The sequence below is a fragment of the Sceloporus occidentalis genome, unplaced genomic scaffold (assembly GCF_023333645.1).
Source record: "Sceloporus occidentalis isolate IW3139 unplaced genomic scaffold, rSceOcc1.0.p SCAF_22, whole genome shotgun sequence".
Lineage (NCBI taxonomy): Eukaryota > Metazoa > Chordata > Lepidosauria > Squamata > Phrynosomatidae > Sceloporus > Sceloporus occidentalis.
Genome location: NW_028317002.1, coordinates 3200310 through 3313182, shown reverse-complemented (window position 1 = coordinate 3313182; position 112873 = coordinate 3200310). Strand labels below are relative to the sequence as shown.

General features: G+C 42.1%; 3 protein-coding genes and 1 pseudogene across 3 annotated transcripts; 2 read left to right on the top strand and 2 right to left on the bottom strand.

The window, feature by feature from the left end:
- Positions 1–6749: 6749 nt before the first annotated feature.
- On the top strand, positions 6750–10332 carry LOC149300892 (complement component 1 Q subcomponent-binding protein, mitochondrial-like). Its single transcript, XM_089484675.1, has 6 exons — positions 6750–6963; positions 7832–7982; positions 8180–8267; positions 8711–8806; positions 9171–9296; positions 10186–10332. The coding sequence occupies exons 1-6, from the start codon at positions 6750–6752 to the stop codon at positions 10330–10332; spliced, it is 822 nt and encodes a 273-aa protein (XP_089340801.1).
- A 3914-nt stretch (positions 10333–14246) lies between these two features.
- LOC149300891 (RPA-interacting protein A-like) lies at positions 14247–18542 on the bottom strand. The gene is made up of 7 exons (XM_089484685.1): positions 18471–18542; positions 17168–17356; positions 16656–16728; positions 16402–16513; positions 16234–16297; positions 15707–15847; positions 14247–14276 (listed from the first exon to the last, which is right to left on the bottom strand). Exons 1-7 carry the CDS (start codon positions 18540–18542, stop codon positions 14247–14249), a joined length of 681 nt encoding a protein of 226 aa, XP_089340811.1.
- Positions 18543–19006: 464 nt separating this feature from the next.
- LOC149300890 (nuclear pore complex protein Nup88-like) lies at positions 19007–31940 on the top strand (annotated as a pseudogene).
- Positions 31941–38211: 6271 nt separating this feature from the next.
- Positions 38212–85110, bottom strand: LOC149300889 (rab GTPase-binding effector protein 1-like). The gene is made up of 18 exons (XM_089484552.1): positions 85077–85110; positions 75751–75882; positions 73017–73220; positions 72176–72336; positions 59597–59716; positions 53803–53938; positions 53127–53305; positions 52575–52694; positions 51820–52281; positions 48977–49081; positions 47747–47863; positions 44327–44425; positions 43499–43639; positions 42922–43111; positions 41251–41306; positions 40730–40828; positions 38682–38798; positions 38212–38313 (listed from the first exon to the last, which is right to left on the bottom strand). The coding sequence occupies exons 1-18, from the start codon at positions 85108–85110 to the stop codon at positions 38212–38214; spliced, it is 2574 nt and encodes an 857-aa protein (XP_089340678.1).
- Positions 85111–112873: the final 27763 nt, after the last annotated feature.

Here is a 112873-nt window from a genome sequence, read left to right as displayed (position 1 = left end):
CTGGAGTGCGCAAGACAAAAATGAACATGTCGCTATGGTTAGAAAAAACATATTTTCTAGCCGAAGCGACATATTCCATCATTATTTGTGCACTCAACTTTTGTCCTAGAAATACATGTAGCCCCTCATTTGAAGCTCCAAGGGGTGTAGTTTCTTAAAATGGATGAATTGCCTGAATGAGGGAGAACATGAGTTAATATGTGGATGAATTGTCTGAATGAGGGAGAGCATGAGTTAATATGTGGATGATTTGTCTGAATGAGGGAGAGCATGAGTTATGTGGATGAGTTGTCTGAATGAGGGAGAGCATGAGTTAATGTGTTTGTGTGTATCATAGATGTATAATTGTGTAAGGGCAAAGATGGCACTAGCAGGATGTTTGAGCCTTGGGGACCAAGATGGCACAGGCAGGGTATATATGGGACAAAGATGGCAAATCTTATGTGTGTTATCTGGGTGCTGACCAGGTTCTATGTGGGCAGCGTGGTTGGGGTGTGCAACCTGTGATCTATCCCTGTAATTTAGGGGTTTTAAATATACCTTTAATGCCGTGTTTTTATGTGAATTCCAATTGATCTGTACCTGCAAAGCTGGGTTTTGTGTGTTCTTCTGTAGATCCATATCAGCATATCTGTTTCCATACATTATTTATGTATACCTGCAAATACAGGGTTTGTATGTCTTGTTCAGTTGATTAATACCTGCAATGCTGTTTCCATGTATTTATTTGATCTATACCTGCAATGCTACATTTCATATATTATTATTGTATACCTGCAAATACAGGATTTGTATGTCTGATTCAGTTTATTTGATATATACCTTCAGTGCTGAGATCAGAAGTGAAATTCAATTGATCTATACATGCAAAGCTGGGTTTGTGTGTTAATGTGTTGATCTATACCTGCTATCGGCAGCAGGGTCTAATATTTATATATATATATATATATATATATATATATATATATATATATCGTCAGCAGGGACTAATATTAATATATATATCGGCAACTGGGGCTAATATTAATATATATGGGCAGCAGGGGCTAATATATATATATATATATCAGCAGCAGGATCTAATATTTATATATATATCAGCAGCAGGATCTAATATTAGGCCCTGAAATAATTTAGTGCAAAAGTTAAGGTATTGTGTTGTTTAAAGGATTTCAAGGATTAGTCTTACTAAATTGTGGCTTCAGGCTTCCCATGTTGAATGTACAAGTATTGTATTGGCCAATAACAAAAGTATCATTCCATAGCACATTACTTTTGGCTATATATATATATATATATATATATATATATATCACATGTGGTATGATTTAATGGTGGAAAGTATTAATGCCCCCCCAGTTTGACTGTGGTATCTTGTGTGCCCCCCCTGTATATTGTTTCTAGAGTCGCCACTGTGTACTATTAAATGTAATTGATGCATTTATATATGGGCGGGGTTTTAGCATAAGAATATACAGAGATATAAATATAAATAACATGTTGCTCAAGTTAATTGGGGGAAGGCGATCAAAGTAAAGAAGAAAACGTATCTTTAACGTTTAAACTACCATCTTGTCGTCCCCTAAAACAGCATGCGCAAAGAGGATACTCATCACCATCCGTGGAAGCACCGATCTCCAAGAAGGGGTACAGGAGTAGCTGAAGCTGGGACATGACACCGCTTTAATCCTCCCACCCTCTGTATAACTCAGTGGTTAGTTAGTAAGACCCCACTTTAAACGTGCAATGCAATCATTGGTGCTTTCCAAAGAAACAAAGATTATGCTGAAATTAGAAAACGAATAAAACACGTTTATAATCGATGGTGACCCACAAATTTCTATGGGATTTCTCCTTTAAAATGAGGTGACATAGTATATATTGCCTTTGGTAATGCAACAGCAGGTAGAAAATTTACCAAACTCCATATAGAGTAGGGATATTGCATTGAGTGTGATGCGACCCTGGCTGACACTAACATTAAAGATGAAGGCTGGATGAGCGCTTTGTTTATTGCGGTCTGTAGAGCTGGTCCCTTAACTATCATCCATATTTATTTATGGTCATACCGGCACTGGGAAGACTTACATCCTGCAGACCCTGCTAAGCACACTACAGGCCTCTATTGTCATTTAGCAGTGGCCTGTCCAGGCCTAGGGCGGCAGGCCCAGGGGCGCCACTCCTAATGATACAAAACCCAGGGGCTCAAACCCTCCGGTCTTCTGCTAAACAATGAGCCGGTTACAAGGACCCCAACCAAACTATTTATGCTATGGAGGCTGTGTCGGCTCAGCACAGCCACCATAGAGTTTGTTAAAAGCCTCTCTCTCTTCATATATAGGCCATATAGCTCCTGTCAAAGCGCATGCTATTTAAAAAGTAGATTTCCGTTATTATCCTGCATAGGTGAGCAGCACTCCGAGGTGAGGCGGGTACTTTTACCGGGACTGCTGGGGAGCCCAGTTCTCACCTCAGTAATTTATTTAAAAGCTGACACCTATGAATTCTACATGCAGACAAAACTGCCCGCCAGTATGTAGAATCCATACACAACGCTCAGTTTGTGTGAAAGTTACGAGTTTTACATACTGTTGAGCTGCAGTGCTTAGAAGTCGCAGATGTGAGGGGTTAAGTGGCCGGGCTAGCATTTATGGTTATGATGTTTACTTATTTAATTATTTTCGTTGAAATAAATAAAAAAATAAAAAGTCGCAGTTCTTTCCCGGTTGCGACTAGTTCCTATCCGGTAGAAGGACCATGTCCTTTACAGGGATAGGAAATAGCTTGCTCAGTGTGTGAGCTATTTTCTATCCAGCAAAATTACCTTTTGCCCCGTAGTGGTCAGGTCCTGTACAGGGATAGGAACTATCCAACTCATGTAAAGAGAGCTAGTTTCTATCCCTGTAAAAGGACCTTTTGCTCCATCGTGGCCAGGTCCTGTTAACGGATAGGAACTAGATGGTTCATGGTGAGAAATCTAGTTACCATCCAGCTTAAGGACCCTTATCTCTCCAGCTCACACAGGTCCCTTACAGGGATAGGAACTAGACGGTTCATAGTGAGCAATCTAGTTTCCATCCAGCTAAAGGACTTTTATACCTTCAGCTCACACAGGTCCTTATACAGCCAAGAGACAATTATACCTCCAGCTCACACAGGTCCCTTACAGGGATAGGAACTAGACGGTTCATAGTGAGCAATCTAGTTTCCATCCAGCTAAAGGACTCTTATACCTTCAGCTAACAATGGTCCTTTACAAGGATACAATATCTAGTTCTTATACTGCAAAGGGACTCTTAACTCCATCTCACACAGGTCCCTTACAGGGATAGGAACTAGACGGTTCATAGTGAGCAATCTAGTTTCCATCCAGCTAAAGTACTCTTATACCTTCAGCTAACAATGGTCTTTTACAAGGATACAATATCTAGTTCTTATACCGCAAAGGGACTCTTATCTCCAGCTCACGCAGGTCCCTTACAGGGATAGGAACTAGACGGTTTACGGTGAAAAATCTAGTTTCTATCCAGCTAAAGGACTTTCATAGCTCCAGCTCGCACAGGTCCCTTACAGGAATAGGAACTAGACGGTTGGTAGTGAGAAATCTTGTTTCCATGGTCTTGCCCTGGTCAAAGAGTTATCTTCTCTTCTAGAGAAAGGTGCAATAGAGAGGACATCCGGGCCCCCAGTGTTCGTAAATTCCATATTTTTGGTAAAAAAGAAAACGGGTGATCTTCGTCCTGTCATCAATTTACGTGCTCTAAACCAATTTGTCAGGTACCATCATGACCGTATGGAGGATCCATGGGTCGGAAGTAATTAATTCCCAATAGTGGGAAAAATTGGATATTCGACCAGCCACTTGTGGAAGGGAAGAAGGATAAACATGAAGAGAACTTACTGGTATTGTAGCGAATATTCGCCTCCTGTCTTTATTAAAATTCCAATTATTCGAACATCAAGACTAGAATAATTGTATAATTTTAAGGCAAGACAGGAGGCTTCCTATTTTGCATAGTCTTCCTTTACTCTCACAGTAGCAGCAAAGAAAGAGTTAACAACATAAGTGGAATAACCAATAGAAAAACATTACATAGGAGCTATATAAACCCCTAAGCCCTCCTCCTCATTCTTTCTTTGCTGCTCACCGTAGCTGCAGGTCAGTCCTCTTCCTTTTGTCACTTATTACACATACTTTGTTTACCGATTACTTACTATATTATTTACTATTTTATTTACCATATTACTTATATTTTTTCCGTATAATTGTCTTCCATCGGTCCTGCATTCACACCTTAACCCTGTGCGGTCCCTAATCACCTGAGCAGGAGAAAGACACAACCAATGGAGCCTTTCTTGGATATTCTCCCGACGCACACAGCTGAGCTGTTCCCACTACCTTTGCACTTGTCCGCTGCACAATACTCCGTGGGCAACAGTTTATGCCTGGCTCCTATTCCAAAAAGCCGCCACCATGAGGACGTAATCTATTAATCTACCCATGTCACCAAAAAGTTAATGTTTTGTGAGTGGTTGAGATAGACTGTAGAAGAACAAAACAGTATAAACATCTAGTTAAAGAAAAAATAAAAAAAAACCCGATTTTTTATTGCAATTCCAGATATATTACATGCGTTATGTTCATTTAATTATTTGTCAACATATATTATTATTATTACTATTATTTTGAAACATATACAGCTGTTGCTTTATTTTATCACATTCTCATATACATTGTGAAGGTCTCAATTACAGACATGGCATTTAGTCTATAACAAATGAGTCTATTCACTAAAAAATGATGTGCAGGAGAGTTGAGCGGAGGCGCAAGAGACGCACTCACTGGAACAGAGAGAGACAAAGCGAGACACTCACTGGCAAAGAGAGAGAGTCTGAGACACTCACTGGCACAGAGAGAGAGAGAGAGTCTGAGACACTCACTGGCACAGAGAGAGAGAGAGTCTGAGACACTCACTGGCACAGAGAGAGAGAGAGTCTGAGACACTCACTGGCACAGACAGAGAGAGAGTCTGAGACACTCACTGGCACAGAGAGAGAGAGAGAGAGTCTGAGACACTCACTGGCACAGAGAGAGAGAGTCTGAGACACTCACTGGCACAGAGAGAGAGAGAGTCTGAGACACTCACTGGCACAGAGAGGAGAGAGTTTAAGACACTCACTGGCACAGAGAGGAGAGATTCTGAGACACTCACTGGCACAGAGAGAGAGAGAGTCTGAGACACTCACTGGCACAGAGAGAGAGAGAGAGAGAGTCTGAGACACTCACTGGCACAGAGAGGAGAGAGTCTGAGACACTCACTGGCACAGAGAAAGAGAGAGAGTCTGAGACACTCACTGGCAAAGAGAGAGAGAGAGAGAGTCTGAGACACTCACTGGCACAGAGAGGAGAGAGTTTGAGACACTCACTGGCACAGAGAGAGAGAGAGAGTCTGAGACACTCACTGGCACAGAGAGGAGAGAGTTTAAGACACTCACTGGCACAGAGAGGAGAGATTCTGAGACACTCACTGGCACAGAGAGAGAGAGAGTCTGAGACACTCACTGGCACAGAGAGAGAGAGAGAGAGAGAGAGAGAGAGAGAGAGTCTGAGACACTCACTGGCACAGAGAGGAGAGAGTCTGAGACACTCACTGGCACAGAGAAAGAGAGAGAGTCTGAGACACTCACTGGCAAAGAGAGAGAGAGAGAGAGTCTGAGACACTCACTGGCACAGAGAGGAGAGAGTTTGAGACACTCACTGGCACAGAGAGAGAGAGAGAGTCTGAGACACTCACTGGCACAGAGAGAGAGAGAGTCTGAGACACTCACTGGCACAGAGAGAGAGAGTCTGAGACACTCACTGGCACAGAGAGGAGAGAGTTTGAGACACTCACTGGCACAGAGAGAGAGAGTCTGAGACACTGGCACAGAGAGGAGAGAGTCTGAGACACCACTGGCACAGAGAGAGAGAGTCTGAGACACTCACTGGCACACAGAGAGAGAGACACTCACTGGCACAGAGAGAGAGAGACACTCACTGGCACAGAGAGAGAGACACTCACTGGCACAGAGAGAGACAGAGACTTACTGGCGCTTACTCTCTCACAGAGAGAGAGACAGGCGCTCCGACAGAGAGAGAGACAGGCGCTCCGACAGAGAGAGAGACAGGCGCTCCGACACAGCGAGAGACGCGCGCTCCGACACAGCGAGAGACGCGCGCTCCGACACAGCGAGAGACGCGCGCTCCGACACAGCGAGAGACGCGCGCTCCGACACAGCGAGAGTCGCGCTCTGACACAGAGAGAGACACACGCTCACTGGCACAGAGAGAGAGAGAGACTCACTGTGAATTATTTCACAGATTCAAGTTTTCTTCTGCCTCCATAATATTCTGTATTTTCAGGAGCTCTGTTAAAGCTTCATCCTCACATCCCATGTTATTGAAAAAGAAACAGCAGCCCAGCACTGCCCATTTGCAGTCATTTGCACGTCCCGCGCTGCTGCTTCTTCTTCTTCCTGTAGTTCTTTGTACCATGTGACCACACAGTCACATGGTCTGCTGACATCACCAGAGTCCTTCTACTGGGTATGAACTAGCCGCTACCTTCCCTGCACACGTCAAGACTATGGTCTGTCTTTCCTGGTAATCCCCTTAACGCAATTTCCTGTGCGACACTTCCGTTTGAGGAGGTGAAAGGTTAGGGGTGTCACGGTGTCCTCTTGTCACACACGTGAGTTAAGGCTGCACCATGCTCTCAGCTCTGTCCAGGACTCTGCTCTCCGCCGCCAGGGTTGCGGCCTCACGACCCCCAGCAGTGCTCGGCTCACTGGGCACTGTCCGTTCCTTCACCCGCTCCCTGTGGGTGCCCGGCGGCACAAGCTCTGCTCTCAGGCCGACTTTCCTCTATCCTTATCGGGGCTTCCCAGCCGTGTCCTGTGGCTGCGGCGGGCTACATACGGAGGGTAAGTGAGATAGCAGCGCAGTATTACTAAAATCATAGGCTGGTGTAACACAAGAAGCGAAGCAGACAGGCTGTCCTTGGAGGATTTAGAAAGTAAAATACATATCGTTATAATAATCACTGTAATCCACCTGTTTAAAGCCCGCCGAAGTAGTATTATCATTGTTAATGTATTGGTTTAAGGGGATTGAGTAAACATGTACACTGGATCGTGTGCTTATATCACCACTTCTCGTGTAGAGACAAGCAGCTCTTGGGTAAGTATTTCATGAGCGTCCTGCCCCCTTCATAGTGCTTGGGCCCCATAAATCTTATGGGGAGGCACATTGTAAAAGGAACATGAGGCCCCAAAATATCTGCAACAACAACTTGTTTCTAGGGGATCCACAGCACTGTATTATATTTTGTAACGGCTATTTGTTGGGTATTATCCATTACTCGGTTAAATAAGTTGAGCTGTGAATACTTTTATTTTGTTCAGTGATTTCTATAAATGTAGTTGATGTGATTGCTTTTTAAAGCCTTTGCAAGTGCGAGTTAAATCTGTGTCTGAACTCTGGAGGTTTCTGTAGAAATGCTATGCTTAATTGCTTTTAGTTGTATGTTTAGCTAAATTGATCCCTCAAGTATGGACTGTAACCTTCCATTGTAAATGATCACCTTTTTCTAAGCAATTTAAAATGCTACATAGAACATTTAGGTGAGTGTACAAACTTTCAATGAATAGTACGTGATTAGCTATGGCGCTACCCATCTGCTTGTGCCGGGATTAGTCTGGAGAATAGTAGAAGAAAGTCGTGCTCAAGCTACTATAGAGGGGCATTGAGTTTAAAGGCCAGGTATTACATATATTTGGTTTATTGCTTTAGGAGACAAGGCATTTGCAGAATTCCTCAATGATGAAATCAAAGAGGAAAAGAAGATCCAGAAACACAAATCCATGCCTAAGATGACCGGTGGATGGGAACTGGAAGTGAATGGCACAGAAGCTAAGCTTTTACGCAAACTTGCAGGGGAAAAGTGAGTGTCAATATATTGCTCTGGTTTGTTTCTTTTGTTTGCTATTTTAGTGACCGCACCGTTTAACAGTAGTCTCTGTTTATCAGAATGCCTGTTAACACAATATTTCATATGAACAGCATGATATAATACACGAGAGTTGAAGTATTTTTTTAATGACTGGATTTATATTAAGGAAGCTTATTTTTCATTTCAAGGGTTACAGTAACATTTAATACCAATAACAGCATCCCACCCAGTTTTGAAGAGGAGACACAAGAAGGCCAGAAGGCTGAGGAGAATGAGGTAAATGCAAGCTTAATGTATGTCCCCCTCGTAGAGCACTGTAGGGTATAATGGTGCTAAATAAAGCACCATAAATAAGTCATACTATGAAGGAATAGTCCAATGATAACCCTTCAATAACATGTAACTTTACTGCTTTTTCACTTAACAGACTCACTTTTGTTCAAACAAGGTGCTGATAAATGGGAAAACGGGGGCTAAATAATTATGTTGATATATCTGGCACTCTAATTTAAGCCCAGCTGGCATTTCCTTCAAAAAGCAGTCATAAGTTTGAGTCAACTTGGCTGCCGGAGTAATCTTATTCCACTATTCCTACCACTAAAATGAATAGTCCACTTTTTGTAAGCATGTAAATAATTTTGTAGACTTTTAATCCATGTTGTTCATTGGCATCCTTGTAAAATAAAAAATTTATACTTTCTTTTTGTTTTGTCTTTCAGCCTGACCTTGTATCCACTCCCAACTTTGTTGTAGAAGTTACAAAACAGGATACCAATGAGACATTGGTGCTTGACTGTCACTATCCTGAAGATGAGGTAGTGTGCTTTGAACTCAATTTTTCCCTATATAGTATCCCCAGCAAGAAGTAAGAAGAGCCAGGTTGGCTCTATATAATGCATACATCCGTCCATGGGAATTCTTGGATTTCAACTTACCTCATTAACTATGCTTAACAGACTAGTGCAAAGTCTGACAATGTAGACTTAAATCAGGAAGGATGAAGCAGCATTACTGTGGTGGCCAAAGGAACGGTGCAAACTGCAGGAACATATTTAATAGGTTACAAAAGTGATAAGACTACTCTTAAAACTTTGCAACAGAATTGTCTTTAGTAGTGGGTAAGATGAAAACACTCACTTATAAATGTATTCATTTTTCTTTTCTCTCTTCCAAATGAAGGTAAGTCGTGGTGAAGAAGAGGAGGAAAGTGACCTTTTTGCCATTCGAGAGGTTAGCTTCCAGCCAACAGGAGAGACTGACTGGAAAGAGACCAGCTACACACTAAACACAGATTCTCTTGACTGGGTGAGTATTGTTACAATTCACTCAAACTGATACTTTTAATAATAAGGTGATAACATATTCTGTATTTCAGATAAAACATTAATGTGTGTGTGTATATGTATGTATGTGTGTGTGTATATATATATATATATATATATATATATATATATATATATATATATATACTCTCTAATCCTCCATCCACTGGAAACCTATCCCAGGCGGTATAATTTGCTTTTGTATCATCCATTTAACTGTGCATTGGTATACATTTGATTTAGAGCCGCATACCTTTGTATTGCACGCATAGATCTTTATACTAGAATTTCCATTGCAGCAAACTTGGAAAAAAATAACTATTTAAGTAAGAGTACTGGTACAGTTACCATAGCAAGCAATACAAATGTTATTCCTGTAATTGCTTCACTTCTCTAACATCTGAAATGTTTGATTGCTTTCTCCATTATTATTGTTAATTGGGCACATAGGTTTGCTGCACTGGACAATATTCGGTTTGCATATGTCCTGCTTCAGCTTGTTTTATGTGCTCCCATCCTTCACATGTTCTACCAATTCCTTTTTGTACTGGTTAACTATTTCAACTATTGTGTTCTTTCTCATCTGCCATAAATACTTTGCATTGTTACACAGACCAGATAAATGCTTTTTATGTAGATCTGATTTAGTCTATGTAACCGCTAAGTGGAATTAAGCTGGAGTCCTTTGGATAAACCATGAATGAAATTCCACTTTGCAATATGTTTCAACTGCTTTTCTTATAAGTACGTTATTAAATATGTTTTATGGGGTAAATAACAAGTTGTACTTGTTTGTGTACAATCAGTCTGTGGATCTTATGTTGAAGGGGGGAAAAAAAGCATCATATGAGTAAACCGTCTTGCTCTTGCAGGCCCTGTATGACCATTTGATGGATTTCCTGGCTGACCGGGGGATTGACAACACTTTTGCTGATGAGCTTGTGGAACTTAGCACTGCTTTGGAACATCAAGAATATATTCGTTTCCTGGAGAATCTGAAAAACTTTGTTAAATGTTAACTCTGAGAGGCATAGGGATTTCTTGTTTTCCTCATATATTGAAACTTCAACATTTTAGTATAATTAGCATTTTAGATATTTAAAATGTTGGAGAAATTTCCGCTAAGATGCCGAAGTACACATTTTCTTTAGTTTTTTCATTTTAGGAAAGGGTGTGTGTGCTTCAATCCATCAAAGCCACAGCTGGGAGTTATGATCTCTTCCATGGAGCGAGAAGAATTAAGGATTCTCTTACCTTGTTTAACAGCAACTGAGAAAGTCCAGTGTCAACCAAACGCTGCAACTAGCCTTCTTTCAACATGCAGTAGTTTCTGCACTAATCTCGATATTGTATGTTCTATTATAAAATATTATGTCATTTTCATTTTTGTAAAAATCCCTTAACAAAAAATGAATCTTGAAATGTGTCATTGCTTTTTTTGATAGACCAGACATATACCTTCTCAGCAACAGTTTCGCTTCGTCATCTGCAATATATTTTGGTTGGTTAAACATATTAGTTTGTGTCCACTTAAGTGGGCGTTGTATCAAATATATCAGCTCATATTTGCAGTAAGGAGGTGTGACCCGGGTTAGTAAATGTGTTTGTATATACATGATTGAATGTTGTCAGTGATTTAAAGTTTCTCCAGCATAAACTTGTTATGGAAGGCATGTTTAGCAGTTTATAGTGCAAAGTCTTAAAATCTTCACCTAACCTGCTAAGTTCTAGGTTAGTAAATAGGTCATGTCAATGGTGATTTGGTAAAATTACCGAAATTGAATTTCACCAATTTAGCTACAAGTCATTAAGGGCCATCAGTCCTTCATGAAAGAGAAACAAAAAAAAAAATTCAATACAATGTCTACTCTGATACTCACAAAAGCCCTGTACATGTGTTTTAACGATCCCTAAACCACTTCTGCTTATTACTTACGTGCAACAACAGTTTGCTACGGGTAAAAGATACAAGTTACCCAGAAAGTGTATGAGATGAGGGGCATAGGGGGGTAGGTATGCAAGCTGTCTAAATGCAAATCCAGAAACTCTTGCACCTAAATGTGCTTCATTATGAGAATAGCATCAGGGGATGAAGTTTCTTGATCTGATGAGGATCTCCATATATATTCATAGAAAGAAAAAAACAATACCAAATAGGTTTATTTTATTAGTCTTAATTACATATTGTGCATTAGTAATATTCTGATCACTGATTAGTGTCACTTTAGGTCACTGATCGGTCTCAGTGATCAGTGGCTGTATCAAACACTCCACACTTACTCTAACCTAACATTGTATAACTAACACTTTCACTATCAACTAAAAGTACCCTACACTATTCCTTACTCTATCCCCAACCCTTGAATATAATTATTTAACTACTCTGTTACTTATGTGCCCTAGTTTGTTTTATGATACCAAAACAAACAAAAAAATTCCCACAACTCAGGGATGGAGAAGCACCAAAACCCTTAAAAATAAAAAAAAATAACATGAACTGTGACTTCCAGGTTCAGCTGTGGGGGAAAATTTTTTTTTTTTTATCTCAGTTGTCAGCTACCAGTATCGAAAATAAACCAGTAATGTAGAACAGGTAGGATAGTCCCCACTTAGTACTGTGAGATTGGCGAGATTCCACTCCAATGGGAGGGTACACGCTTGAGCTGCAGACACCATTCAAGGACTTGGCTGCACCGACTCCTCTGAATAGTAACCAAGGTGGGAAGACTAAACCAGGGTATGGCAGCAGAAAACCAAAAGAGCAGGCAAAGGGGATAGACAGGCAGAGATCAAAAATCAAGGTCAGAAACAAGCAGGATCCAAAGAGAAGAATCACACAGACAAAAATACAATGATCCTGGTGAATGGTGAAAAAGGATCTATCACAAGTAACAGTTTGAACTCTGATAAGGGTTTAAATTACCTTCCAAGCCTTTCCCCACCTCTAGCACCTCTGAATCTGTCAAATTTGCAGGTTATCCCTATTAAAGGACACTGTAGTGAGGGAAAAAAGTGTCTTAATTCCTTAAACACTATTATTGCATTGACAGTTTAATGAAATGGTATAGGAATTTTTTTATAGCTCCCCTCACTCCCTCTGTAGCTTGCATCCATATTGCATAAGATATTCATTGTAATATAAGTTGTACCAAAGGTGAAGCTAACAAGTGCATTGCCCAGTTTCCTGTGGTGACACATGACGTATGAACTCATCACACTTGAATAAACCCGGGTGCTGAAGCATTGTGCTCTGTAAAATTAAGGATAAATTCAAATATAAATACACACACAGGCCACTATTACATACACCTGTTCAACTGCTTGTTAACACAAATAGCTAATCAGCCACACAGCAGCAACTCAATGCATTTAGACATGTAGACGTGGTCAAAACAACTTGAAGTTCAAACCAAGCATCAGAATGAAGAAGAAAGGGTTTTTTTAAATAAATTTGAATGTGGCATGGTTGTTGGTGCCAGACAGGCTGCTCTGAGGATTTCAGAAAGTGCTGATCTACTGGGATTGTCACACACAATCTCTAGGATTTACAGAGAACGGTATGAATAAAATATCCAGTGAGTGGCAATTGTGTGGATGAAAATGCCTTGTTGATGTCAGAAGGCAGAGGAGAATGGGTCGGGATGAGAGGCAACAGTAACTCAAATAACCACTAGTCACAACCAAGGTAAGCAGAATACCATCTCTACGCACAACATGTCAAACCTTCCAGCAGATGGGTTACAGCAGCAGGCAGCCATACTGGCTGCTTCTCCTGTCAGCTAACAGGAAACTGAGGCCAAGATGTAAGCTTTGTGACATGGTGCATTATCCCGTTGGAAGCCATCTGAATATGGGTACACTGGTCATAAAGGGATGGACGTGGCCAGCAACAATAATCTAGGCTCAATTGGTATTAAGGGGCACAAAGCGTGGCAAGAAAAAAGTCCCCCACACCATTATACCACCCCTACTAGCCAGAACCATTAATACAAGGCAGAATGGATCCATGCTTTCATGTTTATGCCAGAGTCTGACCCTGCCCTCTGAATGTCGCAGCTGGAATCCAGACTCAGACCAGGCAATGTTCTTCCAGTCTTCCATTGTCCACTTTTGGTGAGCCTGTGCAAATTGTACCCCCGGTTTCCTGTTCTTAGCTGACAGGAGCGGCACCCAGTGTGGTCTTCGGCTGCTGTAGCCCATCTGCTTCAAGGTTTGACATGTTGTGCGTTCAGAGATAGTGTTCTGCTTACTTTTGTTTTAACGAGTGGTTATTTGAGTTACTGTTGCCTGTCATCTTGAACATTTTCCTCTGCCTTCTGACATCAACAAGGAATTTTCATCCACACAACTGCTACTCACTGGATAGTTGGTCTTTTAAAGACCATTCTCTGTAAACCCTAGAGAAGGTCGTGGGTGAAAAACAAAGTGGATCAGTCTTGCACCAACAACCACGCTACGTTCAAAGTCACTTAAATTCCCTTTCTTTCCCATTCTGATGCTCAGTTTGGACTTCAGCAAGTTGTCTTGACCACATCTACATGCATTGAGTTGCTGCCATGTGATTGGCTGATTAGCTATTTTGTTAATAAGCAATTGAACAGGCATACCTAATAAATTGGCCAGTGAGTATTTGCAAGAGGTATACCATGTAAATTTAAAGGGACCCATCAAGCTGCCATATGAATTAATGTGCCTTTAAGAGAAATAACAGCGTAAGATTACAGTGTGAATCAAATCAACACAATTTCCACAAGTTTTCTTGGTACCCTGCCCAAAGCATTGACCAAAAATAGTACATTTGTGCAATTAATAAATTATCTGCTTTATTTAAAGAGTTAAAAAGCATATTTACATGACATTACAAAAATTTACAAGACATTACAAAATCACACATGTGGAATTCCAAAGCTGAGCCGACATCTTCGAGTCCTTGTTAGACAACGACAGCCATAGCATCACACGCCTAAATAATGAAACAATTTAGTGTTAGACCACCACTGGTATTGATTTCATCCAAGAACACCGAGTATAAGAGTCATAATGGGACAGATATTTGCAATAGCTGCAAAGATTAATAAAACAGAGGAAAATTAAGGCCATAACTGCAAGGGGAAGTTCAGCTTAACCAAAAACTATAGGAGTTCGACTATATTTTAACAGAACGAATATGGTGAGCAAGCTAGTTTACTGCCAGCATTTCCTTTGATTTACTTGAAAAAGAACAGACAGTCCTGGAGTACCAAGAAAACCCACTTAGAGGACAGAGCTTTTATATTACTGTGGTGCTTATGTTTAGCTGTACTTTTCTTCTTACATTTAGTGTACCCAAATGTTTTTCCCAGGACACACACACACACACACACACTATTGGCTCAGATATAGGCCGCCCCGTATATAGGCCGCACCCTAGAAGTTGGGTGCTTTTTTAAAGAAAAAGTTGTCGTACCCCCCCCCCCCCCCGAGATATGCTGCCACTCTGCCCCCCCCCCCCCCCCGACTTGCCAGACCAGACTCCTGGGTGTCTCGCGGGGCCGGCAGGGGACATCTACACAATATGCGTATACAACTTCCAGTGCTGTATTACGCGTATTGCGTAGATGTCCCCCGCCGGCCCCGCAAGACACCCAGGAGTCTGCTCTGGTAAGTCTTCGGGGCAGAGGTAAAACGCATCGTGCGGACGTTCACCGGCTGTGGCGATGCGCGTAAACAGCCTCCGCTGCCGGCACGTCTTCACGATGTGCTTTAACAATCTCCCTTGCCGGGACTCCCCCCCCATGGGAATTCCCGGCAAGGGAGATTGTTAAAGCACATCGTGCAGACGTGCCGGCAGCGGAGGCTGTTTACACGCATCGCCACAGCCGGTGAATGTCTAAGCGCATCGTGCAGACGATCTCCCGTGCCGGCACTCCCCCCGTGGGAAGTGCTGGCAGGGGAGGCTGTCTGAGCGTATCAGAGTAAGATACAGGTCCCCTGCACTGCTGCGGGGGATCTGCATCCTAACCCTGCTGCCTGCCCGGAACTGCATGTCCCGGGCGTTGGGCGCTAGACCCCGAATATAGGCCGCACCCCCACTTTAAAGACTTAAAGTGTAGGAAAAAAGTGCGGCCTATATTCGAGCCAATACGGTATATAAAGCACCAGCTTATTTGAAACATTTTAGTCAAGCCAAGTCTGGTTAGCAGGATTTTTCAATATCACATTGTGATTGGCAAGCTAGGCTCCATTAACTTGTATGGTTGAATGCCTTGTGTTAAATAGAATGGCTCTGTTTGAATCAGAAGGGACAGTTTAATAAAAGTCTATAGATAATCAGACTTCTTTAGCATTGCCATAAATAAGCTCAGTGTGTTGTCTGGTAGACAAAAAATGTTTAAAGGCAACTCAAGAACTTACCTGGCAACTCATGAAGAGACTGGCCGTTCCTTCTAATCCAACAGCAACAGAGAAAATTGGATTTTGTGAGCAATTATAGCCATGTGCTGTCAGGTTTGCTTCTAGTAGCGAATGTAGTTTTTCAACGCTCATGCCTTGGGACTAAAATACAATTAAGACACCATTTATACACATTACAGCCGACATTAGTAGCTACCCGCAACAAGTCATAGCCCTTCATGCAAAAGGAAATACGATTGTCTGTACAATTAGGAAGTTTGAGTTCCTACACTGTCCACAGTCCCTAGTGCTCATGAGCAATCTATATAGCTATTCAAGCATTTTAATGCAAGTTTAATGCTAATGAGTGTACCAGGATAACAGGTCCATCATAGATTACAGTAGAAAAAATGCATTAAATTCATTTTTAACCAATATGATGTACATGTGTTTGGGAATTAGGACTGGAAATAGTAGTTGCTCAAGAACGCAATTAGAGCAGGAGGAAACCTTAGTTATTTAATCCATCCACATGGGTGTGTACTTACCCTTGTATTAATGTGCACTCCACATTGGCAGACAATAAAACAGCTAGTTACAGTCATGTAGTTCCTGTAAAAGCAGAGATTGTATTTTTTTTTTTTTTAGACACCTCTTAAAAGTAGGCAAACTGAACAGATAAAGACTGCCATGACATCAGGCCGATTAGTACTTACAGATTACACACTGGACACACTATCTGGTTTGCTTGATTCAGCCCAACTACAGAATCAAGGCATTCTTCCTCAAACTGAAGAATGTTTTCAATTTCCACAACCATAGCTTGTTCTGTAAAAACAAAATCAGTCAGTGAAATTGTGAAGTTAATTACAGCGTTTTCAAGTCAAGTACCCACTGAACGATGTTGCATCGATGCCACATCATTACATGCAAAAGACATGTTATGTTACAGCAGAAATAAAAATATCACCTTCTACAAGGAGTTCACGTTTAATTTCTTCTAGAGTTGCCAGCTCATCTGGATCCTGCAAAATCCCAAGGGCCTAAAACATAAAATTATAGATAATTCATGGAGGGGAGAAAAGAAAATTCCATACAATGAATAGTGCACATTTCTATAGACACAAACTATGAAAGACTGTATTAAGGCTTTCACAGTTCCTATATTTTATCATTTTAGGAATACAGCTTTCCATAGACTGTCAGGAACCCGATTACTGCCTACTATAAAGTCACACTAGCTACTTATGGCTTCCGCTCCCATTAAGAGATTAGAATATTGAGCTGTAATGCTGCTCAACTCTGTTCCAATTATTCTAGTCCACCTTAAACATGAAGGAAGGCTAACCTATACAATACAGCTCTACCTTTGCCAGGCTTCATGCAAAGACTAAATGCTTGAAGGTGCCACCGCTACATTAAGATGACATTTAGCACAAAAGCAAATAAAGAGCTACAGTGTGCCAGACGGAAAACGCTTACATGTGAGAAGGTCCCCTTTTTCCAGAGGGATGGAAATCCACCATTGTCAGACTGCATTGCTTTCCATTCTTCCTCCATAACTTCTTGCACCAAGACAGATTCACCATTTTCAGAATGAAGCTTCTCTCCTACCTGACGGAACTTGTCAAGGAGCTTAGACCGGTTGCTCTTCAGTCTTTCAACACACCTCTAGAGAAGAATTAGACAAAAAGAGGAAGATCATGCACCAGTTTAGTTGATCTGGAAGAAAGGATAAGCTACAATGAAGTTCAAGAGCATGGTCACAAACCCACCTTTGAAGAAATTTAGGTCCAGTGAAGCAAGCTATCCAGCCTAACATTACAGCAATACGAGCAGTGTATAAAGCATTAACAGTTCTAGGTTTTGCACAATATACACTGATCAACCATAACATTAGGACCACCTGCCTAACATTGTGGAGGTTCCTCTTTTGCTGCCAAAACAGCCCTGTCCCCCCCCCCCCTCCCTCCCTCCACACCAGGCCACAAGCAGGGAAAGCCACTCAAAACGTTACACGACTAACAAATGGCATCCAGGTCCACAGGTAAAGTAAAGGAAAGTTTAATAGAACAAATTGAAACACCAGGTTTTCATCAATGTCAACCCACATTATGATGTACAGCACTAGAATTTGTGCTAAAGGAGATTTTACAGAGGACATGCCCTTTAAATAAGAAGCAGTGCTTAGATACAGCCAAGCACCTGCATGAATATAGATGTGCCTTTGGAAGCACACACGTGATCTCCTAGAGACATTAGCTCAGCAGCCTGTTGAGCAAACCGAGGTGCCCGTTAAGAAGGCTCCTAGGCACGTACCGTGCCCATTACTTAAACAGGCAGCAGTGCACAGTTTGACTACAGCATTGTGCCAAGTTACAGTGTATGCTACTGGGGCAATGATGGGCTACACTGAAGTCTCTGCTGCTGCCCATTAACGTTTGATGAATGTAGGATAACGCATACACTAGTCAAGATGACGCTTAAGGCACCTCTTACATATAACCCCACCTGACAGATACCCCTTTTAATTAAGACACTACAATCAGAAACCAGGGAATTAAGCAAACAGATCAGCCACGATCCACGTTTTGGTCGGCTCCCAGAACACCAGGTTGAGATATAATCTCAACACGGTCAAAGTTACTGACTCATGTGTGAGGGCACACATACCAAACACCGTGCAACCAGCGAGATCAGCAACGTACAGAATTTCACGCTACATAAAAGGAACGCACAAAAAAACAAACACAACTATATTTCTCAAAAGCTCAGAGTCAGACACCTTCCGGTACGTCTCTTTCCACGGAGGGGTAGTTCCCTTGTATAAAACGCGATGCCTCATTGCCGCCTCCATGTCAAACGACCACGAACTCTCAAAAGCGTACAGAACGAAAAACCAGCCAGCAAAAGCATTTAAACCCCTCCCACCACGTGATACGCCCGAGCGCCTCGTTTAATGCATGCCGGGAGTTGTAGTTCCTACTTTCTTGACAGCACAGGAAGAAAGTCCTGCGTAACAAATAGCAGTGCAGTGAATAACGTGAGACATCCAGTTATGAGTTATAGTTAAATGCGAATTTCTTTACATCTTCTTGCATTATGTTAACAACATGAATGTAATACATGAAATTAGCAGTGTATGCCAATCTAGCAGTGACCCTTCCTAATGAATAGTGAGGCGAGTGACCACAAAAGAGGGAGTTTACAGGAAATCACTATACTCCATCAAAGGCAAACCCAAGTAAGCTTCTTCTGCAAGAGGTATGAGCTGGCCGTGTATCTTTCCTGGGTAATGTAGACGATAAAACCCTCCTCACTATGGAGGAATATGGTTATACGGTAATTTATAAAGGGCCAGTGCCGTTCTTGCTACAGATACTAACTGGGGTTGCCTTTCATAATGTATTGTGAGATCAGATAGTTGAAAATCCTTGCAAACTCCCCGTTTAGTGAATAGACCCAAAAGAGTCTATAGTAATGATTTGGTGATTTTGACAAAAGTTGTACTTCCAAAAGCGTCCGCTTATAGTATATGTATTCCTAGCAATCCGTGCATGCAGATACCGCCGAGTTGTAAGCACACGAGACATTACATTCACGTAATGGCACTAATTTAAGGAGACACGGAAAAGCCACGCGTATTTTAAAATAGCAAGCTGCCACATGGCCTTAGGGGTTTTAATCGTAAATGCCAGCTACTTTAAGTTTTGGTCATATATACAAGCGCTCTCGCTACAAGCCGCGTTACGCTACCGCCAACCCTCCAGCTGATTGGTCGTCGCTCTTTATTGTCGTCAGTACCATAGGACGACGCGTAAGAGCAGGGGCGCGAAAAGAATGGCGTCTGTCGGGAAAGCTGGGGACAGTGGCAAGCTGCTCTGAGTAAACATGCGCTCTTCTCCCGGCTACGGGAACGGGCGAGGGCAGCAGAAGAAAAAGGAGAAAATGCGGAGGGGGAAGTCCGGCGGTCCGTTGCAGCTCAGGAGCCTGATATGCTACTGTCGACGGAGATCTGTTGGTCTGGGATCAGGAGGAATGCAGCTTCTGTACCATCCGACTGAAGAGCCTGGACTCGGACATGGCAGGGAGCGGAAGAGAACAGGTGAGATATAAGGGCGGAGAAGAAAGCGCTTAGGAATGCTATTCATGAACTTGAAGGCAGTTAGGTCTTTGTGTGTAAAATACGCTAATATGCACGCAGAGAGAGTCTGTTCGCTGTGGCAGATACATTTGTTTCAACCCTAGCCCGCTCTTGCATTTGCAAGAACACATTAATTATGCGCTAAATATCCGCTTTAGCGCATATTTAATGTGTTCTTGCAAATGCATTTGCCGTGCAGGTGATGTATTCGGCAGCACTTCTCAGGGCACTAGTAGTTGTAACGGTCTACTTAACTCTATATGAGAAACCGATTAAAGCTCGATTTTCTTTTGTACACTTTGGGAACAACTATTAAGATACAAGTATAGGTACAAGTTTGCCTGAATGCTTCAATAATATAAGGAATGACACAGGATCTATTTCCCTTGCTCCTCTATCCCCCCCCTCCTCGTTCTCTCTATCCCCCCCCTCCTCGTTCTCTCTATCCCCCCCTCCTCGTTTCTCTCTATCCCCCCCCTCCTCGTTCTCTCTATCCCCCCCTCCTCGTTCTCTCTATCCCCCCTCCTCGTTCTCTCTATCCCCCCCTCCTCGTCTCTCATATCCCCCCCTCCTCGTTCTCTCTATCCCCCCCTCCTCGTTCTCGTCTCTCCCCCCCTCCTCGCTCTCTCTCTCCCCCCCCTCCTCGCTCTCTCTATCCCCCCCCTCCTCGCTCTCTCTCTCCCCCCCCCTCCTCGCTCTCTCTCTCCCCCCTCCCCCTCCTCGCTCTCTCTCTCCCTCCCCCCCCTCCTCGCGCTCTCTCTCTCCCCCCCTCCTCGCGCTCTCTTCCTCCCCCCCCCTCCTCGCTCTCTCTCCCCCCCCCCCCCCCCCTCCTCGCTCTCTCTCCCCCCCCTCCTCGCCTCTCCCCCCCCCTCCTGCTCCTCTCCCCCTCCTCGCTCTCTCTCTCCCCCTCCTCGCTCTCTCTCTCCCCCCTCCTCGCTCTCATCTCTCCCCCCTCCTCGCTCTCTCTCTCCCCTCCTCGCTCTCTCTCTCCCCCCTCCTCGCTCTCTCTCTCTCTCCCCCCTCCTCGCTCTCTCTCTCCCCCCTCCTCGCTCCTCTCTATCCCCCCTCCTCGCTCTCTCTATCCCCCCTCCTCGCTCTCTCTATCCCCCCCCTCCTCGCTCTCTCTATCCCCCCCTCCTCGCTCGTCTCTATCCCCCCTCCTCGCTCTCTCTATCCCCCCTCCTCGCTCTCTCATCCCCCCCTCCTCGCTCTCTCTATCCTCCCCTCCTCGCTCTCTCTATCCCCCCCTCCCTCGCTCTCTCTATCCCCCCCTCCTCGCTCTCTCTCCCCACCCTCGCCTCTCCTCCCCCCCCCTCGCTCTCTCTCTCCCCCCCTCCTCGCTCTCTCTCTCCCCCCCTCCTCGCTCTCTCTCTCCCCCCCTCCTCGCTCTCTCTCTCCCCCCCTCCTCGCTCTCTCTCTCCCCCCCTCCTCGCTCTCTCTCTCCCCCCCTCCTCGCTCTCTCTCTCCCCCCTCCTCGCTCTCTCTCTCCCCCCCCTCCTCGCTCTCTCACTCCCCCCCTCCTCGCTCTCTCTCTCCCCCCCTCCTCGCTCTCTCTCTCCCCCCCTCCTCGCTCCTCTCTCCTCCCCCCCTCCTCGCTCTCTCTCTCCCCCCCTCCTCGCTCTCTCTCTCCCCCCCTCCTCCTCTCTCTCTTCCCCCCCTCCTCGCTCTCTCTCTCCCCCCCTCCTCGCTCTCTCTCTCCCCCCCTCCTGCTCTCTCTCTCCCCCCCTCCTCGCTCTCTCTCTCCCCCCCTCCTCGCTCTCTCTCTCCCCCCCCTCCTCGCTCTCCTCTCTCCCCCCCTCCTCGCTCTCTCTCTCCCCCCTCCTCGCTCTCTCTCTCCCCCCCCCCTCGCTCTCTCTCCCCCCCCTCGCTCTCTCTCTCCCCCCCCCTCGCTCTCTCTCCCCCCCCTCGCTCTCTCTCCCCCCCCTCGCTCTCTCTCCCCCCCCCTCGCTCTCTACTCCCCCCCCCTCCTCGCTCTCTCGCTCCCCCCCCTCCTCGCTCTCTCTCCCCCCCCTCCTCGCTCTCTCTCTCTCCCCCCTCCTCGCTCTCTCTCTCTCCCCCCCTCCTCTCTCTCTCTCCCCCCCTCCTCGCTCTCCTCTCCCCCCCTCCTCGCTCTCTCTCTCCCCCCCTCCTCGCTCTCTCTCTCCCCCCCTCCTCGCTCTCTCTCTCATCCCCCCCTCCTCGCTCTCCTCTCTCCCCCCCTCCTCGCTCTCTCTCTCCCCCCTCCTCGCTCTCTCTCTCCCCCCCCTCCTCGCTCTCTCCACCCCCCCCTCCTCGCTCGTCTCCTCCCCCCCTCCTCCTCTCTCTCTCCCCCCCTCCTCGCTCTCTCTCTCCCCCCCCACCCTCCTCTCCCCCCCCTCGCTCTCCTCCTCCCCCCCTCCTCGCCTCTCTCTCCCCCCCTCCTCGCTCTCTCTCTCCCCCCCTCCTCGCTCTCTCCTCCCCCCCTCCTCGCTCTCTCTCTCCCCCCCTTCCTCGCTCTCTCTCTCCCCCCTCCTCGCTCTCTCTCTCCCCCCTCCTCGCTCTCTCTCTCCCCCCCTCCTCGCTCTCCTCTCTCCCCCCCTCCTCGCTCTCTCTCTCCCCCCTCCTCGCTCACCCCCCCCCTCTCCCCCCCCCCCTCCTCGCTCTCTCTCTCCCCCCTCCTCGCTCTCTCTCTCCCCCCTCCTCGCTCTCTCTCCCCCCTCCTCGCTCTCTCTCCCCCCCCCTCGCTCTCTCTCCCCCCCCCCTCGCTCTCTCTCCCCCCCCTCCTCGCTCTCTCTCCCCCCCTCCTCGCTCTCTCTCTCTCCCCCCCCTCCTCGCTCTCTCTCTCTCCCCCCCCTCCCTCGCTCTCTCTCTCCCCCCCTCCTCGCTCTCTCTCTCTCCCCCCTCCTCGCTCTCCCCCCCCTCCCCGCTCTCCCCCCCCCCCTCCTCGCTCTCTCCCCCCCCCCTCGCTCTCTCTCTCCTCCCCCCCCCTCGCTCTCTCTCTCCTCCCCCCCCCTCGCTCTCTCTCTCCTCCCCCCCCCTCGCTCTCTCTCTCCTCCCCCCCCCCCTCGCTCTCTTCCTCCCCCCCCCTCGCTCTCTCTCTCCTCCCCCCCCTCGCTCTCTCCTCCCCCCCCTCGCTCTCTCTCTACTTCCCCCCCCCTCGCTCTCTCTCTACTTCCCCCCCCCCCCTCGCTCTCTCTCTACTTCCCCCCCCCCTCGCTCTCTCTCTACTCCCCCCCCCTCGCTCTCTCTCTACTCCCCCCCCTCGCTCTCTCTCTACTCCCCCCCCTCGCTCTCTCTCTACTCCCCCCCCCCCGCGCTCTCTCTCTACTCCCCCCCCTCGCTCTCTCTCTACTCCCCCCCCCCCCGCGCTCTCTCTCTACTCCCCCCCCCCTCGCTCTCTCTCTACTCCCCCCCCCTTGCTCTGTTATCAGGCATGTCCATTAAGTTCCAGAACTATAGTACTGTACTATGAAACATTCATTTTAAATACAGTGCCTTGTAATATAACATTAGGAAATTGAATCCTGTTGCAGCATTTAAAACGTTAATGTTGTAGTCTAATTAATAGGAAAATATAGCTTTTAAGTGTTGCATTATAAACTTGTTTGCTTAACTGTAGTTATGCTTGTATGTGGCTGTAGCTATGCATCGTTCATACAGGATTACGTGCCAGTGTTAGATTAGTATTCCTTTCTTATCCAAACTTTCTCTCCTCTTTTTTTTTTGTTGTCAGAAACTTCTGTGCATAAACCCTCCTCTTTTTGATGTTGTGGAGGTCCTACTGAGTCCAACACAGCATCACATTGCACTGATCGGGACAAAAGGCCTGATGGTATTGGAGGTTCCCAAGCGCTGGGGGAAAAACTCCGAGTTTGAAGGTGGAGAAAGTACTGTGAACTGCAGGTCAATTATTGCTGCTTGTTTAACAATATAAAATGATGGTGAAATACCATCAGAATGAAAAACGATTACACTTAAACCAATGATGTGCCTGTGCGACCTAAATAGTTTGCTTAATCTTCCGTAACATAGAATTATGCAGTAAATATGTTTTTGAGTGTGCGCTATGTCGTTGTGTTAAAATATTGCAGTAGTGATTTTGGCTTGTGCTTAAACTAGTTATCTAGTGATGTGATTTATAAAATGATAAAGATGAAAAGGTCCATTTTTAGTTTATGCATTTTAATACTGTAAGCTCGTTTGAGCAGGACACCATTTGCCTCTTGTTTCTGTAAGTCAGTCGAATTATTATTTGCTACTTATGGCATCTTTACACATTTTACAGCACTGCGGAATATGATGGTGCTATATAAAGCAAATAATGATAATATATAATTTATGGGGTGTTTAAGCCTTTTCCCCCCCCCCCCCCTTTTATGCCAGGACTATTCCGGTTGCCGAAAGGATATTTGCCAGCTCCACTTCAATAATTCTGAAACAAGCTATTTGGTTCCCCAGTAAGAGAGAGGAGCTGTATTTGATTTTGCTGACATCTGATAATGCAGTAAGGTAGTGTGGTGAATCAAGTTAATGCTCTTTCAATTACATTTTCCAATTTTTGTGACTGTGTGCTTCTATTGTATGCATTGTAAGGTGGTTTTCGTGTGTGTGTGTGTAATATATATATATATATATATACTACATAGTTTCATACTAAGTGATGCGGTTTTTGAAAAAAACTATTTAAGGTATTGTAAAGTATATGAAAATAAATTGATCTTTGGTTTTATAGCATATACAGTCTTCAAAATCCTTTGACTCCTGAAAAAGTCATCAGGCTTTGTAATGCAGATAAAGAAGCTACATTTCCGCATAGTGGGTATGTATATTTGCATATAACATGCCATGAGACACACACACAGTGCATCTTTTACCCCATACCCTTAGAAAATTATACATAGTGGGGTATGATGCACACAAGCATATAATTGGCATGGCGTTTTATGGATTTTATTTTTCTTGTAAATGGGGTGGAAAGTGAATATTGCTGCATGTGTCCTCCAATAACCATGCCTAAAAAAATCCAGGAAAACGAACAGTGAAGAGTGCAGATCATCTTGATTGCAGGGAGTTGCTTCCACATGCAAAATCTGTTTGTTTTTGGTTTTTTTTAATTTTCAAATAATACCCATTGCCAAAACGGTGCAATCAATGCATCAGCGGTGTTTTAATTGCATGGAAGGGGTCTAAAGATTATAGTATCTAAAACAAGTTGTTTTGTTTTTTAGACGGTCTTACAAAGCATCTCTTGGTGAGACTGCAATTGCCTGTGATTTCGGCCCATTGGTGACACTTTCTAAAGGTTCTGGCATTTACAGTAAAGAAACCCTAGCTTACCCCCTCTACATTCTTTATGAGAATGGCGAGACCTTCCTGATGTACATTGACATACAGAAGAGGTGAGAATTGCTGTTTCATTTTGGCAAGCATTTGCTTATTTGTTTTTTGCCTCTGTTGTCTTCCCTTAAATGAGTTTTTTGCTGTGGTGTTGTCAGGTGGTGCACAAATTGCCCAAAACATCCTGATGTGATTAGCAGACATTACACCCAGGTGCTTACAAGATTTTTACTTGTTCTGCAACATAAACTGAAAATTGATACTGATGGGTTATTTTTTTGTTTCAGTGCCACAAATGTTGGTAAGCTCTTGGGCCCGCTTTCAATGCATCCTGCTGCAGATGACAACTATGGCTATGATGCCTGTGCTGTGCTCTGTTTACCCTGTGTCCCCAACATTCTCGTCATTGCCACAGAATCAGGGCTACTATATCATTGTGTGGTGCTGGAAGGGGAGGAAGATGAACAGGCGGTATGGAAAATTTAAGCAATTAATAGCTCTGAGAGCATTCATAGTAAGAGTACAAATAGTGTGCCTGTTTTGCCCCTGTTCAGTCTCTCATATTTTGGTTCATCTTCAGTCAGAAAAGTCGTGGAACCCCAACATGGACCTTGTGCCATCCTTGTACGTCTTTGAATGTGTTGAGCTGGAGCTTGCATTGAAACTACCTGTAGAAAATGAGGAATCTGTCGTTTCTTACTTCTCTTGTCCGATTAAACTACACAAAGGTTACTGTCATGAGTATAAAGTCAATATTTAATGTGATATCTGTTGTGTCAGACAGAGAAAGGCATGCACTTAGTTAATCTAGTATTAGAACCATTTACATGAATGTTCATATACAATGATTATACAAAAAATTATGGGTGACTTGTCCGTGGAATAGATGTGGCCTGTTGAGTGTTTGATGTTATGAGAAGGGGTTTTCTTTTGAGGTTTTTGCTTGTTTGTTGTTTTTTTTTTTAAGTTGACCTGACCGGTTCTTATATTTTCAATGCTAGATGTTATCTGCCCGTCTCGTTACCACTGTACTCATGTGGCTGGTGTTCATAGTGTGGGGCTGACATGGCTCAGCAAGTTGGAAACATTTCTTGACACAGGTACTTATGAATCCTTACCAGGTAACTAATATAGTCAAATACCATTATGCTATTAAATAACCAAGTATCATTTGCAGGAGAAGAGGACAAAGACAGCTTGCAAGTACTGGCAGCAGAACAGAAATGTTTAGTGGAGCATATCTTATGCACCAAACCTCTACCTTGCAGGTATAACAGCACACCTCAAGTCACTAACATCCATGCTGTCTGCACACCCTTGTAAAACATATCCATTCCAGTGAAAGGTGTAAAACATGACTACCAAACCACCTGTATTTAGCAAAAAATGCCACGGTAAACTATATAGTGCATATCAATGTCAACACCTAAAGCAAATGTGCAGAGAGAGGATATGAAATGGACTGCAAAAGAAGCACACAACGAGGGTTTTTATGGTAGCAAAGCAGTACAAAAATTTGGTTCTACAATAAAACTTAGTGCTGAATGAGAAAAGTACACTTTATAGATCAATGGAAGGGGCTTACTTGGATAACCTCTGAGTTCTAGGCTATGCCCATAATTCTGTATATCCTTGCCTTAAAAACAAGTAGTTTAATGAGTTTTAAATTGAGATGTCTGTGCTCAAGCTTGGATATCCACAACTTGTGTCATGTTTGGTTTTCTCGAACTTGGAGTTGTGCATCACTTTGCCCCAGAATTATATTATAAATATCACTAATATATATATATATATATATATATATATATATATATCCATGGCTAAGGGCTTTTGTGGAGAACAAGTAAAAGCCTTTTTGCAGCCTGTTGGTCTATCTAATCTCTTAAACTAGTATTTACGTGTCCGAAATTAGAAATGCCTTTTAGATCCACGTTTTTTTTTACAATGTTCAGTTTGATATACTTGTTAGCGTTTAAAGTGACATCCTTAGCTGCTTATATATGATCTAGCACTACAGTTTGAGTTGGGAGAAGCATATCTGACAACCTACCTTATATGAGGTGTGCAAGGAAAGAAGCATGATCGCTTGCAGAAAGTTTGACAATTTCTTGTATGTGACATACCTGTATATAACCTTATAACTAAGTTGTGGTAGTTGTTTTAAAACATATATTAAAAACTTTTTCCCATTTGTTCATCACATCTTCTCTTCAATATTTAGATTACCAGCTCCTATTCAAGGCTTTTGGATCATACATGATGTGTCTCTGGGAACAACTATGATATGCATTACTAGTGGCTGTGAATGCATTACAAGACCACTCTTGTATGTATACCTTTTTTTAATACTAAACCCTTAATACTGAACCATCTTCTGTTTAACAATACTCCTGTACAGACTTGGCCATCGCAAGGTTAACTTTGACGTACTGATTGCTTGTGCGCATGCATTGTAAAAATGTGAAAGAACCTGTTTTGGCTAGCTCACTTAAATCATACTGCTTTGAATAGCATCAGGGCCACCATCAGGGTAATGTAATTTGCACATGCTCCAACTCCCTTTTACACTGCTTATGCATTGCCCTAAAGGTAGGTATTTGTAACATGGGTATCTGGGGGCACTGTTAGGAGACCTTGCATAAGAACTCTGCTGCCATTTCACTTTGCTTTAAATTATAATGATACATTTGAAAATACACAATTTAAACGGTAGAGTTCATAAAATGTCATAACATGTATCCTGTAAAGAAGGTACACGTTGTTTTTTTTTAATAAAACTTTTTTTTGTCCATCTTATTTTTAGAGCAACAATCCGTCCACCATCTCCCCTCACTCTGGGCTCTCAGCCGTTACCAAACATCACGGCAGATACAAAAAGGCAGTTTGAAAATCACATCCAAGACATTTTGAGACGTAACTCTACGAATCCTCTGTTATTAAAGTAGGTATTATCTATGATTTGCTGTCCTTGTTTGCATTCCACAATCCCTATACTATTTAAACAAATTGCACTGTACAGGCATTTCTTTGCAAGGAATCCTTTGGTATTTTTAAAGGGGTTCTGTCAATGCTTTCTTTTGAATACATTGATTTATGCATTATTTTTGGCATGAAACATCAATAATTACATACTATAATTTTTATTTTTCTTAGCTCCTCAAATAAGGAAAGTTCTCCACCACCTGATGAATGTCTTCAGCTACTGACAAGAGCTATACAAGTGTTTCGGGAAGAATATTTACTAAAACAAGATCTTGCCAGGGAGGAGATGCAGAGGCGGTAAAGAATATTGTGATATATGGCTGTATAGATGATTGTCTGTTTCCCACCACAGACTGCAGATTAGACCCCCTCCTTCCCCCAATCTCCTTTTTATTCTAGTTCAGACATATTATGCCATTGTTATGAACTTGTGCTGTCACTATAATTAGATGGTTATATAGCCTTTGTTTCATTCACTGATTTACAGCAGGATGTTTAAGCTCTATTTTGTCTTTGAATTAGGGTAAAGTTGTTAATAGCACAGAAAGACAAGCAACTGAAAGATCTGAATCACTCTAAAGAAGAGAGGTATGTAAATAGTCACTTTCAAGACTCATAATTCAATATTGCTATGAATATTTCCTTGCTTCTTCCCTTATCTTCCTTTTTTGGGGGGTGGTCAGTTTGACAGTTAGTAATTGTTACACCCTTCCCATTAATCCACCAGCTCAAATTGGCGTTCAACAGGAACTAGTGTACATATTCAATTATCATACATAACAAACGTATGATAATATACTAACCTCCATTGTATGGATAATTTTAAGATATTAAAATTGTTACAGCTGCGCTCGGGAACATGATGTAGTGTTATTGATGGTGCTCATAATAACTTATTTGTTCCCTAAAATATCTTGCCCGTCCCAGAGTGAGTGTTATTTGGATAATTTAAACTATGCCTGCAAAGTACTGGCTGTAAACTAAACCCTACAATTTTTTTTCTGCAGAAAAAAAATCTCCCTTTATGTACTCAATCTTTAAAAATATATACACAGTATCGTGTCCGAGGTATAGCTCAGCCGTGTTCTTTCACGGGGCATGTTTTTATCAAGATTCCCTGTCTTGCATACCTGCTATTCTACTGGATGTAAGTGCACCCCTTGAAGCAGCTGGTCACCAACCCCTGTGCAGTTGCTGATTGCATATTACAGTTTAGTATTCGTAAAGAGTAAGTGCCATGAAAAGATATTATTCTCTTTGAGCACCAAATAGAATGCTGTATACAGTGATGTAGACTAGTACAGACCAAAGTTGTTTTTTTTTGTTTTTTTTTTCTTTTCTCCCCCCTATCAATTTTGTTCCAATAAACTTCCTTTACCTGCAGACCACCATTGTCAGCCATGTGACATGGTGACTGTCCCTACTCAAACACCACACTGAGCTGATTCTTTAAAACAATACTAATGAAGTCTCTTCCCCCATAGACTTTTATTAAAGTGTCAGGTTGGGTGAGCGATTTTGTTTTTTGTTTACTCACTATAAATTCATGCTTCACACCTACAACTCTGCCCTCTCTCTCACCAAACAGCTCTACTTCTCCACTCTCATATCCTCCCTTTTCTTCCAACCCACTCCCTTCTCTGTCCCTCCACACCCACACCACAAACCTCTCACTGCCCAAGATCTTGCTACCCACTTCAAAGAAAAGATTGAGACTATTAGAAAATACCTCTTCTTTACAACCCCCTCCTACACCACCCACCACCACTCTCTCCATTCCTCCCATGCTAACTGCCTTTTCCCCTACAACTGACGAAGAGATAGCTGCTCTTTCTTCCTCACACCCAACAACCTGTCCCCTTCACCCCATCCCATCACACCTGACAAAGTCTCTGTCCACCCCTTGGTCCATCACTTACCCACCTATTTGCCGCTATCACTGGAATCTACTCCCAAGGAGCCTTCAGCATTCACCCTCCATCCCAACATTCAAGAAACATCTCAAAACTTCTTCAGAGAAGCTGCACCACTGCTAGAACGTCCCTGTCACTGACGTAACCCCCACACTACCTCTCACCCTTTCTCTGTGCCTTATGTTTGTCACCACATTCCCTCTAGATTGTAAGCTTGCGAGCAGGGCTCTCTCCACCTAATGTATCGGTTTGTCTTAGTCTGTCAATTCTTGTCATATCCCTTGAATTTATGTATTGTATTAAGCGCTGCTTAAATTGTTGGCGCTATATAAATAAAAGATAATAATAATTTACCACATGCAGCATGGTAAGGAGCCAGGGCGTTTGTCTAATGAATTTGTCTAAAATAACAACTGGAACAAGTACAAGTGGCCAATATGCAGAAACCAGACATTTTTTTTTAATCTGATACTAGTAGTAATTAAATAAATAAATGGGGCTTCCCATTTATTTCAATTATTTTAGTATTGAAATAGTCAATACTAAAATAGTATTTTATATTACTGCATTTTAGATGTATATTTAAGGTTAAGTATTTAGTTTCTCATAGCTTAACGCTGCTCCTTACTTACACTTGCTTCTAGGCAGAGTCTTAAAGAAATGGCAGAACGTCTTGCTGAAAAGTTTGAAGAAGCCAAAGAAAAACAAGATGATATAATTAACAGGTTGGTTGACATTGAAATATGTGCATATAAAAATGTTCTGTTATATTGCGGATTCAACTGCTCTCTACAAAAAGGTTTATACGAAATTGAAAAAGGTGCGAGGGGCATGGTTTGGCAGCTCATTTGTACATTTACAAAACATTTTAGATGCTACATTCTATTATTTTAAAATACTGGAAATGTATAATGGGGGGGGGATGGTAGCCATTAAACGTATTTTTTATTTTGAAAGCTAAACATGCCTAGAAAGGTTTATCATTGTCAGTAAGCAGGCGATAATATAGTGTTCTGTCTGAGTAGACGTTAATAATAATCAATTGCGCTTGATACTTTTGATTTTTGTGTGGCTTCTGAAGACTGTAGCATGTGTACTGAAGCATTTGCCTTGGTGTTGGGATTCACAAATGAACATTTGGTTTTTCTTTATTCGGATTTCCTAGACTGAAGAGAGTACTGCACAACTTGCATGCTCAGCTCCCAGTCGTGTCTGATGAAGAACGAGATATGAGGAAAGAACTGGAAACAACAAGGGAACAGCTTCACCATCTGGAGAATGCTATAAAACAGGTGCCGCCATGCATACACAGTATATGTTTAAATGTGGCTGACTTGACAGTCTTAATAATTCAGGTATACCATCTAGAACATTTGCTTTGAACCTCTGGTACAAATATATATTTTTCTTTGTTCCACCGACAGGTCAAAATGAAAAATTCTTATCAACAGAAGCAGATAGAAAAAGAGAGAGGCCCTAAAACATCAAGCTTCACTCTTAGTGACTATCAGAAAAGGAATACGCAGTCACTGTTGAAAGAAGAGTAAGCAAAGCGATTTATATTTTTTACATGTTTGTTCCTGTATAATAGATGCTGATTGTGAATGCACGTTGTGGATGGGGGGTAGTTGCGTTGCATTGTCTACTTTTCACTAAGTAAGGAAACTGGGAGATGTCTAAGTAGTGTTTTGGAGATGTATACTGCAATATAATGGGAACATTATTGTATTAGTGCAAATCATAAAACTTGAATCTGTCTGATATAGTCTAAAACATCTGACATTATCAAAAGCTAGACTAGCTCAAACATGGCTTTTGTAAATGTTTTACCAATTTCTCCTTTCCACCATTTTGTAGGGGAAAACATATTCAAGAAATGATGAAACTCATCAATGACATCAGAAACCATGTGAACTTTTAACATAACAGCAATCGAGGGGCACTGGAGTGCGGCCAGCTTCACAAGTGAATCTGTAAAATCTGGAGAGTGAAAACATGTCAATTAGAATTTATATATAATTCATTGAGAAGTCTAATAAGTGAGATTTGTTTTCAGAAATGGACTGTTCTGCAATTAAAACAGTTTGGATGTATATGTATGCTTTTGGTCACAGAACTTTTGTAAGAAGAAAAAAAATGAATTAAGTTTTTCATTCGTGTTTGGGTTCTTTAAATGTGGGGAAATTGCATAAGATGGCTTGTGAATTAAAATGTGTGGTAAACAAAGCCCTTTAGTGTATTGAGCTATATAGCAAGGTCAAAAAAGTCTGCTGAATTGATTGACAAGTGTATCTTTCTTGACCACTTCTCATGGCTTCCCCACTTCCTCTCCTCTGATGTCTCTTCGGCCATCCTTGGAGACTTCAGCATCCCCATGGACATCCCTGTGTGTTGTTTCCTGTGAGCTCCTGTTCTTCTCCAGCATCTGGGTTGTCTTGTAATTTCTATTCTTTGTGATTCCAGTGCTGACGAAGCAGTGTCTGATGGAGATACCCCATAGCACTGTCCAAAATGTCTTGGTATGTCCTCTTCAGCATTTTGGACAATGCTATTCTTCTGATTGTTTGGGGAAGGCCCTTTCCTATGCCAGCATGTGTGCCCTATTGCACAAAGCAAGGTCTATAAAGGCATGGATGGGTGAGTTTGGTGTGGAAGAACTTGACTGGTGGACTCGTACCACCCACTTCCCAATTTATTTATCCCCCCCCCCACCAGCAGTTCTGGAATGTAGCAGTTGCAATGCCCTCTTGAATTTACCCTTCGGTATCTCCTCAGCCCTGAGAACCTTTACGAAAATACTTTGTGCCACCTCTGTCTCATGGAATCAGTCGCTTACCTTGACAGCTCAGTGTTTTCGACTCAGCTGCACATCTGCAAAATCATTTTACCATCTTCTCCATTCTCCAACCAGCGGAAGTCACATCTGATTCCTATCCAAATAATCTTGTTCCTAGGCATGATCCTGGATTTGGTGCAGGAATGGACATTCTTGTCCCAGCACAAGATGTTAGTCTTGTATCAGAACCTCCATGTTGGGTCTGATGATCTCAACCCAACCCTCAGTATGGCCCCTCTAATCATTCCTGCTCACATTATGGGACAAGTCTCAGATACCTGTATCCGTTAAGAGTTCTGAGCTGGTGGTCATTTTCCCATCATCTTGTAGGGGCTTACATGGGCATGTTCAAGACTAGGTTGTTGTCAATAACACTGGTTCGTTCTGTGGGGGAGCTTGCTTGAGAGTTTGAGTTCAGTGGCTCTGGTCCCCCTCTGAAATGAAACTTCACTGAAATCTCTAGGCGCTCTTAGCTGTTTTTGGAATTCTCAAGAGACTGGCCTTTCACATTTACCACAAAGCAGTACGAATCTTGGCAGACAACATAACCATCATGGCTTACCTGAACAAACAAGGTAGAACAAGAAACCACTACTTAGATTTTGCTCATGGGCCAAGGACCACAAGACTTCTCCTTCCATATCGGGGGTTCAGAACATACCAGTAGATTTCCCCAGCAAACAGACTACTCAGGCGAATAGAGTCTGAATTTGAAGGTCTTTTTCCAATTGGTCTGCAGATGGGGATCTCAGGTCATAGATATTATAGCCACCACAGAAAACTCAAAAGTAGAGCACCTTTTTCATTTGTGATACACATTCATGAGGACCTGGGACTAGAGCCCTGCGCAGGACTGGCTTTTTTTTTTTTTTTTTATAAATCCTGCTCCTGCTGAATTTCTGACCATTAGTGCCCACTCCTGCAATGTGTGTGTTCCACTCCCGCAACATATGTGTCCACTCCCGCCAAATGTGTGTTTCACTCCTGCAACATATGTGGTCAATCACACCCACCCCCTTACCTGATCTGCAGATTTCCCGTGCACCCCCGCAAGGCTGCCTTCGCGTTGCTCCCATACAGCGTCTATTCTCTTGTTCCGTCCAGGAACCCAACGGAGTCACGTGAATTTACGTCACTTCATGTGATTCTGCTGGGTTCCAGGGCGGAACAAGACAAGAGATGCTGTGTGGAAGCGACGTAAAGGCAGCCTTGCGGGATTACCAGGACCCACAGGTACATTGTCTGACCCCCCAAAAAAGCCTGCACCCAACGCAGTCCTCTAACTGGGACTTAAGGCTGCCATGGAGGATATGCTTTTCTGACTTTCCCACGGACTACATAAGGTTTCCCTTGAGGGACAATCATCTCCATCAGGCACCAATCCTACACCTCAATCTTTGGTCACTGAAATTGACTGCTTGCAAACTGAACACTGATTGCTAGGAAGGTATTTTCCTCCTTGAAATGTATTAAGGTTTTGAAGCTATTGTCTTCCTGCAACACTGCTAAAAACACCCAATTTATGTTCGGCAACATTTCTCAATACCCTACAAATCTGATGGCAGATGCATGCCAAAAACAATGTGCACATCGCTTTGAAGAAGATTCTGATGTAAAGGAGTGATTGTGTGTAAAAAATGTGTATTTATCAAACTATTATCTAACAGACTTGTGCACCGCCAGCAAAATAAATTCAGATTACATTTTCGTTTAGTTTATGCCCCCTTTGTTTTCAGGCAACAAGTTTTGTTTTCCAGCACTCCCAACGGGGAAGGTCCCCGACAACGTCAGGACTCACCTTTCACCTACAGCAGCACCATCTCAAACAAAAGATCCATACTGTTTTACACTGCAGGACCAGCATTACTGCACCACAAGATACACACACCCAGCAGAGTGCTATGGGACTCAATTTCTCCAACAATTGGACCAGTTTGATTAATTGATCCCTCAGAGTAAGGAAGGTGATATGGCGGCGGCGGCAGGGCACTGGGAGTAGGTGGCAAATATCCAGACCCCCCATACAGAACAATGAATTTTCTCCAAAATTAGAAAAAAAATTATCCATCAGAGTAAGGAAGGAAATTGAGATGCAGAAAAAGGCACAAGACATGCAGAAAAGAAAGACTAACCCCCCTCCCTCATATTAGAAACCAGAACAATTGATCAACCAGACAAAGGAAGGGCATTGTGCCACAGGGCAGGACAGGACACACACAGGCAGTCACATCCAGCCCCAAGTCCGATATCCCATATTAGAAAAAATAAGCGATTCCCCAAAGTAAGGCAGGGCATTGAGGTGCAGGGCAGGCCTGGACCGACAGACACATCCAGCCACAAGACTGACCCCTCATATTTTCATATTAGAGGAACCCCCCCCCCAAGAATTTATCCCCCAGAGTAAAAAAAGTGAGAGGATGTGCAGCAGTAGGGCACTAGGCAGACAGGCAGGCACTGGCACATGCAGGCAGCCCCTTGGAGGACTTCCCCAATATTATTTATTATACATTATAATCCCTGCTTGTGTAACCAATATTAATCAATGTAGAAAAATATACGATATAATAAGACTGATAAAAATTTGTCCACAAATTAAAAGGTTTGGCTGGTAGCGTAAATGGACAACTGTCTTAATCAAATACACACAGGAACAGAATTGCATTTAATAAACCACTAAAACCCACTGTGCAAGCACAGTCAAATGAGAAAAGAGTATCCAGGTCCCCTGCGGCGGTGCTGGGGATCTGGATCTTAGTCTGATAGTCAGACCTCTGAGGTCAGATTATAAGACAACCTCAAATACAAGATATTATTGAAAAACCTTGTCTTATATTTGAGCTATTACGGTACTTTATTAATTAACTCACACTCCAACTCTCATCCCTGCTGCTACTGAAAAGTTGAAACAGTGTCCGCACGCACAGATCTAATGCTTGTCCCTTCCCCTTGCAAATGCTGATTGGGGGGGGGGGGGGGGGGGGGGGCACTCCCAGATTGTTGGACCCATCAATCACAGCCATAACCATCAATGAGACCACCTCTCGTTTTGTTGGCTAGTTCTACATATCAGTCATTGATATGCACCCTCCTACACACAACCCCTTCCCATTTTACCTCATCAAGAAGCACAAAACCAGACTAATAGTGGCGGCTATACGTGGCAACAAACAGGCAAATCCTAACGAAATGTTGGCACTTTTGCGATTCGTTTTCCGCAGCTTTCCCTCATTATCAGAGATTCGTATGATCACATGTAACAAGTTTGCACAGGTGTATTACAATATACAATTGTGGATACCCAGCCTTTCGAGAGTGATCTGTTTTCTTTTGTGTCTCATTAATTAAGGTATAACCAGAATGAGGAATCTGCACACTCCAAGGGAACCCAGGTGCTTAACTGTGCCAGGAAGGGTCAGTTCCCCAGTAGGTAAATAAAGGCTCCAGGCACTCAAGAGTTCCAAAAGTTCTTGAAAAAGACCTCATTGTGAGGTCAAAGGTTTTTTTTTTTGGGGGGTGGAATGATCTTCATTTTTTGTTGAGGACAGTCCTACATCTCTATATGCATAGGTTGGGATCATTTTTTTTTATTTATGCAAATACATTCTTTGGGGGTGCCTGTGAGCTTTATAAAAGATGGTAGCTTTTGAGCAAAATACAATAGGAGTCTGGGAGAATAAATGATTAGTGCTTGCTTTATTTGTTTGACGTGCTAGGTAATTACACATATAAACTGCTGTTCTGTATTCCAAATTAAGAACTACCTACTAATGGTTAGATGTGTTGTTAGCTATGTCCTGGTTTAGGGATGCTCTGCATCATCTTAACTTTTCCCATAATGAAAGGAAACATAAGTGCATTATATCAGAAACGGTCTACAGAAGAATGCCAGTCCACCCATCTGCTAAAGTATAGCTGATTAATGATGAACTAAAGCATCTTCAGAATGGTCAAAGAACACATTTTAGTTGAGTCCTAAACCCCATTGAGGGAGACCGAGCAATAAATACAAGAAGCACTGCCTGCAGTTATTGCTTATAAAAGAGGTTACTTTTCACGGGGCATTGGGTTTTAAAACAATAAATGTTGCAGCTTCACTCTGTTTCCGTTTTATTTAATACTAGGTTTTGCTTGAAGATCTAATATCATTCAGTGGCAAAAGCATGCTGATAATCAGAGGCCAAATACATTTTAAAAACATTCCTCTTTTACATTTTGCACAATGGTTGCAGGTTAAACGTTCTAAGGCTACATCTGTCTGCCACACACGCTACCCAATGGGGACTGCTCGAGTGTGAGTGTGTGTGTTTTGTTTTTTTTCAGGTGTCTTATAGCCTGCATAGCTTAACCCACAGGCTTAAAGATGAACATCTGTTGTCTCCAAGAAACCTGTGCCAACTAGAGTTTAAGTGAAATCATTCAGTAGCAGTATTGTTAAGCCAAACCACAGGAAACATTAAAAAAACTTGACATTTTTCAAAGGAAATTCAAGGGACATTAAATCAATGTAATTATATCACAAATTAACAAACTTTGCAAATGTTATATATGTTTATTTGTACAACATATGATGTCTTAAGCAAACGTGAGCTGTCCATGACCTAGGAGTTTCTATCCATGTGAATAGCTCACTGAACCACCTAGATCCCTTGTCCCACTGTAGCTTAGCGGCACCTCTTCGACCATGGACCTACTTTGCACAAGTTTATTAATGGTTGATAAATCCAGAGACGTAAAATACTTTCTCGGGGCAAAAGCCGAATGTTACAGAGGGAACATACACATTTATCTCAAAGGCAAAAAACTGACGGAGGGGGAGGGGATCTTCTGAAATGTATCGCATGCAATGGGAAGCGTGTTATACTGGTGTCTCTATAAACATTATATAAATAAGTCTGCCTCAGAGTACAGCGAATATTAGGGCTTCTAAAATGAATTCAGTTTGCCAAAACATAAAATAAAGCCTCTTTTGCCATGTTAACAGATGGACGGTTTAAGATAAAAGTTTTAACTAACTCCTTACCTAGTACCATTTCATGCTGCGTGCTTTCTACCTGTAAAACTTTTGTTTTGTTTTTAATTTGAGACAAAACTCCTTTTAGAAAGACACAATGTGTTTTGTTAGTGTTCCCAACATATATGATACTTGTTTCTTTGCATGACCCGTCTACCTACAAAGAATTTTTTTTTCCCTTATAAAGTGTTCTCATTGACTGCTCCTTTACACATATCCTCCGCCCTCTGATCTCGAATAGGAGTTAAATAATTATTAATGTTACTAGAAACCCGAGTTTTTCCTTTACAAAACAAAAAAAACTCATTTGCAGCCTCAAGTCCCTGTGTTATGATCAGAGAGGGGTCATGTCTCAGGAAGCTGGTTAATGTCAGTCAGGTTTGTATCATTTATGATCGCACGAATTGCCTCTAAAGTCTCAGTCTGCCGAATCCGTTCCAACTGCACCTACGAGGAAGCAGGAAATGTAGGGTGAAATACATTTTCATCAAAAAGTACTTACCAACACAAATATCCAGGAGCAGAAATATGTGCACTTTATCTAACGAGTAATCAGCACATATTGTATAAACAGTCATATTGACCAATAACTGTGTTGAGTGTTCATACATAGAGTGTCTTGGGCTTCTCGGCTAACATCTACAATACCAAGGAATGCACAGACTCACGGACCTGAACGTTCTACAATAATGCTATAGGCAGTTCCTAAACTGAACTTCTGTAGTAATTAGTTTATTTAGATTATAAAGACAAAATTATTAACCAGAACTAAAGTGTTAATACATGTATGATACTGACTTAGGCTGTTCGTTTACCTGCAGGGTCTGAGACAGCTTTACAAAGTCTCTCTGTACTTGCTCACTCACGTCCAGCTCGGTCTGTAGCCGCTGAGCTTTGTCCTTTTCTTCAAAATAAAGCTGCTCTAAACTTGCCTGAAAAGAAGTGGTTTATTCCAATTTTATTAACACCATAAACAAAGATTTTGCAATCGTGCGTTCATGTTCTTGTTCTGTAAAGTGCCTCAGCCGATCAATGGTCCGATTTATGTTCAGCCACATCTCCTGATACCCCAAATACATATATATTTTTTAATGTTCCAGGGGGTCACAGCTAGGGCTGCAACTAACGATTATTTTAATAATCGATTAGCTGGCCGATTATTTTTTCAATTAATCGGATAAAAAAAAAAAAAAATTGCAATTTTTTTTTAAATTTAAAATAATGTAATAAAAAACGTACAATTCACACTTTCATCTCTTTATCGCAATGGCCTCTCTCTATTCACCTTCTTATTTTACTGACATAATAAAAGCTACAAGAACCCAAACAGTGTTTCTCAAACTAGGTTTTAATACAAAGTTATTAGTAAATATTAATTCATATGTTTTCATATTTAATAAAACTGAGAATAAAGCCTTGTTTATAATTTTTTTTATTTACCAAACTGCCCCCAGTTATGCACATCTGACCCCCAGCTTGCCACTCTGCCCCCAGATATGCCTTATACCTCCTACATGCCAGAGATTCCACTGTGCCCCCAATATGCCTTATACTCCTTATATGCCAGTGATATGCAACTGAGCCCCCTGATATACCTTTTACCCCCAGATATGTCTTATGCCCCCCTGATATGCCTTATACACCCTATATTCCACTGTGCCCCCTGATATGCCTTATACCTTCCTTTATGCCACTGTGTACCCTGATATGCTACTCCGCCTCCCATAAATGCCCTGTACCACCCTGAAATTCATTATACCCCCATACACCACTCTGCCCCCTCCCAGGTCGGATTATATAAGGAGAGGAGTTTTTCAGAGCATTTGCTCTGAAAAAAAAACAAACAAAAAAACACAACTTTATAAATCGATTCGACTAATCGATAATGAAAATGGTTGTCAACGATTTTCATTATCGATTTTATCGATTAGTTGTTTCAGCCCTAGTCACAGCCATGCTTTACATATTACAAATTTACTTTTAATACATAACGGCTTTTGGGATTTGGGAGTACCGATTTTTGTTGTTATACATATTTTTTTCTTTATAGTGGAAGGGCTAATATTTTTAGGAAAAAAAAAATTGTATTTTATTATTTTGAATTTTTTGTTTTCATTTTTGCACTGTCCCTAATCAATGTATTTTTTTTTTTTTTTTTTATTGCATTTATAATTCCCTTTCTTTCCCTTAATTTATATTTTACATTTTTTGGAAGCTGGAGAAACAATTTCTCCTCCTAATTTGTTTGTGCTGATCACACTGCAATCGGGGCTCCATAGTCCTGCATTGCTGATTGCAATACTTGCGACCAGCCAGCAGGGGAGTGTTGGGAGAACCCAGAGTCTAGAAAGACCCTGCTGAGGCTCTCCTGTTTATAAATGAAGGGGGGGGGTGTACCACACAGGTTAAGAGCCCTGGGTCTAAACAGACCCCTTCATGCATCATTCAACAGAGCAAGCGATGGAGGTGACTGGTGGTGAGTACATTAAATACTGTGAGATTCATTTGGTCCTGTGCATCTACTGTAGGGCACTTAGCTGACATGTGGAAGAAAGAAAAATGCCCTTGGGGGATTGTGTAGAACCCCCAAAGCATTTGCAAAATGGACCACACTAAAATGTAAAGGACCACGCAAGATATCATATGGATTAATGCACATACGATGGCTATAGTGTTTTATAACCATCAGTTTTAATAATTCAGGATACATGTTAAGATTAACAGGTGGGTCGAATAATTACATTTAACATAAAGTCTATTCCATATATTACCACTTTCTCACTCAAAGATATTTCACTTTTCTGCATCTGCATGAGCTCTCCAAAATAAGAATGCCATCATTTTAACAAGCCTGTGTACTTGCCTTGCTTGCAGTCTCTTTCCTAAGCTGATCTTCAAGAGAGTTCTTGAGTGCCAAGACTGATTGAAGTTCCTGTGTTTTTTCTTGCAAAGTTGCCTCTAACTGTGTAACAAAAAAATATTGGAATTTTATTCTCTCATCGCTATTTTATGTCAGCTGGCATAGTAACTGACATAGCAACTAGAAAGCCACCTAAAAAAACATGAACATCAGCCATTAGACACAGAGTCTTCAATCGCCTTCATCTACTACACCACCAAGACAATATGGGATCAAAGAAATAACTAAGGTGCTCACAATGCATTTCAGGCAATGGCTTTATTCAGGAAATGAACTTGTAGGCTCCAATCATGTAGAAGACCTGTCTACCTGTGTATTGTGTTTGGGTCCCTAAGTATGGAAATGTGCTTGTAAAATAGTATCCACACAATGGGGAACTAGAATGTTCCTTTAAAAGGAAGGAATGGCAACGTGTCAAGAGACATATTATACAACAACAAAAAAAAAGTAATATTTAAGCTTACCTGTTCTTTTTCTGCCTTTACCCTGTCCAGTTCCATTTTTAAACTTGAAATTGATGCTGTAAAAAATAAATATTATATTATATATATATATATATATATATATATATATATATATATATATATATATATATATATATATATACACATACACACACACACACACACATATACACAGATAATTGTAACACCACAACTAAGAAAATAAATTAGAAATAAAAAAATGCACTTGACTACTTGACTATTTAGTTGAAAATACAGCAACAATGAATTTAGTACACAAACTACTTTGGGGGTAACAACGCTTAAGAGCAATATATAAATTACGTGCAGCAAGAGTAAATAGGCTCTCAATCAATGTGAACAACCCTAATCATACATAAAGCTTGATCATACTCATGTGGCTTCAGTTTGTATTGTACACAATTCCTGGTGAGCCAACAGGAAAAAAAGATCTGCTCTTTTTAAATATACCAGTCCAACCGTAATAGTAACAATGACTGTCAAGCATTTTCTTTGGGAAATATGCTTTCATATTGTGAGTACAGTACATTTATTTATTTCACGCACAGACACAAAACGCATAAGTTTTCTAAAAGGACAGTGAGAACAACTGCAAATACATAGGATGATTTTTTAATGATGTATGGACAGATTTAACACTCCATTTCTTCTAATGTTTTAAAGTAAGTCTGTTTCTAATTTCACTACAAGATAATTAAATCACAAACATCTGCAATCAAAGGTATGATACTCTGCAGAGTAAAGATCCTAATTACTCACAAAGCACGATTGTCAGGAAGCATACAAGACAAGCGAACACGCACAAAACTAGCATAAAAAAATACAAACCCCTACTGCCTACAGTACAGCGTTACTTGACATAGTATGCGTATGAAAAAGGCAGCTTTCCAGCTATTGTGAAACTACAACCACAGTTATTATTATTATTATCTTTTATTTATATAGCGCCAACAGTTTACGCAGCGCTTAATACAATACATATATTCAAGGTATGACAAGATGAGAATTGACAGACAGACAGACAAACCGATACATTAGGTGGAGAGAGCCCTGCTCGCAAGCTTTTAATGCCCCAGTTTGTCCCTTTAAGACTTATGGGAGTTGCAGTTCAGACAGGAGAGCTACATGGAACACAACAATAGTAAATTTTTTTTTAATTGTGACATCCATCAGCTTAAACAATATTTGCTAAGTGTTGCCCAATATGTTAAGTACAGGTGCCCAACTGCATATATATGTCGGCATTCTTTTGTGAGGTTTACGCAATACATTTTTAATAACAGGATCTGAAAAATCTGACTACCAAGAGGTAATGCTAACAGGACCCCAAATATTATACACACGCCAGTGCAAAGATAACTCCTACCTTCTATGATGTCTGCATATCGAGCAGAGAGAGAGGGGAAAAGAAAAGGGACAGAATACACATAAGAGAACAAAACAGAAATATATGTGTAAGAAAGGAATATAAAAAGATCTTACATAGCACATAGAAATCAATATTTAGATAGCAATTACATTTATAATTCAAGACCATACTTGTTATACATAGACACACACAGCTAAAGATACAGGAGGGTTAATAAGCACATGCTTCATGGGACAATTTATTATAATAGACATTGTAATACTACCTATTAGTATGCTTACCAATTTCCGCTTTGCAATTCTCAATCTCAATCTGAAGCGTTTCTTCAATATTCTCTTTTTGACACTGCTCCGCTTGGATCTGTTCTTTTAAGAAAAGGATTTCTGCCTTCAGCTTCTCTTCAAGATGGTCCGCCGCAGTCCGAACACTTACTATATGTTCACGGTACTTTAGCACCAGTTCATGGAGATCCTAAATTGAATCAGGAGGCCAAAAATATCACCATGTGGGTGAAGATGTTTGTTTCACCTTCATTTATGTTCATTATCTAACGCAAAGAGAATTTCCATGGCCACTGAAATTGGTACAATCTATAGATTACCACAAACGCTGCAAATATTTTGTAGACATTAGTGATGGGGCCACTGCACTGGACTGTTCTGCGCTGTAGTACATAGACATCAAGCTCTCCTACACAATCTTGTGCCAAAGGAATTATGCTGCAATAAGCAGGCTTGATACATTTCCCTTTTTCACAATGACAACTTGAATGTCCCCTCCGCACAAAGAATCACGTGCTAGCCCCCAACCCCTGATCGTGCACAAGGAAAAAAAAAAAAAGAAAAAAAAAAAAGTTACCTCGACTGTTTCTGGTAAAATAAAATTCTCAGCCTGCTGAAGAGAAACATGTAGCCCATGCTTTCCTTGTAGACTCTCATTATCCTTCTGTAATCGGATTAGTTCTTCAGATACTTGCTCCCGAGACTGCATTAATACCGCCTTAGAATATATTTAAACCATGAAAAAACATTTGTGTTTACTTGGGCATATTTCATAAATATATTCTAGGCTGCACACTACTCAAGGTCAATAGAATTGCAAGAACCAAACAGTGGCAACTCGGCTTATATAAAACAAACCGTACAAGGAGTATGTGACAAAAATACCCGAGTCTCACACGTTTACTCATTTGTTGATGGATATCAACAAAAGCTAGCTTCTAATATTACGGGTAGGATAACAAGCATATAACTAAAATATGAATAGAGAGTGTTCATACCATTACACATTCTTCTTATCCCTGAACATAATTTACGCTTGTGATTGATTTTAATCATTATAAGGCCAAGTTGCTTAAAATATTATATCTTTTTGCATTGTATATATTCAAAAAGGCGGCGCTCGGTACAAAAAGGATTAGTATGGAAGGTGGTTTTTACCCCTTGAGTGCCATTGTTTTAATTGAGCCATACACTGGGATATCAGGAATTGCGGACAGGGGAAAAGATGGGATAACCAAAGTTTTGGGAAATGGGCCGCATCCATGATGCAATTCCATTTTATTTCGGTAAGTAAGAAGGGAGAGTGAATGGTCAGGAGGAGAAAAAAAAAAGTCAGCATGTCGCTGTGTTGTAGTTGACACGAAAAAGGAGACAAACATGAACACGTTTTCGGTGGAAGAATTACCATTTGTTCCTGAACACTTCTTTTTGCCACCGAGAAGGCCTGTTGCAATTCACTGAGCTGTGTTTCAGACTCCTGAGCTCTAAACACAAGAGTAGATATCTGGAAGGACACACACACAAAACACTGGTTTCAAATGTTATTAAAACACAACTACAACTCTTTAACCCCTTCGTGACAAAGGCTGATTTTACTTTTTGTACCCTTCGTGACAATGGCCGTTTTAACATTTCTGAGCTGCTCGTGTTTAGCTGTAATTTTCTTCTTTCCCGTTTACTGAACCCACACACATTATATATTGGTTTTTTTCAGGACAAGAAGGGCTTTCTTTAGATGACATTGTTTTGATTGTATCATATTATTTACTATTAAAAAAAGTATAAAATATGGTGAAAAATTTAGAAAAAAAATGACTGTTTCTAACTTTTAGTTGAAAAATCTTTTACTCATCTATAAAAGGTAATGAAAAAACCTGCTAAATAGATTCTACTATTTGTCCTGAGTTTAGAAATACCCAATGTTTTTATGTTTTTTTGCTTTTTTCTACACATTATGGGGCAATAAGTACAGGTAGCGTTTTGCTATTTCAAAGCCATTTTTTCCAAATCTGGTAATTCTTTCCCCCATGTGCCATTTCGGGTATCTTTGAAGCCGGCCAATGCAATTTACCCCATCAAGTCATATATTTTTGAAAACTAGACAGCCCAGGGTATTCCAAATGCTAGTATTTTAACCCTTTTCAAGCACTAATTCTACCATCAGCCTTTGTCAAACTTTATGGTAATTATTTTTTTTGCATTTGTTTTTTCACACACATTTTACTTTAGGTATGAATAAACAGGTTCTGGTATATGTCACTATCATAAAACACCCCAATATGTGTTTAGCAACATCTCCTGAGTACAGCGATACCTCACATGAATGATTTTGCCTGGCTGTTTGGGGGCAAAAGGGCCACATTTGGGGCATGCGCATTTTTCAATGTTGAACTTTGGCATTTGGGGATCCACTGCCCATGCCCTATTTGGTACATCTTTGAGCCGGGCCATTTCAGTGTGGCCAATAAAGCCATATATTTTTGAAAACTAGAAACCCCAGGGTAATTTTAAATGCTGGTATTTTAACTCTTTGCATTCACACATTTTACCACCAGAATTTTTTCAAAGTTTGCAGTAGTATTTTTTTGTGTGTATTTTTCCCCCACACACCTACTTTATGTATGAATTTACAGCTCCTGGTTTATGCCGCTGTCACATGACACCCCAATATGTGTTCAGCAACATCTCCTGAGCGCAGTGATACCCCACATGCATGGGTTTGTCATTTTTGGGGGGAACTAAAAGGCCACATTTGGTACGTGTGCATTTTTCTAATTGGAAATTAGATGTGTGGCCATCCTTCCCCCCCTGTTATTTGGGACATTGTTGAACCCAGCCAATTCAATTTACCCCATCAAATCATACATTTTTTTAAAGTAGACACCCCATGGGCATTTAATATGCCAGTATTTTAACTCTTTCCATGCGAGAATTGTTTTAAGCTAATGTGCTAATTTTAGGACTTGCTCACAAAAATATATTTTTTATATATATATATATATTTTTTGTTTTTTTTGTTTGTTTTTGTTTTTTTGTTTTTTGCCTTTTTTTAAAAAAAAAAGTCAAATTTTTTTCAACTTGAAGGTTCCCCTGATAGTGACATCAGTGGGAAATTTTTACATTTTACTGTTTTTTTTACTATTTTTTTCTAATTATTATTAATTTTATTTTATTTTTTTATTTATTTTTACTAATCACACTGATTAGAAAGCTGGGCTCATTGACTTGCATGGTTGAATGCAGTACCTGTATTCAACCTGCAAGTGGAGCCAGAGTTCTCTAGAGGGTCAGGAGACTGTCTAGCGAACTTTTCTTCACCTTTGTTTTTTTTCCCGGGCCGCCGCCATCTTGCAGATGGCGAAGATCACCGGAGCGGTCACAGTCCATCCAAAGGTAAGTGTTTGGTGTCGCTGGATGCCTCCTGATCAAGGCATTCCAGCGACACCATTTAAGTTTAGGAGGTGATCGTTGGACGCCCGTTTTAAAAGCTTTTAGGAGGCGATCGCCGCCATACAATGTATGGGGAGGGGCCAGACATGGCCCCTGGTGCCGATCGTGGCGTTGCTGAATGCCTCGAGGTCGAGGCATTACAGCAACGCCGTTTGGGTGCAGAAAGCGAACGTAGATCGCTTTCTGCACCCGTTTAAAGGCGTGCCGGTTCTGGCACGTCATTTCTCATAATCGACTTGTTTTCCGTGCCGTGCCAGAACCGGCAATTGTCATTAAGTGGTTAAGCATAAAATACAATGCCATATATAGTCAGGGGTCTGACAAAACCCCAGGCGCCAGGTCACCATGGCGACCAGGCACATAGGGTTTTGGGGAGTGCTGTCATCAGCACTTCACCTGCTCCATTGAAACCACTGGTGCGGCGGGTGCCCCTGTGCATTTAAGTATGTTAATGTGTGCGTGTAAATAACTATGTTACCATGTGTGCGCGTAAATAACTATGTTACTGTGTGTGTTAGTATCGTTGGGAAAAAAACACCTCCTACATTTTTTTGGCTGGCTCATTGGACCAAACCAAACGTGTCGATGCCGTGTACACGGTAACATATGTTAGCATTAACAAACAGTTTGTTGCAATAAACTTTCTTTAACCGCACAGAGGCTGCCATAGTTGTAATGTGATAACACAAGCGTCTCTGTTCAAACCCCATGCTTAGCTGATTGACTAATGAAAGTCTATGGAGGGAAGCAGAGTGTAGGGCTGGATGAATGAACCATTGTAATGTTAATCAGCGTTTGCCTAGTAGACAGGGCTAAGAAAACTAATCTAAAGCGCATAAAAATATTTTTTTGAAAGTTATTGTTAACCTAATACTAGTAAGAAAAGTAAAACATGGTGGGAGTTCCCCTTACAGGAATTACAAAAAGGTGTTAGCTGTAATTTACAAAAGACTCCTAAAGCGAATCTGTAGCCTACACTGCATTTCGGATCAATAATAGCAGGCAGTAAAACTGAACATGGAGTCACAACTGCTGTTTGTCTGTAAAAGGTAATAAAAGTTAAGCAATCCTCGTCTGTCTTTACCAACAGTGCTACAGATCCGATCCTTTGGTTTATTGAATTGATTGCCAGCAGCAGGAGTGCCACACAGACGTATACACCGGCAGTGGAATGCAATAGTAAAAGGTTTTTTTACGCTTCGACAAACTTAACATAGCTACTTTTATTTTTCATTGTCGCGATGTCAAGAGGTATCAAAAAGAAAGCAGTTCTGCGAGTTATTGCCTTGACTTTTAGCTGGCTAATGGCTTCAAACACGCACACACAAAGCATAACTTTTACCATGAATATTCTCAATGTCACACAATTACGCACCTGGGCGCTGGTATCCTCTGTGTTTTGCTTCATGTAATCCTCCAACTCCTGCTTGTCTTTCATGCTCTTCTCCAGCTGGTCATTTGCTTGCCTGAGCATCAATTGCAGCTTCTTAACCTGATAATTACAACCACAGCAGCTTTGGCTTCCAGTCACAAACACTACAATTTCATTACGGAACAAGACACAATAAATGACACTGTATATGTAAAGGCAGAAAGCAGTGATAATAGGAAGCAATTCTGTAACTGAACCATTAAAGGCAACCTTTCCTTCTTGTACAGATACGGATGTGGATGCCAACAACGTAACTTTGCTCCACAATTACTAAGCAGGGATTTTTAGTACCACAATAAGCATTCTCTCATTGCTCTCTTAATGGTGAATATTAGTTTTCATTTCTTTTATTAGACTAAAATCTAAATAAAGGGAGCCAAAGATGAAAGAGTTATAAAGTAGCATAAACATTACAACATATAGTGAAGTCAAAAGCAAAGAGCCAATCCTCACAAGATTCTTTTGCAAGAATGGTTGATTCTGAATAATACATAGTTTAGTGAGAAAAGTGTTTACTCTCACTACAAAACACACTTATAACTCACTCAAATTAGGACCTATAAAAGAACTATACTGGGATTTGCCTGGCCCTGCTAAAGGCGATGGCAGCATTGATTCCTCTTTCTTTAAGCTGCCTTGGCATTGTCAACGTCCTTTGTGCCTGCAGGAGTCAGCCTGTTCTGAAATACTTTGTCTACCAATTAGACTTAACATAATTGTGTTATTAACACGTTAAGTCTGCATGCTTTAAAACCCACAGGATCCTGTATTACAAAACAATGCACTGCTTTTTAGAATAAGGTCTGATGCAGTCTCAAGAGAAAGCAACCGATTATAAGAAAATACAAGAGATTTGGGTCCCATTTCAACACATATCTTCGTACTGACGGTAGCTATGCCACAGTGGACTAGGTCTGCCAGAGGTAATGCAACAGCCTGTCATCTGAAGCTTTAATCAGAGCATTATAATAAATCTCTTCTAAATGATATTTCGATAGCAGAATAACATCCTCGCAAAGCGTCAACGAGAAAAACTATGGACAATATAATGTATTTTGCTCCATACTAGATTGAATCTACACTAGAAACGGGCAAATGCTGTAACAGCACAGGTGCCATAGGATTACACTCCCTCTAGTTTACATCAGAAAGTTTGAAGATTAACGCCCTTACTTGATCTCTGGTTTCTGCCTCCTGGCCCTGGATCCCTTGCAGCTGCTTCTCATAGTTTGAGCACATATCACAGCGTCTGCCCAGCTTATTCCCAGCATTTTGTACCTGAAAAAATGCCAAACAACAAGGTTGGTGAGATTTTGTACAATCTGCCTTGAGTATCCACTGGCAGGTGTACTACGTTGGTTATAGTGGGATTAAAGATGATTAAAGAGTACTACACCCTCTTAGTGAAGCGTCACAGACTAAGATTTTAAAAGAATATTCAAAAAGGTCTGCAGAATTGATATGCTATATTGCCAAATAAGATATGAACATTCCTGTACTTATGCAGTTCCTGGCTCAAAACAAGATTATTCAAAACACCGAAATGATTAAACACACTGGCAAAAGAAGAGCCCAACTGATTGCTTGGACATTCTTTTTTATAACAGTGATGGTGTATGGAATTAAAGAAATCCGGTTGATTTTGAAAAACTTATGTTTTATGTAAATGTATTTTGTATGTATGTTTCTACACAAAATTATAATGATAATTATATATAAAAAGACGTTTCTAGTACCAGGTTGATATCAATTCTTCTAGGTAAACTTACACAAAGTGAGGGTATATAGTTTGGTGTATGGTTAAATAATTATACCAAACAGGTGCTAATGATCACCAATTTAATATGTAGGTCAACTGAAACAGCTGCGTAGGAGGAATAAAACTGGGTGACAAACCCAGTAACAAGGTGAGGTTGCTGAAGACAGTTTAATGTCAAAAGTCATACAACATGGCAAGACTGGGCACAGCAACAAGACACAGGGTAGTTATACTGCACCAGTAAGGTCCCCCATCCACAGAAATGTCAAGGCAGACAGGGTGTTCTAGATGTTCTGTCCGAGTTCCTTTGAAGAAGCAGGCAATGTCAAGGACTGTAAAAGCAGGGACTGGCCAAAAAAAACCCCCCCAAAAAACCAAACAGTGTAGCAGATGAAAGCCATGCTAACTTCCCTTCAATAATGTCCAGCAGCGCCATCAGCTCAGCAACTGTGGGACCCTGGTACACCCATCTACTGTCTGGAGAAGTCTGTCCAGAAGTGGCCTTCAGGGCTGAAACAATGACTAAATGGATGGTGGTCAACCATTTTCATTATCGATTAGTTGGTTGTTCGATTTGTTGGTCTGAATACAGCACACACTATTGCTGTAAAGTTAAAGTCTTACTTACAGCAGCTTGGATCCTCTGAAGTAAGGTATATATCAACCCCCCCCCCCCATCCTTCAGTCTGATCCGTTCCCCAGTCTCTTATTCCATCATTAACTACCCCAGTCCCTTCATTAATCCTCTCCCACCCTCCGGACAGCAAATAAAACTCCCTGTCCCCCTCCCTCCATTCGGTCTGATCCGATCCAAAGTATCTCACTCTCATCCAATCATTAAATCCCTCCCATTCTCCAGTCTGCAAGTAAAATAAACTTTGCCCTTTTCTGTGATCTGGACCCAAGTCTTTTGCTCATCCCATCATTAACCGCCTCCCACCCTCTGGTCTGCAAATAGACTTCCCATCCCTCCCTCCCAGCCTTCGGTCTGATCCGGTTCAAAGTCTCTCTCTCATGCCTTCATTAACTCCCCAATGACCCTCATTAACCCCCTTACACACTCTGGTCTGCAAATAAAATAAACTTCCTCCCTTCCACGCTTTGGTCTGATGCAGTCCGGAGTCTCGCTCTCATCCCATCATTAAATCCCCAGTACCCCCCATTACTCCCCTCCCTCCAGTCTACAAATAAACTCCCCATCTCTCCCTCGCAGCCCTCGGTCTGATCTGGCCCAAAGTCTCTCTCATCCCATCATTAACTCCCCCTATTCCCATCATTAACACCCTTCCACACGTCAGCCTGAAAATTAAACTCCCTCTCTTCCACCCAGTCTCTCATCCCATCATTAACTCCAGAATAAACTCCCTTCCACCCTTTGGTCTGATCCGGTCCCAGTCTCTCTCTCATCCAATCTGATCCCCTTATTAACCCCCTCCGGCCTGCAAGTTAAATAAACTCCCTACCACCCTTCGGTCTGATGCAGTGCCCAGTTCTTATTATTAACTCCCTGGGTCCCCTGTTGCAAGCAACAGTAAAGCATTGTGTGAGTTCCTTGCAAATCAGGGGCTCCATTTCTGCAAATGGAGATGAGGATCTGGTCGGAACTAATGGTTTCCTCAATACTGAGAAATACCGGCAGATAATTATCCATCATGTAATACCACCAAGGAGGCATCTAATTGGCTCTAAAGGTATGCCGCAGCAGGATAGTGACTCCAAGTATACAGTTAAGTTAATAAGAACTATCTTCAGGGTAAAGAACAACAAGGGGGTCCTGGAAGTGATGTATGGCCCCCACAGAGCCCTGATCTCAACATCGAGTCGATCTGGGATTACATAAAAACAGAGAAACAACCGAGGCTGCTAGAATCCACAGAACAGTAGTTAGTTCTCAGATGTTTGAAACAACCTACCTGCCAAGTTCCTTAAGAAACAAAACTGTGCAAGTGTACCTAGAAGGATCGATGCTGTTTTGACAGCCAAGGGTAGTCATAGCAAATACTGATTTGATTTAAGATTTTTCTTCTGTTAAATCCTAGAAACAGGCTACTAACATGTCTATTTTTGAAAGCATTCTTACGTTACAGTGTTTTTTCCCCCACACATGCCTAAAACTTTTGTGCACTACTGTATTTGTACATACATACACACGTTAATGTTTTATGATTTTAATGTATAGTAGGGGGTTGCATTCTCATGTTTACTATGCTGTCTTTGTGAGCAAAAACAACCCTACCAGAGACAATTTCCAGCTCACCTCTTTCTGTAATAAATTCCACTCTGTCTCGCTCACAAGTCGATAGCCAGAAGGTGAGACGTATGCACATTCAGTGCTCTGTGTAACACTTGAGAGAAGAGACGCAGTTTCCTCTTGCTCAGGAGTCATCGCTTTTATTGCTTTCTCTTGATCTTTGGTTAACATAAATCCACTTGGCATTTGCAGTGATCCAAGGGAAGAAGTGTCAAAGTTCTCAGTTGTAGAGTCTGCTCCAACCAGCGGCCCAAAATCAGACTCCTCCAGGTTTCCAGCTGATTTTGCTTTGTTGTTAAATCCCAATGTTTTTGCTTGCAATGGCCCAGAAGTCCCTAAGCTGTCAGTTGACTGAGCCCTTCGAAGTCCATCTTTAAATAAGTCTTCTTGTTTAAAAGACTCCCCTTCATGCAGGACTATGTCTGCATCTAAGGAATGAATTGAGCCATGCGTACTATTCAAAAAGTCCTTAAAAAAAGGAAAAGCTGAATTAGCTGAAGAAACGGCAATACATACGTTTAGAAAGGAAAAACAAAGTTATGGTTGTGCTTTCAAGAGCAGCCTTTTATATGTATTGGCTCTTGATTAATTATGCAAAAGAATAATTCTTGCATTGATGCTTTTTTGTGTATTTCATCATTGTAGCTCCCAAAATAAATACAGCTAAAACTTATTTTTTTTGCATTCCTTATGTTTAAATTCATTCTCTTTTTAGAATTATAATAAACGCAAACGCAAACTCAACACAACCAAAAATCAACCTCTTTATTTTGCAGGTTTGGAAGGGAATCATCCTGGGAGGATACTCCTAGTGATTTCAGATTCTCTGCCCCTCTTCTTTGTTTCCTTTCTTTTCTTCTCATTCGTTGCTCATCTTCATGCTACAAAAATTAAAAAAATATGAAAAACGACCAATACACCTAATCATATTACATTTTATGGTACTCATGCCGCATATTAAAGAGCCAGTACACTTCTAAAACACTGGCTTCTCTGATAGAAGCCAAGGTCATTTTTTATCTTAAATCTGAAAATTCTATTGGATCTACTGAGCTGATGGGCTGCAGAAGCATCCTGATGATGTCAGAGCACATGCTGCTAAAAGAGCTCTCTTCTCGTCCTGCAGTGAGGATTGCTCTGATTGCCCCACAAACAGTAGAGGGGATATAGTTAAGATCCCCTCTCACAACCCTGGTTAACAAAACATGTAACTGAAAGAGCTTCCAAGATACAAAGCTGACTTCTCAAAATAAGGAGGGGAGACTTTATAATAAATAAGGACTAAACAGCCCTCTAAATATGTTCCTTCAAACCTGGTCTTTCCTCTTTCTCTCTTCTACTTGTCGCAGTTGCTCCGTGGTCAAGACGGATTCCATGCACTTCATGTCCTGCATCATCAGTCGCTGAGACTCCAGGAACTGGTCGTTTGCTTTCTGCCATGTATGTTTCAGCTGGTTGTGCTGCTGCCTCTCCTCCTCCAGAAGATGGCAAACTGAACGAACAGAACAGAAACACCATTAAAAGTTGTGATCACATTGCTTCTCTGGCCCCTAGAACCACTTTGTCTACAACAGAACCCTATGAGTTACCTTAGACAAGAACTGTTTTTCCTTGTAATGCTCATTATGCATGTTAAGCACTGGGTTGTGACGTCATATCCCCATCCCCTACCTCAGCAGGTTATATGTTGAAGAAGAGGTAATGCGAAACAGGGTAAATGGGCCAATTCCAAAAAGAGATCCTTAATCTTTCCAACCAGCCCATTGAGCAGCAGTAGAATATAGAGCCCAATCTTCCAATATGGCTACTTTTTCTAGACCATAACACATACCTGAACAGCAATGTGGTGTATACTTGATATTTGATGGTTCCTCAGCTACTCAAATGCATGGCCAGCCTTTTTTGTACCCAAATTATACCATAGTATATTGATGCAATGAAATAATTCACATGTACAGTCAGTGCTAAATGAATTCCAATACAAATTACCTTCATGTAGTTCTTTCCTCAATTTTTCAGCATCTTCCTGGAGTACAGATTTTTGTGTATTAAGAACTGCTACATACATTTCTAGATCAGTTCGACAAGACTTCTCAGCTTCAAGATAATGATTCATCTCTTTAACCTGGCAAACAAACAAAATATGTAAATCAACAAATAGTGTGAGTTATCACAAGAAACAGATTCTACTTATTGAGACTTCTCTTTTCCCTGCTATTACCTCAGTGGCACAACATGCGAGAGACAGACTCCTGCCTCATAGGAAGAGAGGACTCAAAGAAAAAGGTACAAATAGCCCTACTGCAAAAAAAGTGACAAGGTTTATTATTGAAAAACAAAAGGGAGGGGAGAAGAAGAACTGTGCCACCAAGGTAATACCAGGGAAAAGAGAATTCTTTGTAAGTAGACTATGTCTCCCTGCCAACCATGGTGGCACAAAACATGAGATTTAAAAGACAAAAAAGGGATGAGAAACACAAAAATGCATTTATGAGAATCAGACATTGCAATAAACACAACAGCCTTCTACCGAAAGACAGTTCTTTCTTACCGATAATTTCATTTCCTGACGCCAAACGGCAGCATACAGATAAGATGTAGGAAGCAAGATAAACTAGGGTAAGAACGCTTCACCACTGCCTGTAAAACTTTACAGCCAAAAGCAGCCTCCTCAGAGGAAAAGGACATTAAGCCTATAATACTCAGAGAACGTATGGAGAGGTGATCATGTGGCGTCTCTACAGATCTGAATCAGGAGAAGCCTTTTCAGCCCAGGTAATAGCCATGGTTCTTGTGGAATGGGCGGTAATTCCAAACGGAGGAGGAAGATAAGACAGTTTGTCTCTAACCCATCCAGAGATTGAAAAAAACGTGTTTAGGCGGCAGCGGTGGTACAGACAAGCTGCCTGGGGCCAAAGGTGGCACTGTGGGATATGTTGTTTGTGAAGCTGGGGTGCCCCGGGGGAATTGTCGCACCAAGGGCCTGTGTTTTCTAGTTATGCCCCTCACTTGCCATGTGGGCACATAAGCTTGACCACGCAATAAAATATGGGGCTGGTGTCCAAATACGTCCAGGGCTGCTTTTCATTCCCAGTCCAGCCCTGGTGAAGACTCTTGGAACCGATGAAAGTCAGAATGTAAGAGCTCGTAACACGGAGTATAGAGCGAACACTTGGAACAGCAAATCTTAAAAATTGTCTGTGAAAGAGCTGAAGAAGAATACGTACATTTTATATCTAGGGACCCCATGAAATCTCTTTTTAAAAGATTTGCCACTGATGAAAGGGACTCCATGAAGTCTTCCCTTTTTTACCATTGTGTTTACTGAAGACAGGTTGAGGATACGAAGCAAGGCTCTGTTTGGTTTTTGAACTAAAATATCCTGGAGTAAGTGCCTATCTTCAGCACTCTGGACACGAGAGCAGACTGGTAAATAGAACAGTTTTGGAGGTTGGTAAAAATAGAATTGGTATCCTTCTGTACGTGGGCAAAGCATTCCTCTGTCTCCAGTAGAAAGGTACCATTGATGTTGAAAATAAGGGACAACCTTCCTCCGGTAGCCGGAAGTCAGAACTATCAGTTCTTTTCTATAAGAGTAGCGGAAGAGACAGAATTTCTTACCGTAAATGTCTTTTCCCCGACACCAAGGGGCAGTATACCCTTGGGTTTCTTCCTTGCTCCTTCGGGCAGGACAGGAAACTGAAAGAAAAACGGAAGTTAAGTAAACTTCCCTCACAAAACCGCCCCTTCCTTCCGGCATAAATTCCGCTGGCAACAGAAACCCCCCAGAAGTAAAAATCCAGACACAGAGTCCAGAACAAAATTGATTTATTTGAGAGGAAATCAAGTGCTGCCACTTGGTGTCGTGGAAAAGAAATTTACAGCAATACATTTTGTCTTTCCCCTTTCCCAAGCGGCAAGACACCAGGATGTTTTTAGCCTTGTGGCGGTTTTACAGATCTGGTTAGGCGAGGCAGCCGCAGCTTCCGCCCAGGAGGCGGCAACAGCTCTAGTAGAATGGGCCGTAATAGAGAATGGAGGAGAGAGCACTTCCAAACCATAGGATAGTTTAATAGTAAATTTTTTAACCGTCAAGAAATGGACAACTTGAAAGTCCTGAACCCATTTTTTGGACCAAAACACAGATCAGATTTTCGAAACTAAAGTCCTATTTTTTTCTCTGATGGAGAAACAGCATTTGGACAGATGAGAGGCAACATAACTTTCTTTCAGAGGGGATCCAAAGGCAAACACCATCTGGAAAACGCTTCACCATATCCTGTTATAAATGATGGAAGTAGACGGCTTAAGAATGTCAATGAGATCAGGTAAGAACTGTTTTTTTTTTTTTTTTAACTATACTCCATTCAGCAGCCATGTCATCAGCTGCCATGATCCAATACTTTGAGGGAAACTTCAGTATGTTCCAATATGTCCAAAACCTTCCCCAATGAAGATCGGTGAACCAGGCTCTCCAGGGCCAAAATGGCATTACGATAAAGACTCTTGATTTTTCCTCCCGAATCTTTCAAAGAAGCCGGGGAATCAGAGGATCAGGAAGAAATACACGAATGTCTGGTTCATCTCCTGCCCTTAAAGAACCCAACCAGGGAAGCTTGAATTTTCTTTGGTAGGCATGAGATCGATTTCTGGCATTCCAAATTTGAGGGTAATTTCTGCCAAAAGTCTGTTGCTGAACTCCCAAAGGTAAAACCTAAGGTCTTTTTAGCGGCGAAAACAAGGTGCTCTACACTGGTGGGTTGTAACATTCCTTGATAGTCTGTACAGCCCTGATCAATCTGGGTGTATCCTCTACAGAAAAAAGCAGACAAGTCATCAACAATTTCACCTTCTTCTGAGGATAATATGCAACTTCCTGGACATCCGGAACTCTGATTTTTGTTCAGAGAAAATATCCGAGAATTCCTCAATTTACATTTTACAGACACCGTAAACTGAGGGGTTAGAAGGAACTTGTAAAGGCTGAATGTAAATTAGACTTAATATAAATTTTTATTATAGCCATTAGGCAAGAGCTAATCACAGGAGGAACAACTCAAATGGTTTGATTAGGAACAGGCTCCTGAGGAAGATCATTACAGGTGGAAATAAATTTTTAAAAGCCCTTAATAAAATACACTAGACCTAGTGTATTAATAGCCCAGAACATAATATAAAACAGGAAACTTGTTAGCTTGAGGAGCTGTACCAAAAACACAATGGCAGGGAGCACTCAATTCACCCAAACACATCAGTATACTGCTTTAGGGTTAACTGTTCGGCTTTAAGATTTGAATTTTGCACCAAAACTTGTGACATCATCAGCGCGCATGTGCCTGAACTCCGTCAAACATCATAAAGATGGTGGACGTCTTTGGCAGTTTCCCTTAGGAGGCTGCAACAAAATGGTAGCAGAACCCGGCCTGGAGTCCACAGGTAGAACTCAGGGTGCCTGCCCGAATAGGAGTCACCTCTGCAGACCTACAAGCCGAACAACTCAGGTAAGTACCTGAAAGAAAAAACTGTGACCTGCCCCTGCCAAGGACAGGAAAATACTGGGGAGTTTGTTGCCTGCTGAATTTATACTGGTGGGAGCGGGCGTGGGAAGTTTACTTAACTTTTTTTTTTGTTTTTTAAATGTTAGTGTCTTTATCTGGAAAATTCCATTGGCATCGCTGCTTTAAAAACAAGATGTAAAGAAAATGATTATGAATGATAAAGGAGTAACACTGAATCACTCCATTACAGATTTAACAGCCTTAATTAAAATGGCTAGAGCCTCAGTTAATTTCTCCTTGATCAGAGAGTGACCTATATCCGTTCATTTTAACACTAGCATAATCAGAGGATATTGAGGAAAAATCCTCAATTCCATGTTTTACCAGGAACCCTCTGAAGGGAGAAGGCTGAACCAACTGGTGGATATCTGCAAAGACCTGTTGTAAAATTTGATTTAAACATGACATTTTTTAGAAAATTCAAGCATAGGATGTTGACAAGAGGCACAAATAAAAAGGTTTCATTTTAGCTAAAACTTTTCATTTTGTTTCTGGTAAAGGATCAGAAGGATCATTACAGGCTGATAAATCAAGGGCATAATACATTAGACCTAGTGTACAAAAACAATTCTGATTTGAAAATGAAAACAGGTGCCTCTTTAAGGCTTCAAGAGCTGTGCCTATCTCAATGGCAGGGAGCACCTAGACCACCCAGAAACAGTTACTGCACTGCTGGGAGGAGATAACAGAAAAAACTGGAGTGGTAACACCTGCGCCAATGCCCAAGGGATTACATATCTTGCCGTCATACTCCCTAAAAGTGCCATAGCTGTCCGGAAGGTTGGCCTCTTTCAAAAGTGAATCTGACGTATAAGCTCTGTCAGTTTTTCTTTTGCTTGTCCTAAGCTTAAAAAAAAAAAAAAAAAAAAAAAAAAAAAGACCCCACAGACGTGTTGACAATGAAGCACAGGTAGGTAATACGCCTGGAGGGAACGAGATGAGATTTTTCCCAGTTCCCCAGCCATCCTAGTTTCTAAAGAACGAAGACGGTGATGATCGTGCTGTGACTGAAAACTTGCATGCAGGAGTCGTCCAAGGTAAGGGATGACAGATATACCTAGACTCCTGATATGGCTTGCTACCACAGAAATTATTTCATGAATAGTCTTTGCGCAGCCACCAGGCCGAATGGAAGGGCTTAAAACTGAAAACGATTAACATTGGATTAACTGGGACATCCAGTGTTTGCCACCAGCAGCCTAACAAAGTCTCCAATAAAGCCCCAAACAGGACTTTCCCTGAGAAAGGAACAATCAATCAGACAGTGTCAGTTCTCCAACCCCTAAGCCATAGCGCTCTTCTAGCTGTGACAGATAAGGTCAAAGCCCTAGCACACAAACAAATATTTTCCAGAAATATGTCAGATGATAAGAAAGCAACAGCCAATCTGACTGCAGAAATGTTTCTGAAGAGGCTTTCTCCGGGAGCTTTGGCTGCCAGGCTGCCTTACAATCTGAGCTAGTCAGGCTCTAACAGCTCTGGAGACATAGGCAATTTTCCCAAGGGAATTTTGGACTAAGCGACTAGTGGGCAGAAGTGCCAGGTTGACAGTATTTTCGGGACACCAATAACCGGGTCAGGGAACCGAGTAGATACCGTGGATGAAAGCAATGGAGCCGAAGCAGACACCAGGGACTTATGATACACCAAAACTAGAGCACTGCAAACCTGCACAGGAGGTAGGAAATCTTTTGGCTGTTTTTTGTGAATTGCAGCATCTGGCAATACTGATCAGCCTGACCATGGGCTATAAGGTCCATGATTACCACCAAACTAGAGGTCTTAGCCAACACACACAGACCCAGCCTAGGGTGTGAAAAAAATAAACTGAACAACAGTCTGAGTCCTTGAGGAGGTGGGGGAGCTAGTTGTACCTATTTTTTTTTATTTTTTTTTTAAAGTCCTGCCTACCTAGAAGGTAAAATAACATTAGCTTGGCTTTACTATAGTTATAGATAAAATGGCAGGAATAATAATATAAATAAAAATAAAAGTGGTGTCATTCAGCCTCCCACACCAAAAGTATAGTCCTATCAGAGCCCTTAAAATGGTTTCAGTTCTGAAACTGCTCAGAGGAACTCTTCCACTGGGTATCTGCTGACCAAGTCCCCTTCACTCAGTGTTATCAGTGATCTGTGATATAGAGAGAATACAACAAAGGTGTAAAGCCTACATGACAGCTACAGACTGCCCTTCATGTTACAGTGTATGTTTAGTTTGGCCACCTTTGATGCCTCCAGCTCTTTTATTTTCTCCTCGGCTTCTGTCAGTTTTTCATTCAAAGCCCCAATCTCCTTCTCCATGGGCATTACAACTGAACGAAGCTTCTCTGCGTCCTCCTGGGCCTAAAATCAAAATACATTGTTAGTATCAGGAAAACCAGATTCAGACTGAGCGTGTAAGGCTATAATTCTTTAAACCAGATAGATCAATGTGTACAAGGGGACTAGCAATCTATTTGTTTGCTCCTTTTTGATAGTACAGACCATAGGTACTGGAAGCATTAATATCAGTATGTTGGCAGCCATGTATCCTCCACACCTTTTGCTGAAGGCCAACTACCACTGTATGCTGCTTAAATCTTAAACAAGATCAAGGACTGATTTAAGATCCGTGTGTTACATCAACAAAAAAGGAAAACTAGATGGCCAAAACGGTTCCCTCCCATCTGCCATCAAATTCTGTGTTTCTATTTCTAATACTCTTAGTAATGTCATTCAGATTCTAAAATCACTAGAGAGAAACAGGAAGTTCTACTTACCGAGAGCTTCTTTTCCCTGCCAATCCCTGGTGACACTAAGGATAGACTACTCCTCCGTACCTGAGATAGGGCAGGACTCAAAACTTTAAAAGGGCCCTCCCCTCCTACTAACACCAGTGAATACCAAACACCACACAGGAAAAGCAATCTGATGCAACAAAATTTATTGAAAGGAAGGGAGGGAACAAAAACGTGTCACCAGGGATTGGCAGGGAAAAGAAGCTCTCGGTAAGTAGAACTTCCTGTTTCCCTGCCATCCCAGGTGACACTAAGGATAGATGTACCAAAGCAGAAGGGTGGGAAAACTTAAGTAGACAAAACAGCCTCAAGGACTTTCCGACCAAAAAGAGAGTCCTCCTGAGCCATCTGGTCAAGAAGATAATGCTGTGCAAAAGCGTGGACAGTTCGCCAAGTAGCCGCCTTGCAGATCTGGTCAGGCGAAAAACAGCATCTTTCGGCCCAGGAAGTGGAGACCGCGCTAGTAGAGTGGGCACGGATCCCCACAGGAGCAGGTTGGCCAGCTGCAGAATATGCCAAGCTGATGACCGCAACAATCCACTTAGCGATGGAAGACTTGGAGATGCTGACACCCCTGTGGGGCCCCGAAGAGGCCACAAACGAGAGGACTGACGTATGGGCAGAGTCTGTTCCAAATAGATGGTGAGGCATCTCTTCAGATAGAGATTGTGAAGAGCTGCTTCTTCAGCTGAGCCAGGAGCACGAAAAAAGGTAGGTAAGCACGATCTCCTGGTTCTTGAGGAAAGCCGACTGAACCTTGGGTGCAAACTCCGGCGGTAGAGAGAGAACCACTTTATCTGGGAAAAACCGGAGAAACGGTTCCTTCATAGACAAAGCCTGAAGTTCACAAATCCGACGAGCAAAATAATGGCTACCAAAAAGGCTGTCTTCAGCGATAGAAGATACAGAGAAACAGACTGAAGAGGCTCAAAAGGAGGTAATGTAAGTCTACGAAGGACGAGATTCAAATCCCATGGAACCATCCTGGTAACAGAACGAGGACGCATCCAGACGATGGCCTTGGCAAAACGTCTGACCGCAGGCAGAGATATAAGCTCGAACCCCAGGAGAGCACTGATGGCAGAAATATGCACCCTGATAGTGGTTGAAGTCCACTGTCGAATCCCTCTTGGAAGTCGTCCAAAATGGAGGCCGAGGAACAGGAAGATGGCAAAATTCCCTTGGAACAACACCAACCCTGAAACCTCTTCCAGATCTTAATGTATCGCAGAGGGGTAACCTTCTTTCTACTCTGCAGAAGCGTCTCAGCCACAGGAAAAGAAAACCCCCGCGCTCTCAGCAGTTCGCGTTCAATCTCAAGGCCATCAGTTGGAACATGGTAGGGTTTGGGTGTAGGCACGAACCCTGATGCAGAAGGTCTCTCCAAGCCAGGAGCTTCAGAGGGGGAGAGAGACTTAGAGTGATCAAGTCCGAATACCAGACTCGCTTCGGACTGCTATCAGGATCACGGAGGCATGGTCCATCTTTATTTTCTGTAGGACCCTGGAGACCAGAGCAAACGGAGGAAAAACGTAGGCGAGACGGAAATTCCATTCCTGTGCGAAGGCATCTATCGCCAAGGGATGATCCTGAGGCCTGAGGGAAAAGAAGACAGGAATCCGAGGATTGTCTCTGGATGCCATAAGGTCGATCTCGGGTAAGCCCCACAGTTGGATGAGGTCGAAGGCCGCCGGATGCAGAGCCCACTCGCCGCTCAGCACAGGAGTTCTGCTCAGGAAATCCGCTTGAGAATTTAGAGTTCCTCCGAGGTGAACAGCGGACAGAGTCATGTGACGGGACTCTGCCCAAAAGGAAATCCTGAGCGATATACGGAGAAGTCGAGGACTTCTTGTGCCCCCTTGTCTGTTGACATAGGCTACCACTGCCTGATTGTCGGAGCGAAGCAAAATGTCCTTGCCGGCGAGCAGATGCTCCCAGTGATGCAGAGCTCTTTCTACTGCAAGCAACTCCAGACAGTTCGAGGGAAGAAGTTTCGTAGCTGGAGACCAGAGATCCTGCACGAACAGGTTCTGAAACGTAGCTCCCCATCCTCTGATGCTGGCGTCGGTGGTGAGAAGTACCTTGGAGACAGGAGACCAACTCCTCCCTGCGACAAGGATATCCCGTTGGAGCCACCAGGAGAGGGAAGCTCTGACATGCCGAGGAGGACAGACATGCCGGTCCAGAGCCAATGGGTTGTCTTCTAGATGGTGGAGGACAAATCTTTGAAGAACTCTCATGTGGGCCAGAGCCCAGGGCACCGCATACTTTGCGGAGACCATCTTGCCCAGCAGGGACATGCATAACCGTAAGGAGCTGCGGTGTGCAGAGCGAATCCTGCGTACTAGGAATCGAATTCCCTTGATCCTGGCAGGAGGAAGGAAAGCTTTCCCGGAGCACGAATCCAGGCGAAGACCCAGGAACACTAGCTGTTGAGAGGGAAGGGTGCAGGATTTGTCCCAGTTCAGAATCCAGCCGAGATCTTGCAACGTGTCGACCACCGTAGAAAGGTGAGCCCGAAGAATCGGCGCTGACCGGGCATGGATAAGCCAATCGTCCAGATAAGGAATGACTGAGATTCCCTGAACTCGGAGACGGGCCGCCATGACTGCCAAGAGTTTCGTGAAGACTCTTGGGGCCGCTGACAATCCGAATGGAAGGGCTTGAAACTGAAAGTGCTGGACAGCTGTACCCCGAGGAATCGCCACTGTCAGGAAACGTTGATGAGATGGATGGATGGGAACATGGAAATATGCATCCTTCAGATCTAAAGAAGCCATGAAGTCGTTGAGGCATAAGGTGTCGAGAGTGGATCTTACGGTTTCCATCTTGAACCGGACGAACTGGAGGTGACTGTTCAAAAAAATAAATAAATAAATAAATAAAATTAGCAAGTCTATGATTAGTAGAAGACCTCCCGGTCTCTTGGGGACCAGAAAAACCAGAGAATAAACCCCTTGGCCCAGTTCTGGCCAAGGGACAGGAACCAGGACTCTGAGGTCTGTCAACTGCTGAATTGTAGATAACAGGACCGACCGCCTTGCCTGGTCTGGAGGAAGGTGGGAGATCAAAAAACGGTCTGAAGGTCTGGTCCGAAATTGAAGTCGATAGCCGTGCGATACAATGGCTCTCACCCAAGGATCTCGGGTGAGTGAGAACCAACTGTCCCTGAAAAATCGGAGCCTTCCTCCCACCGGAATGGAGGAGGCGTCATGCAGCGTTCTTGGGGTCTTGAAACGCTTTGGGGAAGGTGATTCTGTCAAATCGCCCCCTTCCACAAGGGAATCTGCCTCGGAAGCTTTGTTCTCTGGACAAGGGGTTGAACCTAGAACCATGGGCTTTAGATTGTCCTGGGAAAAAAGGCCAAAAGGCCTGCCGTCTTTTCGAAGGATGCTTTCGCTGAGGCATCCAATGCTTGTCCCCTGTGGTTTTCGCCAAAAGGGACTCCAGTTCTTCCCCGAATAAAGTCTTACCCTTAAAAGGGATATTAAGAAGCCTGTTCTTAGAGGCATTATCCGCCGCCCAGGCCTTAAGCTACAAGGCCCTCCTAGCTGCAACCGAAAGTGCCGAAGCTCTGGCTGTCATTCTGATGTTTTCGATGGAGGCATCACAGAGAAAATCCACGGCCAGTTTCACGGCAGCAACATTCTTGAGGATAGTTTCCCTGGAAGTTTTGGCAACAATATCCTCTTCGATCTGGGAGAGCCAAATCTTGACAGCTCTGGAAACCGAGGCAGAAGCAATTCCAAGTTTAAGGACAGCAGCTGAAGCCTCAAATGATTTCTTAACTGCAGCTTCGGCTTTCTTTTCCATCTGGTCAGAGAAATGAGAGCCATCCTCAAGCGGCAGAGTAGTCTTCCTGGAGACCCTCATAACAGCAGTATCTACCTGCGGGGTAGCACAAAACTGAGCAAAGTCCTCATCAAAGGGAAACATACGTTTAACCCGTCTGGACAGGTTAACCCTCCTTTCCGGGTGGTTCCATTCCTGCTTGATAATGTCAGATAGCGCAGAATGAACAGGAAACGAGGCAGACTGCTTGGAGAAGCTGGCACCAAAGAAAGGGTCACTCTTCTGGGTGGAGACCTCCTCCAAATGCATAGCTGACCTCACAGCAGAAATTAAAGTCTCAATTTCTTCTACCGGGAACAAAAAAGAAGTTTCCTCCCAGATCTCTCCTTCCTCCGAGGAACCTTCCTCTACCTCAGGACTAGGGCTGCAACTAACGATTATTTTAATAATCGATTAGTTGGCCGATTATTTTTTCGATTAATCGGATAAAAAGAAAGAATTCTTACCTGGGAATTCCTTTTCCTTGTCCATTTCCAAGGTGGCACATGAGAAGAAGGCTCCGCCTACCAGGTAGGGCAGGAAACACTATAAAAAAAGGAGACCTCCCCCTTCCTCCCCAGTGTGGTTAAAAAGAAAGACTCAGACAAATAAAAACCAAACAAAGTAAATTTAATGGGTGGGAGAAAAAGTGTGCCACCTTGGAAATGGACAAGGAAAAGGAATTCCCAGGTAAGAATTCTTTCTTTCCCTTGCCATTCCAGGTGGCACATGAGAAGAATTAGCAAGATAGGGAGGGAAGGATTCCAGTCTGTAGGACACAACGACCAAATTGAGACTCATCTGAGAGATGAAGATTCAGCCTGTAGTGCCTTACGAACGTATGAATCGACCTCCAGGTCGCTGCCTTACAAATGAGAGACGGAGACACCCCGGAGAGTTCAGCCCAGGAAGTCGAGACGGATCTGGTCGAGTGAGCCTTCAGGCCGGAGGGAGGTACTCTTCCCGCAGAGACGTAACACAAGGTGATAGCGTCTTTAAGCCAGCGGCTCACGGAAGCCCTGGATACTGATCTGCCCTTGCGGGTTCCCGCAAAGGACAGAAAGAGAGAATCGGATTTCCTCCAGGCAGACGTACGTGAGAGATAAGACAGGATACATCTCCGCAGGTCTAGCGAGTGGAGTTCCAGTTCTTTGGGATTCTTGGGATCCGGACAGAGAGTAGGCAGAACGATCTCCTGATCCGAATGGAAGGGAGAGACTACTTTAGGGAGAAACTCCGGAGGCAAACGAAGGATAATGCAGTCCGGCAGAATCCTGAGAAAAGGTTCTACCCTGGAGCTCGCTCACCCTCCTAGCAGAAGTGAGGGCTACTAGGAGGACAACCTTGTAGGTGAGCAGCTTGAGAGAGGTATCCTCTAGAGGCTCGAAGGGAGACGTGGTGAGTTGGTGCAACACAAGGTTAAGGTCCCAAGGCGGGACCGACGGACGGAGCCTAGGGCGAAGTCTACACATTCCCTTAGAAAATCTGGAGATCCAAGGATGGGAAGCCAGATGGAAGTCCAAGAAGTTGCTCAGTGCCGAGATCTGGACCTTGATAGTAGCAGGTTGGAATCCTTTATCAAAGCCATCTTGAAAAAAGCGCAGCACCTCACGGATAGATGGAGAGGATACTTCGTGCACATTGCACCAGGCGATGAATGTTTCCCAAACCTTCTGGTACTTGGCGGTCGTAGAATTTTTGCGGCTGGAGAGAATGGTGTGCACTACTGGTGCAGCTAATCCTTTAGAGGTCAGGATCTCCCTTTCAGAAGCCATGCGGAGAGGTTGAATCGGAAGGGATCTGGGTGGAGAACAGGACCTTGAACGAGAAGATCCTTCACCTGAGGAAGAAGCATGTGTTTGTCTATGGACAAGGTGGTAAGGTCCGAGAACCAAATTCTTCGAGGCCAGAAAGGAACAACCAGGATGACTTTTTGAGGGTTTTCCCGAATTTTCCGGAGCACTCTGGAGATAAGGGGAAGCGGAGGAAAAACGTATGCGAGATTGAAATCCCAGGTCTGCGAGAGTGCTTCCAGGCCTCGGGGACGGCCGACTGGTGAAAGAGAGAAAAACTCCTTTACCTGAGTGTTCAGATGCGTGGCCATCAGGTCTATCTGGGGAGTACCCCATTTCTTTGTGATGAAGGCGAAGACCTTTTTGTTTAAGGACCATTCTCCCGGAGGTACTGAGTTCCTGCTGAGGTAATCCGCCTCCTGATTCAGTGAACCCTTGATATGGACCGCGGAGAGAGTACAGTGACTGAACTCCGCCCATCGGCAGATCTGAGCACTCAGGGTCTGCAGGCGTCTGCTTCTGGTGCCACCCTGTTTGGAAAGGTAGGCCACCACGGTGACGATGTCCGAAAGGATCCTGATGGATTTGTGCCGCAGGATTGGAGACCAGAACCTTAGAGCCCTCCAGACCGCCAGCAGTTCTAGAAGATTGATGTGCAGGCTTGATTCTTGAGGAGACCAGGTTCCCTGGGTAATATGGCTTCCCATGACAGCACCCCAGCCTGTCAAACTGGCGTCGGTGGAGATAACCACCCAATCTCTTGTTTGCCAAGGGAGTCCCTGTGAAAGCTTCTTGGCTGACAGCCACCAACGGAGTGACTCCCGAACGAAGGGAGAAAGCCGGACCTTCTTGTATAGGGACGTCCTGGAGCAATCCCAGTGATCCAGTAAAAACTGTTGAAGAGGTCTTGCGTGAGCCAGTGCCCAGGGAACCGCCGAGATGGAGGAGGTCATTAGACCGAGCAAAGACATGACGGATCTGAGGGACACTGACTTGCTCTGTAGGACCGCATGTGTGAATTCCCGTAATCTTAGGATTTTGTCCTGCGGGAGAAACGTCTTCTGTACGTCTGAATCGAGGATCATTCCCAGAAAGGTCTGACGTCTGTTTGGAAGTAACTGACTTTAGAGAGTTCACCAACCATCCCAGGTTGTGGAGAGTCCTGAGGGAAAACTCTAGATGGGATTGGAGCAATGATGCCGAGGCTGCAATTAGTAGCCAATCGTCCAGGTATGGGACCACTTTGATGCCTCTTTGCCTCAGGAAGGCCACGACCACTGACATGAGTTTCGTGAAGATCCGTGGTGCTGAAGCAATTCCAAAAGGAAGGGCCCGAAACTGAAGATGACGAACACCTTGAGGCAGTGTAACGGCCAGACGGAGGAATCTTTGGTGGTCTTCCCTGATGAGGACATGTAGATAGGCATCCCGCAGGTCTATAGTGACCATGAGGTCCCCCGATGAAATAATCTCTGTGGCGGACTTCAGGGATTCCATCCGAAACCTGTTGTATCTTATACAGGCATTTACCAACTGTAGGTTGATTATTAATCTGAATTTCCCGGACGGTTTTGGCACGACAAAGACGTGGGAATAGGTTCCCTCTCCTATTTCTAGATGAGGCACCGGGACTAGAGCCCTTTCGTGAATTAAGTTGTTGAGTGTGGAAAAAAATCCCGCTCTTTCCCAAGGATCCGCAGGAGGCATGGACAGCAGGAATTTCTGGGCAGGTAGGCGAGTAAACTCCAGTGCATAGCCTTGATTGATGATGCGAAGGACCCAGGGGTCTGAGGTGATCTCTTCCCAGGCATGAAAGAAACCGGTTAACCTGCCCCCTACTTGGAGCCTGCTGGCGTCAGAACCTTCCTGATTTACCGTCCCTGCCTCTGCCTCTTCCTCTCTGGAATCTACCTCTTGCGTAGGGTTTACCACGAAAGGACTGGTAGTCTTGATTGGAGGTAGAGGCCCTGTAGAACTCCCTGTCTCTTGGAGCTCTATAATAATTAGACCTGAAACGAGGTGGTCCTTTCCTCTGAGGTAACCAGTGCTTGTCGCCCGTGGTGGATTCTAGAATCGTGTCGAGGTCGCTGCCGAAGAGGTGATTCCCCTGGAACGGAATGCTGCACAGCTTGTGTTTTGAGGCATTATCTGCAGACCATGACTTAAGCCAAAGCGCTTGTCTAGAAACCGCTGAAAGTGCCGTAGCTTTAGCAGATGCACGGACAGCTTCAATGGAGGCATCGGAGATGAAGTCAATTGCTAAGCAGGTGTCGGACAGGTTTCTTGCAACCTGCTCAGTCCCTGGAATAGCTGCCAGGTCTTCCACCGCTTGTTGAAGCCAGATCTTAATGGCTCTAGAAGTTGACGCTATGGCAATGGCTGGACGAAAGTTCGCCGCTGCTGCTTCAAAAGCCCTCTTGGCGGCATTCTCAGCCCGCCGGTCCATGGGGTCTTTGAAATGGGACGCGTCCTCCATCGGAATGGCTGTTTTCTTCGTAGCCTTGGCTACTGCGGTGTCCACTTTCGGAACTTCCAAGGCATCGGAATTCTTACCATCAAAAGGGAACAGCTTTTTGATTCTGGAAGACGTGAAGAATCTCCGGTCAGGATATCTCCAATGCTCCGTAATTATTGCTGAAAGTGATTCGTGAACTGGAAAGGTCTGCGGTTTCCTAGAGTGACCCTGAAAAGGATCCGGTTTTGAGACTGGTATGTCATCCTGTAGATTCAAAGTAGATCTGACTGCAGAGATGAGCTTCCCTGTTTCTTCGATTGGGAAGAAAAAGGTTTCCTCTTTAATTTCCCCCTCCTCATCCGAAGACTGGGGGTCATTCGACTGGTAGTCATATTCCGAAAAAGGAGCCGAATAATCTTCCAGGGCATCTGGAAGAACATTTGGTGGACCCTGCTGGTAAAGTTGATGCTGAGGCACCGGCGCCTGAGGGGAGCTTGCCATGGCCCGAAAACAGTCAAAGGTAGACTGAAGTTCTCCCTTCAACCAGGAGGTAAATTCTGTTGCGGAAACTTCTTTAGGCCGAGAGCAGGAGCTGCACATTTTGGCCGTGGGGTCGTGTAGGGTCTTTTTACAGGAAGAGCAGGCTTTGTGTTTCGTTTTTCCCACAGACTTCCTATGTGGGGAGGCCTCAGGAGGAATGTCTGGATTTTTGTCTGACATGACTGAGGAGAAAAAACACAAGGATGAGACCACAGAAAGTAATAGAAATAGGCAATGGTTTCAACCCAGGAGGGAAAACCTACTTGAAAAAGGCAATATACAATCCTCAGGCACAGGCAGGCACAAAAAAGGAGTAGAAAAAGCAAAAATACAGTACAGGAACGAGAGCAAGGAAGGATCTTACCCATTCTGGCGGTTTTATAGCGGCATTTAGGCGCCCAGGCCCGGAAAACGTCACATCCGGAAATTCCCCGTCAATTGACCTCTCGTGACCCCGGACGCAGTGCCGGAAGTAAAGCAGATAGGAGAAATAATGAAAAACGGGTGCCGTGAAACCGGCACAGCCGGCTATAGAGTCCCGCTCGCAGCGCCTCCGGAGCGCTCTCCTGCCGTGACTCACGCTGAGGATTCCTCCTCCCCGGGACGGAGAGAACCGGAGCCCGGGGATGCACCTCCCAGTGAGCCCCCTGGGCTGTGGGCAGCATATAACGAGGACTGAGCCTCGAGTAACCGCGAGGACGCGGAGTTACAGCCTCCGAGGCTGCCGCATCACCCTGGATCACTATCGGGGATCGGAGAGAAAGGACGCCCCCCCGGGGCTCCAGGAAAACAAAAAAGAAGAGAAAAAGGTAAGCTAAAGCCTAACCGCTACCTGAGTAGGGCAGGAAACAACACTGGGGAGGAAGGGGGAGGTCTCCTTTTTTTTTTTTTTATAGTGTTTCCTGCCCTACCTGGTAGGCGGAGCCTTCTTCTCATGTGCCACCTGGAATGGCAAGGGAAAAAAACAATATGCAAATTTTTTGTTTATTTAAAATTTAATGAACTGAATGTTAAAAAACAACTTAAAATTTACATTAACATTTTTATTTTGTTATGATGTAATAAAAAAATAATATGTTCAAAGTACAAAAACCCAAACACAATATTTATGAAACAAAATAACCCCAAACATTCTGAAGAGGTGGACTATTACTGTTCAAGAAACTTTGCCCCAGCCCTGGCACTTTGCACCCGGCACTTTGCACCCGGCACTTTGCACCCGGCCCTGGCACTTTGCACCCAGCACTTTGCCCCACCCCTGGCACTTTGCACCCAGCCCTGGCACTTTGCACCCAGCACTTTGCCCCAGCCCTGGCACTTTGCACCCGGCACTTTGCACCCGGCACTTTGCACCCGGCACTTTGCACCCGGCACTTTGCACCCGGCACTCAGCACTTTGCCCCAGCCCTGGCACTGTGCACCCAGCACTTTGCACCCAGCCCTGGCACTTTACACCCAGAACTTTGCGCCCTGGCACTTTGCACCCAGCCCTGGCACTTTGCACCCAGCCCTGGCACCCAGCTCTTTGCACTGTGCCCCTGCACCCAGTCTCCAACTCTGCCCTGCACCCAGCCCTGCCCCCACATTCTGCCCTGCCCCCACACTCACACCCTGCACCCACACCCTGCACCCAGTCTCCAACTCTGCCCTGCACCCCCACCCCCACTCTGCCCTGCACTCAGTCTCCTACCCTGGCCTGCCCCCCCACCCCCACTCTGCCCTGCATCCCCTGAAACCCCACCCCCACCCCGCGAATCGCTCTGTGCGAATGGAGCCACTCGCACAGAGCGAATCGCTCTGTGCGAATGGAGCCACTCGCACAGAGCGAATCGCTCTGTGCGAAGGGAGCCACTCGCACAGAGCGAACCGCTCTGTGCGAAGGGAGCCACTCGCACAGAGCGAACCGCTCTGTGCGAAGGGAGCCACTCGCACAGAGCGAACCGCTCTGTGCGAACGGAGCCACACGCAACTAAAAGAAGGCGGAGAGTGCAGCGGAAGCGGGGAACGCTCGCGGAGGTAAGTAAAAGGAGCCGAGTGCTCCAACAACGAATCGATCACGGAAATCGTCGACAACGATTTCCGTTATCGATTATTTCGATTTTATCGATTCGTTGTTTCAGCCCTACTCAGGACAGTCAAACTCCGAGTCTGAGAACAAAGGCTGACGCCCTAGGAGAGTGGGGTCTTGTGCCGCTGGAAGGTGGTGATAGGCAGGAACAGGAACAGTCTGACGGAAGGCAGAGAAAGTAGACTGCATCTCTTCTTTAAGCCAGGTCAAAAACTCCCTACCCCCAGACGGTTCAGAATCCGCTACAGATCTCAGGCAAGCGGAGCAGAGCTTCTTCCTAGAATCCTGCAAAGCCTTGTGACACCCTGAGCACTGGGAGTGTTTAGACTTCATAACAGCCTTCTTAGGTTTGTCCTCGACAGAGGGCGGCTCAGCATTATCAGGGGCCGACATACTGAAAGATGCAACAGCATCCAGCCAAAAGAAAACAGCAGGAACACACATAGCAGTCAATTCACTTACCTTCTATATATGCAGTGAAAAAGAGCTGAAATTAGGCTGTAATCTGCAACAGCAGAGAATTTGGCGGCAAAAATCTGAATTCTGACCGAGAACGAGGCTTGGAACGCACAACCGGAAGTCGTCAGACTCCAATATGGCCGCTGTAGTAAGCCGCAACAGCGGCGTGAAGCCACTGAATCACAGACCGGCAAGCCTCCCTGGACATAGGAGGTTCCGGCATACACGCTGGCTACTCCTCAAACACAGCCGGCGGACCTGCCGTGCTCACCGTGGGGACGACGGATCCACCGCGGCCGCGTCCACCGCCGGGACGCCCGCGCCACCGCGGCCACACAGCGGCGCCGCAGCCGCGAACACGGGAGCAAGCTCTTGGCGACGCAGTACCAGCCATCCGGCAAAGGTACAAGGTATCCCCCAGGAATGGGGGGCTTAGCCCGGGGAAAACGGCTCAACCTAGAGCCGGAGAAAAAAAAAAAGGGAAGACGAGTCCCCCTACCCGATGTAGGGCAGGAAAAAAAACTGGTGTTAGTAGGAGGGGAGGGCCCTTTTAAAGTTTTGAGTCCTGCTCTATCTCAGGTACGGAGGAGGAGTCTATCCTTAGTGTCACCTGGGATGGCAGGGAAACACATGTTTGATCAGGAGCCTCCCCACAGACAAGCCACTGCAGCTAAGGCAGCTTAGCACACTGGAGAAGAAGTAATGTAATTATTTCTAACTGTTCATGATACCCTAATCTGTACGTACAGTTTTAACAAAATGAGTTTCAAAAGGTCAAACCTATATGGTGGAGCTGACCTTTTAACTCGCATTTAAACTATTTAGTCTCAAGACAGCTAATGGCAATCTATGAAAGTGATGTATTCTCAATCAGCAAACCTTTTTCATATCATTCTCTAGATTCTCCTCTTGTTGACCTTCAGACAGCCGTCTCCTGAGCTCTGCAATCTCTCTCTCGACAGATTCACGGTACTGACCCCACTGAGCACGCTCTTGCTCCAGCCGATGATGGAACTGGAGTTCATAGTCTCGTACAGTCTCTAAAAGCAAATTTGGTGAAAGAAGGGTTAATTCACTAAAGCTAGAGTTGGTAGGACAGTTGTGGTTTCAACTTCCTGAATTCACTATACTTTATAACAGGTCAGCCCCTGCAAATTTCTATGCAAGAGCTGGCCCTGTGTAATGCATGTGTGACTTTCAAGACATCTAGCATATTTAAACATGTCGTATACAGGGCCATGGAAGTCACTGGGGTTAGCTTTTGTAATGCAAAGTGAGATGACTTTATTGGAAATAAATATCTGGCATTTATTCACTAAATGTCCAGTTTAAGGGGGGTACTTACTCCTGTTTATTCTAGATAAAAAAGATGCACAACAAGGTTTTGGTAGTAATATTTATGCCGTTTGCTTCTACCTTTCCTAAGTTCACAAGCTGCTTAATTACAATGAATTAAATTCTATACATATCCTCTTATTTAGTGATGTGCCCATCTTTCACTCTGCATAATCACACACATTGCTATCTGCCCAATTTAACCCCTTAACGACAAAGCCCGTACATGTACGGGCTCAAAATACATTGTTTTTAATGGGTTTAGGGACCGCCCATTGTCCTTAGGGGGGGTAAAATTCTACGTAAACGATTAATCTTTAATATTCGCCACATCCATATTCCACTTTGTACACTCTTTTCTACCCAAACATCTTGCCATGCGCACCTTTCATGATTGCCTGAAGGGATGCAACTTCTTCCTGCCATTGTTTCTTCACTTCATCAATAGCTTCCTGCTTGGTGGTCTCCGACACAGTGGCTATTGCCTTGATGTTCTCAATGTCTGCCCGTGCTTGTAATAGTTGAACGTTTAGCAGTGCAATCTCTTCTTGGGCAGCCTGTACAGCAGCATGCTGGCGTTTTAAGTCCACTGCAAGGAAAAGAACCAGATGGGTGAAAGAAAGGTTTGACCAGAAGTGACGCAATTACACTTGGTCATTAAAGTTTCTCTCATGTAACCATCATGCAGCAGTGTCACAATGTATGCTTTAAGAAAAATTAAAAAAAATAATTTATGTTTAATTTACCTGTCCCTTGCAATTTTGGAGGTAGACAGCAGTGGCCTAAAGGGCTGGAGATGATTTTAGCACCTTTCCTCGATTCCTTCTGCACTAGGACTACCCACACACATATAGCTTTCTTAACATTTATATATTCAGTCCATGAGTTAGAGAGGTTTTAATAAATTATACAAAAGACAACACATTATTATTATTTGTTTAGGTTGTGCAAATGAATGAAAAAAATAAAATTCAAGTTATGCTTTCATAAACATGAACATGTTTGGTAGATTGTTAAAAAGTACAAGAGACTGAAGGATTTATAAAAGGTTATGTAGTTTTTCAAGGACAGGTTTACAGGTTTTGTTTGTTTGATCCCCCCACATGTACAGCTAAATCTGCAACATTTTGTTTAGGTGCCCTTACACATTGAATGATGCATTATACAGGGTTAACAGAGCCCTTTACATGGGGGGGAACCTACCAATGTTTCCCTTAATAATGAATGGTGAAGTAAATCAGTCTAAAGCAAACTCACCAGTGCTAATATCAGTCATTTGGAGCGCTTAGCCCCTTAAGCTTTGTCTACATTACTTCTAACAGCTTATCAGTTCATTAATGAGGGACCAGACTGGGACGACAAGGCGGCTTTGGCCCGTTACATAAGTGTGAATGATGGCTTGATATAAAAGAGGGCACAGGTTATGTTTTTATGCTCATGCAGCATGTGGTCAGGCATATCCAGCCATTGGCAGCACAAAGTATCACTCGGATGGAGCAATGTCCACTGGGCATTTGCCCAGAATGCCAGATGGCTAGTCTAGGACTGTATTAATGTACCCCTTGTATGATTAACTCTTCACATCACCATAAGCCAACAGAGGGAATTAAAAAAAAAACTTAATTAAAAAATTATAGTGGGAAGCATCATAGTCATGTAAACAGAGTGTTGTCCTAAGTTAAGTCCATTTCTATTTAGTGGATCAAGTACAAGAAAAGGATGTACTCATAAGTGGAATAACTTAATCACAAAAACTAAAAAGGTAAGGCAATATTTGCCATCAACCTCACAATAAGGACATAAAAAAAACAAAAAAAACGCAGTATAGCCTTCAGTGTACAGCTGATGACATCCAGAATATATTAGAGGACAATCATTTAGTTCACAAATGTGCATGAGTTAACTCCACTAATCAATCACACACACACACACACACACACAACTATATGGCAAATGCAGGAAGCGAGAGATAATGCCAAGGGAAATTCAATCTTTTATTATTCTGACTTGCACTTTGTTATCATCTGTTAGAGGAAACAGCTTTATAAATGTCTGTGTCAGCTCTATTTTTATTATCACGCTGAATCAAAGCAGACTTTAAAAGCAGAAAATGAGATTGTAGCTGAATGTGATCAGCGTGGTTACCTTCATATATCATATACTGTTCTATGAACCCCAGCTAGTTCAACTTTGGGTCTCAGTGTCATTTGACATATTTCACTAACCCTCAAAGTCATAGTGATGTATTGTACTTCTACTAATCTACATATATGATGGCTTCACTTCCCCTTCTGTTTACAGCATCAGATAACAGAACCCACCACTGCATAAACTGCAAAAGCTGGCTTGAACCTCCACCCTTCATAGCTCCTGTATATTGCTCGTCACTTACAGCTCATTTAAATGCACTACTGTATGGGTTTCCAAAATGCTGATCAAGTCCAATGGGCATTCTATACATATCTATATATTATACATACCAGATATATCCATATAGTCTGTTGCTTCATTTAGAACTGTACCCATAGACTTGAGAGCAATACCGAATGCCTTTGCATGAATTGATAAATATAGACTTAAAAACATAACTATCAGAGCGGCTTTTAAATGTACACTCCAGTGCCCACGTACACTTAATTGCATATGATACTGTTACCTTGTAATTAATGTTTTATTCCCCTAAAGGCATAGGAGGATTCATCAGAATCCTGTCTATACATTTTACCATGCCAAGCTCATTTGTCATGCAAAAATTTGTCTTCATCCACATACATGACTCCCACATCAGGCCAGCTCCAGTGGATTTCTGGAGGGTGTACCGAGATTCTCTGTGTGCATGCCATGATTTCAAGAGGAGTACTTACCTACCAGTGGATGGGGAGTTATGCAGCACCATTTTTCAAATAAAAAAGTTTTACAGAGTCATTTTAAAAGTCCTCACAAAATACATAAATATTCATTTGTGTATGGTGAGGCTGTTTGGGGCAGTAGAGTGCACATTTACCCGCAAAATTTTTCAGCAGGGCTTACCTTAGATCGAGTTAAATTCAGCCATTATGGATGTTAAATATATTTATTGTGCCCAGACGCAACAAAAAGGGTAAAATGCACCAGGTTACCTTCTTTTGCCAAGTACAACTCTTTGAATTTTGCCCTCTTCTGATTAAATTCAAGTTCAAGTTGTTGTTTAGTCCGAAGAAATTCTGCATTATTTCTCTCCAGTTCGGCGACCCGCTGCTGGAGAGCAGACACTATAGTGACAGACAAAAGGCTCACGTTTAGAAGGCACATTAAAATCAAATACATTTTGCATCATTGTTATACATATTAACATTCATACCATCAATACACCAAGAACAGTCTAAGAGGTCACCTAAATTAATCCTTCCCACCGACTTCCTTGGACTCTTATCTTAGAAATGCATAAAATAAAAACACAGCAATAAGCTTTTCCTCAGAAAACCACCAGTCATCAAGACAAAACTACATGTAATCTAGTAGAGGATGTTATAAAAAGTCATGTATGTTAAGACTTCCAATGATGGCTGAACATAGTAGCATCTTGCTGAGCAAGCCCCTATATTTTTGCATTCAATATTTTGAATATGCTACCACGCGAAAATCCTTGAGCCGGTTGGCATGGACAAAAACCTGGTTTTAGCACATTTTGTTTCAATAAACCTCTTCATCTGCAGACTCGGAGGCTACTATCGTTGGCAGTTATGAGATTTTAAGAGACAATGAGGAAGTCTGTTCTTCGTTAGGCTTTCATTGGTCAAAGAGTTTGGCCGGATGATTAAGACTAAGCCATTCTATTGTTTATCACAGCCAGTATTACAAGAGGGTCTACACTCAGTAGAGTTAGCAGGAAGGTCTGAAAAAAGAGTTGTGGTTTAAGGTCCTCATTTCAATATTAATTATGAAGGGCCAACGCTGGCAGGTTTCTCCAGCAAGAAGGGCTGAGGTCGCCCTGTAAAAATTTAATTGAGACTTGGAAATCTCACTCATTTAACTAGGCTTTGATGGTATGGTGAATAGACCGAAATGAGTCAGGGTGTTTGTCTAGCGGACTGTGCTAAAGCAACATCTAGGACACACAAATAGTTAATTGACACTAGCCTGGAAACATTATGCAAAAAGATTTTAAAAAGCAAATAAAATAATATTTTTGAAAGCTTATTTTAATCTGCTACTTGGAATAATTGTTTGGTCTGAGTTTCCCTTCAAGAAATAACTTGACTCTGTATGTGGGGGGGGGGGGGGGTTTACTTGCCTTAAAGAGAAGCTGCAGCGCCATGGCCCTGTTTTTGCCCCACTTGCGGCTGCGTGAAGCAGCCAATGAGTGGCGAGAAAGTGCTGGAATCCCAAAGTGGGAGTGCTTCCTGCACATGAGCAGGGGGGCATCATTGGACCCTCCAAAGCCACCGTATGAGCCAGAGCTGGAGGTGAGAAAACTGTGCATGTGCTTTGGCAACTAGGTGATGCCAAACATCTCCTGCAAGCCTAGGAAAAAAGTAAATGTGTGGAGAGGGGGGATTATCCAGAATCCTTCCATGCATTTCCAAGAGGAACACAAAAATGGATTAAAGTACATATGATGGCTGGATTGTCACTTAAAAGGTGGACAATAATAAAAAAAAAAAAAAAAAAAAAAAACCAAACAGAAAAACAAGTTTCCTTAGTTCACAGTTACCACGATTTCTTACAAAAATCTGGTGCCAAATCAGATTAAAAAAAAAAAAAAAAGATTAAATCTAGGCGAGAAAGTCATTTTAACTCTACCAGCAGCCAGCAGGATTCAACCGTCATAACAAAACATGGAAATCATATTTATCACTAGGTTTACAAAAAATAAATAATAATAAAAAAAAAAGTACAAGCCACCCTGATGAAGTGATCGTTAACAGCGAGTCCAGGGATGTAACTATGTGGGGCTGAGAGCAAGTTAGTTTGACCTTCGAAGGCCATAATCCCCCCTATGATTTTATTAGACCAGTATCTGCTATGGTAGCCATGTCACGGCCCAGCTGCATCCCCCGCAGCTACACAAACCGTGAAACCAACATGGAAACAAAGGAAGCATATGACAAATTTACTATGCGTCGGCTGTTAACCTTGGTGAATGCAGGTGGCTAATACAACTTGTAATATTATCTTACTGTTATAAGATACAGAAAACCTGAGCTTAACCAGCAGTACTTGCGAGTCTGCTCGCTTACCAATGTGAAAAAGATCAATTTCTAATAAACAAAAAAGTACTCTCTGCAATCACAAGATCCACTTTAAGAGGATCACACGCCTCACTGCCCTTTCTGCAAGGAATGGAAAAGCTTCAAATTTGTTCATTTCACAAACAGATTCTTTTTTTGGTCACCTTGAGAACTACATTCTCTGAACTGTTATTAAAGGCATGGCAACGGAATTTTGGTGGCTTATCTTCTGCGTACGGTTTTGCTACGTTTTATCTCTGATACTTCCTGTGAAGCAACAAAGATCAGACATCAAAACCACAGTACAGACTCTACAAGTATCTTGGTACAAATTACATCGAAGGATTTGCGCCTTACACCATGTGTGTAGAAAGGTTTGAACTCACCTGGATTTACCAACAAATAAATAAAAAGGTAATCTGTAAACCCCACAACAAATCCAGCACAGAGGGGTTTATTCATTATGAGGGGACAACAATAGCAAGTTTCTCCAGCAAGCGGTGTAAATTGGCCCTGTATAGTGCATGCTTCAGTGTGTAAGGAGACGGAAGAAATCATTAATGACTTAACGATACATTATACAGGGCCAGTCAAGCTTAAGATATAATGTGAAGTCAATGAGCTGAATCAACACAAAAAGGCCTCACAGTAAGCACCTAGCATGTAGGTGGTTTACTGTATTCGTTACTAAAACAGATTTGAGACAAAAAATGCCACAGAATCAACATGACAGGATGCATTTTGGTATCCTTGATAAACAGGTATTTTGTTACATTCTCATAAATAAATGCTTTTTTTATTTTTTAACAAGCACTTACATTTTCTGCACTACAACTATAGTTTGGCAGGTAAAAGATCATCGAGAAGTCTCAATGAGCTGCATTACACTTTAGAGGACATTTATGCTCATCATGATGTGAAAACGGAAGACTATGAAAAACTAGGGGAAAAAATGAACATGAAAGATGGGGATAACTTTTATAAAGTAAACAAGATGCAGTGCTGAAACGGGGTATTTAAACCTAGAAACGTGTGCCACAAAATGAAGAACACAGTTATAGTAGGGCAAAAAGGAATACGGCATAAACCTTCCAGCAGCGGTGGAATGCTCATTACGTCATCCAAAAAAGTCAATAGATTTGGTCAGCAATATATTTAATGTATATTTTACAATACATTTTAAAACAAATTATAGGTGGTGAAGTTTTGTCTCGCTGAATCAGTTAATGAAATGCAATTATTGGCTATTTCAACTCCAGATCATCGTCGCAGCCTTTATTATTTCCTTGCGGACTTAACGTTCACTATAGGAGGTAATACTAGCTGAGAACGCCTGTTCCTTTTCTAAAGCATTTGAATTATTCATGGAGTCAAACTTGTCTGTTATGTAAAGGCATTTTAATCTAACAAAATATTCCATATTCTATAAAGCACGCTGATGAACATATTGAAAAGTAGCATTTTCTAGGCAGATGTACATGAACTGTTAAATATCTATTTCCCTCCGACTTTACATAAATTGAAGTATTTTTCTTATTTACCATTAAATATACAAGTTATAATTTTCCTGCTTGGTATGAAGGATTTGCTATGAATACCACAAGCATGAAGAAACCATCTCCAGCTATAACGTTTTCCTAAAAAGAACAAATCGAGAGAAAAGATATTCAAGCTACCAGTCAGCTATCCCACCTCTGTCAATCGGGATACAATTTCTCATCAGAAGTGGGTATGAATATAAATACAGTAATGCTGAATTCCCTTAAACTCCTGGGCAAATTCCGCTCCTGGGCAAATGCACAGAGGGATTTATTAGAATATACCCTATAGATTTGCCTTTTTCCATCTTGACTTCTACTTCCCTGCGGGCACAGAGAGCACTGCACATTGACCTGATCAGCCGTCGGCCAGAAGCTGGATGGATATGCCCACCGCGTGAGAATCGCTAGTCCAGCCCCGCTTGCTGGTGCACACGCTCACCGGCCGGCACAAGAGCTCCAGGTGACCTTCAAGTAGCCAGAAGTGACAAGAAAGGTTGGACCAACAGAGAGGATAGCGCGATACAGCTTCTCCTAAAAGATAAATACTTAATTCCTTATTTTTTCCTAAAGCACATAACTTTTATTAAAGCACTTACAACATTCTTTAAAAATCATTAATTAGTAGCGAGGCTGTACACGACATTAAACTGCCCCTTTAACAGAAGCGACCACAACTTTTGCTTTAAGCTCCTACACAGCTTCATAATTATTTTCCAATACTTTGAAACCAGTAGGTAATTTGCCCCAAGCGAACGTTGTACATGCACACAAAATTTAAATTCTTCACATACTTTGCTGCACTCACAGTTCAGCGTTTTAAGAATATCCCCGTAGAAAGGCTCATACAAATACATTTCTCTGCCAGAGAGTCAAAAAATATAACTCACAACATGCTGCACCCAACTGCATTGAAAGGCAATATAAGATACTTCTGTTGTGGCTTTAAACAGTACAGTGTGATATCATGATCATCTTGCTGAAGATAATGATGTATTGTTCAATACAACTTGGAAGAATGCAAAAAAAAAAAACAAAAACAAAAAAAAATGCAAAATGAGCCAAGAGATCTACAGGGATTTTTATATTGTAAATCATTAAGTGTACCACCATGTTGTGTAGCACAGAGGACTATTCATCTCTCCTTCCCTATGCATAATGAAGCAAGAGAGCAACATATCATATCCATATTGGACACAAAATCCATTTTTAAATTAAAGTCCTTAAATGCGGCGCCTCTGAAGTCCCAGCTCCGCAACAGTTTTGGCTGCCGGAAATGAACAGAGTTCTATGTGAGTGGGGGTTCTTGTGAGATCAGCTAACGCTATCTTGATTCAGCACTGGAGCTGGCTGGTGGTGAGAATACTGCACGGTGCATAGGCAAGGAAGAGGATTCTCAATAATCCCATCATACATTTGCACAGGGGGGGGGGATGTTATTTTAAAGCTGTACACGACGGCTGGACTGTCCCTTTAAGAACGTCATTTTTCCAGTTGCCGGTAGGGAAGTTGGGCTATGTCCATATAGGTGCAGTCCAAAAAGTAGGTGCCAGAAGACACGGTCATTAATGTCAGACTTCTGATGCCGTGTCTTTCCTGGCAGTCCTGACCGCAGGTACACAGCTACTCTTACACATTTGCATGGAGTCTGCATAATTAAAGTTGCTGTTCCAGTCAACACAATTATGATGCTCTCTAGCATGTTAGGAAAACACATCTTCTGAGTTTTTCTTTGCTCTAACGAGAAGCTTTTATCATGCCTTTCACCGTCTGCTTTTGTGTCTCTTGATAATTAAGAAAAAGCTTTGTATTATTAAAGAATTATTTCTGAGAAAGGTGTGGACATTCAACAGTACTTAGAATCACGGCTCTGCCACAGTCCTCCAGTAAACAAGGTAGCCATTTCATGCAATATTTCAGTACCCAACCCAAGAAATTGGGAGATTAAACAAAAAATACAGCAATGGGGCTGGTAATATTTTCAAGCATAGATAGCTTACCCACCTACATCTTCTACTGGCGAAATAACCCTTAGCTCATCAATAAATTCCATGACGTCATTAACGGACACGCGCAACGATAATGCAATTAAATGCTTTCCAGGTAGCAGCCAGCATTTTCCGTGTCTAATCTCACCGTGTCATAACGCGTGATTGAAATGTAAGAAGATGAGCCGCACGTCCGTTAACGCAGCACCTGCTTGCATGCCAGTGTGTGTACATTAGCAGCCCACGGTAACATTTGGACTAGCAATAGCAGTCACACAGTCCGGATGTGTTAAGGTGTATATTACGTTTACAAATTGTGCCATTGAATAACTTCCGTACTTTCATATTTGATAACGCTAGTGAAATTGTTTTGTCGAATGGTACAGGGAGGATGCTATCACCACTTATTGTGTACCAGATCAATAACCCTTTACAACACCTGCTGCTTCATAATTAACATTTACTATAAGCCTTCAGTTATTGCATATGCAATAAGCACGAATCCTAACCTTACTACCTATGGGTTACGTGAAAGAAGATGCTACAATATCCAGGCCACTGTTCTCCCGTTATTATCTGGAAGAAACAAAGTAGGCTTTTATTCCATGCAGTCACACTTACAAAGCATTAACGTATTTGACTACACTGCTTCTATTCCTTGTTAAATCACACCCGTCAGTTGCTTATTTCACATAAAAGTTGCAGTTTAATACAGTTCACAAAGTTCCCATGTAGTATATGCTACTTAACTGGATTCGGGAGATTGATTAGATGGTGAAGAACAAATAGTCCAATGTAAATCTACAGACCCTAATCTTCAGATGGAAATAAGAGGCTTGGCCAAATACCTCTGCCTGCCATTTTTGTGTAATATTTTAAAATGTAACATTTACCAGAGGCCAGGCAGGACAAACTTACGTACAAACTGGCAACAAGGTCAAATCAAAGATATATATAGAACACTACAAAGATTGGGCTCCATCAGTCCAGTTTTATAACCCTGTTGGAACATATATTTAGGGCTGCAACTAACGATTATTTTAATAATCGATTAGTTGGCCGATTATTTTTTTCGATTAATCGATTATTCGTTAAATTTTTTCATTTAAAATAATGCAATAAAAAACGTACAATTTACACTTTCATCTCTTTATTGCAATGGCCTCTCTCTATTCACCTTCTTATTTTACTGACATAATAATAAAAGCTACAAGAACCCAAACAGTGTTTCTCAAACTAGGTTTTAATACAAAGTTATTAGTAAATATTCATTCATATGTTAACTATTTTTCATATTTAATAAAAACTATGAGAAAAAAGCCTTGTTTATATTTTCTTTTATTTACCAAGCTGCCCCCAGTTATGCACATCTGACCCCCGATATGCCTTATACTCCTTATATGCCAGTGATATGCAACTGAGCCCCCTGATATACCTTTTACCCCCAGATATGCCTAATATCAATATGCCTTATACCCCCTATATGCCACTGTGCCCCCTGATATGCCACTCCGCTCCCCCATAAATGCCCTGCACCACCCTGAAATTCATTATACTCCCTGATTCACCACTCTGCCTCCCCCAGATATGCCACTCTGAAATTCATTATACCCCATACACCACTCTACCTCCCCCTATACACCACTCTAACTCCCCCAGATATGCCATTCTGCCTCCCTGAAATTCATCACACCCCCATACACCATTATAACTCACCCATATACCACTCTGCCTCCTCCCCCCTCCCGTACTCCACTCTGCCTCCTCCCGTACACCACTCTACCTCCTCCCCCCTCCCCCGGTGTATGGGAGGGTGCCTCAGCGTAAGTGAAGGTGAGTAACGGAGGCTGTCTGTGCGATGCAGACCCCCACCAGCTGACAGAGAGGAGGATCCTCTGCAGGAGACCTCAATTCTCCGTCAGCCGGTGGGGGTCTGCACGATGTGCACAGACAGCCTCCGTTACTGCCCTTCACTTACGCTGAGGCTTCTATGAAGCTGCAGTGAAAGTGCCTGTCGGCAACGGAGGTTCACAAAATACCAGGGAGTCGGGAGAGAGGCAGAGGTGTATGGGAGGGGGAGGAGGCAGAGAGGTGTATGGAAGTGGAGGGGAGAGGCGGCTGACAGTGAGGGGAATCCAGGTCCCCTGCAGCGTTGCGGGGGATATGGATTCTAGTGTTATAATCATAATCCGATCTCTGTTTGAGGTCGGATTATATAAGGAGAGGAGTTTTTCAGAGCATTAGCTCTGAAAAAAACTTTTTTTTTTTTTTTTTTTATAATCGATAAAAATCTATTCGATATCTAAATCTATATCGTCAATGATTTTAATTATCGATTATTATTATTATATTATGTTTCAACCCTACATATCTTTTATTTATATAGCGCCAACAATTTACCCAGCACTTCATACAATACATATATTCAAGGGATATGACAAGGCGAGAATTGACAGACTAAGACAAACCGATAGATTAGGTGGAGAGAGCCCTGCTAGCAAGCTTACAATCTTGAGGGAACATATCCCAACTATGATAACATGCCATGTGTTTACAATGGCCTTCTCATTACATGGCATCAGGTATTCTACCCAGATAATACTTGTCCCGGTGTTGCATACCAAATGTAATTAGATTATTTTCCTCCACGTCAGTCAGCATTGCCACAAACCTCCCAAGTTGTGCTAGCTCTGGTAGCTGCCAAAGTAGACTGGTTTAGCCTGCTTCAAGGAACCAAAGATTTCACAAACTAGAACACAGCTAAAATTACTTTGGCAACTAATGCTAAATTCCTTTATTGCCATTTTTATACAGGTGTATGAAATCGGGACAGAGCCCCTAAATATACAACTATTACCTGGGATAGTTATATATCTACCCGCATAGATCCGAATAGCCGCAGGGTGAATTGGCATCATTTGGGATGAAGTGTTTAAGAAATTAGCACATATCCATATCACTTGCTTTGTCCCTTCTATGATTTGCACTAGCCCACGAAGAGTAAAAGGGACAGTTTGCTGCACTGATAGCCCTACTATAGAACATATATTTAAAAATATCTAAAGTAGAAGCTGCAGCCTCACAGCTGTCCTCCACCTCCATACTCTGAAGCAGCCAATCAGTGGCAGAAAAGCGCTCCAATTTCTATCAATGGGACAGTTTCCCACACGTGCGCAGGTTTCGGAAAGTGCTGATTAGTGGTACTTATATCACGCGGAAGGAGATGCACTCTACAGCCGGGGGGGGGGGGGGAAGGGGGCTACAGAATCCCCCCCCCCTGCATTGGCAAAGGGGACACCATGATAATGTAAAGGAATCAAGCAGCTATCATATGCATTAAAGTGCAGATAGTGGCTGGAGTGTCATTTTAAATTGACACCCACAGAAGAACACAAATATATGTTAAAATTTACCTTAGCATTCACAAAGGCTAATAAATATATATATATATTCACACACACACACACACACATACATACATACATACATACATACATACATACATACATACATACATACATACTGGAGGAGATACATGATACAGCAAATACGCTTGTCAAGGGATACCAGGTGTACTGCCTTATGTACCCGCCCCCTCTCCCCATTTCCCCGCTGGACAGGGGGGGGGGTGTTAACCCCGGGTGTGTTCGGGCCGCACCGTTATGCTGTCCTATCCGCTAGGGCCGAGACTGAATAGAAAGAGATTTACCGTCCATGTGTGCAGCAGGATCCGGGTCCGCCATCCCTGGCCCCAGACGGATCTAGATTCGTGGACCTAGAGCAGTAAGCTCGGCCTCGGCATCCTCCAGCACCGCGTCATCCTGACAGCGTGACAGGCAGCGCGATGACGGAGCTGGGCGTGACGCTGACAAAGGTAGTGCTCCCAAGACCGCCATGTTTGTGTCGGGCAGGGAAGGGAGCCTTTTAATTAGAGCTCATGGGATTAATGGTTTCACCCGGAAAAGGGTGAAGCGAACTGTTAATTACAGAAAGTAAACTCATTAATCAATTCATTAAATTAATTTAATACATACTTAAACTGTTGTCTATGGTATATACGTGCTAATATAAGGAAATGGTATGTAACCAAATATTAAATGACCCATTAATGCTTTTATATTTCTGACTGTCAGAATTCCTCACCTGAGTTATACATACGTCCCAATTTTTAGGATGTACAGTCCCTCTTTGGCCTCAAATTCCTTTGTCTCTACTCACCTGATGTCACTCTTTTCTAGGTTTGTTGAGTAAAAGTATACTGTGTTCTACAGCCCTAAAAGTCATTAAAATGTGCATACAAACAGCATAAAATGTGTTTAGAAATGAAATTCTGTAAATAATATACATTATTCTTCTAAATACCCTACTTAATGCGCCCACTTAGCTCTTTTAGATCACGAAAAGTCAGGTCAAAGCCCTGTCTCCTATCCAGTGTGATCTGTCCCTTAGTGTTTCTGAACATTTTTTAGCCCTTGGACCTTTTCCGACCTCACAGACAATGTCGTTTTATAGTCATTGTAAATGTTGTTGACTATAGTGAATACCTTTCACTCCATTTGATATATAATATACCGTTACACATAAGAGGGTTTCAAGGGACAATTCTGTGAAAAGAACAGAAACCAGGGTCAGAAGCTTTAATCGTGGACTATCCCCTGAGAATGGGACACCTGGCCACCATAATCAGGCCCAGTGTTTTAGGAGACCCAAAATGCTTTGAGGTATACAAGTTGACCCTTTTAAGTTGACACTAATGACTATAGGATATTTGTGCCGATATTATTATTTTTGTCATAATATAGCTGGGGGAGTAGAGTAGTTTGAGCTAGAACCAAGTCAGCTTGAACTCCACTCTTGTTTAGTAATTTCAACTTGTTAAGATAAGATCAGGGTCTGACATGGTTTGACTTAATTGCTGTGTCAGGAGCTAGGTCGCCCATGTCAAACCCCATAGTAGGGAAGTATAAGTTTGATACATGCAATACCGGTATGTTGCTTTATAGACCCACTAAGATCAAAAGTAAAATACACACATGGAGAAAGGTCATGGCTATATCTGGAAACTTAATATAAATACATTTTGATGATTCTGTTAAATCGACTTGCTAATGGTGATAACACAATTCTTCTAATAATGGTGCTAAAAGTGGTGAAAATGTTCTCAATACCTGACTTATCTGTCCAATTACAGTCCAATCACCCTACTTACTCTCGCCTCCAAGCTTCTTAAAATAATTGTATACACCCAATTTACTAAGCTTTTTAACTTCACCTCCTTGCGTGACCCCTTCAATCTGGATTCTGCTTCCAGTGATTTAGGCTAGGTTTCCACTTGGGGTTTTTTCCTGCGTTATTTTCTTGATGAAAAACGCCACTGACACTGCATTTTCCTGCCTTTTGGCGTTTTTTCTGGCGTTTTAGCCTTTCTGTGGAAATTGCTTTTTTGACCTTAGGCAGTTTTACCAGCCTTTACAAGTTAGAAGTTTCACCCAGCTAAAAGGGATTTGGATAAATGGCAAGTATCTGCCCCCTCCTGATGTCATTTCCTTGGTAGAGTTCTACTTGAACACGCCCCGGCGGACCCTTTTGTCTCTTTTCTGTGGTTTGTAAGGCATGCTTTATTCCGAATGTCTGCTCCTCTAGGAAGATTGGCCCCAAATGATGGTGCAAATTGTTTGCTGTTGCTTTTGGCACGCAGGATCCAGTTGGGTATGTTTGTTTGTAATGCCATGTTTGTTCCAAATGGTTTAAAATTCAATATGAACTTTGTTTTGTGTGAAACTGTTTGTTTCCAGCCTATTTCTCGTAAGACACACAGATACTGGGTCCATCCTCTGCATTGTAACTGTGGGAAAAAACGCCATAAAAAACGCACATGGCTTTTTCATGGCGTTTTTTTTCTCTCCCATAGACTTCTATTGGAGAAAAACGCCAAGATTTCCTTGCAAAAAACGCCGGAGTGTCAACATGCTGCGATTTTGAAAAACTGCAACAGAGCCCAAAAAAGCAGTAAAACGCGAAAGAGGACTGAAAAAACACCAAACAGAAAAACGCCAAGTGGATATGGCATTGTGCGATTTCCTATTGAAGAACAGCTAACATCTGGCCGCAGCGTTTTTTCACTAATAAAACGCCATGTGGAAGAATTGGCGTTATTATGAGCGTTTTTGCAAAAAAAAACCCAAGTGGAAACCTAGCCTTACTGAGACTGCCTTTACTAATAATTAGTAGTAACTAATTTACTAATAAAATCCAAAAGGCCACTACTCCATGGTAAACCTACTGGACCTTTCTGCTGCTTTTAATACTGTGGACCACCCTCTTCTCCATAAACTCTTTGTGACATCCTACCATTCTGATCAGAGGGTTCAGTGTCTCCCTCTCCAGTAACGCTTCCCCTTCCCCTCTCAGTTGGAGTACCCCAAGGCTCAGTTTTAGGACCCTTTGTGTTCTCCCTTTACACTACCTACTTGCAAACTAATCTCAAGCTTTCAATACAACCTGTATGCCGATGACACCCAGATTTACCTATTATCTCCTGAACTCTTTCCCGCTATCATAGATTGTGCAACTAACTGCCTTGCCTCTGTCTCTAACTGGCTGTCTGTTTCCTAAAATTCAGTGTCTCCAAAAATACTCCTCATATTCCCTCCCTCCAATCCTAGCATCCACCTAGCGTCTCCCTCAATGTCAAAGGTGCAATCATCTCCCCTTCCCCTAATGCTCCCTGCTGTGAGGTTCGTCTTACCAGGGGGAATCCGGAATGCAGGAATGGAACACACTTGCTCAGAACAGAACACGCTCAAGGGGCCTGGTGAGGGTAACAGGGCGCTTGGCAGTGTAGCTGTAAGCACGGGTGGTCAGAAGGAAGCCGTTTAGTAGACCAGGGTCGGGATGCCAGAGGTACACAGGAACCGTTGAGATAGCCGGGGTCAGGAAGCCAGAGGTACACGTAGTCGGTATGGATTATATAAATAAAATAATAAAATATTATTTAAAATAATAATAAAATATGATGAAATACATGGTAAGCATACCTAGGAACCTTAAAAAGCTTATGAAGGGGTAAAGCTGGCTGCCCGTTTGGACAGTTAACCTCAGTGGGTTTGGAGCAGGAGAGAAGTGGACCTAACACCACTTCCTTGCACAGAGATAGAAGAAACTGACCTAGACACCTGAGGAAGTAGGGCTTGACCAGGAGACTCCAGACTATGGAACTTGGAGCTCCCCCTCTTCTCTGGTAGTGGCTTCATGAAGGGTTGAGGCTAGCCACTCATAGGGGGAGGCTAGCCCCAGTCAGCCTTTAGTGGAGGTGGAGTTGGAGGAAAGTAGGTGGAGAATGGACATGGCCAAACGCCACTGCCCTGGTCAATAAAATCCCATTCCAGGTTTATTTAATTAACCCCTGCCCCATTGTGCATGAATGGGAGGGAAATAGGCTTATATTTGCTTCTCCTTTGATAATAGGCAGTCGTAGTAACCCATGTACTTTCTTATATATATATGTATTGCAGGCTCAGGGTAATTTTCAAGTTTCAGGCAAGGACATGCAAGTGCTTTTGGAAATGTAACGTTGCAGGCCTTAAACTACTTTCATTTTAGTAAACCAGCAAGTTGTTTTTCAAGCATTAGCATTTGACCTTGGTTCCCTGACCCCTCAGTAGTAGTGTGTCACTGTATGCTGTGAGCACGAATGAACATTACTGTAAAATTGAACCAGTGTTAGGACGAGCCTGTGAGTTAGTATGTGTGTGGGGGTGGGATGTCAAATCCCACACTTAAGTTAATCCCTGGTGGGAGGCATAGGGGTATGGGCACTGTGGAGGGAGGCACAGGGGTATTGACATGGGGAGGCAGAGGTGTGTGAATGGGGGGCAGAGACCATATACCATCATAGTATACCCATAATTCATTGTCAAATTGAATAGATATCCCAGCAAGGCACAACGGGCTATAGAACCAGGGGAGAGGGTGGCAAAGCTTTATGGACACTGTAAAGGACAGGTAGGGACACTGAGAGGACAGGTAAATGGGAAAAAAATGGACTGGGAAAAATAAGTAGTCTCAAGGAACACAGGGAGTGGTTCTAAAGCTGATGGGGGGGCAGCACATGCATCCGTACTGGGCCCCAAAAATCAGATGATGGCCCTGATTAAATTATTTTAATATTGGTATAGTATATATATGTTTCTTTAAATACACTCATAGTCCCACCAACCAATCTTACAATCTGTTAAATGACACATTCATGTCACAACTGGTACAAGCACCAACTAGAAAGGATACTTGTTTGGATCTGGTGATAACAAACAATGTTGATCTTGTGTCTAACATTCAAGTGGGGAAGCACTTGGGTAATAGTGATCACAATATGGTCTCTTTTGAAATAAACTCAAAAAAGAAATTGCCCATGGGGAATACTAAAACGTATAATTTTAAGAAGGCCAATTTCAATAAGATAAGGACAGCTTTACAATTTATTGACTGGCAAAAACTCTTCAGGGATAAAATACTGAGGAAAAATTTAGTATTTTCAAACAAATATTAGCAGGGTACACTTCTCAGTATGTACCACTAGGAAACAAATATAAAAGAAACAAATTGAAACCGATGTGGCTTAGTGGGGACATTAAGGAGAAAATTAAAAGTAAGAAAATGGCTTTTACAGCATTTAAATCAGACAAATCAGGGGCATCCTATATAAGATATAAGGAAGCCAATAAAGCATGCAAAAAGGTGATTAGATGGGCTAAACTAGAAAATGAGAGGGTGATTGCCAAAGAGAGCAAAACTAACCCCCAAAAATTCTTTAAGTACATAAATTCTAAAAAAACAAAAAATGAAAAATGTTGGTCAAGGAGGACCAGGAAAAAGCAGAAACTTTAAATGACTATTTTTCCTCAGTATATATTAAGGAGGAACCTATGGCAATGGATATACATAGGACTACTGAGAAAAATTTTCAGTCAAACTGTGGAGTGGATGGCTCAGGACAAGGTGCTGCAGCACCTAAAGAAAATTAATGTTAACAAAGCTCCCGGGCCTGACAGTATTCACCCACGAGTACTTAAGGAGCTGAGTCAGGAAATAAGTGAACCTCTGTTTCTAATCTTTCGGGATTCTTTTGTTTCAGGAATTGTACCAGAGGATTGGAGGAAGGCAGATGTGGTTCCTATTTTCAAAAGGGTTCAAACTCTGTGCCCGGGAATTATAGACCTGTGAGCTTAACTTCCGTGGCTGGGAAAGTATTTGAAGGGCTGTTTAGGGATAATATTCAAGAATTCCTTGGTAAGAACAGTATTATTAGCAAAAATCAGCATGGTTTTATGAAACATAGGTCCTGTCAAACTAATTTAATTGCATTCTATGAAGAAGTAAGTAGAAGTGTCGAAGGGTGTTGCAGTGGATGTAATCTACTTTTGGGATTTTGCCAAGGCGTTTGACACGGTTCCACACAATAGGTTAGTATTCAAACTGAAGGAAATTGGTCTAGATGCAAATTCTTGTTCTTGGGTAGAACATTGGCTTAGAGATAGAGAACAGAGAGTTGTTATAAATGGTAAATTTTCAAGCTGGTCAAAAGTGGTAAGTGGTGTCCCTCAGGGTTCTGTTCTGGGACCAATTTTATTCAACATATTTATAAATGACCTGGCAGTAGGCATTGAAAGTCATGTTTCTGTGTTTGCAGATGACACTAAACTAGGTAAAGTTATACAGGGCGAGCAGGATATTACTGTGCTGCAGAGGGATCTAAATAGACTGGGGAATTGGGCACACAAATGGCAGATGAAATTCAATGTAGACAAATGTAAAGTTATGCACTTCGGGGTAACGAATGCACAAGCAACCTACACCCTAAACGGTAGTGAATTAGGGCTAACGACAAATGAGAAGGATTTGGGAATTGTTATAGACAACAAACTAGGCAACAATGTGCAATGTCAGTCTGCGGTTGCTAAGGCCAGTAAGGTATTGTCGTGTATAAAAAGGGGCATCAAGTCGCGGGATAAAGATATAATTTTGCCTCTGTATAAATCAATGGTAAGGCCGCACCTTGAATATGCTGTGCAATTTTGGGCACCTATTCTAAAGAAGGATATCATAGCACTAGAAAGGGTGCAGAGGCGGGCTAAAAAAATAATAAAAGGAATGGAGCACTATAGTTATGAAGAAAGGTTAACTAATTTAAATCTGTTTAGTTTAGAAAAACATCGCCTCAGAGGGGATATGATAACATTATAGAAATATATTCGGGGCCAATACAAACCATTGTGTGGAAATCTGTTCATAAACAGGACTATGCATAGGACACCTGGTCATGCGTTCAGATTGGAAGAAAGGAGATGTAGTCTAAGGCAGAGGAAAGGGTTTTTTACAGTAAGGACAATAAGGATGTGGAATTCTCTGCCTGCAGAGGTAGTTTTATCGGAGTCTGTACAGACGTTTAAACTGCAACTGGATGGATACCTGGAAAAACATAATATTCAGGGATATAATCTTTAATTATGGGGAAACGGCTTATTGATCCAAGGAGAAATCTGACTGCCATTTTGGGGTCAAGAAGGAATATTTTTACCTGGTTAGTGCAAAATTGGAAAGAGCGAAAACGGGGGGTTTTTTTGCCTTCTTTTGGGTCAACAGCAACAAATTAACAGATATAGGAAAGGCTGAACTTGATGGACGCATGTCTTTTTTCAGCCTATGTAACTATATAACTATGTAACTCTTGGCACTGTAAGCATTAAACAAATAGATTTTGTATGGGAACATGAATGTCACATAACATTTTTTCCATATCCATATTATGTGCTAGATGAATGTGCATCACAGGACAAGTGACTAGGCCACAAGTAAGAGATTTGAAAAAAAACTACATCTATTAAAAATGCTGTTCCAACTGCTTTAGCTACCCCTGTACTCTATGCTAGATTGATTTTCACACTGACCAAGCCATTGTCATGTGGGCATTTTTAGGCTGGAGAACTAACATAGTTGAGCAATTTACACATATGCATGCAGACCTAAGCTGCGTGCCCTCCTAACCATCATAAGGGACAAATTCATAAAAAATGCTTTATTAAAGTCAGTAAAATTATGGGAAACTCTGTAAGCACGCTTGAATAAACATGAGAATTGGTAAAGTGTGTATGTAGTTTCTTGAGATGAAATGTTTCTTTCCACTGCGACCCTCTCCTAAAAACTATTTACTGAATCAACCCATTTGTAACACACTCTTATACTATATGTGTGTCTGTCTCTTGACAAATATCTATGTACATCTGAACTTCCCTATTGTGATCTCACACAGATCACAAACAGGAGTTGGCATTTAAACCAAAAAGTAGAAGCATTACTATTTCTTTAACAGCAGCTGTATTTAGTTCCTCTATAATAACTGGTATAAGGGTTATTTGCCCGTCACATGACCCGCCAGTCCCGCTAACATACTGGTTAGCCAGATATAAGTCAAATGTAACAAATACTTGGCTACAACTCAAAATACCCCCAGGGCTTGAAGAACAGTAATATGCATGCACTTTGGAACTATTAATCACAGAGTTAAATTGTTGGTTGCCATCTTGTGTAACGCTTGGCACAGTATGCTCTGTTGTACTTATAAATATAAGCCTAGCATCTGTGGCGTTAAGTAAGTATGAAAAAATTCTTGTGCAATCAGACCTAAGGTTCTGTTGCTTAAAAAAAGAATGACTGCTATAATCCATAAACCTACTATAGAGTCATATTATTTGCATCCAATCATGCAACATTGAGTGAGATGCTTGAAACCTAAACAGTGTAATTAAAAGATCAAACTTCAAAAGCATTCACAACATATGTAAAAGCAATGTGAATCTGAATGGTATTTGCGGAATAGGTTTTTAAATACATGGCATTGTTTTTGCCAACGGCATGTGTTTTTTGTTTGTCTATTGGTTAAAAGTGACAGACCTCCCATAAACAGTAATATTACATGCATTTTGGTCTTGGACATTGATAATTGGTTGATATAACTGAAAATGATATAGAGCATAGAATAAAAAAAACAAATCTGAAAGGTGTTGGACAGGGGTCACATTAATACATAAGCAGCATAGCTTTGTAGCTTTACTAGTGATGGCTAAATCCACCCTGGACAGGGCAAATCCAAGCTGTGCCAAACTCACTCGCCCAATCGTGGAAGTCCTTACAAGCATCTGTACGAATATACACAAGGACATGTATCCTGAATGTATCATTTTGCTGTGCTTGCAATGGATCATATTGATTTAAAGGCAACCGATTAATAAAAAATTATGAAATGAACCCCAGGTTTTCACTGCGATATAATTATTGCTCTTGCAATGCTTTGATTCACAGTGCAGTTGTTATCAAGCTCTATAGCTTTGTGGCACATGGAAGTCTGTTGTCATGTTTAGCACCTTCTGGACTTTATATACATTTTTTACCAGTAACTTAATAGTTAAGTTATTAATAAATAATAATACATTTGAAAAATAAAATAATAAATAATGCTCCAGTTAAATTCTGGCGTCCATCGTGTCTCGGACTGATGTTTTTTAAACTTTGCTTTTGCTGTAACCTTGTCTCTCAACTATAGCTCCTTCTTTTACATATCTTATACATTCTGTACTTAAAGCACTTGCTCTTGAGAAACACATGTCCAGGGGAGGGTGGAGCAATTGCTAATTGAAAGATTTTGGGACTCCGTCTAAATATTTATAGTGTTTTTGGCTTGCAGTGCTACATACAGCCACTAGCCGTGTGTAGTGAAACAGGGTCTTTAGAAATAATTTACTCATTCACTGTGTGGTTTATATGTTCCCTTCATTTGATTTTATGCATTCCCTTTCTGTTTTTGATCAGATAGTACACATTGGGCATTGTTGTCTTCCAAATGTGCTTTGGGTTGCTTTATTACTGGCTCACCTAGCTGGAGTTGTCCTTGGGCTCGATGTTGCCAGCCCCTGCATGTGTCCTCCAGATATTTTGACCAATAGGATCCGCATCTTGGGTTCCCTGTGCCAATGACATTGATTCTATATATGAGTGGCCTGCATTCTGCTTTGCCCTGGACTCCAAAAAGTTGGATTCTATTCATTCAACAGGAGCAATGTGTAGTTTATTACTGCTTTAAACATTAGCTTGTAGATAGAGGTCATGGCAAATAATTGTTGTACCTCCACATATAACCTCTCTGTAAATCCCAATATTGGTGTATTAATGAGCAGGGCCGGCCTTTGGGGTGTGCGACCTGTGCGACCGCACAGGGCGCCACACTCCAGGGGGCGCCGCCGCCGCGGGGTCCGCAGCCGCCCCCTCTGCACCTAAATTAAAACATCGGGGGTTTTTTTGTTTTGTTTTTTTTAACTTTATTTAACATCCTCCATGTTAAATAAAGTTTTTTTTTAGAGGATGGAGGATGTTAAATAAAGTTAAAACAAAGAAAAATGTTTTAATTTATGTCCCGGGCAGGGGAGCCGAGCGGTCGCTTGTTAAGTTTTCAGCTCGGCGCCCCTTGCTCTCCGTGACTCAATATTCCAACTGAATATTCCGGCGCTCAGCTTTGAAGCGCGCACCACGGGAAGACAGACGCCTCCCTCTCCCACCGCTGGACTCAACAAGGTAAGTAAGGGGAAGGGGCAGAGGGGGGCGGTCAGTAAGAAGAGGGGGGGTCAGTGAGAAGTGGCAGAGGTGGTAGATAGTGATACAGGGGGATAGATAGTGAGAAAGGGGAGTTCTGTTACAAGTTTTTATTCCTTCCTTTTTTTGGGATGGGGGGGCGCCAGAGGAGTAGTCTGCACAGGGCGCCAGAACACCTAAGGCCAGCTCTGTTAATGAGTACAGAATAATTCAGACACAGAAACATGATAAGGTAAAAAATTGTAAAGATAAAATATTGTAATGAGGATACGATGTTGGAGAAATAAAAACCCTGAATATCTCTAGTTAGTAAGCAGGACTCTTTTCATCTTATGTATTGGTTTGTCTTGGTTGGTGTTGTGAATCCTGCCGACTACGCCAATTGTTGTGGTTGTGGCCTGATTCTAACTTTAAATTATTTAATTAAGGTAATCAGGGAACCTTAATAACAACAATAACATTTATTTAATCTATATACACTCTGTATCTTGATATACAAATGGTATATAATATGAGGTATTCCAGTCGATCATATGGTGAGAAATACTTAAATACTGTGGTGAATGGTAATTATACTTTAATGATCAGCAGAATTAAAGTCACACACCAGTCTTAACAGATTGCAATAACATAACAATAATACTTAGCTTCGGTAGATGGTCAGCTTACAGAGATGATGAAGAAACCCAGCAAAACAATATCAAGTGGAACTCCGTTGGTCATAACGACTACTTGATGAAACGTTGGAAGGATTCCGGTCTATAACCCAGGGCGCTTACAAACAGGTGAAGCCCTCTGGATCCAGGCACCATCAAGCCCTGGATTGAAGTTTCACCAGCACATGGTGTATGGTTCTTTTTAAGGTGTTTTTTACTATAGTATTGATAGGTTGCTATGTAAATAGCAACCGTATCAATTGTAAACTAGTAACAGTTTTTTCAGTTGAAAGGTGTACAATATTTTGGTTGTAACCATGCAAACCAGAATCACTAACACATCCTATACCTACACACATGTGAATAAAACAAAATGTGCCTCTGCCTATATGTAACTAAGCAACACCAATCACACAAGAACTGGCTGTTATCGCCTCAGGCTAGGATAGGTTGTATAGCAACTTTGTTGTTGTTGTTGTTGGGATCCTAGGACAACTATTGACCAGTAGGTCAATAGTTCAGCCTTTATATTAAATTAATTCTGCTGTCATTCTGCTGTCATTCTGCTGTCATTCTGCTGTCTATGACGTAAATCACAAATTAGGAAAATCATTTTCATAACAGTTGGTCAATTCTAGTTTGTTGGTGCTATATAAATAAAAGATTATAATAAATAAAAAATAGATGACTGGATTACTAAATAAACATTAGGCAAGTGTTATGTTTTTGTGAAAAAGAACATAGCCTTTCCTTTCACATACATTTAGATGACAGATCAACTTTTTCAGTTGTCTCTAGATTGGAAATCACTTTTGAAAGGTGTGATGACCCATGTGCCTGCAAAGTTTTAAGCCTTTAGATGGATTAAAAATAGAAATGTGACCTATCTAACATGTGAAGTGACATCATCTTGGGTGTAAGAAAGATCATTGAAAGAGTGAATGTTGTACTGGCAAACAGGGGAGGGCTGGCAGCCCAAGGCCTGGGGGGCAAGTCTAGTCAACTGGCCCATTGCGCCACCAAAGCGGTTGCGAGCGACATTGAAAGCGGCAGTCACTCCACCGGCGCCTAATGAAATCAAAGCGGCCGGCGTGCACGCACCACACCGCCCAATGGCTGTGCCTCAGCTCTTCATCCCACCCCTTTTAAGACGTGGGACAAAGAGCTGAGGCACAGCCATTGGGTCTGACTGCCGCATGATGCAGGGGCGTACCAAGAGTATTTGGCACCTGTGGCATATACTGTATGTAGCACCCCCCCACACACACTTTAAAACTGCATAGTTTCTATAGTTAGGCAAACATTCACAGGGGTACAGCATAACTATTATATACTGAGGCACACACTGACGTCAATGCGTGCCTATCACTATACATTGAGCCAGACGCTGACAATACTGCACTACAACTCCTATCTCTATATACTAAGCCAAACACTGATGTGGTGTAGGCCTACCACGTCAGTGACGGACTTAGTATATAGTAGGGATGCACCGAAATGAAAATTCTGGACCTAAACTGAAAATTCGGCATTCACTTGGCCAAAACCCCCCCAAAAAAACAAAAAACTTTTAAAATACTTTATTAAAAGTAACTCACCAAAATTAGACTAAAAAAAAATCAACAACAATATTAATTAATATATATATATATATATATATATATATAATTAACAGCAATCACAATCCTATCATCCCCAGGTTCTAGCATGTGCTGGCTGACTTAGCATGATAGGAGTGTGATTGCTGTTTGCAATATATATATATATATATATATAAGTATTCTGTCCAATAAAAGTGTTGTTAACACACCAAATATTGATAACAGCAATCACACTCCTATCATGCCTAGGCAGCCAGTATATGGTGAAATCTGGGCATGAAAGGAATGTGATTACAGCCTCCCTATGCCATGCTATCACCCAACACTTACACATCCATGCTATCTGAAACCCTCATTCACAAACATTCAGCATAACACCCATCACTCTCACACACTATCCACTCTCCCTGAATCTTGTCCTACCTTTCTTCTGTCACTGTCACTTTTCCTCCTCCTCTTCGTTCTTCCTCTTCTTCTGTGTCCTGTCCTTCCGGTGCGGAAGATGGTGGGCGTGGCTTCAAATCCTGGCGTAGAGCCACAGTTGCCGCACCGGCACCCCTCAGATGAGCGGCAGCCCCCCCACCAGGTACGCTACCGGCACGACGGCCGCATTCCATCCAGCCGCAAACTAAGCGGCTGCGTTGAATATCCGTCTGCCGGCCATCTGGCCGGCCCACCAGCCCAGATTCAGGGCGGCCTGGGGGGCAATTGCCCCCCTGCCCCCCGGCCCAGCCCGCCCCTGCTGGCAAAACAACGGGTTATTCATCAGAGATTCATACAAGCGGTATGTAATGGCTTAATGTCTGGCATTAAGCTCCAGGTTGTGCAGTGCCCTGGTTGTCTTCAACCAGTGCATTTAAACAGCTCAGTAAATGTATAAGGCACACATGCATTAGTATACATTCATATAATCCCACGAGTACATATTCTACAACAAACTACTAAACGCGCTGTACAGACATATGTACAAAATGATTGTACTCTTCTAGACTACATGATGATCTTCCGATAATATAAATTCACATTTATGGTTCCATAGCACCACATATTGGATAAAACTGGTAATAATTCTAAGAAAATTTTGAAGAATCTTGCTGATTTAACTATAGCTTATACTTTGCTAAATAAGCTTTCTGCAGCAGAAGCTTGCTGGAGTTGGTGCTTTATAATGTGTTGTGAAGTCAAGAAGCCACAACTTACATGTCAACTCTCACTGAATAAAATGTTATCATAGTCATTTTCAGGGTTTTTTTAATACAATATATTCCTTTATAAACAACTATTGAGGCAGAACAAATGAACACCAGTGACATGTACTGTGTTTGTGCAATTTTCTAATTAATGCTAAATGGTCATTGGTCAATAGACAGTGTAAAAGTAGCATATACTAATATTATATTTTTCCATTCCATTGTTCCATTCCTTGTTTTTGGTATGTAACTCGATTTTTTCTAAGTTAACTGAGTTTATTTTCAAGTTCTGTAGTGTAATTATCAAATGTTAAATGTTTTGGTCTCTTTAGCATCTGTTTATACTGTATCTGCTAATAGAAAGGTTTAATTGTCTGAGACTGCTCATTTTTGGGAATAACTGTATGTATATTGTAATAGAAATATATTATTACATTTGGACTTTAAACTTTAATATAAAGCCTTTAACACCCAATCACGTGTCAAAGTGAAAGTGAAAAATAAAAGGAAATACTTCCCTATAATTACACTGCCGCTGCCCAACAAAACACTCCTCTCAGTGTTCAAAAACGTACAAAACAGCAATCGGGGCGCATGTGTATATGGGAAAAAAAAAGAAAATATGGTAGTGTGATATTGTTGGTATAAAATCAAATATGTGAAAAATATTTAGATGCACTCACAAACAGTGTCATTACAAGAGGCTCTTCAAGAGTAAAATCTGTTCTTTATTCTTTAAAATTCTATAAATAAAAAACAGAAGACAACCACATGGTGCAGTAACTTCCTGTGCTGTGTATAAGCAAGTAGAAATGCACTTACAAGATGGCTGAGTTCAAATAAATGTATTCAAACTTAAAGTCCGAGGTACGGAAAAGGTGATCTCCGATCAGGAAAAATGCAGATTATTCTATTCTTCTATATCTCAAAGCGTTTCGCCTCTAAACTGGGCTTCCTCAGGAGAATAAAATTGAAGTGATCCGCAATCGTAGCATGTATTGATGGTTGTGAGAGTCCGCTTTAAATGCCGTCCGTTTCAGTCTTGCCGCGGGTGCGTGTGGGAGAGAACGTCATTCCGTCCGTGCGTCTGTCAGCTGCGGCGTATCTAGGCGATGTAGACGCTTCTGTCTCTCTCAGCTCCTCCTCCCTGAATGAATGTAATCCTGCCTCTTGTAGAGGTATCAGATCTAGTGGAGTTACAGTTCTTTAAAGCCTCAGGAGCGATCCTGAGCTTTTAATCATGAAAAAAGTATCAGGGAGGTAAAAGAAGCAAAAATTATGTATATATCGGGTGAAAATAAATAATATGATAGGGATGGACTAAATACGGAACTCATAAGACGAATGAGAGTAAGTATTATAGTGTAGGAGAATGATGGATAGGAGAGATAAACGTACATATGAGTATGTACTCTAGATGATAAAGGCTGTCTTATTTTTCGGGATTGCTCCCTGTCTAAAAAATACTTTTTGAATTCATTAGATGTATGTGGTCTTCTACTATCTCTGTCTTTCCAAACGGAGGAGGCAGGTTGTGGAGGATATGTTCTAGGGACATCCCTTAATTTCGTTGGTGTGTTTTCTATATTCACATATTTGATTTTATACCAACAATATCACACTATCATATTTTCTTTTTTTCCCATATACACATGCGCCCTGATTGCTGTTTTGGACTTTAAACTTTTCCAGGAATTTGTCAAGGCTGTCAATTCAAACAATATTCGATTGCTACTAGCTGCAGTGATCATTTCTAACTAACAGGTGTTCCTTGACCTAAAGGTAACCAAGAATATGACAGGAAACATTAAATCCACACTCTTTCATAAGAAGACAGCAACAAGTATTTTTTTTTACTTTAGATAGCTGTCCTCCAGTCATCTTAAAAGGGGCATTCCAGTACTTACGTCTAAGAAGAAATTGGTTGGATGACTCAGAGTTCATTGAAAAAGCAAAATATTACAAAATCAGTTTCCGGCTAAAGGTTATGCAAACACATGATTGAAACAAGCATATCGGTGTGAACTAACACCATCAATGACAATGATGCCACCTTCCTAACATTCTCTGTTATTGAATTGTTAGAGCAGCAATTGGCACAGAATGTTTTGCAAAGCAAGTTGTTTTGGATATATACCGCTAACCCCTTGAAAACAATTGAAGTGCCAGGCGCGTCATGGAAGAACATTACTGATTTAACCCCTTCAGTCCCCCTTGATTGCTCTTACAGGAGCGATTCTTCAGGCTCAACACCCAATCGCCAAGGTTTTTTAGGTGTTTAGGTATACTGTTACCCCCAAAAGCATGAGGTGTACCTTCCTGGTTCAACTGTAGTTGAAATCTCTTTGCACTCTCATGATTTAGTGGTCTCTTGTGTAATGCTGACATACCACACATATTTAGTATCTCCGGGCTCAGGAAAAATGTGAAATTATTTTATTGTGTTTGCTTATTTTGTTTATGGTAACCAAATATGAAGCACCTATCCCAAAATGTGCATGGTATGTGAAAAGGTGGAACAAAAACCTCAAACTCTTGTGTTCCCATCTTTAAGGGGTGTGCTTTTAGGGAATATATGGTTTTATGGGGTTAAATTGATATTCGGACCTCTACTGTGTCTCAGATGGCTAAAGTGATCCAATTCCAATTTTGAAAACCAAAATGCGCCTGTTCCAGTTTTGACTCCACAATTTCTGAGAAACATGACTTATCCATGCATGTGGGGTATTGCTGGTATTGCAAAACAAGACTTTTTTTGTTCTTTCACATTTCCACTCAGAAAACTAAACCTGGTGAAACTGCAAAATGGATGTGAAAAATATATATATTTTTTGTTTTTTACACCAACCTTGGAAGGGCCTGGTGTGCAATCAGCTGCATGGGATAGGTCAATATGCCCCTAACCAGATTCTCTGAGCTGACTAGTTTTTGGAAATAAATAGTTTTAGGGGGTTAAAATGAAATATGGGACATCTACTGTGTCTTAAATGAGACCTGGACCCAGCAAACTGATCTTTTAAAATTCCATGTTTGAAAACTGTAATGCTGATGTTCCAATTTTGAACCGGCGTGCCTAAAATAAATGCCCCTATCCATGCATATGGGGTATTCCTGTATTCAGGGGTGTTTCTGAATACAAATCGCAAGTTGTTTCAGTCACTAAATGAGTTAGTAGGCAATCACAGTTGAATAGACATAGCAAAAATTGCTCTGGTCATTTAGCGCAAACATGGTAGTCGTGATGGAGTTAAAAGCGCTTAGGAGGCGATCAAAGATGACGAAAGCCTTGACAACAAGGCATTCAGTGACACCAAAAACCCACCACAGGACGCACTGTGACCGCACCACTCTCCAGACCCTCCTGAGAACTCTGGGCTTCCCCCACAGGTTGAATACAGGTACAATGTGATTAGTAAATTAAAATTTCCCCTCCTAAATATAGATGTAAAGATATATGGGGGAGTTTTGGCACAGAGACTTAGTGCCATGTTGCCGCAGCTGATCCATACCGATCAGGTTGGATTCATTAAAGAACGGTCAGCAGCCAACCATATAAGGGCCTTAGTGGGTATTTTTGAGGAAAATGTAAAAAAGGGGGCGCCCCAGCTGACCCTGTCATTAGATGCTGAGAAAGCGCTTGACAGGGTCAGCTGGAGATACATGGCTGAAACTTTGAGCGCATTTGGAATAAAGGGGAAAATACAGCAGGCAATAATGGCTTTATACAGTAAACCGATGGGTAGAGTAATAGGTTCAGGAATTAAATCTAACTGGTTCCCCTTAGCAAATGGTACAAGACAGGGATGTCCCCTCTCCCCACTCCTCTACGTCCTCTCGCTGGATCCGCTCGCAAGAGATATTAGAGCCAGCCCGGAGATAGTGGCCTGTGGGGAGGGAGGGACACAAGAAATCAAACTCTATGCGGATGATATATTATTGACAGTTAAAGACCCAATAAACTCACTAAAACAGATTATGGTGCTGATCCATCAATATAGCTTGATTGCTAATTATAAATGAAACATAAATAAGTTAACCGCATTACCATTCTGTCTTAATACAACACAAAAAAAAAAGAAATTGAGAAAATAGGATTTGGTTGGACCAATGAATCACTTGTCTACCTAGGTATAAGAATTACAACTACTCCAAACTCCTGGACGGAGATTAACTTCTTCCACTGATTAAGGAAATGAATGTATCTTTCAAAAAATGGCGATGATTATTTATCTCCGGTGGGGAAGGATAAACGTAGTGAAGGCTTATGCTCTCCCCAAGTTTATATACCGTATTTGCTCGATTATACGACGACCCTGATTATAAGACGACCCCCCCAAAATCTGAATATTGATTTATGAAAAAAAGAAAAAGCCTTGAATATAAGACAACCCTATAGGAAAAAAGTTTTACCAGTAAATGTTAATTCATGTAAACTATGTGAACAATTTTTTTAATAAAAGCTATGATTGAGAAGAATATTTTGTTTTTATTTCCTTTTTTTTTTTTAACCTGCCCCTCCAGTTATGCACATCTGCCCCCTGGCTTGCCACTCTGCCCCAGAAATGCCTTATACCCCCTATATGCCACTGTGCCCCATGATATGCCTTTTAACCCTCTAAATGCCACTGTGCCTCATGATATGCCTTTTGACCCCCTATGTGCCACTCTGCCTCCAGAATTGCCTTATACCCCTATATGCCACTCTGGCATTTAGGGGCTTAAAAGGCATATTATGGGGCAGAGTGGCATATAGGGAGGTATAAGGCATTTCAGGAGGCAGAGTGGCGTATAGATGGTTAAAAGGCATTTCTGGAGGCAGAGTGGCATTAAGGGGGTTAAAAGGCATTTCACAGAGCACTCTTCCTCCAGAAATGCTTTATTTAACACTCCCCCTCCCTCCTCCAAACTTACCGGAGCTTCTGAGTCCCCGGTGCGTAGTCTGGGCAGCGTGTAGAGCTCTACGCGATTCGCGTAGACAACTTCTGCTGCAGCCGGGAGCAGGTGCTGTTAGCAGAGGGGGTTCTCTGCGTCCATCGCGCAGACCTTCCCCGGCTGTCGGAGATCACGGGAAACTCTGATCTGCGCGATGGACTCAGACAACCCCTGCTGCTAACCACACCTCCTCCCGGCTGCAGCGGACGTTGTGTACGCGAATCGTGTAGACATCTACACGCTGCCCGGACTAAGCGCCGGGGACTCAGAAGTACCGGTAAGTTGGGGGGGGGGCAGGAGGATCCAGGTCCCCTGCATTGCTGCGGGGGATCTGGATCTTAGTCTCATAGTCAGACCCAGTTGAGGTCTGATTATAAGACGACCCCAATTATAAGACGAGGGGTATTGTTCAGAGCATTTGCTCTGGAAAAAAACTCGTCTTATAATCGAGCAAATACGTTATATCGTTAGGATGATTCCATTTAGTATACCTTATAGCTGCCTGTAATTAATTCAACGTTCCATAAATAGATTTATATGGGGAGCTAGAAAACCCAGACTAAAAGTCCAACTCATTTCAAAAAATAAAACACAGGGGAGCCTAAGTGTAACCCTTATCCAGGAATATTCACAAGCAGCTTTACTTTCACATGCCTGTATAACTCAGAGAAACAAAGCAACACAAGAATTATGGTACAGAGAAGAGATTCCTAAAAATTATCTTTATAAATGGACCCCAATTAAAAGAGTCACAGAAATAATGGAAACAATAAATAGTCCGGTTCTGAGGCATCTCCTCAAGATCTGGAACTGGGCAAAAAAAAGATGGGCCTTGAAGATAAGATAATAACAGGTCTCCCACTACTTATTATAGAAAATGTAATTGGTAATTTCAATGTAAAAATTTGGAAACAAAGGGGCATATATATATAATAAAAGATTTGATAGACAGAACTAATATTTAGTCAACTTCAAACAGAATTTAGCCTTCCGTTAGGAGAATCTTTTAATTACTTAAGGGTTAAGAGCTTCCTATTAAAATCTATAAATTGGAACCATAGTTCTAAAGCTCAAAATCTGTTTTGCTATTTAGCTGAAGCAGAAGATCAGAGAAAATTGCTCTCAAAATCCTTAAATCTGATAAGGTTATTCAAAAAGGAATATATCCCTCCAGTATTGGAAAAATGGGAGCAAGACCTAGAAATTACAATAAAAACGGAGGATTGGAACAGAGGTTTTAACTTAACATATAAAAATATACACTGTTTAAATTTAAATAAGTTACAATATAAATTGATGAACAGGTGGTATTTAGTACCCACAACATTGGCGAGAATGTTCTCTAATAACATGTCGAACTGTTGGAGATGTGGGAACTTAAAAGGAGATACCCTCCATATATGGTGGGGTTGTACCCCGATAAATAGAGTCTGGTTGAAGGTCTCCCAAAAGCTTACAGATATATTTGGCCCCCACTGGAAATTAACGCCAGAAAGAGCCTTATTGCATTTAAATTTACCTAAAACCTCAAAACAAAATTTCCATTTTTTGCTACATTTGTCGACGACAATAAATTGGAGAACTTCCGACCCAATTTTGTGGGTAAAGATAAAACCCCAAATATTACACCAATGTCATATGGAGAGATTGATTTTGACCCACACTAACTGGAATAATACAAGTAATGAGTCTTGGGAATATTGGATAAAAATCCTTGCAGAGGGTAAATTGGACTGGTAATATTTAGGAATTTCCTATAATAAAATTACTGTAAATCATCCTTGTTGAAATAAATATTAGCAGAACCGATACCTCATTCCATGGATGCATCCTGGTGCCATATGTTCTCCAGGTAAGCGATGCACATGCATCTGGCTATTCACGTGATGTAAAAGAAAACATGATTCATCGGTCCAGGCCACCTTCTTCCATTGCTCCCTAGTCCAGTTCTTATGTTCACATGTCCATTGTAGGCGCTTTCGGGAGTGGACAGGGGTCGGCATGGGCACCCTGACTGGTCTGCGGCTATGCAGCCCCATACACAAGAAATTGTGATGCACTGTGTGTTCTGACAGAACCAGCACTAACCTTTTCAGCAATTTGAGCTACAGTAGCTCGTCTGTTGGATTTCGCCACATGGGCCTGCCTTCGCCCCGCGGGAGCATCAATGAGCCTTGGTTGCTCTTGACCCTGTTGCCGGTTCACCCCTTTTCTTTTCTTAGACCCCTTTTGATAGGTAGCGACCACTGCAGACCAGTTTTGGAGATGCTCTAATCCTGTGTATGCGTGTATGCATGTGTGTTAGTGAGTATGAGCAAATGTATGTGTAAGCAGTGTAGGTGTGTTATCATGTGTAAATTTGTGTTTTTATATATGTGTGCCAGAGTGTATGTTGGTGATGAAGGCACATATAAGCTGTTTGATGGCAATGATTGCACAAACAAGCTGTTTGAGGGAAATGATGGCAAAGACCAGGTGTTTGAGGGCAAAGATGGTGCAGATAAGCTGTTCGAGGGCAAAGCTGGGGCAAAGATCCATATGGATCAGCCCATAAATAAATAAATTGCTGGGACCGCCCATAGTCCTCTATTTCCACCAGTTTGTGCTATTTAAAGCAGCCAGCCCTGGGAGGGAAAAACTCTGATTGAAATTAATCCTCACTCTTTGGATGAGACCAACTTGGGCAATAAACACCAGGGACAAGACTGCAGGCAGAAGTTGATATTGTCAGTCAGGATGTTTAAGAATTTACGATTCTGCAAACCTTATTTTTATGTAAGGTCCATGTAATCATTTTCTTAGGAGTACAAAAATGTAATGCCACTTTAATACCTAGCTAGCCAATATTTTTTTTTCAATTAATGAAATTGAAATCTAAGAATCGGCAGTAGACTAAGTCTATTATGCTACCATTTACACAATCACCATGTCCGTTTCTGCAATATTCACTCTAGGTGTTAAAACAGGAAGATAAATGTGTGAAAATGTGTTTGGGTTTTATGCAAAAGTAAACTAGATATCACACAGAAATTTCATGGTATCACACAGAATATCACACAGAAATTTCATGGTTACTGAAAAGAGTAATCTTTGGCATATATGAGTAAAAAAACAGTGTTGTACAATAAACAGTTACATGAAGATATCATGAGTATTACTTAAAAAAGGAAAAAATTAACCAATAGTACTAGAGCAATGAATATCACATTTAATGGAGTGCAGGAACTCAGCATCTCTGGGATTGGCTACAAGAGCTTTTCATCCCCCACACATTAGACCTTAACATCCAGAACAAATGAATGTGACATATAACTAGACTTGTGCATTCGTATTCAGGCGAACATGAAAACGAACAAGAAGGGTGCATTTCCGTTGTTCACCCTGAATATCGAAAAAAAAACCGAACATGGCGGCGGCAATGGGTTGATGCCAGAGGAGGCCGCTGCAGGCGACCAATAGAGTTGCTCATACGGACCTTTAAGATCCTGGCGCCAAAGCTAGTGCGTACCGCGTTAACACCCGTATTAACCCCTGAATTTAACACAGGAACAGCCGAGTATTCATGCAATACGGAGATTTTTTTCCCTGTCCAATTCTACATATAACATTGTGCTCATCTAGAGTAACAAAATGGTTTGACAATTAGAAGAATGTACTCAATTGCAATTTCCAGCTAGATTGCCAGTAAGGCTTGCCCCTCATCTGCCAATCCAACTGGGACCTTTCGGATGTCGCCCAGACCCTTTAGCCTTAGATAGAACACTGATGCTCAATCCCTGGTACCCTGCGACCATTAAAATCCCTGCATAGGGTGTATGCCTGTTATCATTTGAAGGGAGAAACATTCTGTAAATATAAATGTGTTAAAGAGCACCTGCCTGATCGATAGAGTCACAATCAATGGGGACCATTTCTTAAAAAGCTTTAGTCTTGGTTTCCTTGTGGAGTCATTGATCTTAGCAAATGTATTGTTCCATATTCACATTCGCAGATGTTCCAAATTCATGTTTGAAATTCAGTCCTATGTCTCAGACACTTAAGACCACAAACAGGAAGCTAGAGAAACTATGTTGAAATATAATTTTGTTCAGAATTCAAGCTGACCCTCCTATCAGTCACGAAATGGGAAAGGAAGCATTGACTTACTGGGTTCTGCCTGGATGTTCTTTCTAACACTCACTTGATTGAATTGTTTCAGTGCGAAGGTAAGCCATTTATTGACCTAGTCCTGATAACATGTATCATCTTGTTGAGCAATTATATAAATATATATATATTGTGTAGTGTTGGTTTTAACACAGGCTTTTTGAACTTGTGATGCTTTATATATTATGTTTAAACATTCTAAATTAGTATTCACCACTGCCACTTTAAAGAAGGCTGTTTATTTAAATACAATAAAACAAACTAAATTTAACCAGTTTATTCACATGACAACTAAAACTCTGATTAAGATATTTTCAGTTTTAAAGGGTCCATTGATAAGAAGATGATAGAAAATCCATTACTTTTGTTTAGAATTCTTTATTTAAAAGTACACAAAATATTATACAGAAAATAAATGAAATGCTGGAAAAAAATAGTATACAACAGGATTACAAAATAAGTACCGTAGTGAGACTTAACTACATATCAGATATTAAGAGCCCCTGAAAACAATTGTACTTATATAAAAGATGTATACAACTCAACATTTTCTACATTTCTAATATCACATGGAAAAAAAGACACAGGGAAAAAAAAACACTTCATATGTTTGTATTTATATTAAAAAATATACTTCTCCTGCCATCTACCAAACTCAGATTTGTCCATTAGACAACGTTTCCATTGTTCCAAAGTCTACTGTCGATGCTTGGCACAGTGATCTTTGTCTTGTGTGCAATTGCTCAGCTCTCGACGCATAGTACTTGCACTGATGTTGCAATATGGAGCTCTGTAGTCAGTGATGCTACACAAGACACGCAATTTGTATGCGTTATGCACTTTAGCACTCAGCAGCCTCGTCTGTGAGTGTGCCTGGTCTACCACTTCATGGCTGGGCTGCTGTTACTCCTTTACACTTCCACTTCACAATAATAGCCCTTACAGCGGACCGGGCAGATCTAGTAGGGCAGGGACTTGTGGCAAAGGTGGCATCCTATGACTGTGCCATGTTTTAAATCATTGAGCTATTATGCTCAACCCATTTGACTGCTAATGTTTGGTCATCCCATCCTATATAGAAGTCTGCATTGTTTGGAAAACCAAATTCCCACCAACAGCTTTTTTGCATTGACAGCTTATATGTCAACATGTCTAATATCCTTTGTGCCTATATGCTAAGAGCTTGATAAGATTTACACATTATAAGAAGCTTTTCATTTTCATGGCAACAAACTATCAGTGTTTGCTTGTGTCACAGATTTACCCTGTAATAATTATTAATTTTTTTTTGTTGTTGCATGGTACAGAAAAATTTAGACTATATCCTCAGCAAAATCTCGGGCAGAAAGTACATGGTTCTAATTCCCCTGATACTAGGGTTGCTAAGTAGTTGGTATTTGACTGGCTTGAACATTGTTGTTTTTTTTTGCAAAGATCAAGATGGCTCCTGGTTAAATATCCTGATAGAAGGATATTTTTTTAAGCTGGGCAAAGGCTGTGCTCTGACAGCCTGGTTTGACATTGGCTGGTAGAGCAACAGCCTGACAGATACAAAGTAACAATTTGCACCAAGCACTGGTGCAGGCAGACTCCCTTCTCACTGCAGATACAGAGTAGTCCTAACCTTTCCCCTTTTCCATGCTTGTCTTTGTTTAGTTAAGCCCCTTTAATACTGAAGTGCAAACCTTTAATGCATGTGTGTGGTTAACATTTTAATGTTGGCTTCCAAAACCTTTGTGTGTGTAGCTTATACTGGAATACAAATGTTCCGTGTGTGTTACGTGTGGTTAACCGTATCATGGTGCGAAATTGATGGATTGATACATAATTGCATTGCACCATGGCTGTGTTAAGGCTATTTTCCCATTTTAAATTTGGAAACCCTACTTGATACCCCGATCCCTTTTTTTGCCACATAAACTCCTACAACCCTAGGACAGGAAAAACATTGGTAAGTGTGTGTGATGTATGTGGGATGTGTTTTTTATGAGAAGCAGAGATTTGCTGCATGGAAACAGGAAGGGAAAGTGACATTTAAAGTTTCTCAACAAGTAATATGACAAAAATTTGCTTTCCGATGGGAGGCGAGGATTAATCAACAGAAACAGAAGTACATGTAAGAGAAAGCATGGGAGGGCTAGCTGGAATGAGTCTGATGGGCAAGGGTATGATGTCACGCAGTGGATGCCAACACACACATATACATATACAATGCCCTTACACAAGCCTGCCCATGCACACACTTATACCCTGCCCTTACACACACATACAGTGGAGTCACGTCAATTTGCATCACATGTGCCCTGCTTCCCCTGGGCGGTTAAAGAGAATTTGTTCGCACAGAGTGCGGGCAACACATAGGGAAGCAGCGGCCCCCGCGGAAGTCTGCGGGCTGCACAGAGAGATCTGCAGTTCAGAAGAAGTATGTGTGATTGAGGGAATGCATCTTTGTGAATGAGTATCTGTGAGTGAGTATATGAATGAGTGAATTAATGTTTGTGAATTAGTAAATTCACATGTGTGAAGGGGGAAGCATGGTGCAGGGAGGGTGTTTGAGGCTAGGATGCCACAGGCAGACTTTTTGGAGGTCCTATGCTTCCAATCTGGGTGCTAGGCTGGTCCTGTGGATGTAATCCGGGTGCCAAGGCTGACATAGTACTAAAAGGGGGCAATATGCAAGGGTGTGGGGGCATTAATTCACATACACTGCCCTTACACACACACATGCACTGCCCATATACTCTTCCCTTACACACACATATATACACATACAGTGTCCTTACACACACTCACCTATACACATATATACACATACACTGCCCTTACACATGCCTGCTCATCCACACACATGTACACACACATACACTGCCCTTACACATGCCTGCTTACAATCACACATATGCCTTACCCATATACACACAAATAAACTGCCCTTACACACATGGATGCTTGCCCATACACACAAACATGCTGGTTCATACTTCCCCTTGCCTATAGATATGCTTCTGTTCTAGGGGCTCTGTGGTATGCCCATGCTTTAAGACGCCACTGCTTATCAGATGATATATTTACATATCCACGCTCTTGGGTGTATTTATTAAGAAGCTGAGTGGTCAATAGAGTTAAGGGTTAACCTGAATGGCCAGACACAACTGGCATGCAACTTTAAATTCTGTGAGTTTCAGGTGTGGGCATGCGAGTGCAATATGAAATTGCATGTCCCTAAAGGTTGCCTGGATGCACCACATCCCCCTTCAGGAAGGTTAAGGGGAATGGGTATTTTTTTTAAATTAATCCCCCATCACTCAATTGGCAAGAGGTGGAGCAAAGATGCCACCCCAAGTGATACTGGGAATGGAAAGGGAGGTGAGGGGAGGCACATTTTGGATGTGCCTCCATAAAGTTTGTATACTTTATTTAATGAGAGGTCATTTTTTAACTACCCCAACTAGCATAGGGTGGAAGAAGGGGAGCATTAAGTGTTCATCCCCTTTAGTTGGTAGGGGTTCATTTTTAATATTTATTTATTTTAGTATTTGTTAAATGTAATGTAGAAGGTGGTAGATTTTTTCTTGGCTCCTAGACGGTTGTGAGTTTCAATTAAAGTTCCAACTCACATTAAAGCTCACGAATTTGCTTCTTGTCGCCTTTTTTCCACATCTCCTACTATTTTTACTTGTGTTAATGCAAGTTGGCTTTAGTGAATTTGCTGGTGTGTGTTTATTTCCCTCTTTATACATTTAATTCACAAACACTATACAGTAATGTAGATAATATTCCTATAGACAATTCAGATAAATTTTACTTCATCACATGCCATCACATGTCATAAAACAAAAGGGCGTTTTCTGTTAATCAATATTCAGTTTCACTTTAGCATTTCCAAAAATGTAAATTACTTCTTTTTTTAAAAATCAATTTAAAGTTCAAATGCAGAAGTTTTACATTATAAAGTTTTTATCAGTTCTGGATATTGGCAAGCCTTTCTTAAACCACATGTACCGTATTAACCCCTTAAGGACAATGGCCGGTCCCCAAACCCATTGAAAACAATGCATTTTGAGTCATTAAGGGGTTAAAAATAATTTAAACAACAATGGGCTGAATACATTTGTAAATTAGATTTGTATGATTTGGTGTATGATCTTATTATATAGAATTCAGTATTTACTTCCATGGCCATGCGGTTCTATGGTGATACAAGGTTTTGCTTTTAACAGAATTTCATTATGACTTGAAAATAAGAGAAATTACAACACATTTTTTTTGTATTGTACTATGTTGTAAACAAGTAAATAATTTTTTTCTGTTTTTTCCTTTATTCTTTATTGCAGAGTTGGATCTGCGAATGGGGGAGGTCTGGTACAGGCAGTATTTCTGGCTGCTTTTGTTTGCTGGGATTATTCTTTTTACTGGTATTTTCAGCCTCATTACAGTTTGCATTTGTCTAAAAAAAAATTCAAAACGTGAGTTAATGAAACTGTTTTATTATTTACAAATATTGGGTGGGTAGACAAAATATAAATGTTTTCTTAGGGTAACAATACACTTTTTCTTTGTTTTCTTTGACTGAACTAAAAAAATGAAGCCCTCTTAACTGTCCCTGTTAGAAAGCATAGTGGAACCCTATACTTTGCAATGCCTTTTTTGTATATCTCAGCATTGTGTAATATAGACAATGCCTGGATTAAGACCCCTAGAATTCTAGAAGCCCGAAAATTGGTGGATTATAAATCCGCTTCAGGTGGTAGAGTGCAAAAGCTTGTAGAGCACACTCTAAAGAGGCACTGAAAGTATTGTGCTTTTAATTCCACCAGTATGAAATCATAGAAATAGCTAACCTTTACAAAATTGATTGTTTAAATAAAGGTGAGTTTACAGACCTTTATTATTTTTTGATCTGTTGATTCCCTTTTTAGGTATATCTTTACAGAACCAACAGTCTTTCAAACAAAAGAAAGGGGAGGACCAACATGAACACCCAGTCACTTTCATGTACGTTAACTGTTATGTTATAACATGTCATCCAAGCAAACAATTCGTTAACTTTAGCTTTTACTAGCAGTGTGTATGTGAAACCATGATATCCTGTGGAATTTTATCATCTGACAAATCTATGATCATTAAAAAGCCTTAGTAAACAAGCTTCAGCAGCTGGCACATGTGTGACATTGGACAAGTCAATCAGTACTAGACCCTGCTTTGTAAATAGGCTTGTAATTTTATATGCATGATTTATTGTTTATTTATTTTCCTGGAATTGCAGCTCTGTTCAAGCTCTGGCTCTGTAAGCCAAGTAAAACGATGGTTCAGGGTTAACTGGAAATGAGAAGCTTTCGT

Coding starts and splice junctions, on each gene's coding strand:
- LOC149300889 (XM_089484552.1), bottom strand. CDS start 85,110: ATGGCGGACCCGGATCCTGCTGCACACATGGACG. Junction 49,082..51,819: donor GGAATTTATTACAGAAAGAG/GTGAGCTGGAAA, acceptor GCATTTTTTCAG/GTACAAAATGCTGGGAATAA. Junction 38,799..40,729: donor GGAAAGAGACTGCAAGCAAG/GCAAGTACACAG, acceptor ACTTCTTTTCAG/GCAAGTTTAGAGCAGCTTTA.
- LOC149300891 (XM_089484685.1), bottom strand. CDS start 18,542: ATGGAGGCGGCAATGAGGCATCGCGTTTTATACAAGGGAACTACCCCT. Junction 16,729..17,167: donor AAAAGGGGACCTTCTCACAT/GTAAGCGTTTTC, acceptor TTTATGTTTTAG/GCCCTTGGGATTTTGCAGGA. Junction 16,298..16,401: donor GTGTGTCCAGTGTGTAATCT/GTAAGTACTAAT, acceptor CTGCTTTTACAG/GAACTACATGACTGTAACTA.
- LOC149300892 (XM_089484675.1), top strand. CDS start 6,750: ATGCTCTCAGCTCTGTCCAGGACTCTGCTCTCCGCCGCCAGGGTTGCG. Junction 8,268..8,710: donor AGAAGGCTGAGGAGAATGAG/GTAAATGCAAGC, acceptor TTTGTCTTTCAG/CCTGACCTTGTATCCACTCC. Junction 9,297..10,185: donor ACACAGATTCTCTTGACTGG/GTGAGTATTGTT, acceptor TTGCTCTTGCAG/GCCCTGTATGACCATTTGAT.